This window comes from Pinus tabuliformis, chromosome 4_1, assembly GCF_031772625.1.
Source record: "Pinus tabuliformis cultivar Carrire ecotype Pingquan chromosome 4_1, CPIR1, whole genome shotgun sequence".
Classification (NCBI taxonomy): Eukaryota; Viridiplantae; Streptophyta; class Pinopsida; order Pinales; family Pinaceae; genus Pinus; species Pinus tabuliformis.
In genome coordinates, this window is record NC_142303.1 from 112035744 (window position 1) to 112179922 (window position 144179).

The window sequence follows — 144179 nt, forward strand, 5'->3', positions numbered from 1 at the left end:
ATTTCCACGCAGATATAGACAAGGCAGAGAAAAATACAATGCTACAATGTGATGTTGTAATTTGTGAATATTTTATTTGAACCCAACGCTAAACTGGAAATGAAAAAGAAAATAAATATTTATAATAGAAAAAATAGAAAAAATATTTATAATATAAAATAATATATATATAAATTGCAATTGGGTTAAATGATTTATTTTTAATAAGAATTTGTTATTTTTTCGTAAGACGCTAAATTAAAAATAAGAAGAAGAAGTTAAAAATGATATTGGGATGAGTGTAAACATTTAAATATGACTTCAATTAATAATAAAAAGTTAAATTAATAAAAATAATGAAATTTAATGTGTTATATTTTGATTTTGTTATTAACTTGTGAATAGGCTATGTTACAATACCATGGGCCAATATCATGGCTTATCAATACTACAAGTCCAAAAACATAACTTATTTCACAACCAAAATATTTTACAGCAATATGACAATATTCTTAACCATGGATATTCACCCCCACATTACAGTAGATATTATTAACTTGTAAAAGATAGCCTTTGTTATAATACCATGGGTCAATACCATGGATTATCAATACCACATGCCCAACAAACATAAATTATTTCACAATCAAATATTTTAGAGCAATATGACAAGATTGTTAACCATGGATATTCACCCTCACTTTACCATGGATATTAACCTGTAAATCGGCTTTGTTACAATACCATGGGCCATGGCTTATCAATGCCACATGTCAAAAAACCATAACTTATTTCATAGTAAAAATATTTTATTTTAATTTAATTTTACAACATTTTTTTAATTGAATCTAAAAGGAAAATGTTACAATTTGAGATATATCTAAACCCTCTATCCTCAAATAATCAACATAGATCCATCCTAGCTAAGGATCTAAGGGATGAGAGCAAGCAAATTAACTAATTATAATAGATTAAACATAGTGCATGATTTTTTTAAAGTTTTTCATTATTTTATTTTCTTTGACATGATTGATCCAAAATATAGGTATAATTTTTACAACCAATACCATGGGCCAATACCATGGCTTATCAATACTACAATTCCAAAAACCATAACTTATTTCACAACTAAAATATTTTACAACAATATGACAAGATTCTTAACTGTGGATATTCAGCCCCACATTACGTTAGATATTATTAACTTGTAAAAATAGTCTTTGTTACAATACCATGGGTCAATACCATGGATTATCAATACCACATGCCCAAAAAACATAAATTATTTCACAATCAAAATATTTTATAACAATACCACATGCCCAAAAAACATAAATTATTTCACAATCAAATATTTTATAACAATATGTCAATATTGTTAACCGTGGATATTCATCCTCACTTTACCAAGGATATTAACTTGTAAATCTACTTTGTTACAATACTATGGGCCAATACCATGGCTTATCAATACCACATGCCAAAAAACCATAACTTATTTCATAGTAAAAATATTTTATTTTAATTTAATTTTACAACATTTTTTTAATTGAATCTAAAAGGGAAAATATTACAATTTGAGATATATCTAAACCCTCTATCCTCACGACTACTAAAAATATTCCCATAGAAATTAAAATAAGGATTAATCAAATTAAGCTAAGATGGATCTATGTCGGTTCTTTATAAGGATCAAAGGGACGAGAACAAGAAAATTGACTAATTATAATAGATTAAATTTGGTGCATGATTTTTTAAAGTTTTTCATTATTTTATTTTCTTTGACATGATTGATCCAAAATATAGATTTAATATTTTACAACCAATTAAGTTTTTCTAATTTAGATAATTTCTTAAACACAATACAATGTGATCAAATTTAAGAGAGAGTTGGGGAGGGGGTGGAAAGAGGAAGCGAGATGGTGAAAAAGTTGGAGGATATAGAGAGAGAAAGAGAGAGTGATCACTAGTCGAAAATGAGAAATTAGTGGCTAGGTGACTAAAAAAGTTAGTCACTAGAGCTTTTCCAAGTGAAATACTACCAAAAATGATCAATCTTAATTGACCAAACTAAAAACAACTAACATAAATCACTAATTTAGTTGCAGGTTAAAATATGTGACTAGTTAATAAGTAATACAACTTAAACTGACTAACATTAATGACTAATTTAGTCTAATAACAAAAATACAACTACCTAACAAGTACTACAATAATATGTATCATTTTTTTTATGTTATTCATCTTAATTGTGTCAAGCAATCTAAACTTACAAGTGATAGGGGATTGAAAGGTTGTTAAAGATTGTTTGAAAGATTATCCTCCCTTAAACACTTCTTCATCCTCACATGGTCTATAGCTGATCCAACTTTGCATTATTTATCTCTAATAATTTATAATTTTAAAAATATACTTTTAAATAAAAAAACTATTTTATCTATTTTTTAAAAATCTACTCATTGAATCTAATTGGATCTAGTTCCAATTTGAAAATAATTTGAAGATAAATTTTAATTTTTAAGACTATAATATCAAATAAAAACCAATTTAATATCATATTAAAACTAGATCCATCTTAACCCCGAATCTATCAAGCACCGAGAGGGATCCAATCTCTCAACGTGAAAACTTTTTTTCTAGTGAAAAACTTGAGGAAATATTTGCACCTCAAGAGATTGGATCCCTCTTGGCACTTGATAGTTATAGGGTTAATATGGATCTAGGTTGGTTATATAATATCTATATTTGTATTTGTGTCTATTTGTTATTCCCTCTCTCTATCTCACCCCCCAAACATACACACACTCTCTATCCTTCTCTTCCCCTTCTTTGTCTATCTCTCTCTTCCCCTTCTCTCCCTCTCTATCTATATCATTCTCTCTATTCCTATTTCGCTCTCCTCTCTCCCTCACTCTCTCTCCATGACTCCCTTGTCACCCCCTCCCTCTTCACCTTTCTCCCTCTATGTTTTTCTTGTTCCCTCCCTTTCCCTCCCCCTCCAATTCCAGCTCTCTCTCCTCATCTCTATCTTCCTTCCTCTCTATCCCTTATCTCCCACCTCCCTCTATCTCTCACCCCCATATCACTCTACATCTCTCCCTCTCTCATCCTTCCAAATATATCACTATCTCCCCCCCTCCCTATCCTTCTCCATTTCTATGTTTCCATCTCTCTCCCTTCCCCTTCTCTCAATGTCTTTATCCTCTCTTCTTTCTCTTCCCTCATCTCCTCTCTCCCTCACTCTCACTCTCTCTCCATCTCTCCCTTCTCACTCCTCTCTATCTCCACCTCTATCCCTCTATGTCTTTGTTCTTTATTCCATCTCTCTTCCACTCCAACCCCATCTCTCTCACTCTCTCTCTCTTCCTTCCTTCCTCTCGCTCCCTCTCTCCCACCTCACTCTCCCCCCCCCCCCATCACTCTCTCTTCCTCTCTCTCTCTACCATCCAACTTTTTCACTATCTCCCTCCCTCTCTCTACCCCGTCCCCAGCTCTCTCTTAAATTTGATCACATTGTAATTTGTTTAAGAAATTATCTAAATTGAAAAAACTTAATTGGTTGTAAAATATTAAACCTATATTTTGGATCAATCAAATAAACTAATGAAATATACTTAATCTATTATAATTAGTCAATTTTCTTGCTCTCATCCCTTGGATCCTTAGCTATCAATCAAATAAACTAATGAAATATACTTAATCTATTATAATTAGTCAATTTTCTTGCTCTCATCCCTTGGATCCTTAGCTAAGATGGACCTATGTCGGTTCTTTATATATATAAACAACTGACATAGATCAGGCTTACCTTAATTTTATTAAAACCTTAATTTAATTTCTATGGGAATATTTTTAGTAGTCGTGAGCATAGAGGGTTTAGATATATCTCAAATTGTAACATTTTCCCTTTTAAATTCAATTAATTTTTTTTTGTAAAATTAAATTAAAATAAAATATTTTTACAGTGAAATGAGTACTTTTTTTGCATGTGGTACTGATAAGCCATGGTATTGGCCCATGGTATTGTAATAAAGCTGATTTACAAGTTAATATCCATGGTTAACAATCTTGTCATATTGTTATAAAATATTTTGATTGTGAAATAATTTATGGTTTTTGGGCATGTGGTATTGATAATCCATGGTATTGAGCCATGGTATTGTAACAAAGGCTATTTTTTACAAGTTAATAATATCTACCGTAATGTGGGGTGAATATCCATAGTTAAGAATCTTGTCATATTGTTAGAAAATATTTTGGTTGTGAAATAAGTTATGGTTTTTGGACTTCTAGTATTGATAAGCAATGGTATTGGCCCATGGTATTGTAAGAAAGCCTATTCACAAGTTAATAACAAAATTGAAATATAACAAATTGAATTTTATTCTTTTTATTAATTGAACTTTTTACTATTAATTGAGGCCATATTTAAATGTTTACACTCATCCCAATATCATTTTTAACTTCTTCTTCTTCCTTTTAATTTACCGTCTTACCCAAAAATAGAAAATTATTATTAAAAATAAATCATTAAACCCAATTGCAATTTATATAATTTATCTTATATTATAAATATTTCCTTTATTTTTTCCTTTATAAATATTTTTTTTCTTTTTCATTTAGAGTCTTACCCAAAAATAACAAATTCTTATTAAAAATAAATCATTTAACCGAGTTTAAATTTATATATTTTATTTTATATTATAAATATTTCTTTTCTTTTTCATTTCCAATTTAGCATTGGGTTCAAATAAAATATTACATTGTAGCACTACATTTTATTCTACCTTGTTGATATATGAATGGAAATTCGAGAAGAAGGAAGACCATCAACATGATCTATGGATTTCTTTGGATTCGAACCCTGCATGGAGTTTGCATGGGAAACACCTTAGGAGAGCTTCAACGATTAGATGGAGGACGTTCAAGGTCATTCGGTGTGGAGATTTTGGCCATTTTCCACATGGATATGAATTTGGACTCTGGAGAGTTCTTCCTTTTTACTAAAGATGATTTTTGGTCTTTTGGGTAAAGAGGGTAAAACATTCGAGGGTTTATATGATCAAAGCATAAATTTCATGTAGAGTTAAGGGTTTAGTGATTATGATAATGTAAGATTTTGGCCATTTTCACATGGGTATGAATTTGGACTCTGGAGAGTTCTTCCTTTTTACTAAAGATTTTTTTTATTCTTATGGGTAAACATGTTAAAAAATTTCGATGGTTTATATGATCAAAGCATAAATTTCATTTATATTTGAGGGTTTAATGATGATGATAATGTAGATCTTGATTGTGGCCAACAATTCATCAAAAGACAATGCACAAGTAAGCATTTTTCATGTCCTTATTATACAAAGGGTTTAATGATTAACAATGCAAAAGTAAGCATTTTGCATGTCCTTATTGTACAAAGGGTTTAATGATTATGATAATGCAGATCTTGATTGCGGCCAACAATTCATCAAAAGACAATGGACAGGTAAGCATTTTGCATGTCCTTATTGTACAAATTAGTTGGACAGGTAAGCATTTTGCATGTCCTTATTGTACAAATCAGTTGGCTCCTCTCTAACTTTTCTAGGGTCAAAATGCATGAAATTTTATTTTTTCTTTTCACGTTTTTTTAGTGGTTGATTGTTTGTGTAATGGGCTCTACCATGCCCAAATTCAAAGGGCTCGAGTCATGCAGACAAATTTTCTGGTAGGATGCAAATACTAGACCTTCCTCAAACTTTGTTACATGAAATTAAATTTTTTGTAATCATGAACATAAAATCTTTTACGTTTCATCCTTAGATTATGATCTCAATTTTCTAGTAGGATGCAAATACTAGACCTTCCTCAAACTTTGTTACACAAAATTAAAATTTTTTGTAATCATGAATATAAAATGTTTTATGTTTCATCATTAGATTCTGATCTCAATGCCTATAGTTTTAAAGCATGTTACTATATTTTAAGTCGAATATATTTAGGTCCATTAAACCTTGAAACTCTCCAAATCTTAGGTTAATTTCAGATAAAAAGAAGGAACCTGAATGGATTTTTCAATTTAGACTCAATTCTTACACACAATGATTAAAAATGGAAGAATCCAAATGGCCTAATAGATTTTACCACCCATCAATTTCCAAGACCTTTGCTATTATTCTAAACCTAAACAGAGAGAGTAGAATAAGAAGAGGAGCCTAAATGAGGTCAACCCTGACCTGCTTGATACTTTTCAAAAGATGGGCATGCCCTTGACTAGAAGAAGAGATTGACAAACGTTGTTGTATATGTTGTTTTTTTATAGTGTTTTCATTGCTAACATGCATAGGTAGACTCTATAGGTAGTTGAGGTTATCTTTTGTTCGTTATAAGAGGTAATTCAGGAGTATATTGATCTAGTTAGGAAGTAGCTTGGTAGGGTTGTTCCTCCCGCTGATAAATATTGCCAAAGCACAGTTTGTCACACATGGAAATATCCACTTATTTCAGGATGAATGAGATGGAGATTAGGAATATTGAGAGGACTCTTATTGTTGTAGATGAGGGGAATTCTGTGAGGTGAGAGGAGTTCTGTGACATATATTAAAGGAAGCAATGCACCATTTTATGACACCAATTATCTTGTTAATTTTAGGCAACAATGGTATGTTCTATGATTTAGAGCAATTTTACTTCAATTTCTTTATCAGCCCAGTATCAATATTTAGATTAGAAATCACATCAACAAGATAGTAAAATGCAGATAGAACATAAACATAAACACTAGAAGACAAGCCAAGAAAAGAGGACACAAGATGTGGCACCGGCCAAGGACAAACCCCAATGTGGGGAAACCCTTAATCAATTCCTATTTTAGTCTTCAATATTTCAGCAAAGAGAGATAGTATAATTTACAAATATGAGAGTTTATAACATCAAAAAAAGATCCCTAACCAGAAAAGTCAATGTTGGTCAATAGGGAAGATTTGACCCTCAGCAAATCGATCAACTTCAGTAAACTTCAGCCTCCAAAAAATAAGATAAAACAGACCTCAAAATAGTCAAATTCACTCCAGTCAAAGTTTGGTCAAATAACCCATTTGCGGTCAGCCCTAGCTGCAGTAAATGATTGTCAACAGTCAACGTTTAGCATTGTTTTTGTGCCCATAAATGTGGCCTTCCCAAATAGAGATAGCCCTCACAAAAACACAGTCAAAGGTGGTCAATGCATGCTAGTCAATGCTTGGTCAAACTGTTTAAAAATTCGGTCTCCTGAAATTTTGGACATGTGGAGAGAGAGAGAGACGTAGAAATCCATACCCAATCAACGAGGAGAGAGAGAGAGAGAGAAGTGTCAAGATGAGTGCGTCAAAATGAGGCTAATTCACCTTCTATTTATATGAAACATTGAGAATATATAGATGTGATTGTTGGGCTTCTGAGCCTGCATACGTTTGCTGGCCGACCTTGACAATTTGACCATAATCAAAATAAATCCATAACTTCATTTGTACATGTCATAATCGGATGATCTTTAGATCAATCCTACACCTCTCATAGAGAAGAAAACAAAAAAATATCAGTTGTCATAAATAAGATGACCAATGTGGATTTTGGCATTAGTTTCCAATTTTAACACTCCCTTGCAACTAGGGAGAACTCCATATGCTAATCCATCTGCCAATTTGTACTATCTTTGCCATCAATACACTTCTCTGCTCTATTGAACTATGAAGAAGAAGAAGTGATCAAGAATGTATCATACCATTCTCTATTGACCCAAAGTTAGTCCCAATCAAAGGAAAGAGTGGCATATCACTCTTACTGACCCGAAGTCAGTTCCAATCAAAAGAGAGTGTCTCATACCACTCTTACTGATATGAAGCCAATTCCAATTAATACTAGATCAATATCAGTGATCCTAGCATAGGGAGTATAGTAGTACATGATGTATCCATCGGTAGTACTATGGTCCCTATCCTCATTTCCCTACTCATTGGAAAGATGAGAGGTACTTCCATGAATCCTTGACTGCATGGGTATGATGTCTCAGTAGGAGAAGAATGAACCACTCATCCTGCCTACATGTCGGTAAGGGGTATCACAGGGGAAGGCTGAACCACTCACCCTGTACACATCAAACCACTAGGGGAAGGTTGAACCACTCACCCTATGGTTGCTCATCACTCCAAGAAGTACCCCAAGCCCCCCAAAGATCCCAGAGCTCAATGTCCATCTCATACAGGACCCTCATAAGAGGGTCTCTCCATGACTCCAAGTCGTTCTCAAAAGGCCAGGAGTTTCACCTTCCCCAAGGGCTTTATTAGAATATCAGCAACCTACTCATGAGTCCCAATGTGATGGAGCCTTATTGCTCCTCATTGTACCATATCTCGGATAAAGTGGTACCTGATATCTATATTCTTGGAGTGACCATGAAACACAAGATTCTCTTATAATCAGATCCCACTCTGGTTGTCACAGAGGATCACAGTGGTATCCAGTTCATGTCCAAACATCTCACTAAATATCTTCCTCAACTAGAAAGCTTCACAGGAGGCCATACTAGCAGCTATGTATTCGACCTCGACGGTTCTCAAGGCAACTGATTTCTGCTTCCTGCTCAAAGCAGAACGCAAAGAAAAATACCATCCAAAAGTGCTCTTGCAATCCACCACAATTCCATCCCAATCAGCATTAAAATAACCATGCAGCTTCACATCTCCAACAGTGTATATCAGTCCATGAGTGATTGTGCCCCAAAGATATCTCATAATATTCTTTGCACAAATCAGATGTATATGATGAGGCTCAACCATATATTGGCTCAATGTGTTAACTGCATAACATATGTCCAGATCGGAGTTCAACAAGAACATAATAGCTCCTTTGAGTTAACGATACTCAAAAGAATTTCCTAATTCTGGTCCAGAAGCACTACCACATAACTTCTTAAAGTTGAGTTCCATCGGAGTAGTCACATGCTTGCAGTCCACCATCCCAAATCTTTCCAATATCTTCACAACATATTTTCCTTGAGAGAGAAAAATTTCACCTAGATTTTTCGAGACCTCCAATCCCAGGAAATAGTGCATTGGTCCTAGGTCCTTCATCTCAAATTTAGAAGCCAACTCCCTCTTAAATTTCTGAATGAGAGAGTTTTCACCTATCATAAAGAGATCATCCACATAAAGTACTAGAATGAGAGGCTTATCATTTTCAACCTTAAAGTAAAGGTTTGGATCGAATTCACTTCTAGTGAATCCCAGCTTCATTAGATAGCTATCAATCCTCTCATACTAAGCCTGAGGTGCTTGCTTCAATCCATAGAGATATTTCTTCAACTTGCAAACATGATATTCCCGATCATGAACATCAAACCCCTTGGGTTGTTCCACACAAACTTCCTCTTTAATTGAACCATGCAAGAAAGCGGTCTTGACATCAATCTGATGTACGTTCCATCCTTGTGAGGGAGCAAGGCCTCTGATCAAGCAGATGGTGGTGTATCAGGAAACAGGTGAAAATTTATAATCGTAATCTACACCTTCCTTTTAAGAGAAGCCTCAAGCAAGAAAGCAACCCTTGAACTTTTCTGCACTTCCATCAACTCCATGTTTGATTTTGTAGAGCCACTTAGAGGTGACAACCAATTTGTCCTGGGGTCTAGGGACCATATCCCAGACATCATTCTTCATAATTGACTCATATTATTCATTCATAGCATCCTTCCATACTTTATGCTTCACGACTTCTTCGAATGATGAAGGCTCATTTCGAATGATAGTGCTCATGGTGGTCAAATATCCTTGATACCTGTTCGGCTTCTTTCTTTTACGGAAAGTCCCCCTTGGTGCAATGTGTCTCTCGGAATCTTCGAGAGTCTCCCTAAGCCATGAGGGTCTCCTTTCGGAGGAGTGGTGAGCTCCAGTATTGTAGCAATAATGCTACAACTCCTGGGGCTTCCTGTCTCTTAATTTTATCAACCCGGTAGTTCGTACAAAATTGGAAGCGACGGTGCTGTATGCACAAGTACTAGCTCTTGTCGCAGCTGTCACTTGGTCAGCAGGCACAAGTCCGCTAGGGCTCAAGCCAACTTCTATAGGCTCTCAGAAGAAGCTTGTTAAATGATGGATGAAAGCTAGCTCAAAGAAGACTAATCTACTTGGCAAAAATGAACTTAAAGCAAATCAAAACATGGAAACCCTAGGAAACCCTAATTTAACTAGTCTAACCTCTATGATGCAAAGAATGTGAAGGAAACTTCTACCAATGATGCCATTACTTCTAATAAGTGAAAATTCATGAATCTAATCTACTTGCATCTTAAAAGACATGTTTTTGTATTTTTTTCTCTAAGTGGATGGAGTGATTGTGATTTTGTGCTTATTAGGGTTTGGTTGTGCAGATGTGATGCGGAAGGAAGGAAAGCTTGGGAAAGGTTGGGGAGGCTAAGAGAGGTCCCCAGAGATCCTTAGCATCAGTCCACAGAGGTTCCTCACGTTCAGAGGCTCAGCAACCGAGTGAGTGGCCTCCTACAGGATGTCTGCAGGGGATCCTACAGGAAACGCAGGGGTTTCTACAGGAAGTCTACAAATTGCTACAGGATGACCTACCGTGGGTGTTTTAAGTGATGGTGGAGTGATGGAATGGTAGGGGGAGATGTGCAAGGTAGGAATAAAGCTGATGATGGCTCAAGAGTGGAGAAGTAGGATGGAGAACGAGTGTATGAAGTGGGTTGATGGATGGAAGGTTATAACAACGAAATGTCTAAAGAATGAAGTTACGTGAGGAGTGGAGGAGTTTGGGAGATAACAGAGTGGAGCAGAGGTCAAGGATGTGGTTGTATGCGTGATCAAGACGAAGAAGAAGGTAATAGAACGATGAAGAGCAGCGTAAATAAAACAAATGGCTTATGACTGTCACCAAGATGAAAATTCATTAACCTATGCTACCTGTGCTATGAACTCAATGAACAACAATATAAAGCGTGTAGAGGAATGTGCATGAAGCGGTGATGAAGGTGTATGGTGCAAGAGTGAAGTGCATGGAAAGATCTATCATAAACGATACTATGTTGCAGCATGTATAAAGTGAAGAACTGTGTATTTTTGTGGTTGGTATAGGTTGCACTCCAATCTCCAAACAGAGATGGCAGTGGAGACTTCCTCAACCTTTTTTCCTTGGAGCTCCAAGAGATTATATCTATCCTCCTATCAAACTTAAGCAACTGAAAGCAAATCACCATAAACTAGTCCTATCTATGCTCATGAAAACGACTAAATTACCAAACTGTGAATTCGAATTGCATGTGAAAATAAACAAACTCAAAGTGCTGGAACGAAGTGCAAACACATTACAACACTGAGGAGATCTATTGCTCTCAGGTTGGGCCCTAACCTGAGAGCTATAGCTCCTTGAGAAAACTCAGAACTAGATCAAAATCTGCCTTCTTTATTCATAATCTGATGTCATGCCAAATTGGCTTACAAAAAGGAACAAAAACTGAGCTCTAGCTCGTACTTTCCAATTACAAGAGTAATTCCAAGGTTCAAAAAGCTTCTATCCAAGGCTACGGCCTCAGTATTTATGCCAAAACGATCATCCAGCAGGTGTCCTTGATTTTAGGAGCTCGGCTGTCCAACTGAAGTTTAACTGCGGATCCTGTAGGACAGTCATAACTACTTGTTCCTGTAGAACAGTTATAACTGTTGTTCCTGTAGAACAGCTGGCTGCTTCTAAGCTCAGTGGGGAGATGGATTGGAGCTCGGAGCTATGGTGGGAATCACGAGGAAGGTCCCCAAGACCGTGGACATCCTCTCCTAAAAACCAGCAGTGCCACCTCATTGTCTCCTTGTCTCCTTTCTCGTTGTCTTTTCTCCCTTTTTGATGCCAAAAACCTGAAAGCTTCATGCATTAGTCACGTAGATAGAATGTCTACCCTTCTTCCTACAAACAACACGAATAAACCAAGAAAGGAATGCATAAGCAATAAAAAATGAATGGTTTGAGCAGAGCAAGTAAGCCAAATGAGCCCAAATTGTACCAAAAATTGGGGCTCATCATCACCCCCCAGCTAAACTATTTGCTCATCCTTGAGCAACTGTGCCCTGGCTCCTCGTCTTTGGCCGAGAACTAGAGCCCGGAGCATGCTTTTCCTTCCCTGTTTTTGGTGGTTCTTTCTTTTCTGCCGAGGGTGGCGCTTCTTCCTTTCCCGTTTTTGGCAGCCCTGCCTTTGCTGCCCCTGGTGGTGACGAAGGTGATGCTTCCTCCCCCTTTCCTATTTCCTTGAGGCAGGCTTCGGAAGGCGACTGGCCTATTTTTCGTGTCCAGGAAGTTATTTTTGGGCTCCCCTTTTCGGGGGTGGCTGATGTTTTAGAGGGGGTTCTTGCACTGGGTGAAGTAGGGACATCCCCTGAAATGGTTTGGCTGCTGGGTGGAGGCTGTGGCTTGCCCGTGGTCATCCTCTTGCTTCTCCTGGCTTCAGATGTTAGAGGGGTCTCCCTCTCCCTTTTCTTCCTCGGTTTTGGAGGTGTACTGAGGGCAGCCAGCGTCACTGCTGCCTCCTTCTCGAGAGTGCCAGCCTCTTGTTTCTTGTGTTTTGCTCTCTCAGAGCTCCTTGTAGAGGGTCCCTCCTTTTCAGATTTCGGGCTTCCTGTGGAAGACCCTGCTTTGCCCACTTCCGGGCCTCCTATAGAAGATTCCTTCTTTCCCACTGTTGGGCTTCCTGTAGAAGGTCCTCTCTCTGTCTTCAGACTCTCTGTAGGAGGCTGTTTCTCAATGACTTTCGGGCCTCTTGTAGAAGCCCCTTTTTCCAATTTCGGGCTTCTAGTAGAAGCCCTTGTCTCTGTCTTCGGGCTTCCTGTAGAAGCCCGTGTTCGCACTTTCGGGCTTCCTGTAGAAGCCTTTGTCTCCGTTTTTGGGCTTCCTGTAGAAGCCTGTTCTCCAACGATCTTCGGGCTTCCTGTAGAAGCCTTTTCCTTAATGATTTTCGGGCTTCCTGTAGAAGCCTGAGTTTGTGTTTTCGGGCTTCCTGTAGAAGCCTGTTTTTGCTTTCCTGTAGACAGAGGTGTCTCCACTTCCGCTTGCTTGCCCGCTTGAGGTTTGCTTTTTGCTTTGGGTGCAGGTGTTGTTTAGGTACTTGGGCTGACGTGGACCACCTCTGCTTTGTCCATTCTGCTCTTCATCCTCTTTTCCCTTGCTGACAGGATAGGTGTGCCACCCTTTTCTTTGTCCTCCTTTCCCTCATGCTTCTTCCTTTGTTCTTCGGCCACTGCTTCGTGTTCCTCACTGTTAGAGGAACCCGTTTCTTCGATCAACATTTTAATATCCCCATCTTTGGTCAAATTGCGGAAGGATTCCCATGAGAGGGGGACCTTATATGAGTGCAATGCATCTTCCACAAGCAGCTTTATTAACCCATGGTGGGCTATCTGATCAGGTATGCCCTCTCTTAGCTTTGTAGCACACTCCATTAGGGACTGCAGGAGATAATAAGGGATGCTCAGTTTTTGCTCTACAGGAAGGTCAATTCGGTGCCTCAACTCAGTGAGTAGCCGAAAGTGATATGCATACACGATGCTGAACTGGCCTTAACAAGTAATATATTTCATGATTTTCAAGCTGACTTCATTCCAAGGTGGTGATAGACTCGTTCTTCTCACCCCATTTTTATCCTCCGAGAATTCTTCCTCAGGTGGAAAGAATTCCTTCTTTGCCTGCTGACTCAACTTTCTCTCTTCTTTATCCCACGGCAGACCCATAGGAAGTTCTGTGATCCGATTGATATGTTCTGGGGTGAGTTTGAGGCTTAGACCTCTGAAGTTTACTGTGGCCAGTGTCTGGGATTTAGGCTTCAAAGCTTGCAAGAATTCCTCGGCTACTTCATCATCGTAGCCCTGCAGCTTATCACAAAAAGGCATCCATTGTGCTCTGGTGAAGAGCTCTACCACTGTCAGGTTTCTCCTTAAGTTAGTTGAATCAGTGGGCTCTCGTCTTATAAACCCACCCGTCATGATGAACACGGTCGTTTTAACTAAAGGTGGCAGATGCAAAAGAGATTTGGTCTATGAAGACAGAGCATGCACATACAAAATTTCAACACAGACTACTTATACCAACATCCTGTAGAACGGTAGCAACGACACAGCAAACAACAATTCCACCAATATCTTTATAACCCGACCGTGGACGATGGTCTTGCCACTTCTAATAACCAGTTACATTAAGAGTTCAGGGTTACCTCCTTAATTGGACACCTTTTTCGCGAGGCACCCGCTTTCCTGTAGATGACTACGTTCCTGTAGACTGCGTTCCTGTAGACTGCGTTCCTGTAGAACTGCGCTCCTGTAGAACTGCGTTCCTGTAGAACTGCGTTCCTGTAGAACTACGTTCCTGTAGAAGCCGTGCGCAATTCTCGGGGAGGACTATAGTTGGCCGCGCTCGCAGTGTGCTTGACCAGCGTTCTGGTAGCCAACAACTCGGCGTATCAAAGTGTAGAGGAGATTAGAATAGCTATCCGAGTTGAAGTGTTGGATGATAAATGCATGCGCATGATTTAGCCGATTGGATTTTGAATCGGTGCAATCCGTGGCGCGGGGGATGAGCTGTCCCCGCCGGACCGTTGGGCAACGTCATCCATCCTCCGCTTGCGTATTCACTTGCTGCTGCATTCATTCCCACAGATTTGCCGCCGCCTTTCCTGTTAAACTTATGCTTCTGACGAGAGTGTTCCCATGTGCATGTCGTTCATTCTCTTTGTCGTGGCCGCCACCCAAACGTCCAATTACACTTTAACTGGCCGACGTGGCCAGTCGATTGGCCATACGGCCGCTCAACCATTCAATTTTATGCTTTGCAAACAATTTCAAAGTTAGATTCATGCGATTTGATGGAAGGAAGGGTTGAGACGCTTACCTGCGTGGCTGCACACGATTTTTCAGTTCCTGGACGATGGTGAGTGGATCTACCTGCTGCATGCAACTTACACAGACCCGGAAGCTCATGGGTACAGGCTGCCAATGCTGGAGTGGGTGGTTTTGCTTGCATGCACCCGCGTTTCATTTCGGATGGTGGTGCTGTGAGTGGTCTCCACTCGAGCAGGTTGAACTGTTACAGGATCCCCGCGAGGGGTCTCGTAACAGTCCTTCTCCTTGGGTGCATGATGCACGATGGCGGTTCTAGCCTTTCCATCACGTTCCCGGAGCTCTTTTGATGCCTGCGGTATGAGATCCAGCCTTTGTTTGACTGTGAAAATTGCTTTCCCGCGAGAACTCATCGATCTTCTTTGTTTGTGCAGGGAACTTGGTCGCATGTCGACAAGGATGGTGGAGCAAGGTGACAGCAATGTGCAGGGGCGCCAACAGAGGCTTGCATGCATCCACACCAATTCATAGCTGTGAAATCTCTTTTTAAGATGAATTTTGGCCGTCCAAAACTCCTACAGGAAGTTTCCTGTAGAACACAGAGCTTCCTGTAGAAAGTTCGGCCTTCCTGTAGAAAGTCTGCACTTTCCTGTAGAAAATCCGCGCCTTCCTGTAGAAGGACTGCGCCTTCCTGTAGAAAGATAGTATCTTCCTGTAGAAAGACAGTATCTTCCTGTAGAAGATTCAAAACTTGATAAAATTGCACATACCTTGAAAAAAACATGGGTACTCTTGGAGGAGGTGCTGGTGAGGTTCCTTGACAGTGTGATAAGGACCCCTGGCTGTGAGTTGAAGGGCGTCCTCTTCTCCATAGAGCATCTGCAACCTGCATGCAATTTTACCATATCTTGCTTATTGTTTTTTTTCTTTTTTTTCTTTTTTCTTTTTTTTTGAAAGATGACAAGGGCGCCTCAAAGAGGTTTTCACCCATGCCATCTGCCCTGAGTGCCCCAGAGAGGTTTTCACTCAAGGATCTTTTCATCTTTTCTCCTTTTTTTCTTTGAAAGACAATAGGGGCGCCTCAATGAGGTTTTCACCCCTACTACCTGCCTTGGGCGCCTCAGAGAGGTTTTCACCCAAGGATCTTTATTTATTTTTCCCTTTTTTTTTTCCGATTTTTTCAGGGTGTGCCAGAGGCAGAGGCAGAACCCTTATCTATGACCAATACAGATTTCTCCATAGTTTTGATAAACTCTTGTCTTGAGAGAGGTCTCCTGTAGATCTTCAATCGATGCCCATTGACAAGCATGGGAATGGCTTCCTCATCAATGGTTCGAATGAGGACAGATCCATTGTCATGGCATTTCTCCACTGTATATGGTCCTAGCCATCTGGTTCTCAGCTTCCCCTTGAAATCTTTGTATCTGGAATCATACAACAATGCCCAATCTCCCGGCTGAAATTGCTTGTCATGGAGATGTTGGTCATGCCACACCTTTCTTTGAAGCTGAACCACTTCTGAGTGAAGGAGGGCTTGCATGCGGTGCTCATCTAGGCCATTTAGCTGCAGCAGCCTTTCTTGTTGTGCATGGCTGAGATCTAGATCCAGCTGAGCTGCCATCCTCAAAGTGTTGTATTCAAACTCAATGGACAGCAAAGCTCTCTTCCCATAGACCAGCTCATATGGTGTGAAGCCAGTGGTGGTATTGTAAGCCCATGTGGCTTCAACCAGGCGATCTGCCCAGTACTTTCTGCTGCTGCTCACCACTTTAGTCAAGATCCCCTCTAATGCTCTATTGGTGACTTCCACCTGCCCATTTGCTTGAGGGTGATAAGGGGTGGAAGTCCTATGCTTGATCTTGTGATGAGCTAGGAGATCTTCAACCAGATTGGAGGTGAACTGGCTCCCTTGATCGGTGACCAGCTCTCTTGGATAGCCAAACTTATAGAAGATGTTCTCCCTTAGGAACTCGGCCACCTTTTCTTCTATTGCTGCTTTGATTGCTTTGGTCTCTGCCCACTTTGTCAAATAGTCAGTACACACAAGGATGTAAGTCCTTTGCCTCGAAGAGGGGTTGATTGGGCCCACAAAGTCCATGCCCCACTTCTCAAATGGCTCAAGAGTCACTTGAGGTTGGAGAGGCATCTCATCCCTTTGGGTCGGTTTCCCCATTCTTTGGCATTGGTCACACTAACTGACATATCTTCTGACATCTTGATGAAGTGTGGGCCAATAGTAGCCTGCCTGCAGGATCTTGAAGGCAGTTCTCTTTGCTGCAAAATGCCCTCCACAAGGCCCATCATGACAAGTGAGGAGGATATCAAAGACTTCCTCCTCCCTTACACAACGCCTTAAGATCTGATCGAGGCCAAGCTTGAACAGATTGCCCCCGATCCAAGTGAATGAGGCACTTTTTCTGATGATTCTGCTCTTTTCTCTGGAAGATAGGTGTGGAGGGAACTGTGCTGAAACAAGATAGTTTGCTATATCAGCAAACCATGGAGAGAGTGCTGAAATAACAAACAGATGTTCATTAGGCATCTGATCGTCCACTGTTCCATCCTCATCTGCAGACAAATCCAATCTAGATAAAAAGTTAGCAACTACATTTTCTCTACCTGGTTTATCAACAATGGTCAAATCAAACTGCTGCAATAAAAGTAACCATCTAATAATACGAGCATTCACATCTGGTTTATTCATCAAATATCTAATAGCAGCATGGTCAGTATGTACAAAGGTCTGGTAACCAGTAATATAATGTCGGAACTTGTTCAATGCATGGACCATAGCCAAGAATTCTTTCTCGGTTACAGTGTAATTCAGCTCAGCTTTGGACAAGTTTTTGCTAACAAAGTAAATGGCATATGGAAGTTTCTGCTCAACTTGTCCTAAAGCTGCACCTATGGCTTTGTTCGAGGCATCAGTGTGGATGTGGGAAGGTAGGGCCCAGCTTGGACCTCTCAAGATTGGGGCTGACACCAACTTGTCCTTCAATTCATTTAAAGCCCTCTGACAATCGTCAGTCCATTTAAACTCCACATCTTTTGCCAACAGACCAAACAATGGCGAGGCTAGCTTGCTGAAATCTTTAATGAATCTCCGGTAGTATCCTGCTAATCCCAAGAAACTTCGAACATCCCTTACCTTTTGAGGAGGTGGAACCCTCTTGATGAGAGCAATTTTGTTAGGATCCACCTGCAATCCTTGGGAAGAAATGGTATGGCCTAGCACTGTCCCCTCAGTCATTAGGAATTCAAATTTTTCAGGACTAAGGGACAAGTTCATCTCGGTGCATTTGGTTAGGACTTTCCCCAAGTTGGACAATGCTTCCTGGAAGTTGGCCCCATAAGGAGTAAAGTCATCCACGTATATTTCCACTGCATCATGGACCAGCTCCGAGAAGATGCTCAAGACAGCTCTCTGAAAGGTAGCAGGAGCATTGCATAGCCCAAAGGGAAGGACTCGATAGGCAAAGGTACCCCAAGGACAAGTGAAGGTGGTCTTATCTTGGTCTTCCGGGCTGATTTGGATTTGATTGTACCCGCTAAACCCATCCAGGAAAGAGAAGAACTTCTTTCCTGCCAGTCCATCCAACACTTGATCTATGAAAGGTAGAGGGAAATGGTCCTTCTTGGTAGCTTTGTTCAGTTCTCGGTAGTCCACACAAATTCTCCATTTCCCATTTTTCTTGGGAACCAACACTAGAGGGGACATCCATTCACTATCTGAGATGGGGTAGATGAATCCAGCATCCAACAGTTTCTGCAATTCTTCCTTGACAATGTCTTTAAGGGCTGGATTCATTCTCCTCTGAGGTTGCCTAACCGGTTTACAATCCTCTTTGATGTATATATGATGGGTACAGACCGAAGGATGGACTCCTTTCATTTCCTTATAGCTCCAAGCAAAAGCATCTAGGTGGTTGGCCAATAGACTACACAGCTCCTTTTCCTGGGAAGGAGATAGGGAGGAGCTGATCTTCAATGCTTTCTCAGGGCCGAACTCCACATTCTTTACTCTGGGAGTAACAGGGTTGGTTATACAGAGATCCACTAAGGTGCTAGCTTGGGCATCCTCCACCAATTCCTCTAAGGGTAGTGCACTGGAAGGTGGATTCTGGATCAAGGTCTCGATCAAGTCATCCTCAGTTGGGGGGTCTTTTCTAGTGGTATCTAAGGTGCACAGAGGTGCTGAGCACACCTCATCTTCCTCTCCTTCTTCCAACCAGAGTGGTAAGTCATGCTCTAAGGAGGGTTGGGCGGGAGGGTATAGGACTAGCTACTTGGACATGGGACCATTTTTGATGGTCATGTTTCCTGCACGACAACTTATGTAAGCATCTGCAGTAGCTAACCAAGGCCTTCCCAAAATGAGAGGATATCCAGTAAGCTTGGCCTTTGGTTGCAGAACCAGGAAGTCTGCAGGGTATTCCCAAGAGTCAATAGAGACCAAGACATCCTCCACAATCCCTTAGGGAGTCACGGTGGAGCGATCTGCTAATTGCAGTAATGTCGAGGTCTTCCTCAAGGAACCCTGAAGATTAAGCTTAAGCATGGTATCCCTGGTCATCACATTAATGGCAGCCCCCAGATCAATCAAGGTGTGAGGTATAATAGTGCCATTGATATGATCATCTACTACAGGACTTCCAGGATCTAGGTACTTTGGGCAGATGACTTGTCCTAGCATAAGGTCAGACAGTTGTCCTATGACATTGATGGTTGAGGCATCTTTCTTCCGTCTGCCTGGGTGTTTGAAACACTTCTACTTAACCAGCTTGTTATATAGTGGCACATCCTTGATGGCTTGGAGAAGTGGGATTTTTACACACAACTGCTTGAGCTCACCCAAAAGCTCATCCTCCTCTGGGTTGGGTTGTGTGGTGGCTGTTAGTCTCTCAGTAAAGGGTGGAATAGCCTTTAGTTCACTTTCCTGTTTATCTTCCTCATTCTCTAGGGGAGGAGGTTGGCGATCTGGTAGAGTCTTTCCAGATCGAAGATTGATCTCCTGGATCTCCACAGCATAGGTAGGGCATGAAGTTTCCCCAGTGTATACCTGCTGGGCCTGTCTATTGTTGGGGTTCGGGTTCGGTTGAGCAGGCATTTGAGGCTGTCGTGGAGGAGCAGGAGGTAATGGCTGAGGTTGAACTGGTGGTGGAGGCAAGATGGCAGGAGGAGTGTTGTATTGGGGCCTCCACCCCGACTGAGGTGCATTCCATTGAGGCTGTGGCTGGGTATGTGAGTGATATGGATGAGAAGTAGGTTGAGTGGGGTACTGAGGTGGATAAGACCATGGAGGAGGCATGGACCATGAAGGATGAGCAGGGGGACCCCAGGAAGGCATAGGAGTTGACTGGTTGGGGTTGTAATAAGCTTGAGATGCCCCTTGCATCCCCTGCTGATAAGGTCTAAATCCTTGTGGCCTCCTTTGGTTGAGGTAATAGAGAGGCTCTATGGGAGCTTCGGTCCCTTGGTACATGGCTTTAAACCCAGGTAAGGTTGGACACTGATTTGTGGGATGGTCCTCCTCACAAATGAAACACACTTCAACCGAATGCAATGGACATTCGTTCTTAGGGTGCCTCCTTGTGCACCTAGGACAGAAGACAGCCAAGGCTCTCTCAGCCTCTTCTTTCTTTTGCTGAATCCTGAATGTATCAAGCTGCATGGCAATGGTTTGTCTCACCTCACTCTTAAGATCTTCTAATTGGTTTGCAAGCTCATGTTTGGAGAAAGGGACACTAGTTGAGAGGTGGTTTCCTCTACCTCGTTTCCGAGCTGCCCTGGAGTGGTTTCTAAACACAGTCTTGATGTCCTCATAAGGCAGTTGGTAAATGTCCCCCAAAGCTAACATGTGAAGGGTATCTCAGAGGTCTTCAGGGACTCCTCGGAGTAGGACCAACTTGAGGGATTTAGGGTCAAGTGTGCACCTGGCCCGCTTATAGCTTAGTTGGAACCTCTCCTCATAATCCTCTAAGGACTCATCATTTCCCATGGACATCCGAAAGATTTCCCCCTTTGTTTCTTTGGACCTACAGTAATCCCGGTACTTGGTGTTGAAAGCTTGCTGCATCTGAGCCCAAGTAGTGATACTATTCCCAGGTAAACCCATGAACCAGCGTAGTGCTGCATCCTTGAGAGTGGAAGGGAAAAGTTTCAACTTTTGCTCATCTTCAGTATAGTCATAGGTTTTACAAAGGACAGAAAACTCAAACAGGAAGGTATCTGGATCTTCAGTGGTCAACCCATGGAAGTGAGGTAAGGCGGAGGGGCTAATGTTTTTCATTTTCATCTCTCCATTGGTCTCTCGGATGGGGAAGGCACCTTCTATTCTCTCATCTTCTCTTCTATTATCAGCCATAGCTTCAAATGGAGTAGTCTCTAACTCTTCCTCTACTATAGGATCTTTGGATATCTCAGGATGTTCACATATAGGTTCTTCTGGGTCACTGTCACCAAAGAGGAGAGAAGGGTGACTCAGTGATGTGGTGGGGGTGTTTGGTAGGAATTTGCCTGATCTATCTCGGTTCCTATGAGGCATGTAATGGAAAAGACTTTCTTTTTTCTCTTTGATTGCTTTTGCTTTGCTTTTCTTTTGGTACCTGTAAAACTGAGACAGATTGATCTACAACTATCTATGAAAGATGCAAAATTAACTGAAAGCAGGAAAGGACTAATCTACTTTGCTCAAATGAAATTGCAGGAATGGAAATGCTAGTCTACGCTTGCAGAAAGGAAATGCTAATCTATGAAAGCAGGAAATGCTAATCTATGAAAGCAGGAAATGCTATGCTACTTTTGCAGAATGGAAATGAAGTAAACTACTTAGCAGAAGGTAAGAGTAAGAAAGTAGAAGAAAAGCAACAATTTCTAATACTCTGACGCTTCCCCGGCAACGGCGCCAAAAAGATGGTGAGCTCCAGTATTGTAGCAATAATGCTACAACTCCTGGGGCTTCCTGTCTCTTAATTTTATCAACCCGGTAGTTCGTACAAACTTGGAAGCGACAGTGCTGTATGCACAAGTACTAGCTCTTGTCGCAGCTGTCACTTGGTCAGCTGGCACAAGTCCGCTAGGGCTCAAGCCAACTTCTATAGGCTCTCAAAAGAAGCTTGTTAAATGATGGATGAAAGCTAGCTCAAAGAAGACTAATCTACTTGGCAAAAATGAACTGAAAGCAAATCAAAACATGGAAACCCTAGGAAACCCTAATTTAACTAGTCTAACCTCTATGATGCAAAGAATGTGAAGGAAACTTCTACCAATGATGCCATTACTTCTAATAAGTGAAAATGCATGAATCTAATCTACTTGCATCTTAAAAGACATGTTTTTGTATTTTTTTCTCTAAGTGGATGGAGTGATTGTGATTTTGTGCTTATTAGGGTTTGGTTGTGCAGATGTGATGCAGAAGGAAGGAAAGCTTGGGAAAGGTTGGGGAGGCTAGGAGAGGTCCCCAGAGATCCTTAGCATCAGTCCACAGAGGTTCCTCACGTTTAGAGGCTCAGCAACCGAGTGAGTGGCCTCCTACAGGATGTCTGCAGGGGATCCTACAGGAAACGCAGGGGTTTCTACAGGAAGTCTACAAATTGCTACAGGATGACCTACCGTGGGTGTTTGAAATGATGGTGGAGTGATGGAATGGTAGGGGGAGATGTGCAAGGTAGGAATAAAGCTGATGATGGCTCAGGAGTGGAGAAGTAGGATGGAGAACGAGTGTATGAAGTGGGTTGATGGATGGAAGGTTATAACAACGAAATGTCTAAAGAATGAAGTTACGTGAGGAGTGGAGGAGTTTTGGAGATAACAGAGCGGAGCAGAGGTCAAGGATGTGGTTGTATGCGTGATCAAGACGAAGAAGAAGGTAATAGAACGATGAAGAGCAGCGTAAATAAAACAAATGGCTTATGACTGTCACCAAGATGAAAATTCATTAACCTATGCTACCTGTGCTATGAACTCAATGAACAGCAATATAAAGCGTGTAGAGGAATGTGCATGAAGCGGTGATGAAGGTGTATGGTGCAAGAGTGAAGTGCATGGAAAGATCTATCATAAACGAGACTATGTTGCAGCATGTATAAAGTGAAGAACTGCGTATTTTTGTGGTTGGTATAGGCTGCACTCCAATCTCCAAACAGAGATGGCAGTGGAGACTTCCTCAACCTTTTTTCCTTGGAGCTCCAAGAGATTATATCTATCCTCCTATCAAACTTAAGCAACTGAAAGCAAATCACCATAAACTAGTCCTATCTATGCTCATGAAAACGACTAAATTACCAAACTGTGAATTCGAATTGCATGTGAAAATAAACAAACTCAAAGTGCTGGAACGAAGTGCAAACACATTACAACACTGAGGAGATCTATTGCTCTTAGGTTGGGCCCTAACCTGAGAGCTATAGCTCCTTGAGAAAACTTAGAACTAGATCAAAATCTGCCTTCTTTATTCATAATCTGATGTCATGCCAAATTGGCTTACAAAAAGGAACAAAAACTGAGCTCTAGCTCGTACTTTCCAATTACAATAGTAATGCCAAGGTTCAAAAAGCTTCTATCCAAGGCTACGGCCTCAATATTTATGCCGAAACGATCATCCAACAGGTGTCCTTGATTTTAGGAGCTCGGCTGTCCAACTGAAGTTTAACTGCGGATCCTGTAGGACAGTCATAACTACTTGTTCCTGTAGAACAGTTATAACTGTTGTTCCTGTAGAATAGCTGGCTGCTTCTAAGCTCGGTGGGGAGATGGATTGGAGCTCGGAGCTATGGTGGGAATCACGAGGAAGGTCCCCAAGACCGTGGACATCCTCTCCTAAAAACCAGCAGTGCCACCTCGTTGTCTCCTCGTCTCCTTTCTCGTTGTCTTTTCTCCCTTTTTAATGGCAAAAACCTAAAAGCATCATGCATTAGTCACGTAGATAGAATGTCTACCCTTCTTCCTACAAACAACACGAATAAACCAAGAAAGGAATGCATAAGCAATAAAAAATGAATGGTTTGAGCAGAGCAAGTAGGCCAAATGAGCCCAAATTGTACCAAAAATTGGGGCTCATCAAGGAGGAGGGCTCATGAGGTGGAGGATCAATAGGATCCATAGGCTTATTAACATCAAACATCATTTTGTCTTCTTTTGCACCTTGATTTCTGGTGTTAGCTTCTTTGTCCTTTCTTAGGATAGGAAGGTTGTTGATCTTCATAAGGGCCATATCTTCATTGAAGGTGACATCATGACTTATCTCAAATTAATTTTGACCAACCACATAAATTCTATATCCCTTAGAATTTTCATTATAGCCCACAAAGATTCCATTCTTCCCAGATGTACCCAATTTTATTATTTTCTCTTTCGGCACATGAAAATATATGGGACTTCCAAAAATTCTGAAATGAGAGACATCGGGTTTCTTACTAGTGAATATTTCTTTAGGAGTCTTGGAGTCCAATGCTTGATGAGGGCATAGGTTTTGAACATACACATGGTATTTGTAGCTTCAGCCCATAGGAACTTCAGAAGGCTTTGATCATTTTCCTCCTAGTTAATTCCATTTCTACTATCCCAATGCTTCTAGAATTCCTTCTCCAAAGTGATCCCTTAACTATCTTGGAGGGAAATTATTTACTTGATTGGAACCCACAGATTACAATTTGATTAGGAGAAAGGGATGAGAAAGATTCATATTCTTCAATATATTCCGCAAGTTAAAATCATATCGAACAATTGCCTTTTTGTTTAATTGATACGACAATCACTCAAGCATTTTCTATGATTTTGAGACCTTTTAAAATGATTTTTTTTTCTTCTGAAAGTTACGTTCTCAATTAAAGAAATTAAATAAAAGGTGAAAATGATGCAATGGAAGGATTTTCTGTTTTAGTGCCTAAGAATGCCTTGCTAATGTGAAGGGCTAGGTATTTTCTTGACTCAAGATTAGTCACATTTGACTTCCTAGCATTTCTTTTAATTTCATTTTTGTTGTGTTTATATTGTTATCCTTGAAGTTGGTGATCTATTGTGTGTGTAATAGGAAGTATTAACTACTAAGTGCTCTCAAAGGTGATATTGATGGATGACTAACTTTAAATGTCCCTACTTGACACTTTAGTATTACATGATCATGCAAAGAAATTATTAATCAATAATAAATGGAAGATGATTAATGTGCAGTGTTTCTTGGCTTGTCATATAATTACTACATTTTTTACCCCCAATAATATATTTGAGGCTAATTTTTGGTTGTTACTTGTGGAGCTTCCCTTTGGCTCAGAAAAACAACGAGGATAAATTTCCATTGCATTAGGAATGGACATCATCAAATAGGAATTCACCAAAAGTAGTAGAGGACATGGGAGAAATTGGTACAATGAGCATATAACTGCTAGAGAAACACCAAGGCACTATACTTTCCTGTGTATTTAGATTCACTCGAAATTAACTAGTCACAAAAAGTACCATTTTTTTATATTTTCATGTATACAAAAATACTAAAAACACAATTTTAGACTAATTATTCAAAGTAATAATTATCTAATAGTCATAATTTATAATTAAATAGTATAATATGATTAATATTATAGGAAAAAACTATAGGGTCTAACTGTGAGGGGCATTGTGACAATATATGTACACTTCTCATTGTATTAGACAATCATCTCTCAGAGTGTGATATCCATCCAACGAAATGTACTCCTAGAGGCCATTGTGGGATTGAAATTTTTTCTTTCAGTGGACAAGTGGAGATATACTTTCTTATTCCTTATTGTTCCTCTTTCCTAAGGTTTTGACACTACTCACATCTAGCACCTTCATTAAACCAAGTGAGGTACTTGTCTTGGAAAGTTGAATCATTTTGTTTGCACAATCCAATATGATGTTGGATCAATCTCATGATCCTAAAAACATAGGTCATAATAGTGAGGAACTTTTACTGTGGGCAAAAGAATATCCAAATTTAAGGAAGATGACTCTTTTAGAACAAACAATAAGGATATTTTTACACTGATATTTTTTTTCCATTTATTTTCACAAGTTATCTATTCGAATTCAAGCTTATCTGATCCATATTTTGAATATTAGAATCCTTTTCAGAAGAGATAACATTGGAAGACTATTGCCAGATATTTTTAACATGTAACTTAGTTGGTATAATTGTGCCTAAGGTTCTGATGAAGTTTTAACACTAAGTTCCTAAGGTTTTATTTTCTATGGTGACGCTTTATTTTCTTTCTTTATACACATCATCTAGCTGCATAATGGCCACTATCAAATGATGAGGTATATCTCGTATAAATATTTTATACTATACTTTATTTTATATTCAAGTATTAATCGTATTTCTTGTCTTATACTTTGCATTGTATATTAATTCATTTTCAGGAGAGGAACTCAATATTCATGGTAAGAAGCAGCAATTGAAGAAAGAGGAGAACAATAACACTGGAGCGACAAATACAAATGAGAGAGAGAAGAGAATCTGTCTAGTGATACCGTTAGAGCCAATATCTTGAATAAGGCACACTCATAGAGACTAATGGTCAAGCCATTATAGTTGGTGAATTCACTTTCAATGCTTTGGCAACACAATGATAATGTTTTGAAATGATGAATAAATATTTCATGTGTAAATTGTAGTCCAACCAATATTAAGTTGGAAACTCATATTGTAACACTTGATATTTTATATAATAAAATTTATATGGTTCATTTTTTTTTTTATTTGCACTTGATATTATTTAGCCTTGTAATTAACATATGTAACTTTGCATTATCATATTAGATAAACATGCACATTGTATGAAATTTTTTTAAAATTTAGTCGCAAAATCATACTAATTAATTTATGTTGATTAATAATGAACACATAAAATCAATCTAAAACTACTATATTAGTAGTTTATATTAATTAATGATGAACATGAATAAAATGAATATGTGACTAAATTAGTCGTTTATAATTATTATGAATGAAATTAAATGAAATGAATAGAAACTACTAAATTAGTCATTTATATAATGAATATGAAAATACCAAAAAAAGATAAATGACTACTACAAATGATAATTTTTTTATTAAAATGATGACTAAATTTTTCATATATATGACTATTAGTAGCTAATTTATAGTATCTTATAACACGACCAACATTTTGGTCATTAATTGGTTTTATCAAGGATTCATATAGTAATATATTTTGTTGTATATTTGGTCATTAATTGCGACAATTAATGACTAAACAAATAAAAAATTAATGACCAAATTAATGGCTAAATATACTACTAGATGGTAAAATTGAGGAAACCAATTAATGACTAACTAAAAATGACTAAAAGTTGGTCGCATTATAAGATACTGTAAATTAGCTACTATTGGTCACCGATTGAAAAATGATCTTTTATATGAAAATTTTAGTTGTTTTTTTAGTAACTAATTACTCATTTTGTACTAGTGGATGGGGGGGAGAGAGAGTGAAGTGGGAAATAGGGAGCAAGAGGAAGGAAGAGAGAGAGAGAGAGAGAGAGGGAGAAATGGAGTTGGAGTGGGAGAGAGAGGGAGGAAAGAACAAATACATAGAGAGAGAGAGGTGGAGAGAGACAGGAGTGAGAAGGGAGAGACGAAGAGTGAGTAAGGGGGAGAGGAGAGGAGGGAAGAGAAAGAAGATGAGATGATAGAGATAGGGAGAGAAGGGGAAGGGAGAGAGATGGAGACATAGAGATGGAGAAGGACAGGGAGGGGGGGAGATAGTGATAGAGCTAGACAGAAGAGAGAGAGAGAGAGAGGGAGATTGATTTGGGGGGAGAGATAAAGGGTGGTGGGAGATAAGGGATAGAGAGGAAGTAAGATAGAGATGAGGAGAGAGAGATGGAATTGGAGGGGGTAGGAGAGGGAGGGAACAAGAAAAACATAGAGGAAGAAATGTGGAGAGAGAGAGAGGGAGTGACAAGGGAGTCATGGAGAGAGAGAGAGGGAGAGAGGAGAGGGGGAGGGAATAGAGAGAAGGATATAGATAGAGAGGGAGAGAAGGGGAAGAGAGAGATAGACAAAGAAGGGGAAGAGAGGGAGAGAGATTTTGTGTATGTTTGGGGGGTGAGATAGAGAGAGGAAATAACAAAGAGACACACATATAAATATAGATATTATATAGTATTATATAACCAACCTAGATCCATATTAACCCTATAACTATCAAGTGCCAAGAGGGATCCAATCTCTCGAGGTGAAAACATTTCCTCAAGTTTTGCACTAGAAAAGAAAGTTTGCACCTCAAGAGATTGGACCCCTCTCAACAATTGATAGATCTGGGGTTAAGATAGATGTAGGTCGGTTAATATGAAATTAAAGTAGTTTTTATTTGATACTATAGTCTTAAAAATTAAAATTTCCCTTTAAATTAATTTCAAACTAGAACTAGATTCAATGAATAGATTTTAAAAAAATACATAAAATATTTTTTTTTTTTTTTTTAAATATATTTTCAATATTACAAATTATTATAGATACATAGTGCAAAGTTGGCTCACTTATACACCATGTGAGGATGAAGAAGTTTTTAAGGAAGGATAACTTTTCAACCAATCTTTAACAACCTTTCAATCCCTTATCACTTGTATGTTTAGATTGATTGACACAATTGAGATGACTAACATAAAAACCCGATTCATATTATTGTGGTACTTGTTAGGTAGTTGTATTTTTGTTCTTAGACTAAATTATTCATTCATGTTAGTCATTCTTAGTTGTATTACTTATTAGCTAGTCACATATTTTAACACATGACTAAATTAGTGATTTATGTTAGTCTTTTTTAGTTCGGTCACTTAAGATTGATCATTTTTGGTAGTATTTCACTTGAAAAAGTTGTGGTGACTAATTTGTTTAGTCACCTAGTCACTAATTTCTCATTTTCTACTAGTGTTGTCCAAAGAATACATGAACAACTTCATATTCACATATTCATGAGCAATATCCTACTGCTCTATGCATTCATGGAAGTCCTTAAGGTGTTGGGTTGGTCTTTCATCTGCTCTTCCACTAACGGTAGGAAAATAGGTATACTATTCTTGAAATGGAGGTACATGATGAGGATAACCAACAACAAAAGAAAAATATAGTGGGGAAAATGTGTTGGCCAAGAATGCAGGAAGAGCCATTTTGAAAACCCCTTTAGGTGAGAGATCTCAACCCACACTTCCTTCACTCACCATACAAAGGAATGCACAAATTTATACCCAAGGAAATATATTTTGATTCATTCCTTGGAAACGACACCAAAAGATTTTGTCACTCCTAGAAACAACCCTCGGGTTGAGAAGAAGGGTCAGAGCATAGGACACCATAACATATTTCAAGGATATATTTGTTCTACTCAAGAATTAGATATAAAGTGAATAAATATGGTTTGATTACTCTACACAGAGTCAAATCCAATTTACACATGGATAGTATTTCATTCCCAAGACTTAATGTTTAGTTATGGTGGCTTATACATATAGAGTGTAGTTTCATTTGTCATTGCAGTATAGGTAAAAGAGGAAATACAAGAGGAGAAACCCGGTGCAGAGGGTTGGAAGGACACAAAATCCTATGCACTAAATCCTAGTAGAATCATGAAGAAGATAAAGGAAATGAGGTTTAGAAACCATTGAGCACATTTTAAGGCCTTCAATCCAACACATTACATGTACCATTTGCCTTAAAACAACATAGGTAAATATGCTATATAAGATCGAATTCCAACATCTACGGTTACACAATTGATGATAGGAAGGAAACACATATGAGATAGTAAATAGAGAGAGAATTACATACTTCACATCTTATTGCTCAGAATCACCAAAACTTCTTGATTAATCTTCAAGAACCACATACATTTGATAAGCTCCTAAACTTGAAAAAATTGAAAAAAAAACTATATCCTTTGGGATAGAAAAATCAAACCCTTACTAATTATTTATTCACCCCTTTTATAGGGTGAAACAAAACAAGAAAAATTACTAAAATATCTCCAAATGCTACAGTTATTTGAACTAAGCGTTTGTCTGAGCATGTGACTAGCCTAGTTATCCTAATTATTACATAACAACTTGATCCTCTTCTTGAAAATAAAATATTCACAAAATTGCAAAAAATTGACATGAGTATGATATGATTGCCACAGCAAAATATCTCCATTGTCGACACTTTTTATATTCTGAGGTGTAGTCAGGCTTCATTATATAGATTCGTGGCAAATTGATGATCTAATTACACTTTTTTTCTTGTTTTTCTTCCACAATTATCTATCATTTTACCTATCATTTTCTCCTCTAAATGATTAAATAGATCCTTTTTGTATTTCCCCCCATTGTAGGTGCTTTCTTCCACCTATCAGGATCAAATATCCTGTAAAAATCACAATGGATAGGCTCTAGTGTAGTGGAGGGATTACATTAGAAATAGTTGCAAAAATAGTTTCGCAAACTCTTTAAACTCCGTACAGCCTCACAACCTCGGGTCTTTTTAAAATGTAATTAGATATGGCCTGAGATTCCAAGATTTTGGTATTTATATATTTCTCCACTATTTTTCACTGCTTCCTATGACACCAACACTCTTTTATAATTAACAAACTATCACACGGTTTGACCTCCAAGTTAGGCCCCACTACCACTTAGATGCTCTATTGAGTTGGAACCTGGATGGACTAGTCCCCCGCTCTTTTTAAAAATAACTCATAGGATCTACCCTTCTAGATTTTTGATCCAAATTTATGTTATGAGGTATCGTTAATAAACAACCTTTGCTCCAAAAATTGATGGATCTGAGGTCCCCTAGACCTTGAATCTTTTGGGAATTCATTTTCTAAATAGTTACGGGATCCCGAGGTTCTAAGATTTTGACTTTTATAGGCCCAACATTGGTTGCCTCTATCCTTTGGTCCAAGAGACCATTTGTAGACTTATTTATACCATGAGAAATGTATTCCCGAGAATGTTCTGGTTGAGTGGGTCCGATGTGGTATTTGAACTCATATACTTCCTAGAAAATAGCTTCAAACTTTGTTATTATTTACACCTTGACCCTTCTTCTATATGAAAAATAAAAGGAATGTTGACTTGACATGGAGGAAAGACATGGTGGAGTCAGATTTTGTGGGAAGAAAGGGAGGAGGGTGATGCGTCAAATGGTTTCACGCGCGCCTAACAATGGTCTCGACTGCAGACATATTCACCAAGATGGATCGACAGGTATGTGCCCATCTATCATCCTCTAGTAGGGTGCTTGTGTGGCCTTGGAGACGAGGCTTGACCCCCTAGAATGCATCATAGTCATTGGTCTACGAAGCGCACTTTGTTGACTATGAATTTTCAGGGGCGAGCGTTGGCTTAACTGCTACACTTATTACCTCACCAAAGTTTCTCTATGATGAGGCTGCTCTGGGATGGACGAGGATCCACTTGGAAAGTAATTATTATTTAACCCATTAAAATTTAAAACCAAAATCCTCTGCAATATGAATTTTTTTAAGAAATTCAGGGGAGGTATAACACAAGGCTTAATAGATATCTATAGTACTAATGATTTAGAAGAGGCACAACAGATATTAATATTGATACTAAAACTAATAATGATAATTTATTAATCATGGTTGTGTATGTGGATGATATCATTTTTAGAGGTGATGTTGATCAAATAGGTCAACAATTTGTAGTAGACATGCAAAAAGAGTTTGAGATGTACATGCTAGGAGAATTATCATTCTTCCTTGGATTACGAGTCACTAAATCATTTATTTCTCAAACCAAATACCTACAAGAGATATTGAAGACATTTTGGATGGAAACTTTTGCACCTGTTAGCACACATACGGTCATAGGGTGCAAGTTAAGAAAATATGATGAATCTGCTCATGGAAATTAGATTGTATATAGGTCAATGATTGGAAGCATTCTATATCTAACAACATCAAGACCTCATGTGATGCATGTTGTAAGATTGGTTGCCATATTCTAGTCTAACCCCAAAGATATTTAGATATGTGAAGGGAACCATTGATGATGATGTATGGTATTCAAGGAGCACAAAATCCACCTTAACAACATACACAAATGCAGATTGGGAAACCAATGTTCATGAAGAAAATATCACAAGTGATGCAAATTTCTTCTTGGGTGTCTTCTTAGTGTCTCGACTAAGTAAAAAGAAACAATATATCTCACTATTTATAGTTGAATTGATTACATAGCAATAGTTTCATGTTGTGCTCATATACTATGGATGAAACAAACTCTAAAAGATATCAAGGTTGAATGTGCTCACACCATTTTGATTATGTGTGGTAATACTAGTACTATTAACATTTCTAAGAATATTGTAATGCATTTGAAGACAAAGCATATTCCTCTCAAATATCATTTCCTAAGAGAACATGTAGTTGAAAAAATTATTAGACTCGATTATATTGCCACTGAAGAACATCTTGTAAATATTTTCACCAAACCTATTCATAGGGAACCATTCAATACTAAAGACAATGAATAGGAGTGATATCTCTCTCATCTCATTAATCTTGTAAATATGAACTGTGGAAGTTCATCATCACATGTTAAGAAAATGAGTTGCAGGAGAAATATGTTGAATTGGAAAGTTTCCAAAACTGTTGATTACTCGAAAGGAGTTCACTTGGTCATGAAACCATCCCTTGATGAAATCAAATCAAGGGGAGAGTTTCCAATCAGAAGAAGCATCAACTCAAGGGGAGAGTTTCCAATCAGAATAAGCATAAACTCAAGGGGAGTTTAGATGGACATTCATACATGATCAGATAATTTCAGACATGCAATATTTCGAGCTGTGAAAATAGTATTAATTGATATTCAAAGTTGCAAACATAACACTTTACCAATGATGTTGAAGGGGGAGAAATCTAACTTTCTTAGCCACTAGCACTACAAGTGAGGTACAAGAGGAGAGACCAATCATTAAAATACAAACCATTGAAGTAGAATTTAGACAATAGTATGCCACTAGTATGCATTTAAATATGGTATCTATGGGTTTTGGTGTATGACAATTTTATGCTCTTGACCTACGTTAAATTCCAGAATACCAGAAATGCAAAGAAATATATCCCAGAACACATAATAAAATGAGAAGGAAAACAAGTATTTTATTATTCAGAAATAGATTCAATGTTCACTTGCCTCTTCGAGGGGGCAACATTCATCAGAGGAGAGATCAATTACAATAAGAATCAATGATATTTCCTTTACTAACTAGACTATTTATAGCTAAATGACATCCAAAACCCTAACTACTAGTGGTCCCTTTCATAACACAGGTTAACCACTTTATTTAATAACTACGGCCCATTTACAACTAACTATGGTCCCTTTTCTCTAATGTGGGTCAACCACTTACGATTATTAATGTTGGCTTTATTTACTCTCTTACTAGCTATGACTATGACTCAGCCCATTGGGCTTATTACATAAATAAAGGGGTTAGGTTAACATGCCCTTCCCCATCAAAAGCAGCCTTGTCCTCAAGGCTAAAGCTATGGAAACTACTGAAGAATAATGGTTGGTTCCCAGGTTACATATTATGGAGAGGTTTCTTTCTAGTTGACGAGGACTTCCTTGATTGTGCGACCACAGAGATGTATTTCACGAGTATCGAGGGCCTATTCTAGTTGGAGCTAGAGTGAGCCTTCCTCATCTAATCCAGGTAGACTGGTTTGAATTCTACAATTGTTTCCCACCACTTTCATGAGGCATGATACATGGAAGATCAGATGGATTTTTGAAGTTGGTGGCAAGGCCAGTTTGTAGGCGACTTCTCCAATGCACTGAAGCTTCGGATAAGGTCCCTATAATTTTGGTGCTAGTTTATAACAACACTTTTCTTTGAGAGATGTTTTCTTATATGGTTGCAGTTGCAAGAATATTTGATCCCATTATTGAAATGTCCGCTCAAAATGATGTTGGTCTGCCTGTTTCTTCATTCGATTCTGAGCTTGATGTAGATTATCTTTGAGATGAGTTATCATGGCAGCATGGTTCTGTAGGTGTTAATCAACAGCTTTCACCTTGGAACATCTAGGGATATAAGAAATAGGTGAAGGTGGGAGTTGGCCATACAATGCCTTGTATGGATTCATCTTGGTGGCTTCATGATAGTTAGTATTATACCACCATTCAGCTAAAGGTAGTCATTGTACCCATTGATGTTGTGTTTCTAAAGTGAAGAACCTTAGATATGTCTGCAAACATTTGTTGATTTCTTCTGTTTGACCATTGATTTCGGGATGATAGGCAGTACTTAGTTGGAGTTGCGTGCCTTGTAGCTTGAAAAGTTCTTACGAAAAATTGTTGGTGAAAGTGGGGTCGCGACCAGGCACAATGGAAGTCGGCATGCCATGCAGTTTGAAGATATGTGTTAGGTCCCTATACTACTAGTGTCACCCCTTATTGTTATTATTGCAACCCCCTTATTTTATTATTGTGCCCATATAGTCCCCATGTTGTTATGTGCCCCATAGAAGCCCATTATTGTTATTGTTGTGCCCCTACAATATTATTGTTATGTCGACTTTGATTTTATTGGGATCCCTTAGACTCCTATATATAGAAAGGAGGTCTTGTCATTTGTATCATCCAATAATCGTTCATTTGTATGTAAAGGAAGTTTCCCCTCGAAGAGGCTTATTTCGAAGTCGTTGATCTATATTTTCTTCTATTTTGTGAATTGGTTTCTTAACATTTGGTATCAAAGTCTTGGATTCTAGGGTTTCGCTGCTTCAAACAGGTCATCATGGACTTTTCACTATAACTCTTTGTCTACGACGTTTTAGGAGATAAAAAACAAACCCATTTGAGACGAAATCATTCTAAACCTCGAGTCCAAAGTTCAGATCTAGTCTCTCTATATTTGGAGAGATATGATCTGAGGAATTTAGGGCGTTTGCATGCTCCAAAATTCCATCCCAAACAGGTCATCGTGGTAGTTCCACTATAACATTTTTTTACAAAGGTTCAAAATCTGAAATTAACACCCATTTTATCTGAAGTCGTTCAAAACCTCAAGTCAAAATTTCAGATATTTTTTCATTATATTCTCGAAGATAGGATCCAAGAAAGTTAGCATGTTTTCAGGCTCCCAAATTATATCTCAAACCGGTGAACTAGGGAAACTCTTCATAAATTTCCCTCTGTGCATCACATTGAAATTTCATAAATTGTCACAGAAATAGGATGTTCTTTTGTTTTCTTTGTATCGATTTCAGGTCTTAAGGTCGAAACAGTGACACGTGGCACTTTGTACAAGTTCACTCTACTGAACCCACCAATAATCAGGTCATCGTGGGATATTTTTCATAACTCTTCCTTCGATAATCCAATCTTGATCTGACTTGTGGGGTTGGAAATAAGACACAGAGGGCTACCACATGATGCAATTTCAGACCTTGGTGATCTACAATTACAGAGATACAACAAATTCCATATCGAGCTCCTACAAACTAGAAAAAAACATGTGTAATTTTTCTTTTTTATTTTGCATAAGTCTGGTTTGAAAAATTAGTTTGAAGGAATTCAAAGGGCATAGTGAAGCATAATTATCATTAATCCATGCCCCAAAGAAAGAAAATGGAAACACCTAGTAAGCAACCTGAAACCTCTAGCATGACTCATGAAGAAGAGGAAGAAATGCAACATGATATATCAAAATTACGAGACCAAGTGCAACAAAACTCTCTCACAAAAAGTAACAGAAGCTAAGATGGATGGTTTAAAGAAAGGCGTGGAAGCTAAGATGGATGGCGTGGAAGCTAATATGGATGGCGTGAAAGCTAATATGGATGGTTTAAAGAAATATGTGGAAGCTAAGATGGATGGTTTAAATAAAGGCATGGAAGCTAAGATGGTTGGCATATAAGAAAAACTTAAAGGCAACATGGAATATTTGAAGACAGATTTGACAAAGTTTCTACAAGAAATTCTTACTAATGGTGAAAGGGTAGTAAAGGAAACTCATGATGATAACAAAATAAATGTTAATCATGATTTCGTAGACTCTAACATTGGATTGAAAACCCACCATGTTCCGAAGATCGATATGAGGAAGTTTGAAGGCAAGGATCCCTTAACATGGATACTACAAATGGAGCAATATTTCGATCTCCATAATGTGCAAAACACACAAAAGGTATGCATTGAAACTTTATATTTGGAACCAAATCAAATTGTATGGTATCCATGTCTTTTCTCTCGTAAACAAATTGTCACACTTGGGAAATTTTTACGAAAGAAATGATAGCACATTATGAGGATACAAAAAGAAACACCTTTTTTAGCCAATTGATAAATCTCAAAAAAAAGGGTTCAATGATGGAGCACATTGAGGACTTCCAAAATTGAATATAAGCGTAAAATATATTCTAGAGGAGCATAGGATTGATGTGTTCATAGGGACTTTAAAGGATAACATCCAACATGAGTTTCGCCTTTGGGAACCTGATTCATTGGAGAAGGCATTCAAGTTAGCAAGAAAAATGGAAAGAAACATTATGGCAACAAGGAAGTCTACCACTCACAACTATAAAGATGGAAGTGTTGTTTCCCCTAGCCTTCTAAAACATACAAGGTTGACACCAAACAAATTGGAAGAAAAAAAGAGCAAAAGGGTTTTGTTACAATTGTGATAGAAAATACACTAATGGTCATAAGTGTGCTGGGAAGAAATTATTTTACATAGATTGTGAAGAGGAAAAAGAGAAGCAACAAGAAACGTTAAAAGAAGAGGATATACACCAGGAACAAACCCTAGATAAAGAAGAAATGAATCTGACCATATCTTGTAATGCATTGGCTAGAATTATCACTCCCAAAACTATCAAGATAGAATGACATATCAAGAAGAAAAAGTTAATAGTGTTAATTGATTCAGGAAGTACCCATAATTGTATTCATTGTAATATAGCCGAGGAATTGAATTGCTTCCTATATCCAGCACCAGAGTATCAAGTGATGGTTGCAAGTGGAGGAACCATAAATTTCTCTGAAAAGTGCCATAATATCAAGCTATCCATGGGAGAATATGTATTGAATAGCCCAATGCTTGCCATTCCAATGGGTGGTGCAAAATTTGTACTAGGAGTCAAATGGCTACAATCCTTGGGTACAATAGCTTTTAATTTTCAAGAACTTTTCATGAAAAAAATGTTTGAAGGGAAGGAAGTTGAATTAAGTGGTATCACAGGGAAATCAAGAAAGATAATAATCTCTAATGGAATTAAAAATCTTCTAAAGAAAGAACAATGAGGCGTAATTGCACAATTATGTTTGCTAGTGGTTCCCACATCGAAATCATCTATTTCTCCAGATCTCCAAAATTTTTTGGACAATCATTCCAAGGAATTTGAGACTCCCAAAGGCCTCCCACCTATTCATGATCATGTTCATGTTATTCATTTGATTATAGGAAGTGTTCCCCCAAACATCAGGCCTTAAAGATATCCATATGCCTAAAAGAGTGAAATTGAATGTATGGTAGCAGAAATGCTAGAGGTTGGTATAATTCAACCTAGTCAAAGTTCTTTCTTTGCTCCAGTGGTATTGGTACACAAGAAATATGGATCATGGAACATGTGTCTGGATTATAGGGATCTCAACAACCTTACTATTAAAAATAACTTCCCATTCATGTCATTGATGAATTATTGGATGAATTACATGGATCAATTTGCTTCACCAAGTTGGATCTTCATTCACGATGTCATCAAATCAGAAAGAAAACTAAAGACATTCCAAAAACAACATTTAGAACTCATGAGGGTCATTATGAATTTTTGGTCATGCCTTCTGACCTTACCAATGCACCTTCTACATTTCAAGGTTTGATGAATTCCATTTTCAAACTCGTCCTTATAAAATTTGAGTTAGTATTTTTTTATGATATACTAATCTACAACAAGTCTTGGAAGGATCATGTTCAACATGTTGACTAGGTGCTCAAACTATTGGAGGAGAAACAATTATATGAAAAAAGCTTTGAATGTTTCTTTGGACTACAAGAGGTGGAATATTTGGGTCATATTGTATCTCATGAAGGTGCTAAGGTAGACCCTAGAAAAATTAAAGCCATTAAGGAATGGAAAATTCCCACATCCATAAAGCATCTTAGAGGATTTCTCTGGTTGACAAGGTATTATCGAAAATTTGTTAAGAATTATGGGAGAATAGCAGCACCTCTAACAACATTACTAAAGAAAGATGCATTTTCTTGGACTCCAGAAGCAACGACGACCTTTGAACATCTTAAAGAGGTAATGTGCCAAGCACCGGTCTTAGCTACGCCAGACATCACAAAAACCTTTATTGTGGAATGTGATGCCTCAAGAAATGAAATTGGTGGTGTTTTAATGCAAGAAGAAAGACCCATTTCTTTTGAAAGTCATCCAATCAAAGGAAAGTATCTACACGAAACTATTTATGAGAAGGAAATGTTGGCAATACTACATGCACTTAAGAAATGGTGACCTTACCTAATGGGAAGACACTTCAAGGTAAAAATAAATCATGATAATCTTAAATACCTTTTAGAACAAAGATTATCTTCAGAAGAATAGCAAAAATGGGTCACAAATATGTTGGGTTATGACTTTCAAATCATCTACAAAAAAGGGAAACAAAATGGTGTTGCAGATGCACTCTCAAGAAAGGAGGAGGATGTGGAAGCATTGTTTTGTGCCATTTCTATTATCCAACCAGATTGGATAAACAAAGTAAGGGATGAATTGAAGAATGGCGAAGAATTGTGGGCACTCATTCAAAAGGTGAGAAGACCTCAGTTCAAACAATATTTCCAGAACTTGACGAGGAAGGAAAAATCATATTGGAACCTGAAGCAGTCATAGAAACAAGAAATTGAGAGCTATGAATCGTTCAATTTTAGAGTATCTCATTAAGTGGAAGAACTTACCCATAGAAGATTCCACATGGGAGGATGAGAATTTTATATAGAATCATTCACAACTACTCAAGCGTTGAGGACAACACTTTTTGAAGGAGAGGGGCATGTTAGGTCCCTATACTACTAGTGTAACCCCTTATTATTATTAGTGAAACCCCCTTATTGTATTATTGTGCCCATATAGTCCCCATGTTGTTATTATTTTTCCCCATAGAAGCCCACTATTGTTATTGTTGTGCCCCTACAATATTATTGTAATGTAGACTTTGATTATATTGGGACCCCTTAGACTCCTATATATAGAAAGGAGGTCATGTCATTTGTATCATCCAATAATTGTTCATTTGTGTAATGTAAAGGAGGTTTCCCCCTCGAAGAGGCTTATTTTGAATTCATTGATCTATATTTTCTTCTATTTTGTGAGCTAGTTGCATAACAATCTGGTCCATGAAATCTTGAGCCACCAAAGTCGGGATAAATGGGTGGGGTAGAGCGCAAAAATGAGCATATTTAGAAAGTTTGTCCACAACCACCATAATGACAGATTTTTTGCCTGAATTTGGGAGATAAGTGATGAAATCCACAGAAACATCCTTCTAGATAGAGGCAAGGAGTGGCAATGGCTATGAGATTCTCGATAACTTAACTATTTCTCCTTTGTTGCATTGACACATATCGCATTCAGATACAAAAGTAAGAATGTCATTTTTCATGCCAGTCCAAAAGAAAGAATGATGAGCACGAGCATAAGTATTTTGAAATCCTGAATTCCTTGCAGTTGGAGATGATTGCAACTCTTCCAAAATGTGGGTTTTGAGGGTGGATGTTGGCAATATAACTAGTCGATCCTTGTAGCGAAGAATATCATCATTCCAAGAGTAGTCGGGTGAGGAATTAGGATCTTATTTCAAGTTATTAATAAGTTGGTAGAGAGAGGGGTGTGAGAACCATTCCTTGTGGGCATTTTCAATCCAATCTGGTATGGGAAGAGAGATTGATAGCAAGGTGCTTTCATCCACAAATTGGCGTGATAAATCATCAACAACTACATTGCCACGTCCTTTCTTGTAAATTATCTCATAATCATATCCAAACATTTTTCCCAGCCATTTATTTTGTTGTGGCAATGATAGACATTGCTCCAAAAAATATTTTAGGCTTTGATGGTCTGTGAAGATTTGGAAACGTCACCCCAATAAGTATGGGCATTAGGTGTCTACTGCATGTAAGATGGACATCATTTCTGTTATAGTGTTTTCTTCTCGAATATGTATGAAAAGGAAACACGTAGGTTCTTTCCTCTTGGCTTTTCCACCCTATTCAGATGCTTTTGCAACAAAAGCGGGTTCTTGTTGAGGTTGTGATGGAACTAGAGCAGTGGTAGGGGCTGTAGGGACCGGTTCAACTAAGGTCAAAGAATGATAAGGTATTAGCTAACCAGGCGGATTGCTTGTAGGGGGATCAATGTACCATACTGGGATCCCCAAATTAATATTATGGAGGACCAACGAAACCATGAAAGGTACAGAAAATACTCTCGGAGGAGGAAATAAGAAAGGTATCTTGCCTATAGGGTAATATCCCAGTGGAACAGCTCCTGGATGGTTCAGACATGGAGGAACAGTTCTTGGTGGGAACATAGGAGAGGCACCCACAAATGAAGGAGGTCCTGCTGGGTGGATACGGATGGCTCGATTGAGAGGGTAACAACAGGATGTTGAGGAGATGGCTATTGAGCAGATGTACCAGACTGCTTGAGAGTAGCCCGTGATGCTTGTAACATGCAAACACTTAAAGAGCTAGGCTCTGAGATGAGAGGGGGAGGACCAGGGAACGCACTCAACAATGATGAATATTTGTAGAATCTAGGTGAAACACCAGTGAGAGGAGTTGAAGACTTCTTATCTGACATTGACGAGATAATGGACTCGGGGGAGGTCACTGAATCCGACTTATAGTATGTCAACTAATCGATGGTGATGATATTCCCTTCATGGGGGAGGCACATCTTGCAGAAAACCGTAGATGAGACAACTGACACGGAATAAGTGTAACTACGACCTAAGAGAATGTTGTAATATAAAGGGGCATAAATAACCTCAATGTCTACATGGATAGTCTTTCTTGCAAGAGTCATTGGACAATTGCGATACATGCCAAGAGGCTGGGAGGAATGACTGTCCCAAGTGTGCAAAGTGATGTTGGATGGGGACAACTCAGGTGACCGAAGTTGTTTCCAAACGGCAACGAACATCACATAGGTGGATGCACCTTCATTAATAGTTCACCGGGAGATGATGACATTATGGACTCAGCCTGGTATTTGGAAAGCAATAGATGAAGGTAATGGGGGATGTTCTGATGTATCAACTGGGAAGACAATAAAATGATAGAAGGATCTATTGCACCCGAAGAAGTTAGTAGAGATTTATTTTGAGATGGGCACGACTGGAATACCTGCAGTGTTGACATGACAGCAAGCGATTGTGCCAAGTCGTCTACTATATTGTATGTATGCGTAGCTCAGTTAGAAGTCGCATTACAGTGTCATGGTCCCTTGGGGATCTTAGGAATTTCCTCAACTTTAGGTTAAGGGATCTGTAACGGACCATTTGGTGTCGTAAGAGGTGTTGTGGAGGTAAATCCTCTCTGCAGACAGAGATGATCCCTACTAGCCCAGACCGGGTCTAGCAACAATCACACAATGCTATCACGCAAGTTCCTAATTGCAAATAAAAGGTAGATGGTGAGAATCTACTTGGATTCCAACGCTAGTGTTCGTCGAAGAGATGTCGCCCTCGTTCCTTTGCCTTGGCCGGTCACGATCCCCATGATCTCTGTGATTGGACACCTGCACATGCAAAGAATAACACGAAAACAAGCATAAAATCTAGTAGATGCAATTATATGTCAGTCAGAAAGGATATAACTCAACATCAAACATAAGACAATGAGAGTGGAACCATAATGATAGTCATCTATTATTACTAAATAACAAAGAAGAATGCAACCATTGTTCTGACGTCAAATCCTCCTTTGGCTGGGTAGTCAGCTACACAAGTCTTGCAAAGCTTGTTGGGATGAGGAACAAGCCTCTCTCTCTTTGGGTGACAAGAATCTCCTTACTTAGATTTGGCCTTATGGGTGCAAAGAAGGCTCTTGCAGCATCAAACTCTCTATCACTATGCTAGAACTGGAACTATTGTCACTATGACTAGCTTGCTCAAGGCATAGAGGCAAGATTTTATAGATAGAGAAGAAAGAGATAGGATCAACCACATTATTCATGGGATTGGCTTTATCACTTGGAAACTTCCATGAAAGGTGGCAAACCACTTTCCCTTCTATGGAGATTCGAAGCCAAACCATCCTAGCTCAACATAGATTCAGTTGGTGAATGGGTTGAAGAGAACCTTCAGGAGCTTATTGGTTAAAAACTTTACTCAATTCGGTTGGCGTGAGTGCGACTCTGAGACAGAGCGCCAATGGTGCGCCCTTTTTAGAGGATTTCCCTCATTGGCGCGGGCACTGAACTGTGGACCCGCGCTAATGCAAAAAGAGTTGTTTTCATGGGTATTTTGCAAGAGATGTCTTTAGGGCATATGAAGCTCATACTTAGAGGAATATGATGCAAGTGGTTTCAGGTCATGTCACTTCTCACAGGTCCCGGAATGAGTCCTCCAGTGTGTGGGAGAGGGGTAACAGGGATGGTGAAAAACGGTGACAAATTGTTGTGTAACAGATGCCCCCTAAAGCATGAGGCCCGAGAGAGAGAGGGGTGAAATGCTTTACAAGAACATGCGTGACTGAAAACACGGCCACCGGAGAACCTGCATAAAGAAGTACAACTGATATCTCAAGTACATGATGTATGTGGTATGGGCGCAGCCATCCAAAGAGGATCAAAAAGTAGACTCAGGCATGGTCGCAACCATCTAGTGAATGAGTCATGTGATGATCATAATAAGCCACAAATCGCATCCTGGATTCCAATAGACAAAATCCAGGGTCTTGCGCTCCATCTTGACCCGAACAGAGTACAAGTTCAAGCATGCGAATGCATGAGTTGAAGTCGAACATGCATGAACATCGTCTGATTACCAGTCAATGATGAAAACTATTAACAGACACGAGAGGTACCACCAATAATGACAATGGTCCTCAAGGTACTATAGGTACAATCTACGGCGTGTGAATCAATGAGCTGGCGTCGAACACCCATAGAATCATTCAATCGGAGGCCAATGATCAAAACCTCTCGTCGAACACGAAGAACCTGCCATTGAGGCATGCAGGCTCTAAGGCACCGGAAGGGAGTCTCTAGATCAGCTTCCTGGATAATGAGCTGAAGTCGACAGGAAGTGACCTTGATCAAAGGTGGGCCATAATGTTTCCCACATCATTGACACAAGACAGAGGAAAGATGTTGTGGTGAATCAAAATTATGTGAGTTATCAGAGGGAGGTTATTATTCTACAGAGGTCAACTTCTCTTGAACATATCGGCGGCACGATAGTGGACTTGGCAGTATCTGACATCAAATGAGCAGAGGTCATGGTGACAAGGCAATGAGCAGATGAGAGGTCAAATAGGATCACCAAAACCCACGGAGGCTAGTGTAAAACAAGATGAGATGTTCCCACCCAGACACGAATGCGGACTAATGCCATGTTCAAGAGCGACATACTGCCGACACGACAATAATTATGGGTCCATTTTCCCCACCATTTCTGGCGAGTACCCCAGTTATTTTTAGCAAGCTTGACGGGGATAGCATATGCTTGTGGGCGTCATTACGATGGAATCCGATGTCATTAAGTTTTAACGAGTCTGACAAAGGAAGAACTCGGCGTCTTTTCCTATTTAGAGAGTCTTGAAAAGACAGCTGAAAAGCGAACTCCAGGGGGGGGTTCTTTTTCGTAAAGTTGTGTCTCTCGAGCCCGAAAAAGTATAAAACAATGCTCGAAAGAACTGCCCGACCATTACGATCGAGGAGTACTTTTCATGAGTAGTGATATCGATCTGAAAAAGTAAAAAAGTGATCGATATCACGTCATTTCGTAACCATTAACGAGCCTGAAACGACAAAGACCCGACAATCTTTTTGTTTTTTACACGGTCTGAAAAGAGTTTAAAGACGACCGCCTCTTATTTCCATTTAACGAGTCAAGAGGAATAACTCAGCAATATTTTCATCTTTAAACGGTCAGAAAAGAGCTAAAAGCAGACCTCAATTTTTATTCTCTTGAACGAGTCAGAAAAGAGCTTAAAGGTGACTCGTCCTAGAGGAACGAGTGGTATAAAGGGTAGGAACTGGTTCCGGCAATGGTGGAACTGCTCAAAACATGTAATGGTCAAGAGGCTGGCTAATAAAACCACTCATCGCTGCAAAAACAACCAAGTGAAAGCATATGATCGGCCAAAGAGATGGTGGCGATGGAAAGAAACAACCAAGGCTCATCTAATTTAATTTAGCGGATAACAGCGGCAATCACGAGGTGTAAATCAGGTATGGGTTCATTTGTACACAAACTTGAACCATGGAGAACTCTGCTTGGATTCAATTTCATGTTTACACAAGCTTGAAACGAAAAACTATGCTTGTTATAAGTTTGCATGCCCCCAGCATAATGACGCAAATCGAGGTACATGCCCCCCAAGCTTCATTGCATTCAACAAAGTGGATGGAATGAAGGTTCACTCTTGAGATCGATGAAAGACTCGACTTGTATATTACGAGATCTTAATCAAAAGACTCGATTTGGAAAGGGAGTTCTTTCATTTTTGAATGAGGTTGACACAGTAAAAGAACTATCCTCATAACCCTTGTTTCATTTTTTAACGAGCTTGACACAAGATTAGGAACTATGCTCCGACCAAGCCTAGTTTCATTTTTAAGGAGCTTGACATAGGAAAGGAACTATGCTCCGTGCAGACCTAGTTTCATTTTTTAAGGAGCTTGACACCGGAAAGGAACTATGCTCCACCCGAACTTCATCATAATGAAGAGAAAGTCGGGGCTTCCAAGATTGCCACTCCCGGTGGAAGGGAAACATCTTGGAAGTCAGGGCCCAATGCCCCCAGGACACTATGCACGATGGCGACATCACTGGATCCAGGCATGGGATAGGTGGCCACGTAGTTGATCTGTGGTGGGGTAGATGCAACTGGTGGATGAAAACTAGGAGGGGACGACAACGGCGTAGGAGGCATCGGGGGACTAATGAATGACACTTGATCGATGGTCACAATTCTTCCATCATGCGGAAAACAAACCACACGGAAAAGTGAAGAAACGAGGGTCCCCATGAAGTAAACATAGTCGCGAACAAGGAGAAGACTAAAGTCTAAAACACCTTGGGTAACCAAGACGTCTATATAGACGGTTTTACCTCCCAAAGTAATAGGGAACTTCGGGAGAGCTCCTAGAGATGGACAGGCTCCTCCGCCGAAGGCCAACAGATTCTGAGTGACTGGCCCAAGCTGCGGGGAACCTAAAGCTTGCCAAGTAGTGTACGGCATAAGACTGACAGACGCCCCTTCATCCAAAACAGTGCCAGGTACTGCCTTAGCACAGGCATGTATGGTGATCTGGAAAGGCATATGGGATGGAAGGCGACCGGCAATTAGGCGATTCCAATCAAAGGAAGCAACCAGACTACTTGGTGGGGGAATCGTATGATCACCCCCATGTGCTAAAGGAACCGAAGAAGAACCTTCGGGAGCAGCTGGGTTAGGAGAGTCATTTCGGGACTCAGGAGAATCTAAAGAGATGAGAAGAACATGGGCGTGATGCTCGTCCGAAACAGAGTGATCGATGGTTGGTGAACTCGAGTCGACACTCTTTTCGACCAATGGTCGGTCTGGAACAGGCTGGGCACAGCCAGGTTCGGGAAGAGGAGGCTGGACAAGAGAAGAATATGAATCAATCTCTTTGTCAGCAGGGGAACGATCTGCGGCTACAAAGAGACATTGATAACCAACGGGAAGTTGGGGTGAAGGAGCTGTAAGACTTTCCAAGACAACGGAGGCTTTATCCATAAGTGGACAAAGGTGAAGGGGATGATTTCCTTCACAAAGTCTACAGGGGATTCGAATCTTCCATTTTCCCTTACCATTCCTGACTGATAAGGTAGCATTGCCGTGAGCTTCAGCGGATGATGAGGGGTGGGCCAGATCGCGAGACCATACTTCTAGTACCCTGGGAATGCCAGGAAAATCGCGAAGAAGATGGTCCTCCTTGCATAATCGAGAAGGAAACTTGACCTTCCGCGAAGGAGCAGAAGGGGGCCCAACTTCAGGTGTACTCAAGGGGGTATTTGCACTTGTAACCTCTCCCTTAGGAGCCTTCTTATTCTTCGTCTTCTTCTTCTTCTTCTTAGCCACCCGGTTACTCAAATCTAGACTTTCACCAGGTGAAGTAGAAGATGAGGACGTAGAAGTGGGCGTAGAAGGGGAGAGATCCACCTTAGAATTGACATGATGTTGTTCAGGTGGAGGGACGGATTGACTAGATGGTGAGACGGCAGGGACCAAAGAGGTTGAGAACAACCAAACCGACAACCCAATTGTTATAGACATTTTTGTGCCTAGCAGCATGAAGCATGAAATGTCAATAATCTGAGGGATCCAAAGTCCCTAAACATGTTGTTCTTACCCCTAGAGGAACAAGGTCTGCAAACCACAGCACTGAAAATCAGTTCTCCACCTGAAAACTCTCAAAAACAAGCAATTTCTGGATCATGTCAACTGCTCCACTGAGCATCTGCGCTGAATGTCAACTGCTCCTCCTTGTACCTGTGCTGAAGGTCAAAACTGATGAAGGCTACCTGCGCTGGGCTAGATTGGCCAAGTGGCACAGTCATTCTGCAAGGTGTCAACTGCCCAGGAAGCTTCCAAACTGACACTTGGGTCAAGGAATTCGCCTAGTGATGAGTAAGAGGGTCTTGATCTCCAAGTGGAAGCAAGATTCTCCAAGTGGACTCAAGAACTGAAGATTAACTAAAGTGGGAGAGGACACAAGTCAGCTTCAGGCCAGTCTCAAGATGACTCATCCTTTCTCCAAAACCCTATATATAGAGCTCTCTCATGAGGTCTAGGGAGGCTGGAATTTTGTACAAGTAAGGAAGTGTTGTTGGTTTGTGTATAGAGCTATTGGGTGTTTTGCTTGAAGGAGGTGAAGAGGAGATTTCTTTCAGCTGGGAGGTGTTGCTGGATTGGGCCCATTGTGGTTGTAACTCTCTCAGAACTTTACTTCTATTATCAATAAATTATTTGAGGTTCTTCTATATGCATGTGTCTTTATGATGAATAGATGCTTGTATATTTGATTTATGCTAATCCTATAATCGATTATGGATGTATGCTTCTTGTAGTTTCCTTTTCTTGTGCTTTTACAGGATCTGTGTGTAGCTGGGCCGGTGAAAGGGCAAGGAGCTAGGAGCAAGCAGCAAGAAGTGAAGGCTGGATCGACTATTAGCGCAAGATAACGGTTAGTAGATCATCCTTTTCTTCCCTCTCTCATCTCATAAAGAAGAAACTTTGAATAGCTTTGCATTCAATTGTTGCTGGAGTACTATCACCTTTAGAGTGGGATAGAGGCATTCTTCATTAGATACTTTTCCCCCCAACAAATTGGCGACTCCGCTGGGGGAGCATATCTTGTTGGTTTGTTGTGTTTCTTGCTATTCATTTCATAAACAAGGAGAGTACCGAATCGAACTGTATTTGGATCCATCAAATACAAAGTAGAGGGCAGCTACTCTAGCTCAGTTTTCTGGGAAAGTTTATGATTTGAAGAGCTGATCCACAAGGACTCTAATAAGCTCTTAGTGATAGCTTTTCATCCTCCTTTACATCCCTTAGTGTGTCCTTGTCTGATAGCTTCTGATTTGAGCAAAAACTGTGAATTTTTGAGCAATCTGTGACTCAGAAACCAAGACGGACGAAAGTCTCGTTCTTCATTGCAGGTTGTACAAAGGTTGTCTGCATTTCAGCGCAGTTCCCGAAGGGGCTACCTGCGCTGAAGGTCAAACAGGTAGTGTTACACCTGCGCTGGACCAGTCTTGGCTTGAGTTACTGGGGTTTCCTGTTGTGTCTTGATTTGTTTTCACTCTTGTTTTTGTTGTTTGTTGCCAGTCAGTGGACCTATCTGAAACCATCTCCCTTTGTCATTATTCCGCCTCAGTTGTATAAAGAAACTGTATTTGTTCTTTTGTATTTCTTGTGTCATTTACAGTTTCCCATAACGAAAGTGAACCAGTCATGCATTGACCTCTTAGATCTAGACCTGTGATTAAGTGTCGTTTTGATCTTAAGAGTTAGTTTATTTGTTGTTCATAGCTGATTGTGTTTGTCGCTTTCGTTATATGGTTTGAATTTATATATTTCTAAGTGTCGAAACAAGTAAATCGTAAGGTGTCTTTCGATTTTGGACGAACTTGTTTGCTTTCGCTTGAAATTGAATTCAAAGTTATACAACAGCTTTCTTTTTGCATTTCATCAACATTAAGAAAGAGAAAAGAAATACTTACATTGTGCATATACATTATGACAGTTTGCATGTTGATTTAGGAAAGTGCATTAGTGTGTGCTCTATGATCTGTGTGAAAAGGTGTTATCTTCCTTCTCCCTCAGTAGTTAAGGTTTTCAAAGTTGAAAGATTGAAAAGCTTGCTTATCATCTTAGATTGCATTCAGGAGTGTTTCTATACATCTCGTGGTGATCCATAAAGGCAAACTGCTAAACAAGATCAACCTTAAAATAAATTGAATTTACATAACAACGCATTGAAACATAACGTAAACATCTAGAGGTCTAAGCTAGAGACGTGTTCCGGCGTCGTTAAACGTGATATCTTAGCGTTGAGTGGTTGGGTGATTCCTCCACGGTGAAGCGATAAGTATCAATACGGACTTGTGCTCCCACGTACCGTCGCGTATATATTGGGAGACCCCTATAGGATCAAAGCCTTTATCCATAGGAAACTGTGTCGGCCGCCCTACTGATCGCAATGTAGTGAACACAGCATTCACGAAGATCGACCACTCGTACCGTAAAACGTATTATGTGGTTTTGCGAAAGGTTTGGCACACCCTCTGCCTAGAACTCCAGAGCAGTTTCTTTTGGCCTTTTTCAAACTCTATAACTGAAAAAGTCCATCCGAGCATTTGTCACTTCGTGCTCGTTAAAACATCGAAGGAGACTAGAGTCATCTTTAGCTTTTTCTCGACTCTTAAAAAGTGAAAGCGCAAGTTGTGTCTAAGCGTCGTTATAAAATTTATTTTAAACGGAACATAATCACCTCCTATTCCCGCGTTGATCTTTAAGTTGAGAACATGGAGCGCCCCAACCAAGGAACTCCACATGATGGAAGTCCTAGTCCATTCTCCTCTTGGGGAGAAGTTGGTGCGCCCCACATGGCCACATTGTCGCTTCCAGGACTGACAATTGGCCTGCCTGTTTGGCTATTCTCAACTAGTGTATTTCCGAACACCATGGTTCCTGAGCAGTCGAGTCAACAGTTAGATGAGTCTAGAGCCTCCCACCAGCCTTCTACTTCCTCTAACCCTTCCTCCAATCCTTCATCTTCAAAAGGTAAAGCTGGCAAAAGCCAAGCTCCCATGGAGAAGAAGGAAAAGAAGAAGAGGGAAAAGAAGAAGAAGGAGCCTAAGGCGACTGGGGGCAAGCAAAAGACATCTGACAAAAACCCACACACAGCACAGACCGGGCCTAAATCGCCATGTGTCATATGCAGAGGAGACCACTTCCATAGAGATTGTCCCTGTATTCCCCGGATACTAAGGGACTGGTCACCTCGTTTGCACAATTCGGGAGCATCAACCTCTGATAGCCATGTTGATTGCTTACCGTCAACCAGCGAAAGTGAAGGTTCAAGACAAAGAGGGGGAGCAAGATCCCCCTGTAAACTGTGTGAAGGCGGTCACTCCATCCACCGTTGTCCCTTCTTAGACGAAGCGAAGAGAGTTTTGGAAGATCGTCCGGTTTCTCCGGTAATACTTCCTCCTGGATACAAAAAACTCGTGCCAAGTCCTTCGTTGGTTGAAAATACAGCTGGTCCGCTCAAGTGGTCAGCTGAAGCGTCAGTCATTGAAAATGAACCTACTGAATCCAGACCAGACGAAAGTCTAAAGGTCGATACGGAAGTTGACCCGGTTCTTCCTTCAGAGGTTTCATCCTCAAATGACACCGTCACTGAAGATTCATCTTCAAATGACACCCTCACTGAAGAGAATAAGGATGACACCATCCAAATTATTTTCATCAACACAGATTCTGATGAACATCAGGGCAATGCGCCCATTCCTTTATCGCAGGAAGGAACATCGTCAGGATCGTATCCGGCCGTGTATTCGGTCCCACCACCAAGCAACCTGGTTGTGTCCTTTGATTGGAACCAACTGGGCAGACCCCGGTTACCAGCCAGCATACCATTCAGAATCATAGTCCAAATTTATAGAATGGTGATGGCCAGAACTATCATTGATGAAGGGGCATCTCTGAGTATCCTTTCCTCTGTTGCTTGGAAAGCACTGGGTTCCCCGGCGCTTTTGCCTGAGATAAGAAATCTCTCGGGCTTTGATAAAGGAACCAGTCGACCGTTAGGGATCCTCCCCAATGTACCTGTTACATTGAAAGGGAAGACAGTTCAAATGAACATGATGGTCGTTCAAGGACCCTTGGATTATAACCTACTCCTTGGACGTGACTATATATATTGCATGGGAGCTATAGTCTCCTCACTCTTTAGAGTAATGTGTTTTCCACACGAAGGAAGGGTGGTCAAGCTCGTAGACCAACTTTCATTTCCGGGATCACGCATCGCAAATAGTCAAATACCAATCCTCAATGGTCTATTCACCCAAGAAATGTCTCCACCCCCAGTCCTCCTTCCCGATGAATGCGAGTGATTCGGAAAGATAGAACTGGAACCCAGGGGGCATGCATCCTGGTCTGCTTCGGGCAGAGGAAACCTTGGGTATAAAGTAGAATTTCCGCGAAAGAATATGACTAGTCCGTACCCCGTCCGTATGTGGAAGAGGGGTTGTTCTGGAACAGGATTCTTTTGATAAGGTTACTTGTCTGACAAAGGTCATTCAACTTTGTCTAAATAGGTAGGCTACCAAGGAAAGAGATTCTATTGCGGCAGCAAATGGTAACCATCTTTGGGTAAAAGGCAAGCCTCACCCATTAAAACTAATGTTTTAGAGGATAAGTAGGGGCAGCCTCCAAAGAAGGGGATTCCTTTGCTGCAACAAGTAGTAACCATCTTTGAGTAACCTAATGATAGACATCGCCGAAGAAAGAGTTTCATTTGCGGCAGCAAATAAAACCATTCTTTGGGTAACCAGAAAGAGGCAAGCCTCACCCTTTAAAACAAATGTTTTATCGGATAAGTAGGGGCAGCCTTGAAATTGTACTTTATACCTGGGGGCATGCAAACCTTTTGGAGTGCAAGCTAGGAGCGGTTATTTATCTATTTTTGGGATTAGCTGTTTTCCGAACTCGCATAAAGAAAGGATGTGGGGCAAAGGTCAAAATTTGCCAAATTAGGAGCATAGCTTCGTGAGATAAATCTCCATAAAAAATAGCTATCTCACAAGAGACATTTCTTATCTTATGACTGGTATATCGAGCAGTTTTAGCATAAAGTTCATGCTCGTTCAAAAATAAACGCAAGATCCGAGCAGTTTTAGCGTCATAGTTCATGCTCGTTAAAAAATAAACATAAGCTTTTGAGTAGTGTTTTGGCGCATTCAAGCTCTTTAAAAAATGAACCCAGTACCGGTAAATAACCATTGTGATCGTAAATTTTATTAGCCATAAAAGCCTTGGTCGTGTTTGCACCCGCCACCTCCATTCCATTTGGTCGATCATTCACCCCCATATGATTGTTTACCCATTTTTAGGAACAGCTGCGAAGAGTGATTTCACTTAGCCATCCTTGTGACACTGCCGTGATTGGAAAATTCCAACCTGTACCTGGAATCTGCTGCTATCCCTGTTTATCACTCGTTCCTCAAAAGACGAGTCTTCTTTGAGCTCTTTTCATCTGACTCGTAAAATATGAAATGTTTGCCGAGTTTTGGCCTTCCAGCTCGTTAAAATGACTAGAAGAGCTATCCCTCCTCTAGATTTTAATCTTTTTGGACCTGAGGGATTATTGCACAAAAAGGTCGAGCGCTTGTTTTATTCGGCTCGTTAAAGTTATCGAAAATTCATCCCTTTTGTATTGTTTTATACTTTTTCGGACTTAAGGGATTAGATGACAAAAAAGGAATTTTAGAGTTAACTTTCTGTACCTTTTCAGACTCTCTAAAAATGAAAAGGACCGAGTTGTCTTTGTCGCTAGACTCGTTAAAATGATTAAATAGTGACAAACTTGTCTTTAGACAAGAACGAGTTTCCCTATCGCTAGGCTCGTTAAAACATAGCGATGGGCTTGCCCGAAGGGCAGGTTATAAAACAAGCATATGTTATCCTCCTCAAGCTTGACAAAAATAAAGAGGTACTGGTCAGAAATGACTAGGGAAAAATTGGGAGAACCTCAAAGCTTTGATGGTAGCAAGTCGCTCTTGAACATGACACTTTGTCCTCCGTACCACATCGGGTTGGGTTGTTTCATTCATCGGTCTCATCACCATGGTCCTCGCCAAACCATCTGTATTTGGGGTAATGCTACCGATCCATCACATTAGTGTCGTTATATGTTCAAGAGATGTGTTCAGAAAGAGTCAACCGTGTCCCATCCACTGCCATACATTATCCTTCATCCACCCATGATCCCCACCCTGAATCATATCTCACAGATTGTTTTCACCTCCACTAAATTCATTAGCTCCGTTCCATGTCACTGATGTGGGATTCATTAAGGCCCTCCTTTGACGGATCACTTCTTGTCGACTTCAGCTCATTATCCAAGAAGTTGATCTAGGAACACCCCCCTAGTACTTTGAAGCTTGCATGCCTCAATGGCAAGTTTCTCACTTCCGGCGACAGGTATACATCAATGACCTTCGACCAGAAGATTTTGCGTGGTGTTCGACGCCAAGTCCTTTATTCACACCACGTAAATTGTACTGTAGTACCTTGAGGGTCATTGTCATTATTGGTGATTCCTCTCGCGCTTGTTAACGGTTTACATTATTGACCGGTAATCAAGCGATGTCTTTCCATGTTCGACTTCAACACAATTCTCACATGGATCGACTTGTACTTAGAGTGAAGATCGAATGAGTTTTGAAGACCCGGGATCTAGTTTCATCCATCCGGGCTGCGATATATATTCAGGATATAAAGACATTTGATATGTACATCATTGCAGCAGATGATCATCCTACTCAAAAGATGATAATTTCAGCAGAGAATTATCAGTCTACCATCAGACGATCGTCTATTCTATGTACCAAAATGAATTTATAAAGCTGAGCATGGGAATGCCCGCCTCAGCTAGATCATGAAAGCAGAATGAAAAATAATGTATTGTATTGTATCTTATTACAGGGCACCTCTCAGCGATTGAATGAACTTCAGATCCTCCTGATAAAGCATTTCACCCGATAAACGACCTCATACTTTAGGGGGCAACTGTTATAGACATTTTTGTGCCTAACAGCATGAAGCATGAAATGTCAATAATCTGAGGGATCCAAAGTCCCTAAACACGTTGTTCTTACCCCTAGAGCAACAAGGTCTGCAAACCACAGCATTGAAAATCAGTTCTCCACCTGAAAACACTCAAAAAAAGCAATTTTTGGATCATGTTAGCTGCTCCACTGAGCATCTACGCTGAATGTCAACTGCTCCACCTTGTACCTGCGCTGAAGGTCAAAACTGATGAAGGCTACCTGCGCTGGGCGAGATTGGCCAAGTGGCACAGTCATTCTGCAAGGTGTCAACTGCCCAGGAAGCTTCCAAACTGACACTTGGGTCAAGGAATTCGCCTAGTGATGAGTAAGAGGGTTTTGATCTCCAAGTGGAAGCAAGATTCTCCAAGTGCACTCAAGAACTAAAGATTAACTAAAGTGGGAGAGGACACAAGTCAACTTTAGGCCAGTCTCAAGATGACTCATCCTTTCTCCAAAACCCTATATATAGAGCTCTCTCATGAGGTCTAGGGAGGCTGGAATTTTGTACAAGTAAGGAAGTGCTGTTGGTTTGTGTATAGAGCTATTGGGTGTTTTGCTTGAAGGAGGTGAAGAGGAGATTTCTTTCAGCTAGGAGGTGTTGCTGGATTGGGCCCATTGTGGTTGTAACTCTCTCAGAACTTTACTTCTATTATCAATAAAGTATTTGAGGTTCTTCTATATGCATGTGTCTTTATGATGAATAGATGCTTGTATATTTGATTTATGCTAATCCTATAATTGATTATGGATGTATGCTTCTTGTAGTTTCCTTTTCTTGTGCTTTTACAGGATCTTTGTGTAGCTGGGCTGGTGAAAGGGCAAGGAGCTAGGAGCAAGCAGCAAGAAGTGAAGACTGGATCGACTATTAGCGCAAGATAACGGTTAGTAGATCATCCTTTTCTTCCCTCTCTCATCTCATAAAGAAGAAACTTTGAATAGCTTTGCATTCAGTTGTTGCTGGAGTACTATCACCTTCAGAGTGGGATAGAGGCATTCTGCATTATATACTTTTCCCCCCAACACCAATAGTTAACCCTGGGAGGGACAACGTTGCCATATAAGGAGCACCAACATTTCCAAAAGGAGCGAAATGACCAGGGTTCCCGTCAGAGGGGATCCCTGGGTTGGTGAACCCCGGAAAAGTTGTCATCGAGAACGAAAAGAAGCCTACTCAAGCTAACACAAACAAGATCTAACCAGGTAATGTTAATCACGGCCAAATAAATTTTAAGACGCAAGGACACAACTTGACCTTTTCATGTTCTAAGTGTCGAGAAAAGGACAAAAAGATGACTCTAGTCTCCTTCGAATGTTTAGTGAGCCCGAAGTGACAAAGGCTCAAATGAGCCTTTTCATTTAAGGAGTCTAAAAAGGATCAAAAGTGACTACTCTGGAGAACTAGGCAAAAGGGTTTACCAAACAAATCCGTAAAACTACATATACACCTTGGCAGTCATATGAAAACCAAGGACTTCCCGTACGGCAGCCAATCTTCCCGAATGCTGTGTTCGGTGCGTTACAGCTTGTAAGGCGGTAGACACAGCTTCCTGTGGATAAAGGATGATAACCTAATGGGGTCTCCCCATATACGCGATGGTACGTGGGAGCTCAATTCCATGCTAGACCACTTGTTGTGTCACGGAAGGAGGAATCACCCAACCTTAAGTGAAACAAAAGTGACTAGGTTTAACGACGCCGGAGCATGTCTCTAGCCTAGACCTCTAAACAGTGAGCGTTACGTTCCAATGCGTTTTTATGTTCATTCAGTTCATTTTACGGTTGATCTTGAATTAGGTTTCGGTTTTCAGGTCCTACCGTATGTAATCTCTCACAATTCCCTAAATGCAAGCTATATGCCAAAAAGTATCATTTCGTTCGATGAACACTAACTACGAGAGAGTTGAGAACTTTTCAATCAAACAAAATGACCATAAAGAATCAAGAACCACTCTAATGCAGCTAATGGCAATAAACGAAACTTTTCTTTGAAGTCACTAATCAATGAAAAGCTCTAATTTCCATTAACTAATTCAACGCAAAAGAGACTGTTTGTTTTCTTTTCAATGGCAAAGTGCACTAAACAAATTTTGAGAGATAATAACACCGAGTAAAAGAGACAAACTTCGCTCAATGAGAACGCAATCAAGTCCCCAAAACACCAAGGCAGTCCTTCAAAACGAAGAAAAACACCAAAGACTTCAATGAGCCATGTGATCTAGGCCCAAAACGAAGCCGAGCGGAATCCAAGCGAAAAGAAGAGAATCACTCGAATAATGCAATAAAAAGTTTAACAATCACTGAACAAGTGTAAGAGAGTAACCAAAAAGTTGACTGGACCAACAGAAGACCAAAACTCCTAAGGAAGGCTCAATGCACAAAGCCACTAGATGCCCTAGGGCTAAAATGTGAAATCGGTGGAAAATGGCAAACACCCAAAGTATGAAAATGTAATGTATGCACGCTTTTCATTCATATCCTGAAAATGAGAATTCTAATTATGCAAGTGTGATATATGCAAGAGAATTCTCAAACACATGATGATTCTAATGTAATCTAAGAACCAATCAAGTGCAAATCATGAAAAACGGGTGTGAGTTCCAAAGATCATAAACTAAAAACACTCAAAGGCGATTAACACTCATACACAATTTAGCCCCCCCTCCAAGTAATGATCAAAGGAAATCAAATTAATAATTTGCCAAAAAAAACTCAAAACCAGTCAAACAAGACTCTGACACACTCAAGTGATTGAAAAAGGTGTAGCTAGAAACGAAACCCAAGCTTGGAAGGCTGCAAACAAGCAAACTGGAAAAGTTCACAGGCCTGGCGCGACTGTCAGGCGGAAAACTAGCGCCAATTGAGGATTGGCGCGGGCTGTACACTGGAAAGTGGTGCTAATTGGTGCGACTGTCATGCAAAAAAGAGCGCCAATCAAGTTGCTAGCTTAAAAATAAAAACAAGCAGTCCAAGGCTTGGTCGATAGTATCCAGGCAGACCAGGAAGCAAGAGACAGCAAGAAATCCAACCCAGAAAGCTATCTAAGCAATCAAACAAGAGAACCAAAGACAAAAGACATCCCCAGTGGGGTCGCCAAATTGTTGTGGAGGTAAATCCTCTCTGCGGACAGAGACGATCCCTACTAGCCCAGACCGGGTCTAGCAACAATCACACAATGCTATCACGCAAGTTCCTAATTACAAATAAAAGGTAGATGGTGAGAACCTACTTGGATTCCAACGCTAGTGTTCATCGAAAAGATGCCTCCCTCGTTCCATTGCCTTGGCCGGTCACGATCTCCACGATCTCCGTGATTGGACACCTGCACATGCAAAGAACAACACGAAAACAAGCATAAAATCTAGTAGATGCAATTATATATCAGTCAGAAAGGATATAACTCAACATCAAACATAAGACAATGAGAGTGGAACCATAATGATAGTCATCTATTATTAATAAATAAAAAATAAGAATACAACCATTGCTCTGACGTCAAATCCTCCTTTGGCTAGGTAGTCAGCTACACAAGTCTTGCAAAGCTTGTTGGGATGAGGAACAAGCCTCTCTCTCTTTGGGTGACAAGAATCTCCTTACTTAGATTTGGCCTTATGGGTGCAAAGAAGGCTCTTGTAGCTTCAAACTCTCTATCACTATGCTAGAACTGGAACTATTGTCACTATGACTAGCTTGCTCAAGGCATAGAGGCAAGCTTTTATAGATAGAGAAGAAAGAGATAGGATCAACCACATTATTCATGGGATTGGCTTTATCACTTGGAAACTTCCATGAAAGGTGGCAAACCACTTTCCTTTCTATGGAGATTCGAAGCCAAACCATCCTAGCTCAACATAGATTCAGTTGGTGAATGGGTTGAAGAGAACCTTCGGGAGCTTGTTGGTTAAAAACTTTACTCAATTCGGTTGGCGTGAGTGCGACTTTGAGAAAGAGCGCCAATGGCGCGGCCTTTTTAGAGGATTTCCCTCATTGGCGCGGGCAATGAACTGTGGACCCGCGCTAATGCAAAAAGAGCTGTTTTCATGGGTATTTTGCAGGAGATGTCTTCAGGGCATATGAAGCTCATACTTAGAGGAATATGATGCAAGTGGTTTCAGGTCATGTCACTTCTCACAGGTCCTGGAATGAGTCCTCCAGTGTGTGGGAGAGGGATAACAGGGACGGTGACAAACGGTGACAAATTGCTGTGTAACAAGAGGCTTAGTAGATGCTTTCATTTTGGACTCAGTGGTGGACGAAGCCAATGGCTTGTCATATTGACATGACCAAGTTTGCAGGTTGATATCGGAGGGATTAACCTCATTAGAATTCATCATGAGGATTTGATAGTCACCAGGACCAAAAGGATGGGGGGGATGGGTGACTTGACCTAGTTGAGGTTGAGCAACAACAAATCCTTACTGAGGGAAAGGATTTGTAAGCATTGTCAGTTGAGATGACATAGGGTTCTAAGGTGATTTTTGACCTCTAGAGGCTGCTTGAGCTTCCCACATTTGGTGCATCTGGGGTAAGAGAGGACACTCATGTGTATAATGGCCCTGTACACCACAACGTGCACAAGGCTTATTCATACAGATAGACTTGTTTCTGCTTGGGTTGACTACCTTGTTGCTGGTTGTTAGTGTTAGGAGGGTTCCCTTGGGGTTCACTAGGTTGATTACATTGATTACCCTCGTTACCATTGTTACCTTTCCCCTTATTCATTTTCTTCGAAATTTGGGGATTGGTTGGACTCTGTTGTGAAAACACTTGACACTGAGGGGGTGGTTGCTACCGGGGCCAAGGAGGCATGGGAGGCTGCAGCAGTAATGCTTGAGGGGTTGGAGTGCTTGGCTGTGCATAACGAGGAGCAACGGTTTGGTAGATAGGTCGAGTATTGGCTAGCCCTGAAAACATGTTGCTAGCAGGAGGGGCATAAGTGTTGGAGGAACTGTTTCCCCCGTGCAGATAGCCATAACTTTGGTGAGTATATAGCAAAGGGTGTGAAAGGGTTCCAACAGTACCGGTGGCTGTGTGAGATTCCCCCAGTACATTGGCACCTTCAGGACGGGGGAGGTCTAGAATGATGGTAGAGACATAACCGGATTGTGCATAAGTCAGGTCATATCTGAGAGCCATTTGGAGAGCTTCTTCCTCTATCTGAGGAAAATGGGACGCAACATCTTTTATAATGGGTGATAAAAGGCTCCTAAGAAACCAATCTAGGTAGACACAGTCTTTGAAGGGCGAGGCATGACATGTTCTCCTTCTTCTATGCCATTCATCAACATTATCAGAAAGACGAGTGGTGGAGGACTGACAGAATGAGGTCAATATCTCAGTACCAATATCGTATCAGAGAGGTAACTGAAAATATGAGAGGGACACTTTTTTAGCAAGTGTCACAAAAATGGAATGAGATGCGGCAGGTTGGTATACATACCATTTTGCAGCATCTCCAGTCATGGTGTGTTGGAACAGCCGAAGATGAATGAAGTCATCGATAATGAAATTGGATGAACAGAACATGTGGAAGGAGCGGACATCATCGCTAGGGTCCTCTCCAGAATTACCCTCAAACTTTGTGATGTCTGAGGGAAGATTAGTCGACATAGCAGGCCAACCAACATCATGGTGTATTTTGTTATCACAAAGTCAACCCCTGATAGGCTGCTAATTAGGAAGACTCTGAGTAACTATTTCAAACCAACTTTTGGCTAAGGCTTAGCCTCCTCAACCTGAGAGGGCTCTCTCACTAGGTTAAAGATTTTGATAAAGATTAGATGGCTAACTCTATGAAACAAGTGAAAAATATGAATGGTTGAACATGATCAGTAAACATCCATTGGGCTTATGGAGTCAAGAAATGCTTCAGTATGACAATAATATTAACTTTACATGGAAGTCAGGGCATCTGGAGTTCAACATATCAGTAACACATCAGAAATATGTAGGAAGACACAGTCTACAAATACATGAAGGAAGTTAGAGCATAGCCAATGAGTTCTAAGTAATCATGCATTCATACTACTGCAAGTAATGAAATGAAGGCAACCATAGGAAAATTTAAACATTGAACTCTTTCTGAATCTTGAGGAGCAAAGCCAAATCACTGTATTACATTAAAACACAGTCTTACACAAAAGCACAGTATGAGTGTTCTTTGAAAAATTTCCAACCCTTAGTGCATTACATCTTCTCCCATATATAGAGTTCATTACATGACTTAGATTCCTTCCTCCAGCATGAGGGGAATTTGAATTCTTCCTAATTTGACACCTATTGACACTTAAAACCAACTATTTAATATAACTAACTGTTAACTAGCAGTTCTAGAGACCTAATACAACTAGGAGTGTAACTCCTTATTATGATTACAACAACCTTATCTAAAAATGGAAAGAATTATTTCAGAGCTGCAACCTCATGAAGTCGAATTTTATGAAGCCTCCCACGTTGTCACCTTACTGCTAATGACAAACCCTAGAAATTAGGGAACATGTTTCCCTATTTTTAGGTTTAGTATCTTTGAAAATTAGCACGTGGGACAGAGCCTTTATCTTCTATTCCATGACATATTTTACGAAACTGAAGGAGGGTTTTGTAGTCCATGATGTCTAGAACAAAAACCTCTCTTGGTTTTTTAAAACACTACTCTAGCTATCCAGAATTTGTCCTTGAAAAACACGTGTAAAACAGGAAAAATCTATTTGTGAAAAACTGCACCTATAGCAATTTCGTAGCGCCATTTGGGTCATCCATTTCTCCCAGATCATAATGAATTTGAAGAATCTGAAAAGGGTTTTTGTATTTAAGTATGTTAGGAATAAAAACCTCTTTCAGTTTTTAGAGATGAGTTATCAATTGCTCAGGAATCCCCTTGGAAGTTGATTGCTAAAAACAAGGAGACAGAGTTCCTCCTTTTTAGAGTTTCATTTTTATGCTTGTCTTCAAATCCTTCTGCTGACCATGTTGTCTCTTTTAATCACATGACATGCATTAAATTAACCATAGACCCCGATACTACACTTGTGTTAAGACAAAACCCTTAGATTCTACCTGAAACAAGACAAACTGTCTGAGCTACGAATTCATTGTTGTTTTCATAACATAAAGTTTGGAGTTCATAAATGTTTTTCCTTTCCTTGTTTTTCCCTTGCTTTATGTTCAAAACCTGTAAGTAATCCTTTGCAGCAACCCATCTTCAAAAAGAGTTATCTTTTGTTCTCAAAATTGGCCCACAAAGTCATGATGTGCAACTACAGCAGTTTCGTAGCGCGCTACGAAACTGTTGTGCATTAGGCATCACCTACAACAGAAACTACTGTGTGATTTCAAAAACACAGTTTTATGCCAAAATTCAACTTCCTTGAGTTTTCTTTCCTTTGAAATGGCTCTCCCATATGCCATGAAGCTGTTCAAAACTGAATAAACTGATAACATTCTTCAAAGTAAACTTCAAAAAGGTGATCCACATCAAAATTTTAGGATTAGCCTTACTTGCTATGTAGTTCTTCTTAGCTGAGGATGTCCTTCGGGCTAGTTCAGCTATATCTTCAGATCTTCAATCCGTGTTTTCATCATTCAGATTCCAGTTCTCAATTTCGCATTGACCCTTCTGATATATCCTACCTCGCTTAAAATGGAAAGGGGTGTTGGCTCGCTTAGACTTTAAAGAATTCTGATCAAATGCCTATCAATTTGCCTCCTATGCATGAAAAGAACATGATCATGATTGAAAACACTTGGACCCTTTTTTGAAATTTGCAAATCATGCGTACCAAGACACCTAACAAATCTAATGTTGAAAATGAATGGTTGCATGTGATAAGCATGGTGCATGGACTGACAGTTGATGATGTAAGATTAACAGATTCTGATGGATTAGACAACTAGGTGAGATTTGGCATGAATCTGCATGAATCCTCGATTTCGTAGGGCAGCCAGTGGAAATTCTGGGTTTTGCGCTACGAAAACTCTTAGGCAGTTTCGTAGTGCATGAAAACCTTGACACAAGTTTGACACATGGAAATTTAGGTGTGATGTGGGATCGATGATAGGTAAAACCTGAGTGTTGACCCTATTTGGCAATGCCAACAAGACTCATTTCTAGGTCCTAGACTCTAAAACAAACCATGGAAAGACTAGACCAAGACTAACACCAATCCTTTAGAATCAAACTGAAGTTCAAAATTGAGGAATTTTTTCAGTGATAACAGTGGCTCTACTTGGGATAGTGTGCCCTTGTGGTACACTAAGAACCTGCAGTTCCAGTGCTACTATCCATCTTTTAGAATAAAATTTTGAAATCCTGCCCAATCTGCTATCCAAGCTTTACTGATTTCTGCAAGAGGGACTCAATCTGCACCTGCTAAGAAAAAATTCTGAATCAACCTACCCTGAGCTTATTTGCATATTCCTACCTACCCTATCAGCTGTAATTTCCACTTTAGGTCAGGCAACATGATATTTCCAATAAATCCAATCAATTGTCTTTTCTAATATTTGAGGCTCTTGACTGCATTCGACCTCAAAATAACCATGATAGTGAGATGACCAAATCAACTTATAATGTACCTGATCTTCATAATGCAAATGAAAATGAAATACTGGTGTGCAAAGCTTTGCCATGTATTCATTTATAGGGTCAAAGAGGACATGGTTATTTTGATGATCATCATAACATTCTACATCTTCAGACAACTGATTCTCAGCCACACAAAATTCCTTTGATATGCTATCCAACTTCTTTTCTGAATGATTCCCACAAACAATGTAATTTTCCTCATTATTATGATCATTCTTTGATGTAAGCTGCTGCAAGGAATTACAAAAATGAACAACCTTTTCCTCTGCCTGAGGGTTATAAAAAATTTCTTCCAGTATTTCTTCTTGGTGTTTGTAATCATTTTCATACTCTTTATGATCAAAAGACTGGCAAGTTTGCTGCATCTTCACATTAATCTCAGAGGATGTAACATGGTTTTCATAAGTAAACCCCTGTTGATTTTCATGTTGCATTTCATGGGATGTTATCCTTTCTTCTAGTTGTTGAAATGTATTTTTATGAAGAGCCTCTAAAATTTCTTCATCCATAAATTCATCGTCATCCTAACAATCCTCCAAATATTGAATAAAACTCACATAGTGTTTACAACAATATTTGACCAGCAATAAGGAGGGATGACACTCTTTATACATGTCATAGAATACATCATGGAAATCAGCAAGAGAATATAATGAACCATTTTCCAAGCTTTTATACCAAGACCATGCTTTTCCTTCTAAAGTGGTCATAAACATCTTCATGAGACAATCTTCAGGGAACTGAACCTTAAGACAACCTACATGCATATGGAACCTAACCAGATGAAGAGTAGCATTGTCTTTCTTTTCATCACTAAATATTGGAAGATCATCTAACCAATCAACCTTTGGCATAGGATTTGGAAAACCAGGGATATGAGACCGATTCATAGGGGCATACCTGGAATTTATTCTTGCATTGGAAGTCATCTTGAAACTTCAACAAGCTACTGATCTTCTAGCAGTGGAGTCACCTTCCAATTTGTTATTTGATGTGTGGAGTCACCAAGGTAGATTGTAGCCTCGAAAACTGTCTGAGCTCCTGCTACCTTCAGAAGTTCATCTTTCTTGATTCCGAGAATGAATAATCTTCAAAATCCTGGTAGACGCACCAAAATGTTATCACAAAATCAACCCCTGATAGGCTGCTAATCAGGAAGACTCTAAGTAGCTATTTCAAACCAACTTCTGGCTGAGGCTTAGCCTCCTCAACCTGAGAGGGCTCTCTCACTAGGTTAAAGATTTTGATAAAGATTAGATGGCTAACTCTATGAAACAAGTGAAAAATATGAATGGTTGAACACAATCAATAAACATCCATTGGGCTTATGGAGTCAAGAAATGCCTCAGTATGACAATAATATTAACTTTACATGGAAGTTAGGGCATCTGGAGTTCAACATATCAGTAACACATCAGAAATATGTAGGAAGACACATTCTACAAATACATGAAGGAAGTTAGAGCATAGCCAATGAGTTCTAAGTAATCATGCATTCATACTACTACAAGCAATGAAATTATGACAACCACGGGACAATTTAAACATTGAACTCTTTCTGAATCCTAAGGATTAAATCCAAATCACTGTATTACATTAAAACACAGTCTTACACAATAACATAGTATGAGTGTTCTTTGAAAAATTTGCCACCCTTAGTGCATTACATCTTATCCCATATATAGAGTTCATTACATGACTTAGATTCCTTCCTCCAGCATGAGGGGAATTTTCATTCTTCCTAATTTGACACCTATTGACACTTAAAACCAACTATTTAATATAACTGAATGTTAACTAGCAGTTCTAGAGACCTAATACAACTAGGAGTGTAACTCCTTATTATGATTACAACAACCTTATATAAACATTGAAAGCATTCTTTGACATCTGCAACCTCATGAAGTCGAATTTGATGAAGCCTCCCACATTGTTACCTTACTGCTGATGACAAACCCTAGAAATTAGGGAACATGTTTCCCTGTTTTTAGGTTTAGTATCTTTGAAAATTAGCACGTGGGATAGAGCCTTTATCTTCTCCTCCATGACTTATTTTATGCAACAGAAGGAGTTTTTTGTACTCCATGATGTCTACAACAAAAATCTCTCTTGGTTTTTTAAAACACTGCTCCAACGGTCCAGAATATGTCCTTGAAAAACACGTGTAAAACAGGAAAATTCTGTTTGTGAAAAACTACACCTACAGCAGTTTCATAACGCAAGTTGGGTCATCCATTTCTCCCAGATAATAATGAATTTGAACAAACTGAAAGAGGTTTTTGTATTTTGGTACGTTATTAATAAAAACCTCTTTCACTTTTCAAATATGAGTTATCAATGGCTCAAGAATCCCCTTGGAAGTTGAATGCTAAAAACAAGGAGACAAAGTTCCTCCTTTTTAGAGTTTCATTCTTATGCTTGTCTTCAAATCCTTCTGCTGACCATGTTGTCTCTTTTAATCACATGACATGCATTAAATTAACCATATACCCTAATACTACACTTTTGTTAAGAGAAACCCTTAGATGCTACCTGAAACAAGACAAACTGTCTGAGCTACAAAATGGCAGTTGTTTTCATAACATAAAGTTTGGAGTTCATAAATGCCTTTCCTTTCCTTGTTTTGCCCTTTCTTGATGTTCAAACCCTGTAAGTAATCCTTTGCAGTAGCCCATCTTCAAAAAAAAGTTCTTTTTTCTTCTCAAAATTGGCCCACAAAATCATGATGTGCAACTACAGCAGTTTCATAGCGCACTACGAAACTGTTGTGCATTAGGCATCACCTACCGCAGTTTCCTAGTGTGCTACGAAACTGCTGTGTGATTTCAAAAACACAGTTTTATGCCAAAATTTAACTTCCTTGAGTTTTATTTCCTTTGAAATGGCTCTTCCATATGTCATGAAGCTATTCAAAACTGAATAAATTGATACCATTCTTCAAAGTAAACTTCAAAAAGGTGATCCACATCAAAATTTTAGGATTAGCCTTACTTGCTATGTAGTTCTTCTTAGTTGAGGATGTCCTTCAAGCTAGTTTAGCTGTATCTTCAGATCTTCAATCTATCTTTTCATCATTCAGATTCTAGTTCTCAATTTTGCATTGACCCTTCTGATATATCCTGCCTCGCTTGAAATGGAAAGGGGTGTTGGCTCGCTTAGACTTTAAATAATTCTGATCAAATGCCTATCAATTTTCCTCCTATGCATGAAAAGAACATGATCATGACTGAAAACACTTGGACCCTTTTTTGAAAGTTTCAAATCATGCATACCAAAACACCTAACGAATCTAATGATGAAAATGAGTGGTTGCATGTGATAGGTATGGTGCATGGACTAACAGTTGATGATGTAAGATTAACTGATTCTGATGGATTGGACAACTAGGTGAGATTTGGCATGAATATGCATGAATCCTCGATTTCATAGCGCAACCAGTGAAAATTCTGGGTTTTGCATTAAGAAAACTCCTAGGCAATTTCGTAGCACATGAAAACCTTGACACAAGTTTGACACATGGAAATTTAGGTGTGATGTGGGATCGATGATAGGTAAAACTAGAGTGTTGACCCTATTTGACAATGCCAACAAGACTCCTTTCTAGGTCCTAGACTCTAAAACAAACCATGGAAAGATTGGACGAAGACTAACACCAATCCTTTGGAATCAAATTAATGTTCAAAATTTAGGAATTTTTTCAGTGATAACATATTGGATCATTTATCAACTGGCTAAAATCTGGGAGACTTAACGCAGCCATAAAAGGGAGCATGGGGGCTTCCAGAATGGTTCTTAAGATGGTTCCGCTAGATGTGACCACCAGAGTAGAACCGAAGCCAACACTAGCTGTGGGTCCAGACATGGTGATGATATGCGGTGAAGGAGCTCAGAATTATAAGAGGAATCAGATGAACCAGGAGAAGAGTCGATATGGGGACTCGAGGGACTATGAACTTGAACCCTGTGGGGAGGAGTAATATGCCCAAGTAGAAACTGGGGATGAAGGCCTAAGATTCCACATGACAAATGTCTTCGTGGCTCAATGGTGGTAAGACACAAGGGACACAGAAATGGTGAAGGTAGATCAACAATATGTTTATCAGTGGTTGTCATTGATGTCAACCAAAGCAGCACCACAGGCTACCCCAATTGCATGGGAATTTTAACTTGACAACTTACTCTATTCTGAGTCAAGGATCTTTTAGACAGATTCTACTCATCGATATGTTTCTGTTGATATATGGCACACCAAGTAATTCTTCACGGTTTGAGAGATATTCATGTTTAAAGTTAGTAACCCCAGTTAGTGGGCTAAAACCCTATGGGGTTGTGGCATGGCACTCATAATTGGTTGTGGTCATTGAATAGTTAATAATTAGTATATTTTTTTTCTCCTAAAATCCTTCCAATTTTCACTTGTTGAGGACACTCTCAACTCAAGATATTCATATAAATAATGACCCTCATATCCTCCTATTGTAGGGATTTTTTGGCTTAAAATAGGTACATCGTGGAATTTTCACAATAACTTCTTTTATGTGAAGCTTTAGAAGCTTAAATTAAAACCCATTTGAACCAAAATCTTGATGCACCTCGTAACCAAATTTTAGATCTTATTGCACTATAGTTTCGGAGATATTATTTGAGGAAGTTAGGGTTTTAGTAGGCTCCTCAATTCCAAGTCAAATAGGTGATGTTGGGAAAATCGTCATAACTTTCTCTCTGAGAATTGGATTCAAATTCCGTAAATAGGCACAAAAATAGGATGATATTTAGTTTGTCAAGTAGAGTTTTTAGGGTCGACGATCTCAATAGTGACACGTGGAACTTCATACAAGTTCGCTCGATTGAACCAATCTATAATCTGGTCATCATGGGAGATTGGGCATAACTATTTCTTGAAGAATCCAATCTCGATACGACTTGTGGGGTTGGAGATAGGACTCAGAGGGATACCATAGGACAATATTTGAGACCCTGGAGATCTTAAATTACATAGATACAAAAGATTCAATATCTAGCTCCTATAAGGTAGGAAAAAACATGCATTCAAGGATCACTGCAGTAAGGACCACACATCAACATTCAAGGGTAAGTCTCCTACAGCAAGGTATTTATGATTAATGTTTACATTTGAATTTTTAGTATCATCTCTGACATATGCTTTTTCAGGACAACATAAGTATATACAGGGTCTCGGTTATATCTCTATGTCTCTATATGTAACACTTAGTTTTTCAGATGTCCTATTCTTGATACTACACATTTGATGCTACATATTCTTGATGCTACACCAAGTCTGCTAAATGTATATGATATTTTAAGTTCATGTTACTTGTCTTTTCATATTTGATAGAATGGTCTCTTTTGTTGTACTTAGAACTTGGTCCATTACAGGTCTAGGGTCTATCATCAATTTTTATTGTGCACATCTTTAGGTCATTTTTGGATATAGTCTTGCACAGAGTCTAGGCCTATATCAAGAGTGGGAGTCTTTTTCTACTATTGAAGAAAGTCAACAAAAAAAGTGAAAAGAACACTTCAGGTACGCATTGTAATTTGTATTTGTAGTTATTCATTATTATGCACTTACATTTGTTTTGCAGGAAGAGGTAATTTGAAGGGTATTTTATTTTACTTTCGAATTGGTTTCGCCAAGAAAATTTTGCATGTAGATAGAAGAAGATTCAAGTACAATTTCACACAAGAATTCAAGATCAGAAGTATCAAATCAAAGGAAGCATTGCAGTGGGATATCCTTTGAAAACATGACAACCATCTGTATATTGTTAAGAAGTATCAAGGCCAAGAGTTAATTGTAAAAGAGTCATCATTGTAAAGTTGTAAAAGAGTCATCCTTTTAAATATTGTAAAAGAGTAATTTTACCTAGAGTCAAAGAGGCAGTGTTGGGAGGTATAGGAGTCATTCTTGGCATGATGTCATGGTTGAGTTGCAGGTCATAGAGTGATTGGGTATTTGGTCAAGTACACAAAAATCATTGTACATATTATTGTATCGTGGATTGTTGTCCCTGGTTTGGGAATCCACAATCTTGTCTTATTTTGGTCATTATAGGGTGGGAGGGAGATGCTAGGTAGGTGTATGAAGTCGCCTACAGGTTGGGGTCTGTGAAAACTTCAGGGTGGTAGGTTGGTCTAGGTGTTATAGACATATTTTGGCACTACAACCCCAATCACATATTTCCATAAACCAAGGGCTTCTAAACCCCTAAAAGTGTTGTTTCAAACCATAAAGGATCAAGGTCAACTGATTACATCATTTCCCAGAAGTTCTCCCTGAAAAACTGCTCAGAACTGGTCAAAACTGGACCATACAGACTGCTCCATGTTGAGGGTGCGATGCATCTCACCTGTTACACACCAGGGGTGTGATGCATACTGAAAATCCCTTCTATAGGGTGTGATGAGAGAATGAATACAAATGGCAGAGGCAATTTTCTAGGTGGAAACTCGAGAAGCTTCTAGAAACTGCTCATATGACACTTGCCTCTCTAAATTCGCCCAAGGATGAGTAAGAGATCATGAAATCTCTAAGTGGAACCAAGAACTATCAGTGAAATGACACTAATCAAAATCCCAGAAGCTGACTCACCCCCCTGCAAATATCTATGTATGGATCCCTCATCCTAGAGATCCAAGGGCTGGAATTTTGTAATTTGTAAGGAAGTGTTGTTAGTTTCTCTGTGAAGACATTGCATTGTTGGGTGATCTCGCTTTTCATGAGGTGAAGAGGGCCTTCATGCTAGGAGGATGATGTTGAATCAGACAGCTGAGTTGTAATCCTCTCTTCTACTACTTCTATCAATAAAGATATTTGAGTTTTCCTCCATATACTTATATATTTCTGAATCTTGTATTTGTGTATGCATTTGTATGGTTAATGTACATCTGATTCTACATTGTTTATGGTTATAGATCTCTATGCTTTGATGGTATTTTTCCGCTTTGACTCTACAGGTTTTCTTTGAAGCGGGACAAGTGAGAAAGGAGTGGCGAAAGCTCTATCAAGGGAGAGAGGAAACAAGAATGGAGCCAAGAGAAAGACTAAGGTTGGTGCTCTTTGCCTCTCTCTCATCTATCTCTCTTAAAGGAAAACACAAGTTACTTTGAATCGTTTGTTCCTAAGATAGCTACCCATCTTAGTGGGACTAGCAACTCTGAATAGACACTAGTTTTCCCGGAAACAAAATGGCTACTCCACTGGGGAGCGAATAGTTTGTTTGTTTCTTACTGTTATTTTCTTTATAAACTACACACGGAGCCTGAAGTTAAGCCAGCTAGCCTTCGAACTGCTTTTGCTATGCAACTACAAAGTAGATCAATGCTGCTTCAGTCATTCTTCAGGTTGGTTTATGAATTGAACATCTGACTTGCAAACATCTTAAGAGCCCTAGTGGTAGCTCAATAACCTCATTAGATCAGCCCCTATACTTTGTGTTTACTGCCTATCATAAGCTCAGTCTAAATTCCTGAACTTAGCTGCAAACTATGGGTGAAAACAGAGCTCAGTCTTGTCCCTAGACCATCGCATTGTCTCTCATTGGCAGTCTGGATGCATTGCACCTCCCGTGTGCTGTAGGTGAGATGCATCCCTGTTTCACTGTGTTACAGGTGCAATGATTGAATGAGACTATTTCTCTCTCCAGATTTTGTTTTTTCTTCATTGTTTTTAGCTCTATTCAATAGTTTTTTTGTCTATGATTAGTATATCACTGTTGAAACCTTCTTCCTTTACATTATTTAGCCTCCATTGATAAGGAATTGTGAATGTTTTTTTATGTACTTTTCGTCATTTATAGTTCTCCTTTGCAAAAAGTAGCTTAATCGAACTGTCATCTTTTGATTCGAAAGTGTCGCAACTGTCGTTTTCAGTCAAGAAAAAGAGTGTCTTAAAGTCTTCCTCTTTTACATACTCGATTATACTTTTGCCATTGTATTTAATTTGAATTGTCAATTATTTGAAGTGTCGAAAACAATTTTCCTTTCGAAAGTGAAAGTGTCATCTTAGTCCTCCTTTCGTTTTTTGAAAGAAATTGCTAAAGTGTCGCTTTGAGGAAAAATAGTTCAGATCTATACTTAGTTTTCTTTTTATCATTCTCACATTAAGGAAACGGAAAAACAAATACATGCATGTGCATTTGCATTTAGACTGCTTGCAGAATTTGATTTAGGAAAGTGCATTTAGTGTGTGCTCTATGCTCTCTGCTGAAAGAAAAATCATAATCTTCTTTCCTTTGTAGCTAGGATTTTCATTGCTAAAAGAAAATAAATGATTGTTTATCATCTAGATTGCATATTTAGGAATTGTACATCTACATCACGTGGTGAACCTTGAAAGGCAAACTTCTTAAGAAAGATCAACTATAAAATAAACCTCAATGAACATAAAAATGCTTTGGAACCTAACACACAACATCTAGAAGTCTAGGCTAGAGATGTATTCCAGCGTCGTAAAGCCTGGTAACTATCATTTTCATCTTAAGTTGGGTAATTCCTCCTCTTTGATACGACAAGTGCCAGTACGGACTTGTGCTCCCATGTACCGTCGAGTATATATTGGGAGACCACAATAGGCTGATATCCTTTATCCTTAGGAAGCCGTGTCTGCCGCCCTATCGATCGCAATGCACTGAACATAGCATTCGGGAAGATTGACTGCCATACGTAAAGTCCTCGGTAATTTCTCTATAATTTACCACTGAGGTGTATATTGCAGTTTTGTGATTGGTTTGGTAATCCCTCTGTCTAGATTTCCAGAGAAGTCACTTTCATTCCTTTTCAGACTCCTTAAAAGAAAAGGTCCATCTGAGCACTTGTCACTTCAGGCTCATTAAAAATCGAAGGCAAATAGAGTCATCTTTAGCTTTTTCTCGACTCTTAAAAATTGAAAAAGCAATTTGTGTCAGAGCGTCATAAAATTGATTTAAATTGGAATTACATTTTCCCCTTTTTAATTTTGAGTTGATCAAGTAATCTGCAATCATGGAAGAAAGTCAATCAAAACCCCATCGTTCACGGAGACTAACGAGTCAACCATCTTTGACTCCAGAAATGAAACCATTCTGACCCAAGTGATCTTGTTTAACTGGGTCGAAGTCTCCTAGTTTATTTGAAACGTGTGTTTCAACATCATCAGATACTCCAGTTACTCCATTTATTTCTGGTACCCCTGCCTCTACAGAAGAAGTTCTGCAGTTACAAGAGGACATTAGAACTGATCCTAGTGTAATGGTAAACACTTCTATTCTTGAACTAGCTCCATCTAGGGCTGATTTAGAAGGTGTCACCCCTCCAACATCTATCACTGCAGAGTCTATACCTTCATCGGCACCAGAAATATTTTACGGACCAGATGGTCTACCTCTTCCACTTGGACTGATTTCCATAGAAGAGATTGTGGAGGATCTTCCATCCAGTACCCCATTGCATTTTGGAACTGGGATCCACCTATATCCTTCTACCACAGAAGTTAGTTCTTTTGATCACCCTTCATCGCAAGTTCCTGTCGAATCGCTAGGAAATCTTTTGGATAGACTCGATATGTCTGAACAACCATCGACATCTAGGACTGTGTCATCTGATACAATAGCAGCAGAACCTCCTACCGCTACTCCGACAATGTTCACTGGTATACCATCTGTCCCAACTAGTTCTCAACCGCTAGATGGAGTCCACCCAGGGACTGTTTCGACAGCATGGTCTGTTCCTATTTGTTCATCTGGAATCTTATCTAGAGTTTCTTATGTTGAGACTCAGCAAATTGATCCTTCACATCAGTATCAATTTGGGCAGTCCAGTCTCCAAAGACCAATTTACCCTTTGAACACTGGATTGTCGCCATATGGGGGGCAGTATCCTTTTTCATTGTTCCCTCTGGGAGACCAACCATAGTTCACAACAAAGTTCGGGTCAAGCTGGGATTACGTCCAGTGGTTGGGTGTCAATACTGCCTCAACAGCCAAGAGTTGTATATTCAATGCAACAAAATCAACCTGTGTCGAACATTCCCACTACATCGGCTATTGTGACGGTGTCGCAAGTACAAGCGTTGCCTATTGTATGTCAACCTCAAGTCTCTCAGGTCATAATACAACAGCCTCTTATCTCCGTGACTCAATCACAACCACCAATTAGTGGCTCCTTAACTGAAGTGGCTCAGGCTCAAACGGGTATTATCACCCCTCAACTTGGTCAAACATCCAGTATTGGACAACAGCAAATGGTCTCACAACCATGGCTGGTGCAATATCAACAACCGCAATTCCAACAAGCTTACCGAGGACCTGAGCAACAAATCTTTGTGGGTAATGGGCAACCGTATATTCAAAACAGTTACCAACAATCATATTATAATGGTTATGCCCATAAACCTTATCAAAGTTATCAGCATCAAATACATTATGCTGGTATGCAAAGACCTACTGCTCAGGCAATCCCATCTTATCCTGGGTATGCTTCGCCAAACCTAAATCAACAGTTGCCTTTCGTAGCAACTTTAGAATTACCAGATCTAAATCGGCTAACAAATGATCCAATTTCTTACGCCCCTTGGTGGCCAGTGATTCCTAATAAACTTCCGTCAGATATTCCTAAATTCAATGGAAATCCGGGTGAATATCCATCGAATCATGTGATGACCTTTCATCTGTGGTGTTCGTCCAACAACCTCAATGATGATTCGATTAGGCTTCGCCTTTTTCAGTGAACGCTAACTCGTCCGGCAGTGAAATGGTACATCGAATTTCCTAGAGCTTCAATCGACAACTTCAGCACCCTTGCCACCACCTTTTTAACCCATTTTCAGTTACCCATAAGGTACAAAACAGGAACGAAGCTCCTTACCAATTTCAAATAGACAACAGCCACCCACATATCTGATCATATTCATGAGTGGCGACGTCGGTGATGAATGGTAAAGACATATGTTCCTGATCAACTTCTAGCTGAATGGTTTATTAAGTCATTGTTACCTTATATTACAGAAGATGTGGCCAAGGGAGGAGTTGTCACTAAAGAGCAAGTCATTGCTTGTGCCCAATATCTAGACTTGATCTATACTCAGTCTAGCATGCTCTATGACAAAATCCCTGATGCTCCTAGACCAGAATTTTCCATTCCTCCTCCGCCTAAATCGAACAGGGACTCTCATGCCGGCGACGACGTGATTGTCACCTCAACTATGCAAACTGCAAAGGCCCCATCTGGTAAAGCCCTTGCAGTTTCCAGTAAAAAATCAAATGACAAACTTCCTGCCTTGTTGTGGGGAAAAATGCCTATGCAGGACGATCCTATCCACCTAAGGTGTGATAGTGCCTTAGCAACAAACAGAGACAACTATTCTCGTTTCTTCCTTTATGAAATGTGAAAGAAGAGAGATCAATAGACTTACCGGTGTATTCCGTTTGTCCCTCGATCCGGTCTCTCTTCTCTTTCGCAGTTCGCAGCTACTTGCCTTCTCACTCGCCCAGCTTCAACGGGTTCCTGCAAGATCACAAGAGAACAGCTACTTGCGACAAGAGGACAACTACTTGCGACAAGAGAAGAACACTACACAAAGACAGATATTCACATTCATAACTAGTTTAGGATTAGAAATAAACTAAACATACTAATGCATTCATACATCAAAAATACATCAGCATATAGGAGAAACCAAGATAGCTTTATTGATGAATAACAAGGTTCAGGAAGAGATACAACCCAGAGGGCTCCAATCCAGCATCTCCTTCCCAGCAAATGGAATTCCTATCTTCACCCCCTTCAAAGCATTAAGCACCCAATGATTCCAATCTCAAACCAACAACAATTCTTTGCAATAACAAAATTCCAGCCTCTAGATCTCATGGAGGAGAGATCCATATATAGATGTTTGGAGAGAGGATGAGTCAGCTTGATATCTGACTAGTGTCCTCTCCCTCTGTCAGTTCTTGATTCCACTTGGAGGTTCTTGCTTCCACTTGGATATTTGGAACCTCTTACTCATCACCAGTCGAATTCCCTGAGGCAAGTGTCATTTTGGAAGCTTCCTGGGTTTTGACACCTTGAGAAATGAGCCTACCACATGTCCACTCTCGTTCAGCGCAGGTAGCCAGTGTTCCATTTGACATTCAACGCAGGTAGCCAGTGTTGGCTTTGACATTCAGCGCAAACAGCTAGTGTAGCCACTGAAATGATCCTGAATTGACTTGTTTTTGAGCAGTTTTAGGTGGAGAACTTCTGTGAATTGTTGTGGTTTGTTAGCCTTGTTCCTCTAGGGGTAGGAACAACATGTTTAGGGACTTTGGATCCCTTAGATTATGGACATTTCATGCTCAATGATGTAAGGCACAAAAATGTCTATAACAGTTGCCCGCTAAAGTATGAGGCCGTTTATCAGGTGAAATGCTTTATCAGGGGGATCCGAAGTTAATCCAATGCTAGGAGGAGACCTGTAATACAATACAATAAAATACATTATTTTTCATACTGCTTTCATGATCTAGCTGAGGTGGGCATTCCCATGCTCATCTTTATAAATTCATTTTTCTGTACAAAGAACAGACAATCGTCTGATGGTAGACTGATAATTTTGATGAAATTATCATCCTTTGAGTAGGATGATTATCTGCTGCAATGATGTACATGTCAATGTCTTTATCTTTCCTGAATATATATCGCAGCCCGGATGGATGAAACTCGATCCGGGGTCTTCAAACTCGTTCGATCTTCACTCTAAGTACAAGTCGATCCATGTGAGAATTGTTCTGAAGTCGAACATGGAAAGACATCGCTTGATTACCGGTCAATGAGGAAAACCGTTAACAAGCGCGAGAGGAATCACCGATAATGATAATGACCCTCAAGGTACTGCAGTACAATTCACGTGGTGTGAATAAAGGACTTGGCGTCGAACACCACGCAAAATCTTTCGGTCGAAGTTCATTGATGTATACCTGTCACCGAAAGTGAGAAACTTGCCATTGAGGCATGCAAGCTTCAAAGTACTGAAGGGGTTGTTCCTAGATCAACTTCTTGGATAATGAGCTAATGTCGACAAGAAATGATCCATCAAAGGAGGGCCTTAATGAATCCCACATCAGTGACACGGAACGAAGCTAATGATTTTAATGGAGGTGAAAACGATCTGTGACATATGATTCAGGGTGGCGGTCATGAAAGGATGAAGGATAATGTATGGCAGTGGATGGGACACGGTTGAATTTTCTGAACGACGTGTCTTGAACATATGGCGACACTGATACGATGGATCGGTAGCATTACCTCGAATATGGATGGTATGGCGAGACCATGGATGTGACCGGTGAATGAAAACAACCCAACCCGATTGTGGTACGGAGGAAAAGCGTCATGTTCAAGAGCGACTTGCTACCATCAAAGTTTTCTTTAGTTTCTCCGAATTTTTCCCCAGTCATTGCTGACCAGTAACTCTTTATTTTTGTCAAGCTTGAGGAGGATAACATATGCTTGTTCTATAACCTGCCCTTCAGGCAAGCCCATCGCTATGTTTTAACGAGCTTAGCGATAGTGAAACTCGTTCTCGTCTAAAGACAAGTTTGTCGCTATTTAATGATTTTAACGAGTCTAACGACAAGGATAACTCGGTCCTTTTCATTTTTAGAGAGTCTGAAAAGGTACATAAAGTTAACTCCAAAAGTCCTTTTTCGTCATCTAATCCCTTAAGTCTGGAAAAGTATAAAACAATATAGAAGGGATGAGTTTTCGATAGTTTTAACGAGCCGAATAAAACAAGCGCTCGATCTTTTTGTGCAATAATCCCTCAGGTCCAAAAAGATTAAAATCTAGAGGAGGGATAGCTCTTCCTGTCCCTTTAACGAGCTAGAAGGCCAATGACTCGGCAATCTTTTCATATTTTACGAGTCAGTTGAAAAGAGCTTAAAGAAGACTCGTCTTTTGAGGAACGACTGATAAACAGGGTTAGCAGCTGATTCCAAGTACAAGTTGGAATTTTCCAATCACGGCAGTGTCACAAGGATGGCTAGGTGCAATCACTCTTCGCAGTTGTTCCTCAAAATGGGTAAACAATCATATGGTGGTGAACGATCGGCCAATAGAAAAGTGGAGGTGACGGTGCAAACACGACCAAGGCTTTAATGGCTGATGATATTACATTCACAGTGGTTATTTACCGGAATAGTTCATTTTTTAACGAGCTTAAACGCGGGTGGAAACATTTGCTCGATCTTATGTTTATTTTTTAACGAGCATGAACTACGTGCTAAAACTGCTCGGATCTTGCGTTTATTTTTTAACGAGCATGAACTGTGTGCTAAAACTGCTCGATATACCAGTCATATGATAAGAGTGTCTCATTGAGATTCTATTTTTTATGGAGCTTCATCTCACAAAGCTATGCCCCACATCCTTCCATTATGCAAGTTTGGAAACGACTAATCCTACGAGTTTAAAGGGTTAGACCTACAGGTTTAAAGGGAGGACCTAAAAATTTAAAAAAATAAATAGTCGCCCCTTGCTTGCACTCCAAAAGGTTTTCATGCCCCCAGGCATAAAACTGAGTTTCAAGGTTACCTCTACTTCTCTTCCATCAAAACATTTGTTTTAACGAGAGAGGCTTACCTCTTTCAGGTTACCCAAAGATTGTCTCGATAATCTTTCAAACAAAACACTTCCTCAGCAATGTCTACCGAAATAGACAAAGGTGAGCGACGATACCCGCCAACTCACATAACTTTGACAAAAGAATCTTATTCTAGAACAACCCCTCTTCCACTCACGGACGGGGTAAGGACTAGTCATATTATCCCGCGGAAACCTACCCTATACCCAAAGTTTTCCTGCCGAAGCAGACCAGGACGCATGCCCCCTGGGTTCCAGTCATATCCTCCCGAATTACTCGCGGTCATCAGGAGGACGGACCATGGGTTGAGACACTTCTTACGTGAACAGACCATTTAGGGATGGTACATGACTATTTGCGATGCGTGATCCGGGAAACGAAAGTTGGTCCACGAGCTTGACCATCCTTCCTTCATGCGGAAAAAACATTACTCTAAAGAGTGAGGAGACGAGGGCCTCCATGCAATGTATATAGTCTCGTCCAAGGAGCAGGTTATAATCCAAAGGTCCTTGAACGACCATCACGTTCATTTGAACGGTCTTCCCTTTCAATGTTATGGGCACATTGGGGAGGATCCCTAAAGGTCGACTGGTTCCTTTATCAAAGCCTGATAGATTTCTCATTTCAGGCAAAAGCGTTGGCGAACCAAGCGCTTTCCAAGCAATAGAGGAAAGGATACTCACAGATGCCCCCTCATCAATGATAGTGCCAGCCATTACCATTCTGTCTATTTGAACGATAATTTTGAATGGTATTCTTGCTGGCAACCGGGGTCTGCCTAGTTGGTTCCAGTCGAACGAGACAACTAGGTTGCTTGGTGGTGGGACCGAATAGATGGTCGGATATGACTCTGACGAAGTCCCTTCCTGCGAAAAAGGAATGGGCAAATTGCCCCCTTGTTCGTCGGAGTCTGTGTTGATGAAGAGAATTTGGACGGTGTCATCTTTATTCTCCTTTGTGATGGTATCATTCGAAGATAGAGCCTCTGAAGGCAAAACCGGGTCAACTGCCGCCTCAACCTTTTGACTTTCGTCAGGCATGGATCCAGACGGTTCATCTTCAATGATAGGTGCTTCGGCTGACCATCTGAGCGGGCCAGTCGAATTCTCAACTGGTGAAGGACTTGGCAGGAGTTTTTGATATCCAGGAGGAAGTTGCACTGGTAAGACCGGGTGATCTTCCAAAACTCTTTTAGCCTCGTCTAAGAAGGGACAACGGTGGATGGCGTGATCGCCTTCACACAGTTTGTAGGGAAATCTAGCTTTCCCTCTCTGTCCTGTGGCTTCACTTTCACTAGTTGACGGTGAGCAGTCAACATGGCTATCAGAGGTCGACGCTACCGAATTGTGCAAACGGGGAGACCAGTCCCTTAGTATCCGAGGGATGCAGGGACAATCTCTGTGGAAGTGGTCTCTCTTGCATATGACACATGGCGATTTAGGCCTAGTCAGTGCTGTGTGTGGATTTTTGTCAGACGACACTTGTTTGCCCCCAGTCGCTTTTGGCTCCTTCTTCTTCTTCTTTTCCTTCTTCTCCTTAGGAACTTGGTTTTTTGTTTTACCAGTTCCGTCAAGTGAAGAGGAAGGAGGAGAGGAAGATGAAGTAGAAGGCTGGTGGGTAACTCTGGTCTGGTCTAACTGTTGACTCGATTGTTCAGGAATAGTGGTGGTTTGAACGACATTGGTTGAAAAGAGCCAGACCGGCAGGCCAATTGTCAATCCTAGAAGCGACAATGTGGCCATATGAGGCGCACCAACATCTCCCCAAGAGGAGAAGGGACTAGGATTTCCACCAAGGGGAATTCCTTGGTTGGTGTGCTCCATTTTTTCAACCTAAAGATCAACGCAGGAATAAGGGGTGATTGTTCTATTTAAAATAAATTTTAACGACGCTTTAGACACAACTTGCTTTTTCAATTTTAAAGAGTCGAGAAAAAGCTAAAGATGACTCTAGTCTCCTTCGATGTTTTAACGAGCCCAAAGTGACAAATGCTCGGATGGACTTTTTCCGTTATAGAGTCTGAAAAAGGCCAAAAGGAACTGCTCTGGAGTTCTAGGCAGAGGGTGTGCCAAACTTTTCGCAAAACCGCAGAATATTTTTTAGGGTATGGGCGGTCGATCTTCTTGAATGCTGTGTTCAGTGCATTGCGATCAGTAGGGCGGCCGACACGGCTTCCTAAGGATAAAGGTTTTATGCCTATAGGGGTCTCCCAATATATACGCGACGGTACGTGGGAGCACAATCCGTACTGGCGCTATCGTCCCTCAGGAGGAATCACCCACCATCCACGAGATCGACAGTCACCAGGCTTAACGACACCAGAACACGTCTCTAGCCTAGACCTCTATGTTGTGCGTTATGTTGCAAAGCATTGTTAAGTTCATTCAATTTATTTTAGGTTGATCTTTTTAGAAGTTTGTCTTTCAAGGTTCACCACGAGATGTATGATACAATTCCTAAATGCAGTTTAAAGATGATAAGCAAGCTTTATATCTTTTTCAACTTTGAAAATCCTAGCTACTAAGGGAAAAGAAAGACACCATCTTTTCTCAAAGAGCAATCAGCACACTCTAATGCACTTTTCCTAAATCCAACATGCAAACTATCAAATGCAAATGCACAATGGAGGTGTTTGTTTTCCGCTTTCTTAGTATTGATGCCTACAAAAGAAAGCTTTTTGTACAACTTTGAATTTGCTTTTAAATGACAAATACAAACAAGTTTACTTTTTCGAAATCAGAGAGGGTAGAAGAGATTACAACACTTAACGATTTTCGAAATGAATACTTGTTTTGACACTTAAAAGAGACAAACTCAAACCAATAAGCAAAATTAAATGTATAATCAATCTGCAAACAGCCAATGAACTCTCTTCTAAGATCACAATCAACAGATCTGAATCAAGGGCTACAGGATGACTATTTCACTCATGCAAAGGAAAACTGTAAATGATGCCACAAACACATAAAAACACTCACAGTATTTTTTTACAAAAGGAGGCAGAATCTAAGCAGACAAAAGGAGTTATCAGACTGGTACCTATGCTGGTTACAGGCTGCAAAAATCAGAGATCAAAACAAGGCAAAACAGAGCAGAGAACCCCAGCTGCACAAGGACAAACTGGTTCAGCGCAACCTCAACACAGGGGTTTTGACATTCAACGCAGGTAACCTTCACATGAACTACGTTGAAATGCAGAATCCCTTCACTGGGTTTGCGCTGAAGGAGAAACTCTCGTTTCCCACAGGTTCTGGGTCACAGATTGCTATTTAATTCACTATTTCAGGCCAAATAAAAGCAACAAGCAAGGTACAATCAAAGGGATGCTTTGGGGGAGTACTAAGATCTATCACAAAGGATCATCAAATCATTTGTGAGTCCATTGTTCAGATCATAGACAAGTCCAGTGATTGGATCAAGGCAGCAACTGTCTACTTTGCATACGGGAAAAGCAGATGCAGTTCGATTGTTGCTGTCGAGTCTATGAAACAAACAATGATAGAAACACAAATAAAATGACTAAATAGATCTCCCCAGTGGAGTCACCAGGACGATCCTATCCACCTAAGGTGTGACAGTGCCTTAGCAACAAACAGAGACAGCTATTCTGGTTTCTTCCTTTATGAAATGTGAAAGAATAGAGATCAATAGACTTACTGATGTCTTCCGTTTGTCCCTCGATCCGATCTCTCTTCTCTTTGGGAGTTCACAGCTACTTGCCTTCTCACTCGCCCAGCTTCAACGGGTTCCTGCAAGATCACAAGAGAACAACTACTTGCGACAAGAGAACAGCTACTTGCGACAAGAGAAGAACACTACACAAAGACATATATTCACATTCATAACTAGTTTAGGATTAGAAATAAACTAAACATACTAATGCATTCATACATCAAAAATACATCAGCATATAGGAGAAACCAAGATAGCTTTATTGATGAATAACAAGGTTCAGGAAGAGATACAACCTAGAGGGCTCCAATCCAGCATCTCCTTCCCAGCAAATGGAATTCCTATCTTCACCCCCTTCAAAGCATTAAGCACCCAATGATTTCAATCTCAAACCAACAGCAATTCTTTGCAATAACAAAATTCCAGCCTCTAGATCTCATGGAGGAGAGATCCATATATAGATGTTTGGAGAGAGGATGAGTCAGCTTGAGATCTGACTAGTGTCCTCTCCCTCTATCAGTTCTTGATTCCACTTGGAGGTTCTTGCTTCCACTTGGAGATTTGGAACCTCTTACTCATCACCAGTCGAATTCCCTGAGGCAAGTGTCATTTTGGAAGCTTCCTGGGTTTTAACACCTTGAGAAATGAGCCTGCCACATGTCCACTCTCGTTCAGCGCAGGTAGCCAGTGTTCCATTTGACATTCAACGCAGGTAGCCAGTGTTGGCTTTGACATTCAGCGCAAAGAGCTAGTGTAGCCACTGAAATGATCCTGAATTGACTTGTTTTTGAGCAGTTTCAGGTGGAGAACTTCTGTGAATTGTTGTGGTTTGTTAGCCTTGTTCCTCTAGGGGTAGGAACAACATGTTTAGGGACTTTGGATCCCTTAGATTATGGACATTTCATGCTCAATGCTGTAAGGCACAAAAATGTCTATAACATGCCTCGGAGGTTAATGTCGTGTCGACCGACAAAGGAAAAGAACTAAAGCGACCAGGGGGCAAGAAGAAAGGGAAAAATAAAAAGAAGAAACAGGAAGATTTGACTCCTGAGAAATCTTCTGAAAATCCTGCTGGGAAACAAAAACCTCGTTATCCATGTTTAATATGTAACGACGAGCATTTCATGAAAGATTGTCCACATCGAGCTGAGGTTGCGAAATTTTTAAAGACTTCAACTACCTCAACAGTGTTGACTGATATGTTTCCAAACCCAGAAACTAACCTGGTTGCTATCGATCATGCTTCCAAATCCCAAGTGCTTATGTTATTCATCTCGAAATAGCAAAATGATGCTTTGATATCGACAAGGAATAAACATTACGAGAATCCATAGATGTCGAACAACAAGGCTACTGATCAACCTAGTAGTTCGAAAACAACTTCATCAGAAGTTGTGCCACCCATCATTCCTGAACTAACAATAAAGGCGCCAAATGGAGTAGTACATAAATTGACATTTAATCCTTGTGCTCGAGCAGCACAAAATTATAATATAGTAGAGGATCTAGCCCAATCGCCATCCGCTATGTCGACACTTGAAGTACTGCAGAATTTCCCCTCCCAAAAGTAAGCTTTATTATCAACAATAGGTGGGATTGACCCAATGGATTCCAATCTTGGGGCCTTTAACCACAAAGGATATGAACCTTAGTTACTGGCTCAACTCTCTTTCCTTATACAGGTAAAAACCCAAAACAAAATTTTTCATCGAACAATCATTGATGAGGGGGTATCTACCTGTATTATGTCAATGAGTTACTGGAAAACTTTAGGCTCACCACCCTTGTCACAATCATCAACGACATTAAAATCATTCGATGGAAGAACATACACGCCGTATGGGATATTAAGTAACTTGCAAATTGAACTGGGGGGAAAGACAGTAGAAATTGAAGTTGAGGTCATTGATGGAAACCTTGACTACAATATCTTACTAGGAAGGCCCTGGATTTATGTTATGGCTGCTGTTGTGTCAACATATTTTAGAAAGATTGCATTTCCCTTCCAAGGTGGAATTACAATCGTTGACCAACTAACCTTTCTCCCCAATAGTTCACAAGTTACAAGAAGCATTCCAATGATCCATGGAAGCTCTCAATCGCTTCAAAATGTTGGAGTAGGCTTCCTAAAAGACCCTGCCTTAATGGGTACTTTTTCCCTCCCGCCTCCGAGTAATCTGGTGGAAGTGGCCACGGTAGAACCCTGTCATATGATATATTCTACATCATCAAAGATTAAGAAGAACTCTAACCATTTTGATATTATGGGTCACCGAGGACGGTTCTTATCTTGTGTCAACCTCGTTACAAAATGAAACAATGGTTATGAGGATAGTTCATTTATTGTGTCAACCTCATTAAAAAATGAAACAACTCCCTTTCCAAATCGAGTCTTTGATTACGATCTCGTAAAATCCAAGTCGAGTCTTTCAAAGATCCCGAAGGTAAACCTTCATTGCAACCACCGCGTTGAATGCAATGAATCTTGGGGGGCATGCACCTCGATTTGCGTCATTATGCTGGGGGCATGCGAACTTATAACAAGCATAGTTTTTTGTTTTAAGCTTGTGTAAACATGAAACCGAAGATGAGCAGTGTTACCGCAGGGTTCAAGGTCGTTAAAAAATAAAACTGCCTACGAGTAGGTTTACGCGAAGTTCAAGCTCGTTAAAAAATAAACCTAGCAATGAGCATATGTTCCCCCAGAGTTCAAGCTCATTAAAAAATGAACCCACCTTCGGTAAATAACCTTTGTGATCGCATTGCTATCAGCTTTTGAGCCTTGGTCGTGTTCTTACCATCACCTCCACTTTTTAGCCGATCATACGCCTCCACTTGATTGTTTACCCTTTTGAGGAACAACTGCGATGGGTGATTTTGTTAGCCACCTTATTTACACTGTCATGATTGAAAAGTTCCAAGCTTACCTGGAACCAGTTGCTACCCGAAAAAATCACTCGTTCCTCGAAAACGAGTCTCTTTTAAGCTCTTTTTAGACTCGTAAAATATAAAAAGATTGCCGAGAAATTGGCCTCTCCAGCTCGTTAAAGTGATTGGAAGTGCCATCCCTCCTCTAAATTTTAATCTTTTTGTACTTGAGGGATCATGACACAAAAAGATCGAGCGCCTGTCTTTCTCGACTCGTTAAAGTGATCGGAAAAGTCATCCCTTTCATCCCTTTCGTATTATTTTATACTTTTTTTGACTTAAGGGATTATACTACGAAAAAAGACTACTGGAGTTTCCTTTCTGTCTCTTTTCAGACTCTCTAAAAATTAAAAGGACTGAGTTATCTTTTTCATTAAACTTGTTAAAACAATAGCGACAAACTTGTCCATACGGACAAGAGTGAGTTTCACTGTCGCTAGGCTCGCTAAAACATAGCGACAGGTTTGCCCAAAGGGAAAATTATAGAACAAGCATATGTTATCCTCCTCAAGCTTGACAAAAATAAAGAGGTACTGGTCAGCAATGACTGGGGAAAAAAGGGAAGAAAACTTGAAGAACTTCATTGGTAGCAGGTCGCTCTTGAACATGACACTTTCACTCCATCACCATGATTGAGTCGGGTTGGGTTATTTCGTTCACTGGTCATATCACCATTGGTCCTCCATACCATCCATTTTTGGGGTTAATGCTACCAATCCATTTCAGTGTCACTGATATGTTCAAGAGAAGTCGCTCAGAGAATTCACCAACCCAGCTAACGCCTCATCCGCTGCAATACCTTCACACTCCATTCTTTCATGACCACCACCCTGAACCTTGTATCATCAGATCGTTTTCACCTCCACAAAATCATTTTCTCCATTCCGTGTCGTAGATGTGGGATTCATTAAGGCCCTCCTACGACGGGTCACTTCTTTTCGACATCAACTCATTATCCAAGAATTTGACTTAGGAACAACCATTTCAGTACTTTGAAGCTTGCATGCCTCAATGGCAAGTTTCTCACTTCCGACGACAGGTTTACATCAATGGCCTTCGACCAAAAGATTTTGCGTGGTGTTTGACATCGACTCATATATTCACACCACATGAATTGTATTGTAGTACCTTGAGGGTCATTATCATTATCGGTGATTCCTCTCACGCCTGTTAACAACTTACATCATTCGCTGGTAATCAGGCGATGACTTTCCATGTTCGACATCAGAACATATTTTCACATGGATCAACTTATACTTCGGGCGAATATTGAATGAGTTTGAAGACCCCGGATCTAGTTTCATCCATCCGGGCTACAATATATTTAGGAAAATAAAGACATCAATTGTACTGCATAGCTGCACAGATAATCATCCAAGCTAAGGTATGATGGCTCTACCAGAATCATCAGTCTGCCACACAGACGATTGTCTGTCCTATGTACATGAAAATGAATTTATAAAGCTAAGCATGGGAATGCCCACCTCAGCTAGATCATGAAAATATTATGAAGATAATGTAATGTATTGTATCTTATTATAGGTCACCTTCCAGTTCGAAAAACCTCGGATCCTCATGATAAAGCATTTCACCCGACATCAGAAGATTTACGACCTCATGCTTTAGGGGGCAACTATTATAGACATATTTGGAAACTGCAACCACAATCATATATGTCCATAAACCAAGGGCTTCTAAACCCCTAAAAGTTTTGTTTCAAACCCTAAAGGATCAAGGTCAACTGATTACATCATTTCCTAGAAGTTCTCCCTGAAAAACTGCTCAGAACTGGTCAAAACTGGACCATACAGACTACTCCATGTTTAGGGTGTGATGCATCTCACCTGTTACACACCAAGGGTGTGACGCATACTGAAAAGCCCTTTTGTAGGGTGTGATGAGCGAGAGAAGACAAATAGTAGAGGTAGTTTGCTAGGTGGAAACTCAGAGAATCTTCTAGAAACTTCTCATATGACACTTGCCTCTCTAAATTCGCCCAGGGATGAGTAAGAGATCATGAAATATCCAAGTGGAACCAAGAACTATCAGTGAAATGACACTAATCAAAATCCCAGAAGCTGACTCACCCTACTGCAAATATCTATATATGGATCCCTCATCCTAGAGATCTAGAGGCTAGAATTTTGTAATTTGTAAGGAAGTGTTGTTCGTTTCTTTGTGAAGACATTGCATTGTTGGGTGATCTCACTTTTCATGAGGTGAAGAGGGCTTTCATGTTGGGAGGATGATGATGGATCAGATAGCTGGGTTGTAATCCTCTCTTCTACTACTTCTATCAATAAATCTATTTGAGTTTTCCTCCATATACTTGTATATTTCTGAATCTTTTATTTGTGTATTCATTTGTATGGTTAATGTACATCTGATTCTACATTGTTTATGGTTATAGATCTCTATGCTTTGATGGTATTTTGCTACTTTGACTCTACATGTGTTATTTGAAGCAGGACAAGTGAGAAAGGAGTGGCTAAAGCTCTATCAAGGGAGAGAGGAAACAAGAAAGGAGCCAAGCGAAAGACTAAGGTTGGTGCTCTCTGCTTCTCTCTCATCTATCTCTCATAAAGGAAAACATAAGTTACTTTGAATTGTTTGTTTCTAAGATAGCTACCCGTCTTAGTGGGAGTAGCAGCTCTGAATAGACACTAGTTTTCTCGGAAACACTAGGATGTTGGGGCATCCATTCAGTTGACTATTGAAGAAACCAAGGCATTGGGGCGTCCTTCCAGTGGGAGATAGAGAAGCATATTTTTCTAGAATTCTAGGAAGTTGTTTCTTTCATTTCAGTTGGGGCTGAAGATTAAAGAATGTATTGGAAAACGTTTGGTGGTTTTTGACCCGGAAGGGATTTTCCACCTAAAATTCGTGTGCCTACTATGTTCTTTTATTTACTATTATTACTGCATAAACATTAATAATAATTGAATATTAACTAATGCTCTGAAAATATTTAAAAGTGCTAATTGCTAAGGAATACTGGTTCACCCCCCTCTCATTATTTCCAACAATTGGTATCAGAGCCTGGTTCATTCAATAACGGTCTAACAACTGGAAGGAGATCATGGAGTATACTAAGAATAGAGTTCATTTGTTCAATGTTAATAACTATGCAGTTTGGATTGGAAGAACGTAGGTTCATTTGTTGGCGCAAGGATATGAAGTATGGGAAATCATTGACAAAGGCTTCACATTGACCCATAATGAACAAGGTAAGAAAAATATGGTATATGATGCAAAGGCTAAAGATCTTATTAATAGTAGGCTTATCAAATCTGTTTATATTAAGGTATTGAGTTGCAAAACTACTAAAGAGGTATGAAGCAATCTTGAAAACATATATGCAGGTGACTCAAAGGTGAAAGAAGCAAAGCTACAAATTTCCAGGTGAAAATTTGAGAAACTCAAAATGAGGGAAGATGAAGATATTGCTACATACTTTCAGCGTTTTGATGAAACAAAAAATACATTGGAAGGTTTCAGAGAACCTATTGAAATGAAAATTTATGTCCGAAAGATCCTCAGAACCTTACCTGCAAGATTTAACCCCAAGGTATATGTCTTGGAAGGTAGATCGAATCTGACAAATCTCAACATAGATTCATTGCATGGAATTCTTATGGCATATGAAATGAGGATTGAAGAAGATGTTGGAACATCTCAATTAGAAAAAAAAAAAATTCCACATCCAAGAAGAATAGTAAGAAAAAGTAGACTCCGAAAGCAAAAAACTTGCAATTGTAAGGATAATTCTCAGATAAATTATTTCCTACTTCACGCGGAAAATGAAAACATGTACGGAAAATTCAAAGGTAAACTTCCATTAATATGTTTTGACTGTGGTAAGGTTGGGCATTTTGCAACCAAATGTCCTCAAAAAAATGAGGTTGTTATGAATGGAAAGAAAGGCCCTAGGAAGTTCAACAAGAAAGGAAAGAAGAAATGGTTTAAGAAAAGTTACTTCACCAAAGAATATAATTCCTCATCCAAAGAAGATAGTGATAACGAAGAAGAATTCAATAGAATAGTATTGTTTATGGCCAAGCACAATAAGAAAGAGGCACCTGATGAAGAAGGAGACAAAGAAGAAGAAATAACTGAGGTCGAATGTCAAAATGAAGTGATCAGGGTTATCAAAGATCTCAAAGCCGATAAGAAGCATGTCAACACTCTTGAAGATGAATTGAAGACAGAAAGAGAACAGGTCCTCAACCTTAAAATCAAGGTTGAAGAATACAAGCGAATTGAAGAATCTCTCAGGAAAGAATTAAAGGAAAACAACAAGGAAAGAGAAGCATTAGAATCTGAAATAGTTTCTCTACGAAAGGAAGTAAAAAATGGAAAAACTTTTCAAAACTATGCCAACAGTTCAAAGACTTTGGACGAACTCATCAGCAACCAATGATCATACAGCGACAAGACTAGCCTTGGTTACAAATAAAAATTTGAAAAGAAGTTGAGTCCTTGTATGACAATTAAGGAAGATAGATATGAAAAATCTACCAAGAAGATAGATCTCTCAGCTAAATCAAGAGATCATGATTCGCAGGAAGAACCTTGGAAGACAATTCCTCGAAGAAGATTTCCTCCCAGGTACCAACCTATCTTTCATGGTCAACTTTATTCAAGTGGAAGGTTTGGACATAGAGCTGCAAAATGTCGCATGTATGTTTGGAATGAATATAATTCCATGAGATCCTTCAGAAATGGATATTCCAGAACTCAGCATAATATCAACAAATTTGATCATTTGGAAGATGATGTCAAATGTTACAAATGTAACAAAGCTTTACATATGGCTAGGGATTGTGAAGTTCCAAACATGTACAACTATTATCATTAAAACCCTATAAGAAATTTTGCAGGATCAAGAGATAGACACTAAACAGAATCTTCTATGAATAACATTGAATGTTACAAATGTCATAACTATGGACACGTAGCTCGTAGCTGTAGGTACAAGATGGATTCAACCATGAATGAAAACCTTGATGATGATAATAAGAAGGTTTGGAAAGGAAAATAGGTACAGGATGAACACGTACAAGATGAGAAAGAAAAAAAAGAAGGCAATAAGGTCCCAACGGTTATGATTTCACGATTCATAATAGATTGTGGGGAATTAGTAGTTGCTTTAGATAATGAATCAAGTCAAGATGGCCCATTATGTGACTCACTATTTTGAACAATATGGCTTGTTGACTCCTTAATGTTTGTAGAGGAGGATTCTATGCAGTAGTATATGGCACAAGTCTACGATTGACAGGAAGGTAGTTTGAACAAGATGGCAATTTCATTACAAGTTCAGGGGGAGCAAAATAGTTGAAGGATTACAGGTTACCAGGAACAAGGCAAGATTAGTATGCAAAGGATATGCACAGGTTGAAGGAATCGATTTTGAAGAAACATTTTCTCTCGTTGCCAGAATGGAAGCTATTAGGATGTTTCTCGCTTATGCTTGCTCGAGAAAAATCAAGGTCTACCAAATGGATGTTAAGTTATCTTTTCTACATGGTGAACTGGAGGAAGAAGTTTACATTGAACCACCCGAAGGTTTTCTGCTCTATAACAAAGAAGACTACGTTTGCAGATTAAAGAAGGTTTTGTATGGTCTCAAGCAAGCTCTTAGAGCTTGGTATGCTCGTCTTGACGGATATCTCCATCAACAGGGATTCAAGAAAGGAAGCGTTGACAACAATCTTTATGTGAAAGTGGATCGAGATAACCTAACAATTATCAAAGTATATGTGGATGATATAATATTTGGAAGCAATGATGACAGATTAAGTAAGGACTTTGCCACAAAAATGCAAAGTGCGTTTGAAATGTCTATGATTGGTGAGATGAAATAATTTTTAGGGCTTTAGATTTCTCAGCAAGATAAAGAAATATTCATATATCAAACCAAGTACATCAAATAAATGCTCAAGAAATTCCAGATGGAATATTGCAAGCCAGTCCTTACCCCCATGGTAACATGTTGCAAGTTAAGCTTAGAAAATTCGTTAAAGGATGTGGAACAAAGGTTGTATAGATCCATGATTTGTAGTCTCTTATATGTGACAGCCTCTCACCTTGATGTAGGCAGTTGAACAAGTAGTAAGATTTGAAGCAGCAACAAAATAATCTCATATTATTGTCGTCAAAAGAATTCTTGAGTATCTTAAGGGCATAACGAGAATATGGTCTATGGTATCCCAAAGGAAATGATCTGGTCATCGAAGCTTATATAGATGCAAGTTGGGCAAGAAGTGTTGATGACCGTAAGAGCACTAGTGGACCATCATTCTATCTAGGTGGTTGTCTTGTTTCATGGTTAAGTAAAAAGTAGTCTTCGATCTCGTTATCCACAATAGAAGAAGAATATGTTGCGGCAGCAGCTTGTTGTACTCAATTTTTTGTAGGTTTTAACCTCGTACTAAAAGTACTTGCATACGAATTCTAAAACACAGAAAATAAACAATGCGAGATCATAACACATAAAACACATATACATAGAGATTTTCCCCTGGATTCCAAAACTGGGACTACCAGGTTGATTTTTTCATTATGTTCCTTTCAATGTTATAATACATATTTATACATGTCGAAGCATCCAATACCATGGATCGAAAACCATCGCGTCTAATACCATGGACCGAAAACCATCGCGTCCAAAAAACATGTGCAAAAATCATGCACAAAACCATAGGTCGGTCCACCCATCCTAACATAGGGTCCAAAATCAAAAATTGGGGTTACGGGTACACCTCAAACCCCCTGTGACCCCCCCGCTACACAATCAGCGCAACGAAGGGGGGCTTCGCCCCCCCTCTAACCCCCCGGTTAACTACGTGGGCTAGTCGTGGAAAGAATATAACACAACCCAACATTCTCCCACTTGTTGTTTTCTTTCCACAGGGGGGCCACAAGAGAGCTTAGTCATTTTTCCAGCCCTGAAATGCCCATTGTCTCTCTACACCAAGAGAACTTCTCAGAGCTCACAGATTTTGTCAATGCATCTGCAGTATTCTTCAAAGTGTCCACCTTTACCAGCAACACCTTTTTGTCTTCTATCATATCCCTCACAAAGTGATACTGAACATCAATGTGCTTTGTCTTTGAATGATATGTGGGGTTCTTTGCCAACAAAATTTCACTTTCGCTATCACAGTCTATCCTTATAGCTCCCTATACTAACCCCATACTTGAACACAATCTCTGCAACCAAACTAATTCCTTGCTTGCATGATTGGCTGCCATGTATTCTGCCTCTGTAGTTGATAGTGCCACTACAGATTGTTTCTTACTCATCCAACTGAATGCACCTCCAAATAGGTTAAACACATACCCACTTGTCGATCTTCTCTGATCCATATCTCCAGCCCAGTTTGCATCAACAAAGCCATGAATATCCAACATTCTATCTAATCCTGATCTTCCTTGATAGCACAAACCATAATCACTAGTGCCATGCAAATACCTGAAAACCCGCTTCACTGTTGTCCAGTGCTCCTTCGCTAGTTTTGACATAAACCTGCTCGATACTCCCACTACATGTGCAATGTTTGGTCTAGTACAGACCATTGCATACATCAAGCTACCGACTGCACTTGCATATGGAACACGGGACATGTCCTCTTCCTCTTCTTGTGTCTTGGGACACTGTTCAGCAGATAACCTCACACCTACAGGAATAGGAACCTTCACCGGTTTATTATCCTGCATATTAAACCTCTGCGATATTGTCTCAACATACTTCCTCTAGTTTAACCAAAGCTTCCTCTTTTCCCGATCTCTTTTAATTTCCATGCCCAAAATATAGTTTGCAGCACCAAGATCTTTCATGTCAAATTCGGGGGATAATTAGGTCTTCAAATCCTACATAATTTCTTTGTCATTTCCAACCAGCAACATATCATCCACATACAAGACCAGATAAATAACACGGTCAACAATTAATTTAAAATACACACAATGATCTACTTTGCTTCTGGTGAAGCCAAGTCCCCTTATAAATGTATCAAATTTCTGATACCACATCCTTGGTGACTATTTTAACCCATACAGAGACTTCTTTAACTTGCATACCAGTTCTTTCTTACCCTTCACCCCAAAGCCTTCAGGTTGCTTCATGTAGATTTCCTCTTCCAGATCCCCGTGAAGAAATGTTGTCTTCACATCCATCTCTTCTACCTCAAAATCAAAAGCAGCAGCAACAGATAAAAGTAATCTAATAGAAGTTACCTTGGCAACAGGAGAAAAAATATCACCAAAATCAATTCCCGACACCTGGGAATAACCTTTTTCTACCAACCGAGCTTTGTATTTCTCCACCTTTCCTTTTGCATTTGTCTTCTTCTTGAACACCCATTTGCTGCCAATGGGTTTCCTTCTAACTGGCAACTCCACCAGATCCCAAGCCTCATTTTTTTGCAAAGATGTCATTTCATCTACCATGGCCTCTTTCCAAAGTTTTCCATCCTCTAAATCTACTGCTTCCTTCACAGTTTTGGGATCATCGTTAGTAATAGATAAAGAAAAATTTGAATAGAAAGCAGATGGACTATACCTTTTTGACTGCCTTCTTTCTTGAACTGGTCTTCTCACACCTGGAGTTTGTGGCCCTTCATTTTCTGATTCCTCCTCTGTTGTAGAGTCTGGTTGTTCCTCCTTAACCTCAAACTCTATCTTCTCAGGTTCCTTTGGTTGGACTTCATGTTTAATAACATCTTTTACCTCTCTAAACACCACATCTCGGTTGTACACAACCTTCCATGTGATTGGGATCCAAAGTTTAGAAACCTTTAAACCAGCCTTATATCTAATAAAGATGAACTTTTCAGATTTACTATCCAACTTGGTTCGTTTCTCCTTTGGAACATGTACATATGCATCACATCCAAATACCCTCAGATGTGAAAGAGATGGTTCCTTACCAGTCCATACCTCTTATGGATTCTTATCCTCCAACGCTGATGAAGGTGACCTGTTGACCAAGTAACATGCAGTATCCACCACCTCTACCCAGAATTCATGTCCTAACCCGACACCACTGAGCATGCTTCTTGCCCTTTCCATCAACGTCTTATTCATTCTTTCTGCAACTCCATTTTGTTGAGATGTATATGGAGTAGTAATATGTCATGCTATACCACACTTCTTACATAATTCTTCAAATTCCTTGCTACAAAACTCTCCACCATTATCTGTCCTCAGCACCTTTATCTTCTTCTATGTCTGATTTTCCACGAGAGCCTTAAATTCTTTAAACCTGTCAAAGGCTTCAGATTTCTTCTTAGGGAAATATATTCATGTATTCCTTGAGAAGTCATCTATAAATGATATATAGTACACAAACTTACCCAATGATGGAACATTCACAGGTCCAAGCACATCACTGTGCACAAGTTCTAATATTTGTTTCGCCCTCTTACTACCAGAGGGGAAACTCGCCTGATTCTGCTTCCCATATACACAATTTTCATAGAAATCAAAATCTAGAGAGCTATTTCTCATGCCTTCTACCATACCTTTACCATGAAGTATTTGAATGCCCTTCTCTCCAATATGTCCAAACCTTTGATGCCACAACATGCTCTTCTCTCTAGAGACCACTAGATTTTCTACTCCACTTTCTGGAACCACAGAACTGTTGCACCCATCAATAACAGTGCTACCTTGCAACTTGTACAGAGTTACAATTCGAACTCCCCGCATCAATACCAGTGCTCCCCGAACCATTTTGCAGGTATCCTTCTCGAACACTGTTTTTACACCTGCATCATCCAGCTTGCTTACAAAAATTAGATTTCTGGCTAATGCAGGAATATGTAGAATAATCGGAAGTGTTCTAACCCTTCCACCTTGCAACTTCAACTTTTTTTCTGCGACCAATGATTCTAGCCTTCCTATCATCCCCTAAGAAGACATCACCAGCATCATATTTCTCATACTCATAGAACCACTCTCTATGAGAAATGAAGTGAAAGGATGCACCTGAGTCAATCCACCATGCCTCATGATCTACATGTGTACTTGAAGAAGCCAAGTACACATCCCCACCTTCATCTAAGGTGGTTTTCGTCTCTGCAAAAGGAGCATCATCAAATCCCTTTCCTTTATCATGAGCTTTAGATTTACAGTCCCTTTTGTATTGCCCTTCCTTTCTGCATTTCCAGCACACCACCTTTACAGGTTTTCCTGGAGATTTAGATCTCCCTCTAGATTTAGATCTCCCACTCGATGACTTATTTTTTTTTTCTGTTCTGGGACCATGCTCGTATAGACAAGGCATCACCATTCTAGCTCTCCATATTTTTCCATCTCATCTCCTCCTTCAACAAGGATGAGACTATTTCATCAAACTGCAAGGCAATTGCATTGCTACCTATTGCAACAACCAGACTATCCCACGAATCTGGTAGAGAACACAACAAACTGATGCACTTATCTTCATCTAAAATTTTGATATCAACAGATGCTAATTGATTTACCACAGTATTAAATGCATTCAGGTGCTCTGTCACCGATTCTCCATCTTTCATCCTCACGTTATATAGATTTTTCCGCAGGAACAATTTATTCACCAGAGACTTACATTGGTACAAAGTCCCTAACTTGTCCCACAAAGGCTTCGTCGTAGCTTCCCCTAATACATTCAGCAATACTGGATCTAAGACACACAATCGTATTGTCCTCTTTGCCTTCTGATCCAACTTTTTCCATTCTTCATCGAACACTCTCATTGGTTTAGTACCTGGATCTACCACGATCCACTGATCTTTATCTACCAACAGATCCTCCATCTTGAGTTTCCACAACTCAAAACTCTGACCATTAAATTTCTCGATCTCTATCTTTCCACTGGTCACCATCTTCTTTCACCACCAAAATCGATCTCGCAGATCTCCCACTAAATAGGGTCTACCACAAGCCCGAGCGAAACCCATCAGCAACAAAGGCATCCCCTTGAAGCCAAAACTGCTCTGGTACCAAATGTAGGTTTTAACCCCATACAGAAATTACCTACATATGAATTATAAAACACAGAAAATAAATAATGCGAGAGCATAACACATAAAACACATATACACAGATATTTTCCCCCGGAATTTCACTATAACTTCTTTTCTGCGAAGCTTCAAAAGCTGAAATTAAAACCCATTTGAGCCTAACTCCTGATAAACCTCGTGACCAAATTTCAGAGCTTGGTTCCCTATATCTTCGGAGATATGATCTGAGGAAGTTAGGGTTTGTATAGGCTCCCGAATTCCATGTCAAACAAGTGACGTTGGGAAAATCGTCATAACTTTTACTCTGAGCATTGGATTCAAATTTCGTCAATAGTTATTGATCATGTGCTCAATATTTAGCTAAAAAATAAAAGTTCTCATATTGGCTTGAAACCTAAATGAATGCGTCTGTCTCGTCAAGATGATCGCAATGCAATTCGTTTCATTGAAAACCGAGTTCGGATGAAGGAGAAAAGGCATGTTGTTCGTTTTCCTAAGCAACTCAAAAAATTGCAAAACAAGACAGAATGATGACATGGCAGTACAGTCAGTATGATGGAAATATTATTCAGTTTTCCCCCAATGAGGTTGTGACAAGTGTCACTTCAGGATTCACCAGTTTGGTTGTGTGAAGGTAAAATTGTCCTATGTCCTCCAAGGTGGAATTATGGGTTCATGATGAATATTATGTGGAAATTTTTTTTTTTGAAATATTGATAAATATATTATATATATATATATATATATATATATATATATATATATATATATATATATATATATATATATAGATATAGATATATATATATATATATTATATTATTTTATATGATTTTAATATCATATATTATATTATAATTATTATATATATTATATATTAGATATATATCTTATATAATTCCAAATCCGCATACATATAAACAATGGCGCATTTAAATGTGATACAGTATGGTCAAAGTCCAAAGGCATCGAATATATATATGGGTGGAAAAATGTACGAAGGGATGGGCGGAGGGCAAGTCAAACCCATGACCTCCCCCTCCCAACTTCGTTGCAAAACAATTGAGCCATCGACCAACTTGTTAAATCGTGGCCACAATACTATATTTAAGCCTATAGCAATGCCAATGGCAGAGCGGAGGGAGCCAGCCTGTGGGCCAGCCCACTCACCATACGACCACACAGTTAAACCATGGGTGAGTGCTAAAGGATAAGCGAACTTAGAGCACTACTAATCCTTTTTTAATTTAATTAATTTGTTTTTATGTTGGCGACAGTTTTGGAGGCACGCCAATTTCGGAGGAATTGGAAATTTTGGTGATGCTAACTGGATTTTTCTCCAGTTTTAGCAGGGTTTCCTAGGGAAACAATGAATGAAGCATATCTTGAGCAATTTTGAACAAATTGAGCTCAAAAAGAGGAGTTATTATATAATTTGGACATTCTTAACACATTGGTGCAAGTATCAAGAGCCATAGAGCTTTGTAAACAATATTTTTTCCACATTGAGCTAATACAGAGGCCCAAGCCATGAAAGCTGGACCAAGGAGATGTAGCTCGAGAGGGGTGAAATCATTCATCAAAACACTGTGTTAATGTGTCTCTTTGATGGTTTGATGCACTGTACATGTTTTATGTTCAGTATTTGTTTATGAAGCTATTTTTCTCATGAATGTCTTTTTTAAAATTAAGGAAATTTACCTAATTTTATGCACAAACAGCTAATGAAACATCAGCACAAGGAGCAATAAGCATGCACATATTTATAAATTTGTAATTGTTATTAGTACAAAAAAACTAATCATACAAAAATAGATCAAGTTGGTATCAGGGAAAAGGTTGAATTGCTTTATTGCTTGAGTTTGTGCAATTAGGGTTTCGATGGTTACAAAATTATGATGCTTAGAAGGTTAAAGTTGCAGAGAGGAGAAGGGAAGTTATTGGTTGCAACTCCTGAGGTAATGCCCAGAAGAAGGAGAGCCACAAGGCCACAATCTCCACCACCTAAAGTTCCAATTCTAGTTGCACTTGAAACTCCTCAAGTTTTTCCTTCAACTAAGATTGAAGAGGTACAAGCAGTACCAATTTCTAAGCTTGAATCCATAGCCATTATGTCTGGAGAAAGAGAGCCTGAAGGCCCCTCTTCAGAAGAGGAAGAATTCAAGAAAGCTTTCTATAGTTTGACTGAGATGGTTAAAGCCCTCTATGAAGAGAGGAATACTAGAATGGTTGGAGAGAGTTCTAAACCTCGACATGGAGAAGCAAGATCAGAGGACAAAAAAGATGAGGAAGGATTCCAAAGGGAATGGTGGAAAGCCACCTCCATCTCCACCATCCTCATCATCTTCCTCATCATCTTCACCATCTCACACAACATCATCTTCCACTACCACCACTGAAACTTCCCCTACTCATTCCAAAACCCCAAAAGGAAAGACTCCATTATTGAAATTGGACATAAAATTCAAACTTCCCATGTACAATGGAGAGGTGAATGCAGAAAAGTTGGAAAATTGAATTTGACAATTGGAGGTATACTGTAGAATTCAGAACCTTCAAGAAGATGAAATAAAGATCTGGTTGGCTTCATTGAGGATAGAAGGAGCTGCACTAGTTTGGTGAGAAGAAAAGACTCAAGAGGAAATGAGAATCCATGGTAAGATATTCATCACTTGGGTTGAATTTGTTTCTGCAATTAAAAGACAGTTTTATCCTTTAGCCTATATGCAAAAGTCCATTATGAGTTAGTAGAATTTTAGGCAGCTTAAAGGCCAAACGCTCCAAGATTATACATAGGAGTTTAGGAACAGGGCTTTGTTATTAGGAGTGAATTTGAATTCCCATGATACACTACTAAAATATATTGGAGGTTTACATTCCTATCTGAAACATACTATCCTTATGTTTAATCCAAATAACTTAGATGAAGTATGTGTGCAAGCCACACACCTTGAATCTAGAGGATAGAAAATTCAGGAAGAGGGTAGTAAGAGGAAGCCATTCAAGGGTAAGGAGAAAGAAAAGGTTGGAAAATGGAAGGAAAAGAAGAATGCAAGTGTGAATAAATAAGGTGAGAAAATTACATGCAAACATTGTTCCAAAGAGAGGCATGTTGAAGCCCACTGCTGGAAATTGCATCCCGAATTAAGGCCTAAGAAATAAAACAATAAGGGAAAACAAAAGACGACCTCTACCACACAACATGACCTTGGTTCATATTCTAGTGATGAGACCAAGATTTCATCCATGGTTACAAAAGGAAAAGAAATTGTTGCAAGCACTATTTCATGACATAGTCAAAACAACACTCCAAATGAAGAGTCAAGAATAGAGTTGTTTCATGTTAGAGTGATTTCAAATCATACAAATATTGATGCATTATTTGATAGTGGGTCACAAACAAACTTGATTTCAGAAGACTTGGTTAAAAACTAAAGCTTTGATCTAGATTTAAAAAGGAACGCAAAAAATTATAGAGATAATCATAAACACAGAGATGCAGCGGAAATAATACTTCATTTCATTAATGTGAAATATTGAAATATGCGTACAAACAGGAATGTAAATAAACCAGCTAGGGCGATGGTAGCTTATCTCTGAGAAGAGATGTGGTAGCTACATGCCTCTAAACTGCCTTACAATGAGGCTCAAGGGCCTTTTTATTATTGAACAATAAGGGCAAACCCTAAACAACCAAAACCCTAACCCGAGGAGATGTAACACCAAGAGTTTATGGGCCCCGTTGGGGTGAGTTGGACAGCCAACTTCTCGAGGTCGCGACTTAGTCATATTATCTCTGTTTGATGCACATGATAGCCCATTGGAAAGATCTCTCCAAGGACTATGACAAAAAATATGATTTTAGACAAAAAAATGTTGGTGGTATATTTCCAAAAAAACGTCATTTAGGGCCTCAAAACGGCTCCAGAAGTTTAGGACCCGAAAAACTGCTAAAAATAGTAAATTGTGCTACAATTAAGGAAACTAAAAAACTGAAAGAAGCAATGGTGGGGGTCCAAGTGGAATTGGCGGGTGGCCACCAATATCCACCTGGATCATTCCTCCCCCCTTATGAAGCAATGGTCCCCATTGTGTTGAGTTCCTCCATGAGATGAGGGAACTTCTGTTGAACTTGGTCCCTAGTGAGCCACTTGCCTTGGTGAAGGAGTTGGCCTGCTTTGACAACTTGATATAGTTGGATATTCTACTCGTGAGTGTGCTTGATATGTGTGTCCATGATCCAATCAGTTGCAGTTTGTTCCATAAAATCTGGATTTAACTCTGTGGGTTTGAGTTGTTCTGCAATGTTAGATGTGTCTAGTAATGGTGGAAAGTATGGCCGAAGGTGGTCCACATTGAACACTGGGTGCAGGCCAAGGAATGGGGGAATGCTGAGCTCAAATGCATTATCTCCCACAGCCTTGGTAATGGTGTAAGGACCATATCGGAGTGGTCTAAGTTTTTGATAGGCTCTGGTAAGGCATTCCTTTTGCAAATGCAACCAGACTTTATCGCCCACTTGAAACTTGTGTGGCACCCGATGTTGATCATGTCGGTGCTTGTGCTTGGCATTTGATTTCTCTAGAATGTCATGGACCTGCTGGCGAATATGTTGGATGTTCTCAATGAAGTTGTTTGCCTTATCTGTTTCGGACTGGACATGAGCCAAATCTGCATGAGTAGCTGCAAATGGCATGGCCGCCTCAATCGGACATAGTGGCTGGAATCCCAAGCCCAACTGAAAAGGGTTATGGCCAGTCGAGCTGTGGAGAGCCCGGTTGTAGCTATGCTGAACATAGTTGAGGCTCTCATCCCATGTGCGTGGATGCTTTGAGTTGTACATGGGCAGAATGTGTATGATCATCATGTTGACAACCTCTGCCTGGCCATCAATTTGAGGATGGAAGGCTATGGACTTAGTGCATTTGGTGTCCAACATCGACTAGAGACTAGACCAAAATGTACTAAGGAACCTGTTGTCCTGATCTGAGATGATAGACTGTGGGATCCCAAAGTGTACCCACACTCGTTCAAAGAAGAGTTTAGTAGTGGCTTCTGTTGTGATATTCTTCTTGCAGGCCGCCATGATGGCCATCTTCGAGAACCTGTCGACGACCACAAAAAAACAGTCATTTCCATGCTTAGTGGAAGGAAGGCCTAACATGTAATCCATGGATATGGATTCCCAAGGTCGACTAGGGGTAGGCAGCAAGGTATAGAAGCCTTGCTTCTTGATGGTTGGTTTGGAAATGGCGCAGGCAGTGCATGATCTGATGTACTTCCTACATCTTGTCGAACATTCGGCATATAGAAATACTTTTGCAGTACTGCCACCATTTTCTCGACCCCGAAATTCCCAGCAACCCGACTGTAGTGTGCTTCCCAAATCATCTTGGCACGCTCACTTGAAGGAACACAAAGGTGACCCATGTGGCATAACAGGGCATCCTGGATGTGAAAATCTAGAACATGCTGACCCTCCAAGAGTGTCTGGTATGTGTGGCCAAATTTTGGGTCACTTTTGAAGAGAACTGGTGAATTAGAAGTCTCGTGCCCACAAGGGTTGAGCACAGTGCTTAACACCATGATCGGTGGTCGACTGAGGCAATCTGCAACATTATTGGTGCTGCCCTTCTTATACTTGATATTCAAATGGAACTGTTGCAGGTATGTGGACTACTTCTGATGGTGATCATTCTACAATTTACCTTGGGTCTGTATGAACTGTAGGGGTCGGTGGTCTATGTGGATGACCATTTCCTTCCCCAAAATGTAATGCTTCCATTGTCGGCAGGCCTGCACAATGGAATACATCTCTTTGTCATAAGTGGGGTACTTTCGGACTGTGTCTAAAAGGGTCTCACTATGATATGCCACTGGATGCCAGTGTTAGGTAAGGACTACCCCAATAGTAGAGTCAAAGGCATTTGTCTTGGCCTCAAATGGTTGTTGCAAGTTTGGTAATGCAAGCACTGGTGCCGAGCAGAGGCGATATTTCAACTCTGTGAATGCCTTCTGTTGAGATTCAGACCAAAATAATTTTTCTTTTGCTCCTCCCTTGGTGACTTGACTCAAGGGCCAACTGATATGAAAAAATCCCAACACGAACTTGCAGTAGAAGTTGGCAAGACCTAGAAAGCTACGAAGCTCTATCAGAGTGGTTGGATATGGCCATTCCCGAATGAATTGGATCTTGGTTGGATCCACATGCACCCTGTTTTCATCAACAATGTATCCCAAATACTGAACATGGGTCATGCCAAAAGTGCATTGCTCCAAATTGGCACATAAATGGTGCTTCCACAGTGTTTGGAGAACCTGTCGGATGTGGTGGAGGTGCTCTTCCCAACTCTGGCTGAAGATCAGGATGTCATCCAAGTATACCATAATAAATGAGTTGGTGAATGGTCACAAGATGTCATCTATTAGCCTCATGAAGGTTGTAAGAGCATTCGTCAATCTGAAAGGCATAACCAATAATTCAAAAAGGCCCTCCTTGGATTTGAAGGCAGTCTTCCACACATCGCAGGGTTTAATTGGTACCTGGTGATATCCTGACTTCAAATCGATCTTGCTGAAATATTTTGCCCCCTTCAGTTGGTCTAGGAGGTCATCAATCTGTGGAATCATGTACCGATTATGGACAATGATCTTGTTCAGCGCCTGATAGTCAATACAGAGTCTCCAAGTACCATCCTTCTTCTGTACCAACATGATTGGCTCTCACAAGGTGATGAACTTGGACGGATGTGACCTTTTTGCAATAGCTCTTGAATCTGCCTCTTGATTTCATCATTCTCTAGAACGGAGTGCCGATAGATTGGTCCATTGGGCAGCAATGCACCTGGGGTTAGATTGATGGAGTGCTTGACCTGACAGTGTAGAGGAACCCCTGTGGGGGAGGTGAATATGTCCTTGTACTCCTCCATGACCTTGTCCATCTATAGTTGTCGTGCGGAGGGACCTTGTCTGGAGGTCATGGCCACCGTATTCTTCTTTCCTTGAGGGTGTATCAATAGGAAAACAAATTTCCTAGCTTACTGCATGTGTTTGTAGTAACCAAAGAGATGACGGTAGGCGGTGCTACCTCTGGTATCCTGTACAACTTATTTCCCAAAGTAACAATAACAGCACGGGGCCTTGATTCATACATGAACATGTCGCTTCCACAAGTATGGTTGTCCTAATAATACATCACAAACTTCAAAGGGAGCAATGCCACATAATACCTCATCCGTGAAGAGCTTGATGTTATATGGAAGGCGACACTGCTGGCTCACATGAAGATCTCGTCCTTGGTGAAGCCACCCAATGGTGTACAATTGTGAATGTGTTGTGGTTGGTAAGCCTAGCTACTTCACGACCTCTGCTAAAATGAGGTTTTTTTGGCTCCCACTGTCGACAATGAACTATAACAGGGAGCCCTTTAACCACATCTGGGAGTGAAAGACACGCTCCTCCTCCTCTGGATCTTCGGGTTCCTCCTTCTAGATCTTCATGGTGGAAATGGTGGCATTGGGCTCCGCATCGATAATCTGCTTCCCTTTTTCATTCCCCTTGTCAGGTTCTGACTCAGAGTCAGAACATGAATCTGATTCTGAAACATTTAGCTTAGCCACCAGTGACTGCTTGGCCCGACACTAACTTGTGTTGTGAGTGGAGCTCTTATGGAACTCACACCACTTTCCCGTGTCCTTTTTCGGCTTTGCGGTGCTGTTCTTTGCTTTCATCTTTGGAGGGCTATCATGGGCCACCTCGCCTTGGCTTTGCCCTTTGTTATGTAGTTTGGGGGTACCTTTCCCTTGCTTCAGATTCACAGATCCAAAGTCTCGCTTCTTTTATTTAAAATTTTGATCGACCTTGACGACATATCGGTATGTTGTACCGAGCGAGGAGATGTTCAGGAATTCTATTTCTTCCTGGGTGTACTTGTGTAGGAAACCATGGTATTTGAGTGCCAAATGCTGCTCCGTATCCTTGATACCCAAATTTGTGTGAAGGGTATGGAAAATATTGGTAAACTTTGGCACATCTTGGTCCCTTCCCTGCCGCAGCGTGGTCCACTTTATGTATTGATCCTCATAGCTTCCGACAAGGTAGTACTGCTCCTTGATGGCATCCCGAAATGAATTCCAAGTGGTTGCGGCTAAAAATAGTGAGCCTGTACTTTCATCCTTCTACTCGCAGTAGGTTTCCCACCAATCATTGATTTGGGGGGCTGCTTTGAGAAGAGCGAAAATAATATTTTCCCGACTAGAAAAATCATGAATAGAAAAGTAACCCTCTAGCCAATTTAACCATTTATCGACGGCATCTGCATCTATCTGACCCTCAGATATGGAAATTTCAAAATTAACTAGTACCTTTAACGGTGTGTCATTTCCAGAGTAGCTGTTGGAAGTCGACGCGTCGCCCCTGGGTAGCCGCTGAAGGATCTGGGAAAAGTTGTCCATCATCGCATTCCTTTGTCTCTCGAGGGCTTCTTCAAGCAAGATTTTGATAGGATCTCCTACCCCTTGTCTTTATTTTCATCCGCCATGGGAGGATGTCAGGATTTGTGAGGTTGATCTTGCAAAGGTTCGACCAGTTCAAGCCCTAACTCCTTATATCCCGACCTCGTTGGGGACATGCAAAGAAAAACAGAGAAAGAAAGTAGACTGCTATGATACCACTGATCTAAATTTAAAGAGGAATGCAACAAATTACAGAGATAACCATAAACAAAAAGATGCAGCGGAAATAATACTTCATTTCATTAATGTAAAATACTGAAATATGCTTACAAACAGGAATGGAAATAAACCAGCTAGGGCGATGGTAGCTTATCTCTAAGAAAAGATGTGGTGGCTACATGCCTCTGAACTACCTTACAATGAGGCTCAGGGGCCTTTTTATTATTGAACAATAAGAGCAAACCCTAAACAACCAAAACCCTAACATGAGAATATGCAACACCAAGAGTTTATGGGCCCCGTTGGGGTGAGTTGGACAACCAACTTCCCGAGATTGCAACTTGGTCATATTATCTTCATTTGACACGCATGATAGCCCATTGGAAATATCTCTCCAAGGACTATGAAGGAAATGATGATTTTAGACAAAAAATTGCCGGTCGTAGATTTCCAAAAAAAAGTCGGTTAGGGCCTCAAAATGGCTCCAGAAGTTTAGGACCTGAAAAACTACTAAAAATAGTAAATTGTGCTACAATTAAGGAAACTGAAAAACTAAAAGAAGAAATGGTGGGGGTCCAAGTGGAATTGGTTGGTGGCCACCAATATCCACCTAGATCAAGCTTGAAATTGTACATCATCATAAGCCATATCTGTTGGGTTGGATAATAAACAATGAAAACTTACAGGTTACAAGGAACTCTTTATTCAAGTTCGCCATTACTAAAATGTTCATTGATGAAGTTGAGTTAGATGTAGTTCCACTTGAAATCTCAGGAATCATTTTGGGTAGTCCTTATTTGTATGATATAAAAGAAGTATTTTATCGCCATGAAAACAAATACATATTGCTCAAAAATGGGGTGGAGTACACAGTGAGAGCCCATCGCAAAAGGATGACCATTTCTTTGGTTAATGCAGGTAGATGAAGAGACTAGTAAATACAAGTAAAAAATTTGTGCTTCTCATGATCAAGAAAAAGAATGATATTGATTACGAATATTTTGAAGGTTATGATGATAAATTGAAATCTGATTTGTTTGATGTGGTAAGCAAGCATGGTGAGATGTTTCAGGAACCAAAGGGGTTACTTCCCAAGAGGGGAATTCAGCATGAGATTTAGTTGCAATAGGATGTTCCACTTCTGAACATTGGCATGTATCGCATGTCTATTATGGACAGTTTAATCACTTGGGTAATTTTTGTATTCCATAGGGAGAAAGAAACAATATCGTAAAGGAGGCGCACACTTCATTGATTACTGGACACTTTGATGTAGGCAAGATAGTAGTGAATCTTCAATGGTATTTTTATTGGCCACACATTGTTAGCTCAAGGGGGCCTAACCTAGGTTCAACGTTAGTTAGCCAAACAAATCCCTACACTACTGGCCCTTTCGGCATCAGCCCATGAAGCGTAGACTGAAGTCTCACCCGAAGCAGTATGGGGGGATGCTGGAACCAAGTTTCTGTACCCTTGAGATGGTTTTGATCTCGGTTTATTCCAACTATACCTGCCTTTCCATAGCTTGCTTATCCTTCTGCTCTATCCTTCAGTACCTTTGCAAAATGGTACAATCAACTTTCGTGCAGCCCTAACTAGGGACTGAAGTCCTTTCTCACTGCTAGGGCAGTGAACTGTGATATCTCCCAAACTAGGCTAAATATCTTACTTATCTTATTAACATATCTTAGTTAGCTTCACGTAAACAGATGTTCTTACTTGCGTTCACTTAACCAACACATTTACATATATTTGCGCATCATATAAACATTAGAAGTGAAATTCTTACCCACTATAATAGATGCATAAATAGGAATAAAGACACGGAAATTATAGAATAATTCTCTTTATTCATAATTCCATATGATTACAGATTCGACTCACCCTACGCACTAAACTTTAGGGGTCCGCGCACTCAGCTATAGACTTCTAGGCCTCTGCGCACTTAGCTGTAGAGCCTCTACCTACACTACGACCCAAGACTTAGACTTCTACTTCAGAGCTATCTCTCATACATGTTCGATCTTTTTTCAGTACCTTTCTCTAACTACTTAGAGCTTAGCTCTATTTATACAATCCACAGTCCACGGACCATGGGTAGATCTTCTACAGTCGATATTACATTTCCAAAATAAGGGCAAACAACCCTATGACTCTTTAACAACTACGCGCTCTGCGACCACAAAATGCGGAGTCTTTACATTTGGATTACAAAATTGGACCAAAATATGGGCTTTAAGCCCCAAAAATTCCCTTGGGGGATCCCGCACCCAACAAGGCCCCAACACCAACATTGTGAATCGCCCTCGAGCCACTTTGTAGGTGTGGAGATCTTAGCGCGAAGACCTCCTAGCTCTGTTTGGATCACCGCAACTTCGGCAGCACACTGAGCGGCCACCTACTAGACTTCTTCCATCCGATTTGCAGTGACTACTGCTGAACTACTACCTTGAATATTTTGCTAAGCTTCCTGCAGTTTTGCAATATTTCCTTCAATGGAGATTGTGATCACATAAGCCTCGTCTATCCATCGTTGTAGGCGTGCTTTTAAGACTTCTTCTTTATGCCGAGTGGCATCCACCTGTTTGTTGAGTGCCTTTGCCTCTTGCATTCATGTGAGCCTCTATATAATGGAAACCATTTGCATGGTCCCTTTTACCTCGTCATAGCTCTATTGTAGCTTGCGTGCCTCTGTCTCTAGGCACTCTACATTCAGGTCCTCCTATAGGGTGGTTAGGACCTCAAATGACTGTTCGAAAAGCTGCATGCAATATGCAACTACATTATCACCTACCGCTATTGTTGTTGTAACAGTGGTGGTACATTGTTGCTTGACTTCCGACGGAGTTGAAGGCTGCGCCTTCAACTGCAATTCTACGATCTACAGGTTCAACTCTAGTTGAACGCTAGCCATCTTTGCTCGAGCATCGTGCACCCCTGTGGCTAACTTGCAGATGCGTGCCTCCACTAGTTTTTCTACCTGAATATCTAACTCCGGGACCATCTGGCATGCTTCCTCCACTGCCTACATTATTTTCTTGTTCTGCTCCACTGCCTTGTTGCATTGCAGGCCCAATTTCTCAATGTTGATGCACTACTCACTCATCACCTGTAGAGCACGACTCTCCCAGGCCCTGAGTTCCACGGTGACTCCATCCTATAAGAGGTAGAGCATCTCCTGAGGGAGCACAGCCATGTTCAATCCTACTCCTTTCAAACTCCTAACCATGGGCCTGTCAGCTTCCTTCTCTACAGTAAGTGCCCCATCTGGTAGCACTATCGTGTTGGTCACCCTTGTGGACAGCATCTCCTTGACAGCTGAAGTGTCGATTGCAAGGTTGGTGGACACTGTGCCAGCCTATGGAGTGCATACCTGCAACTCTCTCTGGAGAGCCCCTAATACCAACTGTTGTTGTTCTTCGAATTGCTGGACGGCCTTTGCGGTGACATCCCTCACCGTTTCACCAATATCATGCAAAGCCCCCTCAGTGAGGGTGATTGGGTCAAAATATGTCTTTGATGCCTTTGTTTTCTTTCGTGACACTGCCTGCTCTCATAGTCACGGATGCTTGAGTTGGGTGGATGTCATCTGCGATTCCATGCCACCTTGTTCTGTCTCTGTTTCTGCTTCAGTTTCAGGCGAAGATGACTTCTTTCCTTCGCACTATTCTCCTCCTGTTTTCTGTTGTTCTACTAGTTTTGCGGCGTCACGCGCTGCCTGGGCCTTAGCCTCTACTTCCTCCTTTCTGCTCTTCTCCGCTAGCTGCACCATTCGAAGCTTTGTCTATTCCTTCTTGTGTTGCACAGCGGACTTGTCCATTTCCACCGCGGAGCCAGCTGGAGTTCGCCACTCCGGCAGCCAAGACTCAAGGGCTGCGAAAATTACATCATCAGTCACCAAGTATGATAATTTATGCCATGTCTTCATAGGGTCCTTCCGCGCCCTGATAAAAACATGGTGGAAATCTGCTTTGAACTCTACAAAGCTCTGCAAACTAGTGTATATTATGGGCGACAACTGCGGCTTGCGATTGATCCCCATCTGGATATTCATCTCCATTAAGACCCAAAAGATCTTACTTTCTTTTATTCGTTGCACGTCCTTGGTCTCCCACAGCGAAGCATACTTTGCTACCTCTAGAACGTCCGACGCGACCAAAGGGAATTGGCTATCTTCAGGTAGCTCCTATGCCACCAATATGATCGACAACAGGAGCCATGCGTAGTGAAATGTTTTGCCTTTCTCCTGTGCCTCACGACAGTTCACAAGGAACTCTCCGCATAGATAGTTTGTCGAGTTGAATTGGACTCCTTCCGCTCATTAGGACGCTAGTGCAATCATAGGTGCGGGCACCTCATTCGCGTGACACTTCTGCATCACTTTCCCTACTATTATTTGTGTCGCAACCTTGACTAGAGGGTTGTTAATGCTGGAGAGGGCATATCCTCGCTTCTTATTCTCACACTTGAAATTCTTCTTCATTGCTTCCACAAGGGCAAACTCACCACCTTTTCCTTCTGAAATATTGGTTGGATCCTCCCCTAATTAAGGCAGACACGTGATTCTATGAATCAAGTGGTTTGTGATGGGAATGGGCTCCTCCATCCATAAACACCCATCATGCACCAAGTAGAGCAGCTGCCTGATGATGAAGACGGTCACTAGGCACGGTGGTAATGCGGCACCCAGAGTAGGTTTAGAAACCCGGCTTTCTCTACGCCCTTAAGTCATTTATGTGGCTCCAATTCAATCATTCCAGCCATTGTGTCCATCCATTGATGCATTAGCTACTCAGTCTCTAAATGTGGAAATTTCTCATGATTTGCGAGGTCCCAATCCTCAAATTTCAGTACAGGAACTCGTCCTAAGTGCAGCCCCTCAAAAACAATATCATCTAGGAGTAGCAGAGTTTGTAGGGAGCTCTTGCTCTCATCTATGTCCTTCGGCACCTTGGCTTTACCCTTGTATGAAGGAACATATTTTGGTAACAAGGTGATAGGGTCCGCACCCTAGGTTTCAACTTGCATTTCCTCGTCCTCCTCATCCACCAGGATTTCTTCAGATGCCTCCTCATCAACCTCCAGATTAATGTCCTTCCCCTTTTCCTACAAGGTGAGCTTGGTCCTCTATGGTTTTGATGCTGTGACGTGCACCGGGATCATAGCCTACTTGTCCTTCTTAGGTCATGGTGTTCGGGGTGATTTAGTAACCTCAACTATCACTCCGGCACTTTCTGGGGCTTCCACTTCCGTAATTTCCTACGCAGCTTCCTCGAGCATCGACATCATTCTAGTCAGGAGTCCTGCATCTCCTTCAACAATGTTTCAAACATTGAACTTGCTCTCAAAGCCTCAAAATTCGAAAGGTCCATACACACTTGATAGCGCAAGAACTGAATTTTCAAATTGCCAAGTGATTTTTACTGGACAGCCACTTGTAATTTATAGGGATTTTTTAGTTCAAATTTGACCGTTCCCCCCACATTCGGTCCATTAATGCTAGTTTGTCAATAGATTTTCAAGAATCTAGCCCATAAATTTCACCTTAAATTCCTGCCGCCGGCTGCATTTGGCCTCAAAACGACCATCAAATCATGAATAGTGACTTTAACGGTCACTTTCCGGCAGACCTGCATGCTAGCGCAGCTATCTTCGCATTTTCGTGGACCCTATGACACTTCATGTAGTCCTAACATCACGTAGATCCCCAACTCGGGCAATGTATTTTATAGTCTCGTGCCTCCTTTCAGCTATCTGGAGTGCTAAGACTATGCTACTTTCATATAGTCAAATCACGGGATCACCAATGTATGGCTTCAAGCGACTTCCATTCACCTTTCCTGGGAAGGGTTCTCCATTTAACTTGACCAACTATACCGTACCTCCGTCAGTAATCTCCTTAATAACATACGGCCCTAACCAGTGCATCCTGAATTTCCCTAGAAATTTATTAAACTTACTATCATACAATAGCATCAAGTCATTCACCTTAAAGGTGTGCAACTTAATATGTCAGTCATTCCACGCTTTTTCGTGTTTCTTTTGGACCTGTTGGTGAAATAGAGTGAAAAATATTTCTTCTTCAAGCTCATCCAACTGTGCGAGCCTCTCTTCCAGGGCTCTGTGATCCATCATACCTATGAGTGATACTATGCACATACTAGGCACGATGTATTCCATAGGCATCACCGCTTCAACTCTGTATACCTGCCTAAAGGGTGTATGTCTTGTTAACTTCTTACACGTCATCCAATAAACCCATAACACTGCAGGTATGCGTAGGTCCCAATCACTTCATTGAGCGTTACATACCTTGGTTAGCATGGTTGCAAGCACTTTGTTGAATTCTTCCATAGTTCCGTTAGGCTGTGGGTGATAAGGTGTACTCTTATGGTGATACACCTGAAATTCTTCCATTAGTGCATTGATCATTTCATTCCGGAAGTGCGTACCACGATTTCTCATCACGATCTTTGGACATCCAAATCACGTTAGTACATGTTCAAATAGAAACTTCGTGGCAGTCGCACCCGTGCAATCCTTCACCAGCTATGCTTCTGCCCAACGAGTCAAATACTCCATCGCAGTGATAATGTACCTCGCGCCTGTCTTTCCTTGAGGCTGAATGGGTCCTACAAAATATATTACCCACTTTTCGAAAGGTTGCAATGTCATTTGCGGATTCAAAGGCATTTCATCCCTCTACGATGGCCTACCTATTCTTTGACATACATCACATGTCTTGCAATATGCTTTTGAATCCTGCTGAAGGGTTGGCCAGCACAACCCTGTGCGTAGAATCTTCTACGTGGTTTCTCTCCCTATAGAATTTCCTCTCACGGCGCCCCCATGAGCATCCGCGAGGATGTTGCTTCATTTAAACTCAGGTACATACCTTCACAGTATTTCATCATTCCCCATCTTGTATAGATGCCCAGCAATGACAGAGAAGTCTGCCACGCGTACCACTAATTCCTTCTTTTGCTGGATAGAGTATCCTTTCGGCACAGTTCCAGTTGTTAGAAAGTGTATTATATCCTCAAAATTTCCATTCGCAACGCCCACAGCAAAGAGATGCGCGTCAGGTAATCCTTCCTTCAAATTAGTAGGTTCCTCCCCTGTCTCAATGTGTGACAAGTGATCTGGTTTCTCGTTCAATCATCCAGGCTTCACAAAAACTTCAAAATTATACTCTTGGAACAATAAGAGCCATCTCCAAATTCATCCCCCCAACATAGGCTTATTGACCAAGTACTTTAGCGCGGAGTACAGGTGCATCTGCTCAGGTTGGGGCTTTTCTCCATAGGATTGTGTCCATTTGGCCAGATGCGCATATGGATCATCCTACCCATCATACTTGTCGGTCAGTCGCATCTTAGGCTTCCCAAATCATGCTCTCATCATTCTCCTACATTCATGCCAATCATCAAAGCTTCCTTTGTTCATACCCAACCATCTTCTAGCCGTAGCGCGCAGTACCCAGTCTAAGGCCTAGAAGCATTGTTTTTCTGGCACCCCCATTTCAAATGCATCCAAAAAGGTATCTACCTCATTTCAACCATCATAAGTAGGCAGATTTCTTACCTCGGATGACACATAGCGCAGCGACCAGATCATCATGTTGCAATTCAGTGTTGTTACCTCGTGTAACCAATTTTGCCAGCATTCTATTTCTTCGTCAGAATCCAAAGTGAAGGAACTATCGCGCTCCCACGTGATCTGTCCATCAGCAATGGGATTCACCCAGTCTTGGTCTCACGCTCATATCTTATAGATGCATTCCAGATCATCATCACTCTCATAGTCCTAGACTGGTTCTGTATAGCGCAATCCTTCAGCAGGATCTAGGGGTATTATTACGTGCAGTGATTTCTTCTCTAAGATCATCTTTCACTTCTTCAGATTGATTACCCCATTCATACCAGCAACCCAGTCAATTCCTAGGAGCGCAGGGTAGGAATTGTTTTCATCCACAATCTCTATTACATCAAAATCTGCCAGCGCGCTTGCTCCGTCAATATCCATGGTTACTCCCTACAGTCGTCCCATGGGTATACCTTTCTGTTGATTCTCCATCCTTAGCTGAATCAGAGACCATTGCAACGTAGGTCTCCCCATTCATTCCCATGTCTATTTTGGTAGTACATTCGCATCTGATCCCAAATACAGAATAACTTGATCCATTTCATATTCTCCGATCTGCATGGTGAGTCTCATTTAACTCCCCGCCCTTGTCTTATGATTTCTAATCTTGCGGACTACACACAGTTCACCTGGCGTGGTCCCAACACATCTGTTGATGAGTTCTTATAGCCCTTTCACAACCTTTGTTGTCGCACAGTGTTATCGGGAAATCTAGTGTCCATTCAGAGCTGCTAGTCCCACTAAGACGGGTAGCTATATTAGAAACAAACAAACTAAAGTTACTTATGTTTTCCTTTATGAGAAATAGATGAGAGAGAAGCAGAGAGTACCAACCTCAGTCTTTCACTTGGCTCCTTGCTTGTTTCCTCTCCCTTTTGATAGATCTTTACCACTCCTCCCTCACTTGTCCCACTTCAAAGAACACGTGTGGAGTCAAAGCAGCATAATACCATCAAAGCATAGAGATCTACAATCATAAGCAATATAGGATCAGATATATATTGACCACACAAATGCATATATCAACTCAGACATACAAGAATGTGGAGGAAAACTCAAATAACTTTATTGATAGAAAGATTAGAAGAGAGGACTACAACCCATTGATCTGACCCAATGTCATCCTCCCAGCATGAAAGCCCTTCTTGACCTCATGAAAAGCTTAGATCACCCAACACTATGATGTTCCACACAGAAACCAACAACACTTCCTTACAAAATACAAGATTCCAGCCTTTGGATCTCTGGGATGAGGGATCCATATATAGATGTTTGTAGGTGGGTGATTCAGCTTCTGGGATTTTGATTAGTGTCTTCCCTCTGATAGTTCTTGGTTCCACTTGGAGATTCATGATCTCTTACTCATCCCTGGGCGAATTCAGAGAGGCAAGTGTCAAATGAGCAGTTTCTAGAAGATTCTCTGGGTTTCCACCTAGCCAGCTGCTTCTACCATTTGTCTTATCTCGCTCATCACATCCCACAGAAGGGTTTTTCACTATGCATCACACTTTTTGCATGTGGAAGGTGAGATGCATCGCACCCTTAGCACTGAGCAGTCTGTATGGTTCAGTTTTGACCAGTTCTGAGCAGTTTTTCATGGAGAACTTCCGGGAGATGATGTAATCAGCTGACGTTTCTCCTTTAGGGTATGAAACAACACTTTTAGGGACTTAGAATCCCTTGGTTTATGGACATATGTTATTGGGGTTGTAGTGCCCAAATATGTCTATAACAGTTGCCCCCTAAAGCATGAGGTCGTAAATCTTTTTGATGTCGGGTGAAATGCTTTATCATGAGGATCAGAGGTTTTTCGAACTAGAAGGAAACCTGTAATAAGATACAATAAAATACATTATCTTCATAATATTTTCATGATCCAGCTGAGGCGGGCATCCCCATGCTCAGCTTTATAAATTCATTCTCATGTACATAGGACAGACAACCGTCTGTGTGGCAGACTGATGATTCTAGTAGAGCCATCATCCTTTGGCTTGGATGATTATCTGTGTATCAATGATGTAAATTTGATGTCTTTATTTTCTTGAATATATCGAAGCCTGGATGGATGAAACTAGATACGGGGTCTTCAAACTCGTTCAATCTTCGCCCGAAGTACAAGTCGATCCATGTCAAATTATGTTCTGGAGTCGAACATGGAAAGGCATCTCCTAATTACCAGCCAATGATGTAAGCTGTTAACAGGCGCAAGAGGAATCACCGATAATGATGATGACCCTCAAGGTACGATAGTACAATTCACGTGGTGTGAAAATGGGACTTGACGTCCAACACCACGCAAAATATTTCGGTCGAAGGCCATTGATGTAAACCTGTCACCGAAAGTGAGAAACTTGCCATTGAGGCATGCAAGCTTCAAAGTACTGAAAGGGTTGTTCCTAAATCAACTTCTTGGATAATGAGCTGATGTCGAAAAGAAGTGACTCGTTGTAGGATGGCCTTAATGAATGCCACATCTACGACACGAAACGGAGAAAATGATTTTGTGGAGGTGAAAACGATCTGATGATACAAGGTTCAGGGTGGCGGTCATGAAAGAATGAAGCGTGAAGGTATTGCAATGGATGAGACATAAGCTGGGTTGGTGAATTCTCTGAGCAACTTCTCTTGAACATATCGACGACACTGAAATGGATTGGTAGCGTTAACTCCAAAAATGGATGGTACGGTGGACCAATGGTAATATGACCGGTGAACAGAATAACCCAACCCGACTCAATCATTGTGATGGAGTGAAAGTGTCATGTTCAAGAGTGACTTGCTACCAATAAAGTTTCTTCAAGTTTTCTTCCCAATTTTTCCCCAGTCATTGCTGACCAGTACCTCTTTATTTTTGTCAAGCTTGAGGAGGATAAGATATGCTTGTTCTATAATTTTCCCTTCGGGCAAACCCGTCGCTATGTTTTAATGAGCCTAGCGACAGTGAAACTCGCTCTTGTCTGCATGGACAAGTTTGTCGCTATTGTTTTAACGAGTTTAACAACAAGGATAACTCGATCCTTTTCAATTTTAGAGAGTCTGAAAGGAGATGGAAAGGAAACTCCAGTAATCCGTTTTCATCATATGATCCCTTAAATCCAAAAAATTATAAAATAATACGAAAGGGATGAATTTTTTATAGTTTTAATGAGCCAAACAAAACAAGCGCTTTATCTTTTTGTGTAATGATCCCTCAGGTCCAAAATGATTAAAATCTAGAGGAGGGATAGCACTTCCGATCACTTTAACAAGCTGGAGAGGCTAATTTCTCAGCAATCTTTTCATATTTTATGAGTCAGATGAAAAGAGCTTAAAGGAGACTTGTTTTTTGAGGAACGAGTGATATTTTCGTGTAGCAGCTAGTTCCAGGTAAGGTTTGGAACTTTCCAATTATGGCAGTGTAAAGAGAATGGCTAACAAAATCACTCGTCGCAGTTATTCCTCAAAAGGGGTAAACAATCAAATGGAGGTGTCTGATCGGCTAAAACAGAGTGGAGGTGAAGGTAAGAACACGACCAAGGCTCAAAAGCTAACGATATTGCGATCGAAATGGTTATTTACCAGAGGTGGGTTCATTTTTTAATGATCTTAAACTCTGGTGGAACATATGCTCATTGCTAGGTTTATTTTTTAACGAGCTTGAACTTCGCTTAAAACTGCTCGTGCCAGTCGTAAAATAAGGATGTCTCATTGATAGGTTCATTTTTTAGCGAGCTTGCCCCATTCGAAACTTTGCTCCGTAGCCTTTCGCATGCAAGCTAGGAATGACCAACTACTATCCTAGGGGTTAATAAACCACCGGGGTTAGGTAGGAAAACTCTTCCTTTACTTTGTCGGTGCAATTTGGCCCTTGTAAAGGTGAATGGTCAATCAGACCAATCACCTAACTTAAGTAGTCAAAGTCAGTAAAAACTATGGGGGTTAGAGTTACGCTGGTCGCTTTTTCACTTGCGTACAAAAGGTTTGCATGCCCCGAGGTATAGCAAGGTAGAGTTTCCAGGTCACCATATGAAAGTTCTTACATTTGCAAGATTGCTCCATTTGCATTTGCAAACAAAACACTTCCTTGGCTCTGTCTATCAAAATAGACAAAGGTGAATGGTGCGATGCATCACTCACATAACTTTGACGAGGGAATCTTATTCCAGTCTAATCCCATCTTCCTAAACGGATGGGTGTGTTAGACTAGTCATATATCCTAGGCGGAAACCTACCCTATACCTGAAGTTTTCCTACCGAAGCAGACCAGGGTGCATGCCCCCTTGGGTTTCGGTCACATTCACCAAGTTACTCGCGCTCATCAGGTGGACGAACTAGAGATTGATGAGACATTCCTTGCGCAAAAAGACCAGTTATGGATGGCACTTGACTATTAGCTATGTGTGAACCGGGGAATGAAAGCTGGTCTACGAGCTGGACCACTCTGCCTTCATGCGAAAAACACATTACTCGAAAGAGTGAGGAAACAATAGCTCCCATGCTATAAATGTAGTCATGCCCAAGGAGTAGATTATAATCTAAAGGTCCTTGGACTACCATTACATTCAGATAAACGGTTTTCCTTCTCAAAGTTATAGGCAAATTTGGAAGGATCCCTAACGGTCGACTGGTTCCTTTGTCGAAGCCTGTCAGATTTCGATGGCGAACCAAGTGCTTTCTAAGTAGTCCAGGAAAGGATACTCACAGAAGCCCCTTCATCTATTATGGTACCGACCATGACCATTCTGTAAGCTTGTACTATGATTCGAAATGGTACATTAGATGGTAGGAGGGGTCTGCCTAGTAGATTCCAATCGAAGGAAACGATTAGGTTAATTGGAGGTGGGACCGAATAAATGGTCGGATATATCTCCGATGAACTTCCTTCCTGCGATAAAGGAATGGGTAGACTGCCCCCATGTTCATCGGAGTCTGTGTTTATAAAGAGAATTTGAATGGTGTCATTCTCATTCTCTTTGGTGACTGTATCATCTGAAGGTAGGCCTTCTGAAGACAAGACTGGGTCGATTGCTATCTCGACCTGTTGACTTTGGTCCGGTGTGGGCTCAGAGGGTTCATCTTCAATGATAGATGCTTCAACCGACCACAAAGGTGTGTCAGTCAGATTTTCAACTAGCAATGGACTCGACAAGTGTTTCTTGTATCCAAGAGGAAGCCGTAGCAGTGAAGCAGGATGGTTATCCAAGACTCTTTTAGCTTCATCTAGGAAGGGACAATGGTGGATGGCATGCTTGCCTTCACACAGTCTACAAGGAAATTCATATTTTCCTTTCTGTCCATTTACTTCATTTTCCCTAGTTGATGATGTACTTTCAACATGGTCCCCAGAGGTTGATGACACCGGATTGTGCAAGCGAGGAGACCAGTCCCTTAAGATCCATGGGATGCAAGGACAATCTCAATGATAGTGGTCTCCTTTGCAAATGACACATGGAGATTTAGGTTTGGATGGTGCAGTGTGTGGATTTTCACCAGACGATGCAAGGTTGCCCCCTTTCGCTGTTGGCTTCTTCTTCTTCTTCTCCTTCTCTTTCTTCTTCTTCTCAGTTACTTGGTTTTTAGTCTTACCAACTTTACCAAGCGAAGAGGAAGAAGGAGAGGGAGAAATAAACGAAGTAGAAGGTTGGGGGGTAACTTCAGTATCATCTGGTTACTGACTTGATTCCTCAGGAATCACGGTGCTTTGAACGACAGAGGTCGAGAAGATCCATACTGGCAGGCCAATTGTCAGTCCTGGAAGAGACAATGTGGCCATATGAGGTGCGCCAACATCTCCCCAAGAGGAGAAAGTACTAGGATTTCCCCCAAGGGGAAATCCTTGGTTGGAGGACTCCATTTTCTCAACCTAATATCAATGAGGGAACAGTGATGTTATTCCAATTAAAATAAATTTTATGACGCTTTGACACAACTTTCTTTTTCAATTTTTAAGAGTTGAGAAAAAGCTAAAGATGACTCTAGTCGCCTTCGATTTTTAATGAGCCTGAAGTGACAAGTGCTCAAATGGACCTTTTCTTTTAAGGAGTCTAAAAAGGAATGAAAGAGACTACTCTGGAAATCTAGATAGAGGGATTACCAAACCAATCGCAAAACTGCAGAATAATTTTTACGGTACGACAGTCAATCTTCCCAAATGTTGTGTTCAGTGCATTGCGATCGATAGGGCGGCAAACATGGCTTCCTAAGGATAAAGGATATAGCCTATTGTGGTCTCCCAATATATACTTGATGGTACATGGGAGCACAAGTCCGTACTGGTACTTGTTGTCTCAAAGAGGAGGAATCACCCAACCTACGATGAGAGCAATAGTTACCAGGCTTTACGACACCGGAATACATCTCTAGCCTAGAATTCTAAATGTTGTGCGTTAGGTTCCAAAGCTTTTTTATGTTCATTGAATTTATTTTACAGTTGATCTTTCTTAAGAAGTTTGCCTTTAAGGTTCACCTCGTGATGTAGATATACAATTCCTAAATATGCAATCTAAGATGATAAACAATAGTTTACTCTTCTTTTTGCAATGAAAATCCTATCTACTAAGGAAAGAGAAGCGAAATTCTTTCAACATAGAGCAGAGAGCACACACTAGATGCACTGTCCTAAATCAAAATCAACAAGCAGTCTAAATGCAAATGCACATGCATGTATTTGTTTTCCGCTTTCTTTATGTGTGAATGACAAAAAGAATGCTAAGTACAAATCTGAATTATCTTTTCTTTCAAAGCGACAGCACTAACAATTTTTTCTTCAAAATGCAACAGGAAGACAAGGACGACACTTTGCGACTTTGAATTGAAAACTTCTTTTGACACTTGAAATACTATTAATTCAAATCAAATACAAGAGTAACAATGCAATCGACTATCAAAAAGAGGAGGATTCTTTTCTTTGACTAAAAACGACACTTGCGACACTTTCAAATCAAAAGACGACAGTTCGATTAAGCTACTGCTTGTAAAGGAGAATTGTAAATGGTGAGAAATACATAAAAACATTCAAAATTCTTTGTACAATGGAGGCTAAATAATGCAAAGGAAGGGAGTTTCAACAGCGGTATACTGATCACAAACAACAAAACTCCTGAATAAAGCTGAAGAAAATGAAGAAAAAACCAAAATCTGGAGGCAGAAACAGTCTTATCTGATCATCGCACCTGTAACACAGGGAAATAGGGATGCATCTCACCTACAGCACATGGGAGGTGCGATGCATCCAATCTGCCAAAAGGAGATAGTGCGATGGTCCAGGGCCGAGACTTTAACTTTGTTTTTGGTCACAGTTTGCAGCTTAGTACAGGGATTTATGCTGAGCTAATGATAGTCAGTAAATACAAAGCATAGGGGATGATCTAATGAGGTTACTTGAGCCACCACCATGGCAATTAGGATGTTTGCAAATCAGTTGTTCATTTTATAAACAAAACTCGGAGATGGACTGAAGCAGCATTGATCTATTTTGCACTTGCATAGAAAATGCAATTTGAAGGCTAGCTGGCTTAACTTCAGGCTCCGTCTGTAGTTTATAGAGCAAACAAATATAAACAAGAAAACAAGCTATTTGCTCCCCAGGGGAGTCACCATTTTGTTATCAAGAAATCTAGTGTCCATTCAGAGCTGCTAGTCCCACTAAGATGGGTAGCTATCTTAGAAACAAACAAACTAAAGTTACTTATGTTTTCCTTTATGAGAAGTAGATGAGAGAGAAGCAGAGAGTACCAACCTCAATCTTTCGCTTGGCTCCTTGCTTGTTTCCTCTCCCCTTTAATATATATTTGCCACTCCTTCCTTGCTTGTCCCACTTCAAAGAACACCTATGGAGTCAAAGCAGCATAATACCATCAAAGCATAGATATCTACAATCGTAAGAAATATAGGATCAGATATATATTGACCACACAAATGCATATATCAACTCAGACATACAAGAATGTGGAGGAAAACTCAAATAGCTTTATTGATAGAAAGATTAGAAGAGAGGATTACAACCCATTGATCTGACCCAGCGTCATCCTCCCAGCATGAAATCCCTTCTTCACCTCATGAAAAGCTTAGATCACCCAACACTATGATGTTCCACACAGAAACCAATAGCACTTCCTTACAAAATACAAGATTGCAGCCTTTGGATCTCTGGGATGAGGGATCCATATATAGATGTTTGCAGGTGGGTAAGTCAGATTTTGGGATTTTGATTAGTGTCTTCTCTCTGATAGTTCTTGGTTCCACTTGGAGATTCATGATCTCTTACTCATCCCTGGGCGAATTCAGAGAGGCAAGTGTCAAATGAGCAGTTTCTAGAAGATTCTCTGGGTTTCCACCTAGCCAACTGCTTCTGCCGTTTGTCTTCTCTCGCTCATCACACCCCACAGAAGGGCTTTTCATTATGCATTGCACTTTTTCCATGTGGTAGGTGAGATGCATTGCACCCTTAGCATTGAGCAGTCTGTATGATCCAGTTTTGACCAGTTCTGAACAGTTTTTCATGGAGAACTTTCGGGAGATGATGTAATCAGCTGACCTTGCTCCTTTAGGGTATGAAACAACACCTTTAGGGACATATAAGCCCTTGGTTTATGGACATATGTGATTGGGGTTGTAGTGCCCAAATATGTCTATAACACACAACAACTTCATACATGTTTCCAGGAAAGTTGTGAGCATGGAGGGGTCCATCTCCAGCTCAGGCTTATCTTTGCTTCCTGAAGTGGAGGCCTCAACAAAGCTCTTCTTAACTTCCATGAAGGTTTCCCAAGCGTGCTCTAGATCAAACTTAGCCTCTTTCATCAGGGATTTGCGAACCCAGGTACTGTATTTTGGTTGTTTCCCCTTGTCATCTCCTGTCGCGACTCCACTTCGGAGCACTATATTTACGTTCGGGTCTTCCTCGCCCTACTCAAACGTCATCATCTGTAGGTTCTGAGTCGTGGGAGGTGGTAGCGCCCCTTTGTTTTGTATCCTAGTTATCAACATAGGGAAATCTTCTATTTCATGATCAAATAATGTGCAATACTTGCATGACGAATGTGTTGGATTAGTGAAATCATAGGCATAATGTCCTCGTCCTCCGAAATTGTAGCAAATCAACTGTCCTCGACCTCTACCACGTCCTCTTCCACCTCGTCCTTGTTACACTAAAAAATGTCACCTTGACTACTTACAGTTAGTATGACTCAAATCAACAGTCATGCTACCCTCTTAGGCAAGTCTCATGCCTCTGTTATCCATCTCAAACTCAAAGAAGAGAGAAAGTCTTGTAAAAATCATGTTTATCTCTGGGGTCGCAGGTTCTCTCTAGCCTTACCTGCGGGGACGCTGGTCATGTTCACAAAATCTACGTCCATGGACACTCTGTATATTAAGGGACAGGTGCGTCCCTCTGTAAAAGGCAAAATGCGCGAGTTTTATCTTAAAAAAGTTACTTGTGGTTACTTCTAGAACATTCTAGAGGTCGGTTTGATGAAATGGATGCGCCTCCAGTTGGTTCATGTATCTCTATTAAGAGGGAACTTATCCCATCAATAAGGGAGCTATCCCACCCATAGAGGGGGATGATCCCATTGATAGTGGACCTGAATAACCTCTTTACAGCACTATAAATAAAGGCATTGAGCCAGAAGGAGGAGAGGTTGGAGCTATACATTTTCTTTGGGTAAATGCTGCAGGATTTAGGTCTTCCATTAGAGCCTTTGTGAGGAGAGATTGTCTTCACTTGATTCTACTTGGGAGAGGGTGAGCTTTGTCAAAGTAGAGGAAAACCCTTGATGGACCCTGGGAGGAACTTGCACAACACCAAGGCCAGGTTGTAAGAGTTTCTTTGTTTCGTTATTAATACAAACTGGTTTATTTTTCTCAATAGCTTGTGTTAATGAGTTATTTCATGTGTTCCTTGGTCTGCATGTTGAATATATGTTTTATTATATGAAATGCAAGTGCTTGGTAATTGTTTGATTGTTTGTGGTTGCAGGAATTGACTTGAAGGAGGAGCTCATCCGGATCGTCAAGAACGGACTTCAACAACAGCGTTTTGGAATAAGGTAAGCCTAAACACTTGTAGTTTTCATGTTGTAAAAGGTGTATTTAGAGAAAGATCACTCCATTTTGTCTTGTTTGTCATTAGAATGTCTTAGACTTCTAGGAAGGTCAGTCGTGTCCGCACCCTTGACAGATTCCGTGTGACAAATTGGCGACTCCACTGGGGAATCCATTAATGAGAGAGTCTTTTCCTTTATATGAACTTTGCTTTGAGAAAATCATTTTTATTTTCTGGTTTTTGACTGTGAGAATTAGTATTTGGGTGGCTTAGCTTTAGATTTAGTTAGCTTTAGTTTTTCTTCCTTTTTCCAGAAGGACGCAGTCTCTGTGTGCTGCACAGTGCGTCCTTGGACGCGCTGTTGTCGACTGCACAGTGCGGGGCCGCACCTGTGACAACGGGTGGCCTGCGTCTTCCTGTAAAAGTTAAGAAAATTCCATTTTTGCCTTAAATTACTTTTAGATTTTGTTTTTTCTTAGTGTTTTCTGCCCAGATCCTTTAGTACCCTGTCAAGAATTCTTACCTGAACTGGTTTTGTGAGCTTTGAGTGTTTTAGTGGTTTTCAACGAAGTTTAGACCTAGGGTTTGATTTTTGGAAAGGCTTTGTAGTGACTTTGAGCTTAGAAAGTTGTCCAGCCTTAGATATCTCTGGTTAGTCAACCTTCTTAGAAGTTGAGCCTGTCGTAAAGTCTCCTTGTTTGAGCAACTTGTCATTTGAGTTGTTTTGGGTCAAATTTCGAATTGCTTGTTTTTAAAGTATTGATTTCCATTTTCAAAAAGGACAAAAAGATTAGAATTTTGTTTTGACTAGTTTTTGGTTCTGCAATAAGCTAGTCCTTGATTTGATTGTGATCAAGTAAAACACCTTAGAAATAATCATTGTTAGTTTTGGCCTCGTTAAGATTGCTTAGAGTAAATTTGCCTTTAGTTTGCTTATGAGTGCATTTTCATAGATTTTAAGAGTTGTTAAGATTGATTTTTGGTTATATTAGATTTATTTGCTTTATTAAAAGAAAAATACAAAAACATCTTCTTAAAAAGTCTTGTTTCAAGTAGCTTTTTGTTTTCAAAAGAAGAAAAGAGTTTTTTCGTGCATGTAAAGAGAAGTTATGTTTTTATGCTTGGAAAAGAAAAACGAATTGTTTCTTTGATTGTCTTCAATTAAGAAGTTGCTTTTATAAAGATTGCATTCTCTCAACTTTTTAGTTAAGCAATTCATCGAAAAAGTAAAGTAGTGGATAAATCATTTTAGGTGCATTTTGTAGTGGTTTCGAGTCGAGTCAACACACCACTAGTTTCACTTCCATCACCTTTTGACTTAAGAAACAACCTTAAAAGTAACGCTTAAATTAAAATCAATCTAGTAATCTTTATTTTTCTAGGGCTCTGAAGCACCAACATAGCTTAGGCTAGGGTCTTGGAGTAGGTGAGTACTTAACTCTCCAAGACTACAAAACCAAACAGATAGTCTATCTTGAGTAGAACAAATCCAATTGTTTCAGTTACATTCTGGGAAAGCTCCTCTTAAAGGAGAAACACGAGCTCGTGTCCGAACCAGTGAGGGGATCATTCCTCCCTCGTTGGGAACGACGCCAGGCAGTACGTATTACAAACGGTAAACCTCGGATTAACCATTGTCGAGGAGCCAGGGGTCACTTATCGGTAAACCTTGGATTGTTGTCAAGGAGCCGGTAAGGGGATTGGAGCTTGCTACTCTGCCCTTGCGTGCTGTCGGAGTTTAGACTGTTCCCCCAGGTGTAATTGTTGTGATTGGTAACCTTAGTGGCCATAATATCTAGGATTCTACCCAAGGTGACGGTGGAGGGAAGGTCCCACTGTACCTGGAGCAGACGTCGGTTATACTCACTTGGATTTTCTGGGGGGTTCGCTTCACTTCGAGACGGTTAAAGTGGAGGAACTTGGTCCAGTCTATTCATTAAGCAGGTTGCCGGGGTAACTGTTCCACCCACTATTTCTGTACTGAATCCTGCGAGGTTGGGCCTAATCACCAACTAGCGCTTTTGGTCCGGAAGACTACTGTTTGTGTGTGGTTTGACGCTCTAGATTATTTAGGCGTGTGCTTCAAATTTGATTGGTTCTTTAGAAGACTTTAGGTGGTTTGATTTGAAATTTTTTACTTTGTTTTCGTGTGTTGTAGTTAAAATCTTTAATTGTGGCGGAATTACCGAGAAGGTCCCGTCGTATTGCGGGCCAGTCTCCTGAAGTTGTATCTGTGGCCGAATTGTTGAGAAGATCCCGTGAACTTAGGGGTTCACCTCCTCGAGACGACCCCAGTTATTTAGAGGGTTTAAAGGTCCTTGTAACTCCTCCTAGTGGCAGTAGAGTAGGTTCACCTGAAGAAGGAGAATCTTCTTTGGTAGTCCATCCAGATTACCAAAGATTAGAAACAGGTTACAATCCCGAAGCTGTTACAGTTTCCGAGCTTGCTGGTAGTTTTTCATCTGCCAGTGAAACAGGCGAAGAACCTGAAATTTCAGAACCTGTTACTCCAACTCCTAGTGTTCCTGATTCACCAAGAATAGAAAGAATTATCACCGAAAATCTTCCTGTTGGATTAATTGCTATAGAAGAACTTGTTCCAGAGGAAGAAATAGGCGTTTCTGATTCTGAAGATCTAATTACCCTTGATCTAAGGGAGCGTGAATCCATCTTTTACAGTCCTCCTAGAAGTGAATCTTGGTACCTTGCATTAACCAATTTTTTAGACAACTCAGTAGGTTTTTCTACACCTCGTACTCCGGTTCCACCTAGAGGAATTCATTCTCCTGTAAATATGTCTGGTCAGTCATCTGTGTTTTCACAAAGTCCTGAATCATTTTTACATGGCGGTCCTTCTGTTCCTACTGGGTATCAATCACTTTCTGGTACCTTTGCGGGAGCATCTCCTCAACCTGTTGATCATGGGTTATTAGTTGGAAACAGTGGTAATGTACCATTGAGTATAGGTGAAGTTTATATGATGTCAGGTTCAACTCCCATTAACCAACCTCAAGGTGGCCAATTACCGCCTGGGGGGCAACCTTCGTTAATGCCTGGGGGGCAACCTCAAGGTACTTCATTTGTGACTGGGGGGCAACCTCAAGGGTATCAACCCCAAGGGTATCAACCCCAGCCTCAATATGTACCCCAAAGTCAACCTCAGTATCAGTATCAACCTCAAGGATGGCAACCTCAAGGATGGCAACCCCAAGGGTATCAACCCCAAGGGTATCAACCTCAAGGATACCAACCTCAAGGTCAAGGTCAACCCCAGTATTCGTATTTACCTCAAGGTTATCTGGTCAAGGTTATCAACCACCTCAAGGGAAATTATATGGGACTGCACCTTACAGTTATCAACCCTATCCTCAATACGGCTATGGATCTCAGTATCCTCAGCCTGTTACGAGTCAATACCCTGGAATGTTAACATGGGATCCGTCACAGGGTCAACAGATGTCGCAACCAAGTATACAGTCGGTACCTCAAGCAGGACAACCTGCAGTTCCTGGTCCACCCCAGCAACCGCAACCTGTCCAGTCAAGTGTTCAGACCCCTGTAACTTCTGTAGTTACTCAGCCGCCAATTGCACCTAGTACTCCACCTCACACGGCTGCAGCAACTACCGCTTCATCTACCATGCTTACTTCTGGAGTATCGGCAGCTCCGGTTTCTACTGTCCCTGTAACCACTCCTCAGACATCTGTACCGTTGTCTGGACCCACGGTTCAAACCACAGTCCAGATGCCTGCAGGCCAACCTGGTACAAGTACGGTTGTTACTACTCAACCTCAATTTGTTCAACCTCCGTACCAGGGACAGTATCAACCTGGGCAAGCTGCCCAACAACCGGTTTACCAGTATCAACCGTATCCTGGGTACACTTATCAACCACCTCAACAACCCCAGTACGGTCCGGTTAATCCTGGTTTTCCAGGAGGATATAATATCCCCAATGCGAATCCTGTTCCTAGTTATCCTGGATATCCTCCTCCTGGGGCTGGTATTGTGACTCAGAGTTTCAGAGATCCTAACCGGCAGTTACCATTTATTGCGACTTTAGATTTACCCGACTTGACGCGCCTAACGAACGATCCAATTCAATATCTTCCGTTCTGGCCGCCAATGCCAAATAAGTTGCCCAGCGATATACCCAAGTTCGAAGGTAAGTCTGGAGAGGATCCGTCTAATCACGTGATGACTTACCACCTCTGGTGTGCATCAAATTCCATCTCAGATGATTCTATCCGCTTACGTCTTTTCCAGCGTACACTCATTGGTCTCGCAGCCAAGTGGTACATTGAGTTGCCACGGGCTTCTTTTTACAACTTTAGCCAGTTAGCTACTTCATTCTTAACTCATTTTCAGTTACCAGTCAGATACGATAATGGTACGGAATTATTAACTTCGCTAAAACAATCGACATCCACGTACATTTCTGATCACATCCATGAGTGGAGACGTCGAAGGAGATTAGTGAAAGTTTTTATCCCGGACCAAATTTTAGCTGAATGGTTTGTAAAATCATTATTACCAAGAATTACTGAAGATGTAGCTAAGGCCGGCGTAGTTACTGAGGAGCAAGTCATTGCTCAGGCACAATACCTTGACTTAGTTTACACTCAGTCGGGTACGTTACACGAGAAAATTCCGGATCTTCCAAAGTCAAACCAAATCGCTGCTGCTCCTTCGGGATCTCATGCCGCTGATGGTATGATCGGTATCGTGACTACGAAGAGTAAGAAGAAGTCTTCCAAGACCTCCAATACTCCAATTATCACTTTGCCTGATTCTCCGACAGGAGAGTCTTCTCCTCCTGAACTTACCGCCGACATTCACGCTGTAGAGTCATCTACGGCCAAATCCAAAAACGGTGGAAAGAAGAAAGGAAAGAAGAAGGCTAAAGCAGACAAGGCTCCAAAGGAGAAAACGGAAAAGTCGGAAACCAATGACGAAAAGCGCAAACCTCGTTATCCTTGTCTCATTTGTGAAGAAGATCATTTTACGAGAGACTGCCCTCATCGGGCCGAGGTAGTGAAAATAGTTAAAGGTTCTCCGACTCCTGCTGTGTTAAAGAATCCATTTCCCGAGCAGGAAAATAAGATGATAGGTTCTTCTTCGAATGCCAGTGAAGAACCCATTTTGATGATGTCTCATGTCAGGATTGCGACTCGATCGCAAGATTATGGTAGTAAGGCTCCTGTTGATGGTAAAGAAGCAGAATCTTCTCACTCTAACCCATCAACCTCAGCTCCTGGTTCCGATCCACTACAGATCGAAAAACCTAACCCAGACTTAGTGATTAAGCCGCCCGCCAAGGGTGTACTTCGAAGGTCTGCTTTCAATCCACATGCGAGAGCAGCCCAGAATTACAACATTGTTGAAGACTTAGCTGTTTCACCTTCAGCAATGTCGGCACTCGAAGTGCTGCAATCATGTCCAGCGCAACGAAAATTGCTTTTGTCGGCTATTGGAGCTGTCGATGTTCAGGACCCGAACCTAATGATCTTTGATCTAGAAAGTAGTACACCGCGTCTCCCCCATCAAATGGCTTTCCAAATTCCAGTGATAGTCAAAAACAGGCCTATTCATCGGACTGTGATTGATGAGGGAGCTTCTACGTGTATTATGTCGATTCAATGTTGGAGATCGCTTGGTTCTCCTTCGTTGAACCAATCCCCCACCATCCTTAAGGCCTTTGATGGCCGTGGGTTCCGTCCGTTTGGTATTCTACAAGAATTGCCTATAGGGGTCGAAGGTAAAACCGTTAGTCTGGATGTGGAAGTGGTTGATGCCCCTCTAGACTACAACCTTCTTTTGGGTCGAAGTTGGTCATATGCTATGACAGCGGTCGTTTCATCGGTCTTCAGAGTCATTAAGTTTCCACATAACGGTAAGATCGTGACTATTGATCAGCTGACATACTTTTCATCCGACCCAACCTCTTTAGAAACTATCCAGCATGTTGGTAAAACGACAATCCCTTATAGGGACATTGGTGTAGGTTTAGTTAAGGATTCCGGTTTACTGGGAACTTTTCCTCTCCCTCCACTCAATGCAGACCCTTCGTTCGCAACAATTCATATGATCACGTCAGAAAACATTATTTATGATGATCCTTGGTATGTTCCCTCTGACTCTGAGCTAGACTCACTCGGTGATGTTATGCCGTTGAGTCCGTATGAGATTGCTTATGAAGCTCTTATGTCTTTTACCGACTTTCATTCAACCGACCAAATGAATGTGGTCAGTGAAGAGTCACTTTTCACCTCACCCTTAGAACGGATAACGTTTCCCGAAGAAGTGTCATCTGACGAACAACTTCGCGAAATCCTAAGTGTAGATGATCTACCATGGGAAGATCTCCATCACAGATCTTCGTTTTTACCTAAGGATGATGCTTTGAAAATGATTTTTCATCTATCTTTACCGCTGAATATGTCAAAGACGCTCAGGATCCAACGAAACATTCTGATTCAGAGCTGAATTTAGGGAATATTTCTCGTACTATTCCCATTGATATTTCAGTGAAGCCCGGAATCGAGGAGAACATTCATATAGGTGCCGCATGTACTGACGAAGAAATTGAAACTTACAAGGCCCTATTCCAAGAATTCCGCGACGTGTTTGCCTGGTCCTACGAAGAAATGCCAGGAATCGATCCTGCCATTGTTGTTCATGAAATCAAAACCTACCCGGATGCTAAACCCATTCGGCAACGGTTGCGTCAGATTCACCCTCGAAAAGCAGCTGCAATCAAAGCCGAAGTCGAAAAGCTGTTGAAAGCAGGTTTCATTTATCCGATCCCGTTAACGGATTGGGTATCGAATATTGTTCCCGTCAATAAAAAACAAGGAACAATAAGAATCTGTATCGATTATAGGGATATCAATCGAGCTTGTCCAAAAGACAACTATCCTACGCCTTATATCGATCAAATTATTGATGATTGTGCCGGAAGTGAGATGTTTTCCTTCATGGATGGTTTCTCAGGGTATAATCAAATCAATATTCTACCTGCCGATCAACCAAAAACGGCATTCATTTGTCCATGGGGGACATTTGCTTATTGCAAATTACCTTTTGGCCTTAAGAATGCCGGTGCTACTTTTCAACGGGCCATGTCTTATGCATTTCATGACATCAAGCACATTGTGCAACCCTATCTCGATGATTTGCCTGCTCATTCTTTACACCGAGCTGATCACCTTGTCCATTTACGAGCAATCTTTATGAGGTGTAGGCATTATCGAATTCGGTTGAATCCCCACAAGTGTGTTTTCTGTATAGAAACAGGTCGATTGCTGGGATTTGTTGTTTCCAAAACCGGCATTCGCGTCGATCCCTCGAAAGTCGAGGCTATCATCCAATTGCCTCCTCCTTCGAGTTTGCGCCAACTCCAAAGTTTGCAAGGGAAAGCAAACTTTTTACGCCGATTCATCCCTAACTACGCCGAGGTCACTAAAGGTTTTACACGGTTGTTGAAACAGAACGTACAATTCTTTTGGGACGAGATTGCTCAACAATCTTTTGATGCACTGAAACACGCGTTGACCCATGCACCGTTATTGCATCCTCCCAACTACAACCAGGACTACTTCTTATACCTCGCAGCTTCGCATTCCACCATTGGAATGGTGTTAGTTCAAGAAGATGAATTCAAGGCAGAGCATGTGATATATTACCTTAGCAGAACCTTAAATCCAACTGAGTTAAAATATTCGCATGTGGAGAAATTGGCCCTGGCAGCCGTTCAAGCTGTCCAGCGTTTTCGTCACTACATTCTTCTCCGCAAAACTACTGTTATTTCGGATTGCAACCCTATGATTTATATCTTGACAAAACAACTGCTAGGGGGCAAGTACTCTAAATGGATCGTCATCCTGCAAGAGTTCGACTTGGAGTTTGAGAAGTCCAAGTCTAAGAAATCTTTAGTCTTCGCGGAATTGATGTGTGATTTCCCGAGTGCTGACACAGAGACTGTGGCAGAGGAGTCCATTGCGGACGAATCTTTGTTTCTTATTAGCACTGTAGATCCGTGGTATGGGGATATAATCATCTATCTCCAAACCCAAACCTTTCGGCCTGAAGCTTCCAAGGAAAACCGTCGAAAAATTCGGTTTCAATCCCAGCAATACAGAATTATTGGAGATACACTTTATCGCCTGGGGGCAGACTTAGTTTTTCGACGTTGTTTAACTCACGATGAGGCTGAGAGAGTTTTGAATGATTGTCACTCTGGAGCATGTGGCGGTCATATGTCTGGGTATGCCACAGCTCAGAAGGTGTTGCGCGCTGGCTATTTCTGGCCGTCTATGTTTAAAGATTGTATCCTTGCCGTCAGAAAATGCCACAACTGTCAAGTGTTTGATCGCAAGATGCGCGCTCCACCTGCTCCTCTCCACCCTATAATTGCCGCTGGTCCATTCGCCAAATGGGGCATTGACTTTATTACTTGTAACCCTCACTCGGCCGGGGGGCATGCGTATATCATCCTTGCGGTTGATTATTTTACTAAGTGGGCCGAGGCGATGCCTACATTCGACGCAAGCGGCAAGACAGCTGCACTTTTCGTATTCAATCATATCATAACTAGGTTTGGTGTCCCACAAGCAATCATTACGGACCATGGAAGCCATTTTCGAAATGTCATGATGACTGAACTTACAAGCCAGCTTGGTTTGCGCCACGATAGCTCTACACCTTATTATCCGCAAGCCAACGGTTTGGTTGAGTCAATCAACAAAGTTCTAGTCGTCATGATTCGACGGATCATTGGTATCCATCGAACGAATTGGCATAACATGTTATTTTCGGCGCTATGGGCATATCGAACTTCAGTGAAAAATTCAACAGGTTTCACCCCTTTTCAGCTAGTTTATGGCTTAGAAGCTGTGTTACCTATTGAGTGCGAAATCCCATCACTTCAAATGGCTGTCGAATTACTTCCAGCTACTTCCGAAGAGGAGAAACGGTTGTTATACTTGGCTAAATTAGATGAGACTCGACGTGACGCTACTTTAGCTATCGAGACTCACGCGAAACGAATGAAAGCTCAGTACGATAAAAATGTAACCCCTCGAAGTTTTTCGGAAGGAGACCTAGTACTATTATATGATCAAGCTAACGATAAGCTAGGTGCTGGAAAATTCGTTCCCATGTGGCATGGGCCCTACATTGTAAAGCGAAAGCTAGCAAAAGGGGCTTATGAGTTAGTTGATTTTGATGGGGACTCTTTGGGCAAACCCAGAAATGGACTTTACCTAAAGAGGTATTATGCTTAAAATGATGGATGGAGAAATTTTTAGATAGGTTAGATTTCCTTTCTAGCTAGCAAGTGTGTTAGTTTAGTCAGTGTGCTTAGTTTAGCGAGTGTGGTTTTTCGTCATTATTTTGGCTCATCTTGGTTTTACTCTTGATATTGTAGATGTCGACGCCTCTCCAAACATACATTGGATTTGCTGATGGTGCTTGTCGTAGTACACGGAATATCTCTTCCGCAGCTTGGGTTATCTATTCGCCCTCTGACGAGTTAGTTTCTATGCATGGGGTAAGCCTCGGTCAAACAACGAATAACATTGCAGAATACAGTGCAGTGGTTGAATTATTATCCGAATCTATTTCATTTGGAATTCGACGTTTGATAGTGAGGTTAGATTCTGAACTTGTTGTATTACAGCTTAATAGAGTTTATGCCATTAGAAATCCTGTGTTATTAAGGTTGTTTTTGAGAGTGCGTCTCTTGGAACGTGAATTTGATTACATTGAATATCAACATATTCCAAGGTCTTTGAATACATTAGCAGATGCAATTGCTTCTCGAGTGTTGGACAGACATTTATAATAATCATGCAAGTAAATTTAAAAGACATTTCATCATACATGTTAAACAAGATAAGCCGGTAATAGTGATATATAGATATAGATAGAAGTGTGTCCAAAAATATATACATCGTCTTCGATCATAGGTTTAACACACCTTATGATCGGCAAAATGATAGTACAAAAAGTCAAAAATGTCACATGTGACTACAAAAGTGACTAGTCAATCACTGGTGGTGCTCTCTGTACGACACCACTGCGCGGGCTACCTTACGCAAAAATCTCCTAAACGGTCCAGGGACTGCGACTACGAAGCGCTGAAGCCTCATAGGAATGTCATCCATAGTAGTCTCAGGTATATCTGCCGTGAGACGCTCTAGATCATGCTCCAAATCAGCTAGTACTTCTGCTGTCGCATCCTGTGGGGCCGGTGCCGGTGCAGCTGGATGTCGTCTGTCGTAAGGCCGGAGATTGGCTGGACGCTGTGGTCCAACATCTGCATTTTTAAAATTTTACTGTTACTTTGAGACGATATATATGAAAAATAAAAAATACATAATTAGAAAACTTGTGAAAATGAAAGTACCTCTGTCATCCCATTGTTCTCCCTGTGGAAGAACCATGTCCGGATCACCTCTGAAATCCATTCCGGCATATGGAAAGTCTTGTATCACAAAAAGCTGGCCCTCTAGCCAGTCGAAGTAACTGTCTGAGAATCGAACCACTGCAGCACCCTCGTCAGGATGCCGGGCCATCACCGCAACCCATCGAACAAGCTTTGGCTCCCGAGGACCCAAGTCATCAACAGTGAGTTGCTGAGGGATCAGCATAGGAACTCTCTCCAAGGCAAAGCTCACGACTAGAGGCCCATATCCAAAAGTCTTTAGTCGTCCGTTCTTTGCCTTGGTTAGTTGGCTCTTCATATGAGCCGACACAGCTTCGCACCAGTTGAAGATGGTGCCTTGGTAACAGTCAACTGCCATCCGCATTTGGGATCCGGAAGCAATGTGCAAGGCGGCCGCGCCACAAATCCTAGTGACCGTAAATGCAATAACTCTAAGTTCCGCCAGAGCGATGTGCTTTATCTCTACGCCTTTTTTATGGTGAGTCCCTGGTCTGCACCACTCCTCGCGGAGATCATCAAGGGATTGGCCACCCGGCCTGGTCCCCGCAAGGTTGAGTTGCTCACCTCTGTTTGGCAAGCCAGTGAGAAAGTATACATCCGAGGGCTCTATCTCGAGCTGGTGCCCTCCAATGTAAAAACATTGATCTTGAACGTTCCATCGCTCAACCAGCCATTCCAAAAATCTTACCTGGCCCCTCATGCCCGGTATGGTCCAATATTTGTACAATCCACATGTTCTTAAGGCATCCAGAGAGGGTTGGTGGTTAATCGCAGCTTCATCGTCTTCTACGTGCTCTCTCTCTCTCCAGTCTAACATGTTTTGGGCCCTGCACATCAAAAGAGTCAATTAGAAATTAATTTGAACAATTTTGGTGGTTTTTTGAGAGAGTTGGGGTTTTGAAATGCGCCCTTTGCGGAAGACGCACCCCGGCTTTGTAGCACAGGGCGTCCGGACGCAGCTCGCCTGAAGGCGGCCTGCGTCCCCCGACCTTTTTCCCGTGTGAGAAAAAGTCGGGGGACGCAGGTCACCCGAAGGGCACCTGCGTCCGCCGAGGGGCGCATTTTGAACCCAAAACCCCCCCAAAAAATGAAACAGAGACCAAAAACAAAAATCTAAACGGATAAAAATGAAGAGTGGGATGTGTAAAATACCTCGGTGAAGCGGCGTTCGATTCCGACGGTCAGATTTTCCGCAGCAACCACGGGAAGTTTCTTGTCAAAAGCTCCTTTTTCAACCTCAACAGTGAAACGGTAAAAATGACATGGTAAAAGGTCTTTTTATAGGTTTTTTGGATGAATTAGTTCATTTTTTACCATGAAAAGATGTTTTCGAATGTATTTTTGCCTATTTTAAACAGGTATGAGTAATGTGTCGCTTTTGTGCAGGACGAAGGGATTTCGAGGGAAATTGTAATTTTTCACAAACAAAATTTCAGAGTCATCTTTTAAGCCCTTTTCTGACTCCTAAAACATGAAAAGATCGCCGAGTGTTTCTTTTTCACTCGTTAAAACGGAATTAAAAGACGGTCCCCTTTTAGCTCTTTTCTGACCGCAAAATCAGGAAAAGATTGCCGGGTTTTTGTCGTTTCAAACTCGATAAGGAAATAAAACGACGTGTCCTTGATCGCTTTTTACTTTTCAGGTTAACGACACTATTATGAAAGTACTCCTTGGTCGCAAGATCAAGCGGTTCCCCCAGGTATTATTTTATACTTTTTCGGGCTTGAGGGACACAAATATACGAAAAAGTTCAACGTGGAGTTTCCTTAAGTTTTTCAGACTCTCTAAAAATGAAAAACGCCGAGTTTCTCCTATACTGGGCTCGTTAAACTTTTACAGTAAAGGACCTGTTCAATTACAAACAGGAACGAACCACTCCTTCCTAGGGTTCGAATTTAAACTAGGTTGGACTCGTCCGAAGGATGAGCTTATAATCAAGCATATGTTATCCTCCTCAAGCTTGTTAAAAATAAAGAGGTACTTGCCAGAAATGGTGGGGAAAAAAGAGAAGAATGAACCTATTTGTCACCTTTTGCCTCAGAAGAAACTTTATTACCGCTCTTGAACACGACACTTTTCATTCACCTGGGTTGGGAAATCTTTTACCTCACAGTTGACTAAATCACTTTGAAAATCTTTAACCGGGTTCAGGGATCAACTTTGAGTTATTCGTCACCAAACCATCTGTTGTGTCGTTATGTGTTCAAGAGGTCTGCAAGCAAAACTTTCATCTGCAAAATACTTGTCATCCATTTGACCATCCCTGAGTCAGTCCTTACAGCAACATTTCTTCAACTTGAACAATGATTTCGTGTTGCGGGCTTGCCTGCAACGGGTCGCTTTCTATCGACATCGACACATTATCTAGAAAGATGACTTAGGAATCGACAGTACCTTGAAGTCTGCATGCATCAATGGCAGGTTTCTCGCCTTTGACGTCAGTTTACATCATTGACTTTCGATCAAAGGATTCCGTGAAGTGTTCGACATCAAAACATCTATTCACATTTCACGGGTTGTGCTTGGTACTTTGAGGACCATTGACATTACTGGTGGTTTCTCTCACGCTTGTTAACAGTTTACATCATTGACTGGTAATCAAGTGGTTTCTACCATGTTCGACATCGAATCATTTAATCACATGGCTAGAATCGTACCAATTCGGGAAGTAGAAGTGAAGACCCTGGATCTAGTTTCTACCATCCAGGCTGCGAGGAGTTTTGTATTCATTGTCTATGTAGACTTATCATAAACAGATGGCTGCGTCCATACTGTGTCTACAAAAGTCTATAAAATGATGTACTGCAAGATCATTCCTGTATCAGAATAGTTAGTCCATTAGTTAAAGTTTTGAATCTGAGTATGGGAATGCCTACCTCAGTGATGATATAATCTTATCCATGTATTTTGTGTTGAAAATTGCAGGTTCCAACCAGGCCATCCACAAGGTAATCCTTGAAATGATAAAGCGCTTCACCCTTCCTAGAATTACAAAACCCTATTCTATTCCAGGCTTCGCACTTTAGGGGGCAATCTGTTACACTAAAAAATGTCACCTTGACTACTTACAGTTAGTATGGCTCAAATCAACAGTCATGCTACCCTCTTAGGCAAGTCTCATGCCTCTGTTATCCATCTCAAACTCAAAGAAGAGAGAAAGTCTTGTAAAAATCATGTTTATCTCTGGGGTCGCAGGTTCTCTCTAGCCTTACCTGCGGGGACGCTGGTCATGTTCACAAAATCTGCGTCCATGGACGCTCTGTATGTTAAGGGACAGGTGCGTCCCTCTGTAAAAGGCAAAATGCGCAAGTTTTATCTTAAAAAAGTTACTTGTGGTTACTTCTAGAACATTCTAGAGGTCGGTTTGATGAAATGGATGCGCCTCCAGTTGGTTCATGTATCTCTATTAAGAGGGAACTTATCCCATCAATAAGGGAGCTATCCCACCCATAGAGGGGGATGATCCCATTGATAGTGGACCTGAATAACCTCTTTACAGCACTATAAATAAAGGCATTGAGCCAGAAGGAGGAGAGGTTGGAGCTATACATTTTCTTTGGGTAAATGCTGCAGGATTTAGGTCTTCCATTAGAGCCTTTGTGAGGAGAGATTGTCTTCACTTGATTCTACTTGGGAGAGGGTGAGCTTTGTCAAAGTAGAGGAAAACCCTTGATGGACCCTGGGAGGAATTTGCACAACACCAAGGCCAGGTTGTAAGAGTTTCTTTGTTTCGTTATTAATACAAACTGGTTTATTTTTCTCAATAGCTTGTGTTAATGAGTTATTTCATGTGTTCCTTGGTCTGCATGTTGAATATATGTTTTATTATATGAAATGCAAGTGCTTGGTAATTGTTTGATTGTTTGTGGTTGCAGGAATTGACTTGAAGGAGGAGCTCATCCGGATCGTCAAGAACGGACTTCAACAACAGCGTTTTGGAATAAGGTAAGCCTAAACACTTGTAGTTTTCATGTTGTAAAAGGTGTATTTAGAGAAAGATCACTCCATTTTGTCTTGTTTGTCATTAGAATGTCTTAGACTTCTAGGAAGGTCAGTCGTGTCCGCACCCTTGACAGATTCCGTGTGACAGTCCTCATCCGCGTCCCTGAAATATTCTTCGAGCCATCCCTGTATTCTGGTCAAGGGGCCACATTTCGACCTGAACCCTGTAGGTGGGAGTTCTATCCATCATAACTTCATAGCTCCTACAATTCCCCTCATCATGTCCTACCGACCTACAAAAGTTGCAGAATAATCGTTGCAATGCTTGCACATACTTCTGTAACAAGTGACAAATAGTGCACCACAAAGCAGGTGTCGTGCTAGGTCATTTTTGAGCCTCCGACCTTAAAGGCATTGGTCCTCCTCTTGCAAAGTAATTTGTAAAGACGAGGCAGTGGTCTTTGTCATGACCCTAACTCTTTCATTTCAAACACCATACTTCTTCACAGACCTCTGGCCAAACCATCCTATCCTGCTTCAAACTTTGCATCTCAAGGCATAGATTTTTTAGCTGCACGTGGATCTGTTAGACTCCAAGATTAGGATCTTACATCGGAGTCTCATGTAGTCTCATGGAAATCTCCAAGGCTTCTGCTTGAGTTGTTATCTTCTGTTGCAACAGCGCACTCCTTAAGTGTGGTAGTAGTGAAGCCACAAACCAATCACGATGTTGTCCATCTGTCAATTCATGTTGGTTCACAAATTGTGCATTTTAGCCTCTGATCCAGTTCCCAAGGCGTCTCGCTTGTTTTCATTGTGATCTCTTTGAATCCCACAATTGACGGAACTTCAAATTTAGGCCTGCTAAATTCCCTATTCAGTGCTGCTTGGATGTCTGCTACTCTAGCATTTGGGTTATCGTTGGAGTACTTAATATACTAGGTTAGCGCGCGATCCTGTAGAGTGCTAACCAATGTCACTTTCTTTATATGGTCATTTGTAACACCTTGAGTTTCCCATACAGCTCTCACAACGAACCATAATTCTTCTGGATCCTCATTTCCCAAGCCTTTGAACAAAGACAACTTCACTTTGTTCGCCATACTGAATCGTGGTGGAGGTGGAGGTGGTATGGGTGAAGTTGGAGGTGATGGCGGTGAAGTTGGTGGTGGTGTGGGAGGAGGTGGAATTCCCATAAATCCTTGTCTTATCAACTGAATAACACTTAACGGAGAGACCTTCACGATCCCTTCCTCATCCCCTCATGGAGGTGAAATCAAGGAGCTATGCTCTTGACCCTTATTTCCTTTGTTTCTATAAACCTTTCCGCTTCGCGTAGCCCTGAACATCAAGGTAGCTGCATAACCTACTTTTCTCACAACAGCATCTTAATCCAAGTATTCAAAGATTTTATGCACTTACCTCGCAGTCCTTTGAAAAAGCATCACTCTGCCTCGCTATAGCTGACTAAGGTGTCGACCACGAATTCTATCACAAATCCTCTTATGACGCAATCGAGCCAATGATCGACAACGTGGGCAATCTTATCCTCTGATCCTTCCAACCTTCGCACTAGCTCTGGGGTCCACACAATAGGACCGTCAAGTTTCCACCTTCCTTGGCTATCTACTAGCTTCGCAATCCACTCGTATAACTCAGTAGGAAAGGAAACAAAAAATATTTCATGGATCTCTGTATACAGGTATCAATCCAACCACTGTTCTTTTGATAGTCGCAGGTTTCTATTTTCTTACACGGTGAACTCGTGAATCCTTCTGCCCAACCAGGCTTCAATTTCTTTCTTAGTTGGGTTCTAGTGATACAACATCACACATCTCTATGCAGATTCTGGTCCCAGCAACGAAACCATTTGTTGGCTGGAGGGGGCCTGACCCAGGTTCAGTGTTAGTTAGCCAAACAAATCCCTACACTACTGGACCTTTTGACATCAGCCTGCGGAGTGCGGACTGAAGTCTCACCCGAAGCAGTATGGGGGAATGCTGGATCCAAGTTTCCACACCCTTGAGATCGTTGTGATGTTGTTTTATTCCAACTATACCTGCCTTCGCACAAGTTATCCTTCTGCTCTATCCTTCAGTACCTTCGTGAAATGGTAAAATCAGCTTCCATGCAGCCCTAAATAGGGATTAAAGTCCTTTCGCACTGTTATGGTAGTGAACTGTGATATCTCCCAAACTAGGCTAAATATATTACTTATCTTATTAAGAGATCTTAGTTAGCTTCGCGTAAACAAATGTTCTTACTTGTGTTCACTTAACCAACACATTTACATATATTCACGCATCATATAAGCATTAGAAGTGAAATTCTTACCCACTATAATAGATGCGCAAATAGGAAATAAAGATGTAGAAATTATAGAATACTTCTCTTTGTTGATAATTCCAGATGATCACAGACTCGACTCGCCTTGCACACTCAGCTGCAGGGGTCTGCACACTCAGCTGTGGACTTCTAGGCCTTTGCGCACTCAGCTACAGAGCCTCCACCTATGCTACGACCCAAGACTTAGACTTCAACTTCAAATCTATCTCTCATATATGTTTGATCTTTTTATACAATCCATGGTCCACGGACCATGGGTAGATCTTCTACAGCCGTCATTACATTTCCAAAATAAGGGCGGACAAACCTATGACTCTTTAACAAATACATGCTCCACAACCAAAAAATGCGGAGTCTTTACATTTGGATTACAAAATTGGACCAAAATATGGGCTTTAAGCCCCAAAACTACCCTTGGGGGATCCCGTGCCCAACAGGCATGTTGGATAATGTTTCTCGTTTCATAAGAGGATGTTCTTTATGTGTTACAATTAAGCCTAGCAATAGGAAACTTGGTTTATACACTCCACTTCTGGTACCTTCACATCCATGGGAGAGTATCTCAATGGATTTTGTAGGAGGTCTTCCATTGTCAAGGATAAGTCATGATTACTTGTATGTAGTTGTAGACAGGTTTAGCAAAATGTGCATACTAACACCATGTAAAATAAAATTATAGCTGAAAAAATAGCTCATCTTTTCTTCCAAAACATTTGGGTTCATTTTGGTCTTCCTACTTCTATTGTAAGTGATCGATATTCTCGATTTGTTGGGAATTTTTGGTCAAATTTTTGGGACATGATGGACACAAAGTTGAAGAAGAGCACATTCTTTCATCCACAAACAGATGGACAAACTGAGGTGGTTAATAGAACAATTATTCATCATCTTAGAGGATATTGCAGCAAACATCCCAAGTTGTGGGATGAACAGTTGCATTACGTACAACATGCATACAATAGGGCAAAGCATTCTTCCACAAATACATCGCCATTTGAGCAATGTTATGGGTACTTGCGAAGATCTCCATTGGACTTCATCTTTGAGAAATATGTCGACATCGATGTCACAGTGAAAGCAATAAGGCAAGGAAGTTCATAGAGAAAAATCAGTTGATACATCATACAGTAGAGGAACAGCTTGAGAAAAGTCAAAGAAACTACAAGGCAAGGCATGACAAACACTGGGTTGATCATAAATTTCATGTTGGCGACAAAGTTTGGTTATAGATTAACAAAGAGAGACTTCAAGGGGAAGGTAAAAAGCTTAAACCAGTCCGTTATGGTCCTTTTAAATTTATGGAAAAGATTGGTAACAGTGCATTTAAGCTTGATTTGCCTCCTTATATGCAAATATACTCTATTGTTAATGTTGAGAATTTGAGATTGTTTCAGCCTCCTTTGATTGATGATCAAGGAGATCATGTTCAGCTGCCATAAATAGATGATTTCTCACTAGAATATCTAGATGAGCTTCAGCAAGATCTCATACTTGACAAAAGAACCAAGACTTCAAAGAGAGGGGGCATCGAATACCTTAGAGTGGGACTGAAGGGACAAAAGCCTTCTCAAGCCAAATGGTTGCAGACCGAGAAGGTGAGAGAGTTGTACCCTCACCTGTTGAACAATTGATAGTATATTTTGGGGTCCAAAAGGCTTCTAGTGGGGAGGAATGATGAGGTGCTCAATATTTAGGTCAAAAATCAAAGTTATCATATTGTCTGGAAACTTAAACGACTCTGCCCATCTCATCAAGATGATTTCAACGCAATTCATTTCACTGAAAATTGATTATGGATGAAGAAGAAAAGGCCTGTTGTTTGATTTCCTAAACAACTAAAATAATTGCAGAACAAGATAGAATGATGACATGGCAGTATAGTGAGCATGATTGGAATATTATTTAGTTTTTTCCCAATGAGGTTGTGACCAGTGTCACTTCAAGATTCGCCAGTTTGGTTATGTGAAGGTGAAATTGCCCAATGTCCTCCAAGGTGGAATTATGGGTTCATGGTGAATATTATGTGGAATTTTTTTTTTTTTGAAATATATATATATATATATATATATATATATATATATATATTAGATATAAACCTTATATAATTCCAAATCCATATACATATAAACAATAGTGCATTTAAATGTAATATGGTATGGTCAAAGTCCAAAGGTATCAAATATATATATGGGTGGCAAAATGTATGAAGGGACAGGCGAAGGACGGGTTGAACCCATGACCTCCCCTACCCAACTCTGTTACATAACCATTGAGCCATTAACAGACTTGTTAAACAGTGGCCACAATACTATATTTAAGCCTATAGTGATGTCGATGGCGGAGCAGAGGGAACCAGCCTCGTAGTCCAGCCCCCTCACCATACGACCACACAGTTAAACCATGGGCTAGTGCTAAAGGACAAACATGTTTAGAGCACCGCTAATCTTGTTTTAATTTAATTAATCCATTTTTATGTTGGTGATAGTTTTGGAGGCATGCCAATTTCAGTGGAATTGCCAATTTTGGTGATGCTAATTGGAGTCTTCTCCAGTTTTAGTGGGGTTCCCTAGGGAAACATTGAATGAAGCATATCTTGAGAAATTTTCGACCAAAATTAGCTTAGAAAGAGGTGTTCTTCACTAATTTGGAAATTTTGAACACATTGGTGTAGGTATCAAGAGCCATATAGCTTTGTAAACAACATTTTTGCCACATTGAGCTAATACAGAGGCCTAAGTGATGGAAATTGGACCACGGAGATGTAGCCCATGATGGGTGAACTCCCTCATCAAAACACTGTGTTAATGTGTCTCTTTGATGGTTTGTTGCATCGTACATGTTTGTTGTTGAGTATTTATTTCTGAAGTTATTTTTCTCATGAATGTCATTTTTAAACTTAAGGAAATTTACCTAATTGTATGCACAAACAACTAATGAAACCTCAGCACAAGGAGAAATAAGCATGCACATATTTATAAATCTGTAATTGTTATTAGCACAACAAAACTTTTCATACAAAAACAGACCAGTCACAGAAAGAGTACAGACTGTAGTTTGTTGAGTAGCGTTTTCAGGGCCGAAGGTCGAAATAGTGACATGTGGCACTCCGTACAAGTTCATTCTACTAAACCAGTCTATAATTAGGTCATTGTGGTTTTTGACCTAAAGGGGGTTTTTCACCTAAAATTCTTGTGCCTACTGTGTTCTTTTATTTACTATTATTACTACATAAACATTAATAATAATTGAAGATTAACTAATGTTCTGAAAATATTTAAAAATGCTAATTGCTAAGGAATATTGATTCACCCCCCTCTCAGTATTTCCAACACAATATGCCTTTGTCTTTGTGTGGGGAGTTAAATTTATTATGTTAAGTCTTGGCTTGGCAGTGTAAACCAAGAGCCCTTCACTTAAGGTGTGCTTTTGTGTGTAAGTGTGTTTATTAATTAAGCCCAAATCATGTTTGAAAAAATAAAAAAGATTGTTGAAAATGAACTCAAATTAACAACAAAAAATGAACAACAAATCAATTGACTAAACCCCACCCAAACTAGGTTTGAAAACACTGTGCTGGTTGGTGGTGAAATCAACTTAAAACACACTAAAAGGGACAAGAGATCTAAGGTTCAGTGTGACTGGGATCAGATGACACTAGGCTGCTGGAAAATAGTGCAGCAACAACAAAAAACCAGAGAGGAAGATCGTTGCAAAAAGATAGGGAGATGGGTGAAAAACCTAGGGAAACTAATGGGACCCTAAGGAAAATGACCAAACAAGGTTTAAAATGAAACTTTGGATGGAAACAACCTATCTTTAAAGATCTGAAACAAAAGGGTACAAATCTGGAAAATATGGCTAAAAGTGTTGTAGAAACTTAGACTTCTTACTCAGTTAAACTCCTCCTATAAAGGTGGAAGCGTACTAGAAGCCCTAAGGGGCTAAATTCCACTTCGATGAGTAAATTAGAGTAGATCAAGGCCTAATCAGGATGAGACAGAGGTCAACCAACCCAGCAGATAGCTCTCGGCAAAACCCAGAAACAGATCTGACAAAAACCTGGAAACCCTAAAAATCGCAAGTACTGACCTAATTTCAGGGGGATCACACTTTTTGGGTTGAAAGGTGCGCTCTGGACCTCTATATCACATTTTTTGGGTAGAAAAGTGTGATTTCTGCTCCTTGATTCCTGGTCAGCAAGTCTCAGAAAAATTTATCGTCTTTGTCGCGGCTGGTTCTTGTGACCTGCAGAAAAGACCAAAAAACTTCCAGAAGTTAGAAATTTGATAGATCTAGGGTTAAAAATCTAGTAAACAAAATTAAGAGATTAAAAAAAGAATAAACCCTAAGCTAAAAATTGAAGGTCACCCAAGTTTCTGGATCTGAAGTAAAAAACCAGTGGAGTCGCCAATTTTGTTATAGTGTTTTCTCCTCGAATATGTACGAAAAGGAAACACTTAAGATTATGGATGACAAACAGTCTCAACAATATAAATGGCTGCTAATCATTGTAGATCTACAACAGTTGATAGAGTTAAAACCTATCAAAGTCCTGATCTATGCCACAATCATAGTTAAGCATCAAAATGAAACAGTAATAATAACTCCAATAATCCAATGGAAACCAAATATACAAATAATAGTTTTTATTATAACACTTATGAAGGGAATAAATAAATGTTACCAGTCCTCCTCTATGGGATGGGTTCTTGACTATCCTCAAACGTCTTTAGCTTGTGTAGAGTCTCTCTCCTCTATAATGTGTAAACCCAGCAAAAAAAATGTTTGAGCTCAATGGTAACTCAAACGGAAAATAAAAATGGTGTGCGACAGTGATAATAATCAGTGTTACAATAGTGAGTGCAACAATGAAAATAATCAAAAGTGAATAATGAATGGAAAACCCTTCTATTTATAACAAAATATTGAGTTATCCTCGAATAATGAGCAATAATAAAATATTATTAACCCCATTGTAGGAATAACCACTTGGAATATTCTATTATATTTGGTTAGGAGGGAAAAGGTATTTAAACTTTTATTTAGAAATAATAAATAAATAAATGATTTATTTATCATCTCAAGAAATATGGTTAAGTAATAATAAACAAATAATGATTTATTTAATTATTCCTGAGGGATTTAGTCAAACTTGACAAGGAATAATAATTAATTAGCAATTAATTAATTATTCCTAGAGAAAAACAAGATAATTAATGATTTATCTGTTTATTTTTCATAATTGGGTCAAATATGATAAGGAATATTAATTAATCAATGCTTTTATTAATTATTGCTAGAAGAGAATTAAATAAATAATGATTTATTTAATTATTCTTCATGGGTTTAATTATAAATTACTTAACAACAATGGTTTATTAAGTAATTTCTCACACTGAAAGCAATTTTACTATGGTAAAATTGGCCTTACATGATGTACTTCGATCCATCTAGTAAATTAGGCTAGATGATCAATTTTTTGGTGATAACAATTTCTTTCTCATAGGTAGATTGGCCCATATGTTTTCCACTGATTTTTTATGCTGGTGAAGGCCAACGATTGACCTTCCTGCATTAATACAACACCAATACCAGTATCGAAATCATCACATTCAATCACAGAATATTTGGTGAAGTCTGGTAGGGCCAATATAGGAGTGGAGCACATGGCCTATTTGAGAGCCACAAATGCCTGCTGAGTTGCATCAATCTAGAGAAATGAATTTTTCTTGAGAAGATTAGTGAGGGGTCTAGCAATGCGACCATAATTGCGGACAAATTTGCGATAGTAGCCAGTGAGACCCAAGAATCCCCTAAAACTCTTCAAGGTTTTTGGTTGGGGCCAATCTTGCATTGCCTATATCTTTTTTGGATCAACCCTCACTCCTTCACGACCCACAATGTGTCCCAAATACTTGACTTCTTCCATGCCAAAAGAGCACTTGGACAATTTGACAAATAATTTATGATTCTGGAGCAGTTGCAAGACCAGGTCTACATGCTGAAGATGTTTGTCCCGGGTTAGGCTATAGATGAGAATGTCTCAAAGAAGACAAGGACAAATTTTCATAGATATGGTTTTAGCAGGTGGTTCATGAGGCTTTGAAAAGTAGATGGAACATTACAGAGATCAAATAGCATGGCCAAGAATGCATAATGGCCTTCACGAGTTCGGAAGGTAGTATTTGGTATGTCTACTTCCTTCATGCGTATTTGGTGATAGCCAGAGCGAAGATCTAGCTTGGTAAAGAATTGAGCACCATGTAGTTCATCAATAAGATAATCAACAACTGGAATAGGAAATTTGTCTTTGACAGTGAGCTTGTTGAGGGCTCGAAAGTACGGAAACATGCGCCATTCTCCATATTTATTTAGCACCATGACCATTGGTGATGAATAAGGACTGATGTTGGGATGAATAACACCAACTTCGAGGAGTTATTTGATGATTTTTTCAATTTCATTCTTTTGGGTGAAATCATATCGATATGGGCGCACATTAGGCGGTTGGGCCCCCGGGACCAAAGGGATGCTATGATCATGTTCACCCCTAGAGGGTGGAAGCTCTTTAGGTTTGTCAAATACCTACTAGTGGTGGTCTAAGACCTATTCCATCTCAGGATGAATATGAGTAGTGGATTCAACGGGCTGGATGGCATTAAATTTGGTGATGACTCTGTGATGACCCTTTTTAAAATCTTTTCCATTGGATGCGAGCTAATGATTGTAGGAGCACCTGGCTGGAGTCCACATAATGTATGAATGTGGTCATTCTACTTAAAGCTCATATATACTCCTAGAAATCCATTGTGATCATGCCTAGTGTGTGAAGCCATTCATTACCCAAGACAATGTCATAACCACCCATTTCAATAGAAAA